The sequence below is a fragment of the Amborella trichopoda genome, chromosome 2 (genome assembly GCF_054954075.1).
Source record: "Amborella trichopoda isolate Santa Cruz 75 chromosome 2, AtrichopodaSantaCruz75HAP2 v2.0, whole genome shotgun sequence".
Classification (NCBI taxonomy): Eukaryota; Viridiplantae; Streptophyta; class Magnoliopsida; order Amborellales; family Amborellaceae; genus Amborella; species Amborella trichopoda.
Genome location: NC_142337.1, coordinates 62,726,463 through 62,843,792, shown reverse-complemented (window position 1 = coordinate 62,843,792; position 117,330 = coordinate 62,726,463). Strand labels below are relative to the sequence as shown.

Genomic DNA, 117,330 nt, shown 5'->3' with positions numbered 1-117,330 from the left:
CAAGTGCAGAGCTTACCTGTGAGGTCAAATAGTAAGGAACATGCCAAAATTTCCATATTGATCTCTACTTAGTGGCATAAGTATTTGCAGATGACCAAGATTCAACTTGCACCTCCTAACAACATCTTTCTTTAGGGGGTAGAGTCACTTTGACTAAATACTCTTTTGCTAGCCTTCCAATCAAGCAAATGTATTTATTTATTATGCCAGCTTCCATTATCAAGCTATTAAAAAAGCTCATGCGGAATTTTTTATAGGGTTCAGATCAAGAGTTGAAAACATATCATATGGTGAACTGAGACAAAATTTGTACACCAAAAATAGAAGGAGGTTTGGATATACATAAGTTAAAATATGCTAATCAGGCTCGGATTTCGAAATGCTGATGGCGGTCTATGCAAGGTGGAAATCAATTATCGAAAGATGTACTAATTGCTAAATATGGAGTGAACCCTATTAATCATTTTTATTTCTAGGAGTAACAGTCGCACTCAGACTTCCATCCTATGGAAATCTATATCATTTATGATAACTTTTGTGGTGTGCCACACCAGATGTTCAGTTGGCAACCGAAACTTAACTCTTTTTGGGCATTCTAGCTGGGCTTCAAATATTATTTTCAATTTCCTTTTTCCATATTTATTTCAAATGGTATCTTATCATATGGACATCATAATGGTTCATCTTTAGTACGGAATATTAATTGCATCTATAATCGAATTCTGCATGTGGCAGTAGATCAGTCGTTGGAGTTGTTGGAAGATGTTTATATATATCCTAATGCTAACGACGAGATTATATGGGAGATGGAAGATGATGGTATTTTATCAATAAAGTCAACATATAGTCTTCATTTTCATGAGTGTATCAGGTGGAATATGCCAGCACTCAGGTACGCGGGTGCACAATGCTTATCATAAGTACAGGCAACGCACCTACTCTCTGAACATGAATAGTACACATTGAGTAATTTGTTGTTGTGCACAGTGCACAGTACCCAAGACTGAGTACTAACTGCACTTATGTAGTGCTCCATGTGCATGTGTTTTGGGGAACACAGTGCAAATTACACTACATCCCCCTTGACATCATCAAAGTCAATAACGATAATGTATTGAGAGAGAGAGAGAGAGAAGCCTGTAGAAATAGAAGGAAAAAGTACAACCCCACATGAAAAAAGATTAGAAATTATGAGAAGATCCAAATTTTGCCAAATTTTATGTGCAAGCTTGTCTTCTAAGTGTTTTTTTTTTATATATTCTAATTTGTCCTTTGATACGATATTTCCAATATGGGACCAGTTTTTTGTTTTATTTTTTGTATTTTTTTTAAAAAAATAAGATTGTTTTGTAATCCAAATACCCTGTTGGGATCCATTTGATGTTTCAAACATTTGACTGCCTTAAAAGTTAGGGTACATATATCTCTTTAGGTTAGTCCAATGTTAGAAATATTGGACGGCGTTAAATATAAAATTATAACGTCATTTATTGTTTTACATTTGCAAAACTCACCGCCAATCGTCAGACATAAAAATGCCTGAATTGCGACATAAAGTAACCATGATTGCTTAGGTGATTGGGGTAGCAGTGTTCGACACCAGGACCAGCAACATCGAGTTCCCATTAGCTTAAATTGCCGCCAATTGCCAGACATGGGAATGCTTGAATAACAACGTAAAGTAACCATGATTGTGCAGATAATGGGGGTAGTAATGTTTGACACCATGGCCAACAACATCGAGTTCCCATTTCCTCAAACTACCGCCCATCGTTAGATCTCATAATGCTTGGATTGTGACGGAAAGTAATTATCATTGTTTGGACGATGGGAGTGCCAACATTGGTACGGCGAGCAATCATGTCCTGGTCACTTTTGAATGGGAGCTACGAGAAGCAGTGCCCAATGCCGTCAGTGGAATCGTTGGCCATTTGACATACCACCACAAAAAATCACGTCAACCGTAAACCAAGGGGTTGCGTATTATGCAGCCCATAATCATTTCAAACAGAGGTGATCACCGGAAGAGTGAGATAGAGTATGTATACTTTAGGGGAAGAAAGGGAAGAGAGAGAGTACTCATAAATTTTAGGGGTTTGCATATCTTCTAAAACAGGGTTCTTAACCCTAAGGGAAGAGAGAGAGAGAGAACGAGCTCTATCTTTTAAAATAGGGGAGAGAAAAAATATAGTGTATCCTATAAAATAGAGGAAGAATATGTACCTAGACTTCTATTTAGATAAGTCTCATGCTTTATGAGTTGGGAAGGACAAGAGAGATATACAAAACTTTAAATTTAATTAAATCTAAGCTTCCTATTTAGATAAGTCAACTGCGTTAAATGTGTTCGAAATGATAAGAGAGACACAGATTACTATGCTCATTCCAAAAATTAGATATAAGATTTCAATAATCTCTATGCATCATAAATTTTAAGGGATAGCATATCTTCACCTATATCTTAAAATAGCATATTAGAGGGAGTAAGTAGAGAGAGAGAAAAAGCTAAATATTCTAAATAGGGAAGAGGGAGAAGATAACATATCTTCTAAAATAGAAGGAGAGTAGGCACCTAGACTTCTATTTAGATAAATCACATGCTAAGAGAAATTTTATGTCCTAATGAGAGAGAGCAATCTATATCTCACCTATATCTTTAAATTTATACTTACTATTTCCTTACCTAAAATATCACCATCATGCTAAGGGAGAGAGATTTTATATCCTAATTAGGTTTAGAAGTCTTATAAATAGGTTAAAACCTTTATCCTAGTTTTAGAAGTCTTATAAATAGAAGTCTCTCATGTTATTTTTTATAAGCCTTGTATCTCAATTAGATTCACGTGCCCCTCTCAACCTCTCAAAATAGGTGCGATCTTTCTTTTTTTTCATACAACAAGGTGTGTTTCGTCTCTCTCTCTCTCTCTCTCTCTCTCTCTCTTCATGCATGAGTTTCGTAAATTTATTGATTTATAAGTTTTAGGTGTTATTTGATTTAAGGAAGTTATGGCTTTTTAGTTTTTTAATCAATGTTTTGGATATTTGAAATGAGAAGTTGGGTTAAATAAATGTTAGAAATTTTCATGGCTATTGCATGCTCTTCATGCTATTCTTCTGGTTTTTTGTAATGAATTTTTTTATAAAAAAATCCTAGGATTTTGTTCATGGATAAATTGAGATACCCATCTAATTTTTTTGCGGGTCAAAAACACTAAATACCTCCAACCCTCTTTGTTCTGTTAATTAGGTTTTGAGTATGTACAGAACTTGGAACCAAGTATTCATAGTGTACTGTACAATTCAATGGATTTCTTCCATTTCAAATTTCAAAAAAATTTAAAAGATTCTGTCTTGCCAAAAAAAGTGACACATAATCAACAATAACTTTATATATAAGCAATTACTGGATGGGTTTAAATGTAGTTATATTTCCTTGTCCGATAATTGTTGTCATTGGGCAGTAAGAAACGAATGATTAGGGGCTAATGTAAATAGTAAGTTAATTCCCAATATGATTTATGAATCAATTTTCTTCCAATATTTTGTGGAACTATGAAGATGTACCTCTCAGACATTTAATGAGTGTGGGCCTTTCAAACTCTTTGATTAGTGTACAACACTACAAATCCATTTCAAAGCTAAAAATGCATGGGCATCGGCTTATATAGTGTCATTATGTTCCAATGCTACTGTTTAGATATTTTAGGCCAAAAGAAATATTGTGAAACTGAAACTGCATGGACATCAACTTTATATATTGGGCCTCATGTCACTTTATATAGTATCATTATGTTCCAAAGCTGAAACTGCATGGGCATCAACTTATATAGTATTATTGTGGAAAACTATTAATGTTATTTAAGATGAATATACCGATTTATGGTGAACCTTTCTTCCAATATTTTTGCCAAGTTTTTGCATATTTTATTTTCATATGAGATAGGTGCCAGAATGGTAGGATTTAGTTTCATGACCTTTCATTTTCGGGTTTCTTACTGATGATTTACTATCATAGACTATGTTTTTTGGCAATGAAATTTTGGATAAAATAATCTATATATATATATATATAAAACATAATATAATATATAATATAATGTATTTTATATATTTTAGTAAGATATATTTGTATTATATATAACATATAATATAATATTTATCATAATATAATATAATAAATGTATTATTTATAATATATCAATATAAATGTTATATATAATATAATAATATTTAGTATAATATAAGATATTTATGTATTATATATTATAATAAAATGAATATTATATGTAATATAATTATAAAAAAAATATTATATGTAATATATAAAATTATATATTATATATAGTATAACACAAGATATTTATATAGTAATATATAATATAATATAATATTATCCAAATTTTAACGAAAGCTAACGAAAAGTAAAACAAAACAAGATATTACAATATAAGAGATGAGATGAAATTAATTCATAGAAATACAATCTAATAAGATGGATTTAAAGATAACATTCTTATATTAAAACAGGAAAAACTTACATAATAAGGGATAATTGTCAAAGCAGAAAGAGAAACTTGATACACCACCAGATATACAATATTTTTTGCAACAAGAGCAACAAGGAAGACTTAGAAAGAAAGGAAGAGAGAAATTATTACAGACGAGACATAACTTAAAATTCTAAAACTACTTGAAAACTTTCGATGCTTTCTTCAAGAGGGAGTGCCTTCTTTTATAAACTTTAATTGTTGGTGGATTTGAACTTGTTTGAAGTCCGTATAGTATCGGTGGACTTGAATTAATTTAAATTCCGCACAGTGGATAGTTGGTGGACTTGATTTTTGTTGAAGTCTACATAATAGTTGAATAGTGAAAAGTGCTACAGTGACTGTATGGTGAAAGTGCTACAGTGACCGTTGCTACAGTGTTTTGTTGAAAAAATACTGGATTATTTTGTCTTTTTCTTATGAATTTTCAAGCATTGTCGGGACATGTGTCCTAGATTGATTGGAGTTGGTTCATCCCTTATCTTGAACAGTATTTTAACTGTGTTGTGAGGCAAAAGGCTTAGAGTACTCTTGATCAAGGCCTTCTTCATTTTGATTTTCGTCATCCGGCTGGGAGGTAGATATTTTATCTTCTTTGTCTCGTAGGGCCATTAAGAGCCTTTTTTTAAGCTCAGTTTTAGATATGTGTTTTGTCTCTACTTGATTTAAATAGTCTAGTAATTCATCTACTTCACTAGTGACAGTTAAATTAACTGGAACCACATTTTTGAAGGTGATTTTATTTGGGACAAGTTGTGTGGTGGTGAAATTATCTCACCATTTAATATATCTTTCAATATTTGGGATCTAATCCCATCGATCATTATCTTCACTCATAGTATATTCTCATCTCATAATCCATAGGATTTCATATAAAACCCACAAATACAAATCTAGGTCTCTCTTACCAGCATTTTTATTAAACTCGAAAAGTTTTTGTTTCAATTATTTAATTGAATCAGGAAGTATATTAGGGAAAGGTCCCCATGTATAAAACCAGTTGGGTCTCTCTCATAGGCATTTTGTCTTGAACTGTAAAAATCAGCTACGAGTACACGTGGGATTTGATATGAAAATATTAAATATCATGCTTTTATATAGTCATAATAATTGAATGACTTAATAGTCATATTTTGCTCTTGAAAATACTTAGGCTGTAATGGATCAAAGTCCCACTCCCTGTATGACATTACATTAAGGATTTGAAACTTTGAATAGGAAAAGTATTGTACATTATTTCTATAGTTATGAACCATATGTACCGTCGTGTTCCTTTTAAAACAACCTCGTAATATTCCCGTGTTTTAAACCCATTCGAATGATGAATATGATCATTAAGATATATCGCTGCAATGTCAGCCAGATGGTTATCTTTGTGTTTATTGTCCACTATCAGTAATGGAATTGTTGTTGAGGCTATATATGGTGTTTTTTCACCTTGGATATTTGGACTGTAAGTCCTTAAGGGTTTGGGAGATATTTCAATCTCTCTATTTGGCATTCGTATTAATGTCTTTGGGATTTTTGACGGTGTTGCCAAATTTTTACAGGGATTTGAAATGATTTCTATCGGTTGCTTCCCCCTTCCGACCTTGTAAAAATTTTCGAATCAATAAGTCATGCAAATAATTTGAATTACCATTAATATGCTCAATCGTAAATTCGAATGCTAATAATATAGCCTGCCACCATACAAAAATTTGTTTTGAAACTAGATTTTTAACATCTTTTTCTAAGATTTCTTTTACTGATTTGCAATCAGCTATAATAATAAATTTTTTATTAAGTATGTCACTTTGAAATTTGGTGACACAGTGGACAGTAAGTAAAACTTCATTTTTTACTATAGAATATTTTTGTTGGGCAGGATTCTAGATTTTATAAGTAAATCTAACTAGTTGTTCCTTATCATGGGATTCTTTGTTTGAGAATTCATCTTAATCTTTGTTCAAACGCATCAGTTTTGACTATTTTAAAAGCACTGGGATTATATAAGGCCAAATATGGTAATTATTTAGTTTTTAATTTTATTTTTCTATATATTTTCCTCCGTCCATTCAGAAAGACTCTTTTCGAGTCGTTGAAATAAGGGTTTTGCATCAAAAGTAATATTTTTATAAAAATATTCTAAAAACCTTTGTAGTTCATTTTTATCTTTTATAACATCAGGAAATTTTCATCAAATTGGATAGCTCTTTCTATTGGAATAATACTTCCTTGGTGGATATTATGACCAAGAAATCTGATCTTTGTTTGAAAGAGAGTAATCTTTTTTGCATAGACTACTAGGCCGGCATTTTTTACTGCTTTTATAAAGATATTTAAATGTCTCCAATGCTGCTCTAAAGAGTTCGAAAAGATTAACACATCATCAATATAAAGAATTATGAATTTTGTATAGAGGTTAAAGATATCATTCATAATATTATGAAATTCAGAAGAGGCATTTTTTAACCAAATGACATTACATTTCATTCATAATGTCTAAAAAGAACATTAAAAACAATTTTATATTTATCTTTTTCAGCAATTTGGATTTGCCGATGTTCAGATTTTAAGTCAAATTTTAAGAATATACATACATCGACCAATCTGTCTAAAAGATATTTTCCGTTAGGGAGAGGATATCTGATCCATCTAATAGCCTTATTTAAAGGCTTATAGTTTATGACCAGTCTTGGTGCTCTTCTTTCAATTCCAGATGATTTTCTACATAGAAAGCTGAACAACTCTATGGAGAAGAGTTTTTTCTAATAAGTTTTTTATTAAGCAAATATTAAATCTCTACTTTACAAATTTTCAGGAGTCTGCTATTCATTTGAATAGGCCTAGATTTTATGGGAATCATACGTTCATTAAAATCATGCTCATAAGGTAATTCAACAATATGTTGCTTCCTATCCATAAAGTATTAGGAATATCTGAACAATTTTTTTTTTTTTCTAAGGTGTTTTTAAACACACTTACTTCCTTTTGAGTTTGGGAGTTTTGTTTTTTTTTTTTCAATTACTTTATACTTAATCTCCTCTTCCAAGTAGAAGAGCAACTTTTCTTTGGTAATTATCTTATTCTTGATATTATTTATCTCATGCACTCTAGGCTTTTCGATAAAATCAAATTTAACTTGATGCTCTTATATTTGGGATTAATCCCAGTTTCATCAAGCTTAACGTACATCATATTTAAAAAGAGTGTTACAAGAATCACATTGGCTTAAACCTTTAACCATAATAAATGGTAGGATAAAACATGTTTCATTATTGCAAATGACCGTGTCAAACAGCTTATAATTAAAATCATTATTTTGCTGCCAGCAGCTGTATTTAACACCTGGGTGGTTTTGCTGAAGTATTTTGCAGGAACAAATCCTACATTTATACAGTTTAGATCTGCACCATAGTCTATGATACCAATGGTTTAAAAACTAAATTCTTTATTAACCACTATAGTTATTGGGGTAAACCATCTTTGAGAAATTACTTTATCCACAAGATTTATATATCTTAAATCTCCTAGCTTAGCATTTTCGAGAGCATTACATGCTCCTGAAGTTTCCCCTTCTTCTATTATATGAGAAAGAGTACCTTCTATTTCAGAAAACCTAAGTTGTTGGTAGTCATTCATTAGATTATCAAACTCATTTTCATATTCTAATTGTTCTTTTCCTTGAAAAGAAGTAGTAGCTAATTCTAATTCTTGGACCCTAGTCTAAAGAGCCATAAGTGCATTATTTACTTCATTCAATTTGTGCTTTCATTATGGATAGAAGGTTCTCTTATATCTTGATTTTTGTCTTGGACTCTTATTATAACTTCCAAAAAGCTACAGTCTTCTTTGGTAGGAACAAGCAAGAGAAGGCTTACGAGTTTGAGGACTGTAAGTATTTTGGTCATATTTATATATTGTACTAAAGCTTCATTTTTAGCAGTGGGATTACTAATTTTATCAATTAACTCGATAATTAAATTTTCTTTTTTTGTGAGAGTGTTTAAACTCAACCCATTCATATCAATAATGACTTTATAAAATTTACAGGGGTAAGAGTCATCTTGATTTTGGTTATCACCATGTTCTTAATCGGAATCAGAAGTTGAAAGCATTAAATCTTCATATCCAATTTCTCCAATGAACATCTCTTCTATAGATTCAGAAGAACTATCTGATGATTCCTCTTTTATTAAAAGAATATCATACAATTGTCTTTTAATACTATCATCGATTTCAAGAACGTTAAATTTCTTTTTTACTCTGCATTTATTCTTATAATGTCCTACTTTACCACAATTAAAACAAACAAGTACTTTTTTTTTTCCTTTTTGTTTAAAGGATTTATCCTTTATAATTTTTTATAAAATTTATTTGTCTTATTGAAAGGATTTTCTCGTTTTAAAAATGATTTATAGTTTCCACCTCTCCAAGATTTTCCTCTATGATGTAAACCAGATGATAGAAAGGTATTGCATAAAAGAAAGACTAATGTGATATTGCCAGGGAATATTTTTTTATTTTTTTCTACTTTTAACCCATTTTCTTTTCTTTTGGCAAATATCACTTACCAGTAGTCTTATTACAATAATTATTGCTTTAAATAAAATAAAACTAATAAATTTAAGATCTTAAAAACCTTGATGCCATTAAACTAATGTTCTTTAAACTAAAAAAATATCCACAATTCTTATGCTTGGGAATATAAAATCAATATAATTAAATATAGTAAGAAACAAAAAAAAAAAATGTCAGAGATTACCTCAACTGGGCTTATTACACCCCACACCGAGTCATCAACATCCGATGGCGCAGGATTAACGGTTTAGCTTCAATCTTGAATCGAGAAAGCAAATTTCGGCCAAACTAAGTATTCACGCTTAAATCTCTACAAACTCTAACTCCCAAATTTTTCTTAGCTCCCCTAATTTCCCAACCTTTAGTATTTTTAAAGCATGAGAGAGAAAGTGGGAGACCTAGGGTTGGAGCGTGCCCCCCTAGATGCTTAGGAGATGGAGGGTTAAAGAGAGAAAGTTGGAGAGAGAGAGACCCATAGGAGAGAGAAAAGTATAGAGAATAAGGAGAGGGTGCACCCTTATTTATAAAAAAAATTAGGTTTAGGGTTTCTCATAGTTTGCCTCTTTCTTGAGATTGAATATGGATCGTTGATCAATATGACTTGTGGCGTGAGAAATCTGAACCATCCATTCCATAGATGGACCATCAACATTATGGAAGGTGCTTGGACCATTACCACCATTTCCTTAAATCATTTTCCCATCAATATATTTAAATAAATTGAATCTTATTTAAATATTGTTCATTCTATAAAATAGCACATTATTTCTTATACTATTCAAATATATGTCAAGTCAAGATATGCTTTCAATATTTAGGATAAAATGTGGTCAATCTTTTCCATATCTAATATTAGATCACATGCCACAAGATACATTTCCTAAATTTTAATAACTTGACAACAAAGCAAACAACCAAGAAGTGGGGCTTGGCACCCATGTGTGGAACGTGTGGGCCCCACCCACATGGTACACGGTGAGCCCATGTGCCCTATGGGCCCCCATGATATTTAACAAATTAATTTCTAAAATATTATTTGAATTTTATAATTTTATAAAATCAATATTTTTATTTTTATAAGTCCAAAATTTATAAATAAAATATCAAAAGACTCATAAAAATTCAAATAATAATTCTAAAATAATTTATATCATAAAACAAACATAATTAACTTAATATGATGGGAAATGGATCCATATGGTTTAGGAATTGAATTAACAATCATGTGGCACTCTACCTTCAACTGTAGACTACGGATCACACTTGCTTTATCAGGCAGACCCAATGTTTCTCATGACTCACAGTCCAAGCAAGGGCTCATTAGCGGGTCACCAAAGTCTGACCGATGAGCCAAGCGGTCGCAATCCCAATCTGTGGATTTCAAGTCCTCCCCTAGAGACAAGTCAAGGTCACCAAAACCTTATGTAACCGTAGCTCTATGGCACATAGGGGTATCTCCCATGCATACACTTCATCCTAAAAGGTGGATATTTGGTTTTCCAAAACAATCTATCGATATGCATGCCGTGTGATGGATCATGGATGAGGTTTAGCCCCTGTCTCTGTAGGCCTACCATCACACACAAGGGTCACATAGTTCTTCGACTCATTCATCCAGGCATAAGCTCCGACCTCATAAAGGGATAACCCAGAACCCTTTTCGGTTTGTTCTCTATGCCCAGATACATTGGGTTTTTCAACCGATTGGCCTAGATCGTCAAGCACAATCTGGTATTAGAAAACATCATTTGCTTAGTATAATCCACGAGGGACTATACTCCCATTGAGTTAATGTTCCACTATACTATTTCATTTTAAAAGCACTCATAAGGTCACATAAACCCAACATTATAACCAAACTGTTCACAAAAATCTCCAAGCTCTTTTTTCCTCAATTTTTGCTTGTCTAATTGCCTTTGAAGCTTAAGGTCTGTGCAAAAAGCAAGACCTTCGACACAAATTTTTGCCGATAATTCCCCAATAGTATATTAGAGTAGGGTATAATACCATTGTGCTTATTTTTAAGCATTGTTTTAACCTTTTCAGCAAAAAGGTTTGGAAGATCGGAAATGAATTTTTTTTTTCAATAATCCGCTTTGCTAGCTTCTCTTGATAATAGCCTTGAATAAAATAAATCTTTATACCATTTAAAATGGAACAGTGTTTGACAATGAAGATTGGATAGTAAATCTTCTGATTTAGCGGTGAGAAGAGCAATGCTTCCTACAAAATGGAGTGTAATTATATAGATTAAAGTATTTATTGCATCTCCCATCTACAAATGTTTCCTGGATTTTCCCTAGCTTATCTCCGTTTTAATAACCCATTTCTTAATAGCATTCAAAATCTGATTTCCAGCGGATTCGTCTAAGTAGAAATCCCACCATCCTCAGAGCCCGCCAGTAAATCCACACACAATAAGTTTAGCACTTTCGTGTCCTTATTACCACTAGTTTTGCATGCAATAGCATACATAGTCATGTGCTTCATTAAATCAAGCACTTGTGCTTCAGAAAAAGCCATCGATGTTTCAGTTTACTATAGACTTTCCAGAATAAGATACTGAAGTAGAGATTAAGTCTTTTTTAATTTGGAGGTCTACAGGAGTAGGAATGTGATAATACATTATGGTTTGAGCTACATACATAGTTTTTCTTCCATAGCCAATTTTATTTATTTCTAGGCTTTCTGTTTTAAAAGCATTTTCTATTTCCACTATCTCTTGGCCAGTATATTTATTATTTTCTTGTACAACATTTTGTCTTTTTCCTTTGTTAGAGATATCTAGTTCTAGAAGTTTTTTAACCAATTCATTCACAAGTTCTTGGTTACCTCCTTTCTTTTTTATGTCGTGCAAGTCAAACTTTTCTGCTTTAATAATGGGAGGAGGCTTAAATAATAGAGCTTCTTTGGGTTTCTCTTCTTTGTTAGAAGCATCTTTTTGAGTGTTGAGAATATTCTCAATTCTCGTAGTTTGGTTCCCTAAAGATTGAAGGAAAATATTAGTGTAATTGTTTTGTTCTATAACATGGGTTATGCCCTCTACTTGTGCAACTTCGTATGTTTTTTTTTCTTCCATTTTAAAAAGGGTAGCTTTAGCATCAGCCTTTTATCCTTTTAGTACAAGTGCAGTTTCAGGTGCCCTCACTTGTATGAAAGGTCTGAAAAGTCTTTGTAGCTACATTAATTTCCTATTTAGGAAATTGTGGGATAACAATTCCTTTTTGCTTAAGTATATACATAAGCCAGCCAAATAATTTAACATTCTTTTTTATGTTCTATCAAAAACTTATTGCACTTTTCATGAATAAGTTCTCTGAGTCTCCTTTTAAACTCATTGAGAAACCATTCTCTAATTTATTTATTTTCATCAGAGTTAAAATCCTTCTTTAACTATTATTTTATCTATTTGAAATTCCTCTTGTCTTCGAATAACATTCATTCCAAATTCAAAATCAGACACGGTAGGCTCTTCTCATTCAACTTTTTGTTCGGAAGAAGAATAAGGAATATTCACTCGATACATAAGTTTTTCAAAACCTTCTAATACAATCCTATCATTATGGGATCGTTCATAATCTGTTGTAGGCATAGACGAGGTAGACACTCTAGCAGGTATCTTAGGAGGATGATTAGTTATATTCAGTATTGTTCTTTTTGATGATGGAAATTGTATTTCAATTTCTCCAGCGGGATATTCAACTATCTATTCAGGTTTTCTATTTTTTATAATTCTTGGTTGGGTTTTAGAGTGGAGAGACCACCTTTCTAGTAATTTAATATGATTCCATGATACCGTCCTAGGTATTACTAAATTAGATTTTTCTATATTTATTTGAAAGAATATTGTTTGTCCCTTCATATCCATTTGTCTAACATTTGGACATCAAGCATTCATAACCTTATAACAAATCCTATAAACAGAAGCAAGGTTTTGGGATCCTGGATCCATATCAAACCCTTGAGGTTTTAGGTTTAAAGTTCAAACTTTTAACAAATTTGGATTTAAAAGAGCCACGGAAAAACTAGGAAAATAGTTAAAATAAATAAGACCATTACATAGACTAGATTCTACGATTCTTAAAAGATAATCAGTTAAACGTCTATGCCTATTATCCATATGACAGAGAAGAACAAAGTTGTTTAACCATGTTTTGGCTAATGGCTTAATCGTCACTTGAACTCTTCTATTATTCTATTAGACAAAAGCTGTAAATTGTCTTGGGTTTCCATGGCAGGTATTGTTTTTTCAATTGTTTTAATTGAGAAATCACTTCAAATTCAAAAGTTTATTTCTTGTAAATATATTGAATTGAAACCTTAAGAATGTTCCAATTTTGAATATGTTTTTCTATATTGTCTATAATTATTTAGTCATTATTATTTACTCGTAAGATATTTGAACTAGAATTAGTAGACGTTGATCTATTAGATAGGGTTCTGATAAAATTTACCATTAGAATAATATACAACTTAGATCCGAGCCAACAATAAACAGTCCCTCTGCTTTCAAATGCCTTTCAGCGACTCAGGTCATTGCGACTTTAGATATTTGCTATTATACTAACTCTCTTGGCCAACTTAATATAATATTATGTTATAGTAATATTATATTATATTATATCATATTAATAATACTAATATTATGTATTTCTGTTATGCATAGTGAATAGTGATCAACAAAAACATTACGAAAGCTCCTACCTTCCTCCAAGAACTTATTCTTTCATGTTTTAAATATATAATATAATATATTATTGATGTATATTTGTATTATATATATCATATAATATAATATTTATAATGATTTAATATAAGATATGTATATATTATATAATATAATAATCTGAATATTATATGTAATATAATTAATATATTATATATTATATATACTATAATGTAACATAATTATATATTAATATGTAATATAATAATATATATATATATACATAATATAATATTATAGGGTGTGGTTTGTATAGGGTCAAGGCTCTAAACAATTATACTAGAGCCAACCTTCAAATAGTGTTGAGAAATATTGTTTCAATATTGAAAATGTTTGTGATAGCTTTAAACTATATTTTCATCTTTAATTATAAAATTTAAAATTTCAAAAATAGTGTAGATCGAGCAGATATATGAAAACTTAAAAATCTTTAAAATTGACAATAAAAAATGCATTACAAGATGCACTATTTTCTAAACTTGAAATCTTTTTTTTTTTTTTTTTTTCTCATGTCCATGTATCTTGATGTCGAGATGATCAATTTGAGGATATTTAGGCATCAAAACAACCTCTTCAAATGAAATTTCTAAGGTAGGCTCTAATTTGATTGTTTAGAGCTTAGGCTCTATGTATACTTTTCCCTATATTATATTACATCATATTAATAATACTAATATTATGTATTTATGTTATGCATAGTGAACAGTGATGAATAAGAACGTTATGGAAGATTAAGTTTCTATCCCTCTCCCAAGAACTTATTCTTTTATGTTTTAACAAATGAATTGGAAATTTGTTAGAAGATTACTTTTTAGGTATTATTTACCATTACTTATCAAAGTCCATATTGAACGTAAGTCACAGTAATTCGTTTTTGCTTTTTTTTTGTATTACCTATGTTTATATTTTTTTAGTTGTTCTTCCCATTTTATAAAGTTTGAGGAACACGCTAATCTTTAAAGGCAAGAGAAACCTTGCTTTTCTCAAGGTATGTAGTTATTATTTTTTTAATTTCCTAAGTACCTGCTTTGAATTATATTTGATCTTATTTTGTAAATGTTTTATTTGAAGTAAAAAATAACAAAAAAAATTATAAGCAATTAAAATAATTACAAATTTTTACTGTACTCCACTATTTTAGTGAGTGATTGTAAGCAATTAAAATAACAAACAAATCCATTTTTTTAATCACGTGCAAAACACGTGCTCTATATATATATAAATAAGCTAGAGTTATGGGGTGGATACGTGTCGTGAAAATATGAAGGGACCCTGATGTTATAAAGATTGTAGGGTACATTCTTAACTTTAGAAAATAGAGATAGAATAAACACTTATTTTAGGATAAATAATTTTGAAAGAGAGAAAGTATGAATATACACAATAGAGATCTCCATATTGTTTCTAAGGCAAGCTTTCTATGCTTCCCCTACAACATAAAACTCATATGCTTCCTCTTATCATCCATCCATTTTGAATGGAGGACTAAGATTGCCCCAATCACAATGGCATGTCCGTATACTGTTTTATTTTTAATTTTCTTTAGATAAAATATTTTGACACCAAATTTTGGCCGTCCAATCTTCTATTAAACTCGCACTTGTAAAAAATTTTGAAAAATTATTCTCAATAAATAAAATGACCAAAATCCCATTGAAAGTTTAAAGGGGCATTTTGATCATTATTTTTTATCAAAAAATATTTTTAATATTTTATAGGTCCGCCTCAATGAGAATATGGTACGTACCAAATTTCATATTTATACAATATGTATTAAAAAATTAAAAATAAATTACTCTGAGGCGTCAGATCTAGGATCAAATAGTGAGTGGCTTGCTTTATCAAAATTGGATAGCTAGATGGGAAGGAAAGCATAGATCTTCTACGTTGTAGGGGAAGTATAGAAACATTTCCCTTATTTCTAGATCTCCGCATAATTTCTATATCTTAATTAGAGAGAGGGAGATAAAATATGAGTGCGCACAGGAGTGAGATCTCAATATTGTGAGAAATTATGAGAAGGAGAGAGATAGCATGCACAAGAAATAGAGAATGAGATATCTTAGGAGAGATGAGAGATTTTCATGGAAGCTTTTGAAGAGTGGATAAAAAAATATTATCTTAAAACACGATTTTAGTAAACCAAGGTTTTAGTATAACTTATTTTCATAAAAATGATAAGTAGTTAAAAATTTCTTATTATCTAAGAGGTGATTTGTGATTTATCAAAATTTGTATCAACAAAATTCTTTGGTCATTGAATATTTAGTTAACCTGTTGCAAGTCATGGCATACGTGCACACACATAATTCAACTAGTTGCATAATAAATTGATACATTAATTTTAAAATTTTTAAAACAAAATAATAATTTGTTTGATATAGTGATTTACCAATATTATAAAAAATTTACATATTATTTGGGTTATGTTAAGAATGACAACTTTATAACTGACAAAATGATTGTGCTATTTCTTATTGGGTGCGGTTTGTATAGAGTTGAAGCTCTAAACATTCAAAGTAAAGTGCACCTTCAAATAGTGTTGAGAAATATGTTTTCAATACCGTAAATCTTTGTGATAGCTTTAAAATATATTTTCATATTTAATTATAAAATTTAAAGCTTCAAAAATAGTATAAACCGAGCAAATATATGAAAATTTGAATATCTTTAAAATTGACGGTTAAAAAATGCATTATAAAGTGCATTATTTCCAACACTTGAAATCCAATTTTTTCTCATGTCTATGCATCTTGATGTTGAGATGATCAATTTGGGGATACCTGAGATTCAAAACAACCTCTTCTAGTGAAATTTTGCGGTGGGCTCTAATTTGATTGTTTAGAGCCTCGGCTCTATGTAAACTTTTTCCTTTTTTATGTATCGAATAATTTTTATGAATAATAGCATAGTAATAGATAGACAGGGTGACGTTTTTATTAAAAATTGGGTAGAACGAGATATGCACTACCCCTATGTTTGAAATCTCAAGAAAGCCACATAATGGTTATAATGCTTACTTATAAGCCTAAAAATTATCGATATTACAAGTATTAGCTGGTTTTGACTTTATTATGATAACCATTGTATAAAATAATGATGTAGGTTTGGATTGGTTGGAGCCAGAACCAATATATTACTATAATCGAGATATTAGCATTCGAAATAGAAAGAAATGAATATAATTAATTCTCAAAATATAATGATATAATGCGCGATATTTGAAAATAGAGGACCAAAAAAAAGAAAAAAGAAAGGATGGGGTTTTATGAGTCGGCCAACTCATACTATACATATGTGGGCCTGTCTTAAACCATATGAAAAAGTGATTTTTAATCTAAAACTTTAAGGATTCATGAAAGATAATCACGAACATGAAAAAAATTTGATATTTAAAATGTGATTTTTTGAGGAAAAATCTACACCGTTTAAACATTGTAAGTTTTCTACAATGTCGTGAGTCAGTGGGGTGGCTGCGTCATGAAGGACTTTTCCTTAAACAAATAATGAGTTTAGGGAATATATAATAGTAAAATGAAAAATATATAACAGGTTTGCGTCGCCGCTTCCTTTTAAAATTTGATAAAGCAAAATATTGATAATCATTATATAATTGCCACTATAAGTCTCAAAATTGCCAATGTTCGACCATGCCAAATTTTACTTTTTAGATCACATTGCCACATATTGTCGCATATTGGTGTGGATAGAGCCCTAATTGTCAATATCAAATGATGTAAATCATATTTTTCATGTTTTTGGGAGCTTGAAATAATGAAGCGAGTGAGAGCATGCATGTCAAAATCTCGTGACAGTTTGAAACACAAATATAAAGAAAAAATATACCAAGAGATCATTTACTGTTTACAATAAGGTAAAATTCATTCTTGTCCGTCAGATTGTAAATGGGGTGGTTTACTGTTTACAATAAGGTAAAATTCATTCTTGTCCGTCAGATTGTAAATGGGGTGGTTGTGAACATGTCATTTGTTAAGCACAAAGTTAGAAAAAAAGGCTGAATTTCTTGATGCAATCCAAGCTGACTAATTTGATATCTAATGACTAGTAGTAATTGCAATCTCCTTATACTAAAGATAAATAGTCTGATAGTATACAATCTCAATACAAAAAATCTTGTAATTTCACTCCTGCAGTGAACATAAGCATATCCATGTTTTTTGTCATTGAGGTCTCGATGTTGGTGACAGTCGTGGTTGATTTTGGTCATGGCTCAACATCATTTGCTAATAATTCGGGATCTGTAATGGTGGCGTGCATTTTTTGAGTGCTTTGAAGTTCATCATGCCCAAGATAGTGAAGGTTGCGGCCTTTGTCAATGGAGAGGAATGAAAATGTTGAGCACCTTTTAGAGTTTGGGCATGAAAGAGAATTATCAAAACCCTAAAAATCAAAATTCTAAAATTGAAATTCTCTCCTAGCTGAACTTTGAGAAATCTAAAGGACTACACCTAACTTTACAACTATTTAACAAACTGCCCCTTTTCAATTCATGGTCATATGAATTTTGATGGGTATTTTGAATTTTTCAACTATCCCAGTTCATGGTCATATGGATTTTGATGGGTATTTTGAATTAAATTAAAAGACATGATGTAAAATTGTTAAATAGTTGATCCTTATTTTGATAAATTTTCCCTTTCTCATGTCAAAAAGATAATATGCTCTCGTGGGAGCAAAATGCACATTTGTTCCCTCGCATAAAACTTTCGATAAAGAGTATTTTTAGGACCTCGGTGTATTGTGATGTGACCAACTGAACATTTGGATCGACCTCTTGTAAAAGAATACGCACTCTTGCAATTCTCAAACCCTAAGATTGAACGCAAATATACCAATGTTGGATGGTCAGATCTAAATATATAACTCAATCCATTTCTTTTTTTTGGAACTACCTGTGTAGTGATTTACAGTTGATAGCATAATTCCAAATCAAGTAAAACCAACGTGTTTTTTCCCCAAAAGAGCAAAAATACAATTTGCTCCAGCAAGACTATGCACTAAACTCTCTCAACCCAACCGCTCATACTTCTGTTAACCTTGTTTTTTGCTTTCCCTTTTTACTTTACAACATTGTTTCCATTCTCAATATTTGGTCTGAGAAAGCTAAATGATTGGTGATTGTGGCTCCCTCGAAGGCATTCACCAATGGGGAAAGACCTGGGTCGTGGTGGTAGCACCCCTACACCCTAGTCATCATATTGTAGTTTTCATTTTCACTGTGAAATGTTTTGGGGAGTTGAAAATAAGTATAGATCCGGAGATTCCCCAATGGGTCAATCTTTTGAACTGCTGCTGAATCCATGGGCAGGCAAGAGACAACCTGACAAAGTGAAACATCTTAGTAGTCAGAGGAAAATAAAGCAAAAGTAATTCCCGTAGTAGCAGCGAGCGAAATGGGAGCAGCCTAAACCGTGAAAACGGGGTTGTGGGAGAACAATACAAGCGTCGTGTTGTTAGGCGAAGCGGTTGAGTACTACACCCTAGATGGCGAGAGTCCAATAACCGAAAGCATCACTGGCTTAACTTCTAAATTATTTGGAAAAATATGTAAGGCCCCATCTTCCCCACTAAATTAATAAATAAATAAATGCATTCACCTATGCCATGCTTGTGCTCGCCCACGTACAGAGAGAGAAAAGAGAGAGAGAGAGAGTCACGTTTTTGTCACTCCATTTCCCTCATTCAAGAAAAATTTCAAAATTAAATGCATCTATTCTCACAGTGCATTATTTTCACACGTTTTTGTACTTACTAATAAAAGCACAAGCACGTGGTAATCGAACTCGTACTTCGCTAATAAGTTGTTCGGAAATTTATCAAAATGCACCTAACATTACAAATATTCAATATAGTACCTTAGGTATATTTTGATAATTTTCCTTCTTGACCAACATATTTTGATAAATTTCAAGACCCATTTAGATGTGTCATTTGATGGGCTATTTGAAAATTGATCAAAAGAATATGAGTAATATGAAATTAAATAAAACTAGGTAGTAGTAAGATCATAGGTGTAGTTTGATAAATTTTCCTAATTTATTTGAAAGATAAAACTCATAAAAATAAATAAATAGATACCTAGTCAATCTCATTATAATAAGTAATAAACACTGAGGAATCCACGACAAAAATCATTGATATTGAAAATATATAGATTTTTTTGGATTTCAAATATCTAATATTCTTAATTTCCTCTTATAGACACGGGGCCAAGGTGAAGTTTGATAACTTTTAATGCAGATTCCCTCGATGAAAACTACAACAATAGGGAAAATCATGCACTTTCACCACTTTTGGTGGTTATCAAACGGCCCCTGATACCCGAGCTTTAGTGGTTGAAGCTGGTTTTCTAACATGAAGGCCTCAATCTAGGGCATGTATAATCTCAATTTTTTGGTCATTTCTCCTCAAATTAAAGCCTTCTTTTTTTTTTGTGAACTTTCTAAATCATGCTACTTAGATCGTTGAAACTAACATGCTACGTGATGTGTCAATAGTCAATTGGCCTCTAAAATGTGGACGGTTTCCTTATTCCACATGTCAAAATGCGTTAGCAAACAACAAATCTTGTCATCTACTGGTTGTTGACATATAGACCGTTGAGACTGCATGTAACAAACTTTTTGTATGCTACAGTTTGCATGGCATGCAGTACCCAGTAGTATAAATAAATAATTGGTTGAATGCCACATTTTCCTTTACACCACATAAAATATTTGTAGATTCATTTCAATTAAAGCATGGGCTGTAAATAAATTGTGCATGTAGTAGTGTTGCCACTCATTTCCTTGAGAAAAAAAAATATTGAATATATAAAAAGTTGTAGATCGGATAGGACTGTGAATCGCCTGATCCAAAATCAGGGAACCCAAATTGCCTGGAGCCTACAGTTCTTTTGCCTATGTGTTTAGTTTATTTGTTAAATATAGACCGTTCTGACTCAAGAATCACTTAGACTAGGAGGAACCAGAATCAAACTCATGGTGATTCGGCCCCGATTCTGATTTTCAAAACACATAATCATAATATATTGGTTATGTTACTAAGATGGGTGGAGCAATGGGGATTGTCTACAAAGAGACCATTTATCTATTGTACATGGAGGTCACAATCATTCCCACTTATTAGATGTAAAATTTGATGCCTTGGGGTGAGTCATGTTTGAGAATTTGTTTCTTAAAGCAAAATGTCTATTCCATAACACTCTTACAAGCACCCGTTTTGAAACTTAAAAGACAAGACTGATTGTGACCTCTATGTACAAAAAATAAGTTTATTTATAGATAATCACGAACCAATACCGCGTTATAAAAATTGTATCTTCCTACATCTACAATACTTCTTTAATCCTCTCAATATGATCAGCTCATCAACACAAAGCTCAATAACAATAGCTCGCTAGCTATTTTTATCGATGGAAAAAATCACGAATGTGTTATTGCATTGTTATTAAAATTGTTTATCAAAACGCACATAATTGATCAACTATTTAACAATTTGATTTAATTTCAAAACATTTTTTAAAACATGTTTTAATTGGCACTTTTAGATCTAATGAAAAAATTCCATATTAGTAGGTATAAGAATATTTTCACACATTTAACTGACAAATAATATAAAAAGATGGGCTGAGACAATTTGATGTGAAAATATTGCCACACTTCTTAACGCACGTTTGGTATGCGTCAAAATATTTATAGGAAATATTTTTACGTAAAAAAACTATTTATTTTCACACAAATTAGTCCCAATGCATTTTTCGTACCAATTGATATAAAAATACTCATGTATCTAATCACATGATGAGGCCTTTTCACGCACACCAAATATGCCTATATGAGGGAATTCAGTCGCATAAAAATATTTTCACACAAAATAAATGTTCCCTTAATTTCAAAATACCTAAAAAAAAAAAAAAGAGCTAGAAAAAAAATTTAAATTGCTGAAAATGTAAACATATTTGGGCCCAACCAAGATATGGTACGGAAGAAAGAGTGATAGTTTAGGGAGCAAAAGAGAGAAAAACAGAGTTTAAACAGGGAAAGGGGAAGGGAAAGAGAGAGAGAGACATTAAAGAGCAAAAGGGCCTTTTTCTTCTCCCACACAGGGCAAAAAAGAGACCCTGACCGGGAATCCCGGTCAGCCTGCCCGTGACGCGGGTCCCACAACAAACCCAAACGAAGAAGACGATAAGAACTCCACCCTCCATTTCTCACCTCCTGCCCGTTCTGCCCGTTCAGGCCCTATTTTTAGCCCTAGAGGACATTGGATACCCATGCCTTTGCTTTAATCGTTCCTGTGCCCTTGTCTGCACTTTTATCTTTCAACATTTGGCCCCCTCCATTTTCTTAAAATGACAGTGCACCCTCAACATCTTATTTTCAATGAATGAATGTTGCACCATCTTTGTTGGTTGAAATTAACACATAAAAAGCCCACACCCTTCACATCAAAAGTAACATGAATTTTGGATTCACCACTTCTCTCTCATTGATATCTTAAAAAAAAAAAAAACACTAGTCTCTCTGTCTCATTGACTATTTGTTTCTCTCATTTGTAGCTTATACGTGTGAACTCTCATTGAATGCGTCTCTAAATTATTTATTTAGATAGAAAACAAGGGATGATAATGCCTTTTTCGAAGGTAAAACAACATTTAGTATGCCATTTCATAAAATGTGAAATGACATATTAGATAGCGATGAATTATCTGACAAAAGCATTTGCCTGTAATCGTGGATTACCATATATGACAAGAATCCATGCTTTTATTATTGGCTTGATGAATTCTTTTTGGTGAGGGGTTAATGCAACTAACAAGTGTATTGAACTTTTAATTCATGGTCAATGAATTTGAGGAAACTGCAGAGTCATTAACCTAGTTCCTAATGGGGCTCAGATCGTTATGACAATTAACAACACTAAATAAGTTATAAAATCTGATCATAATTCAACAACTTGAAACCGAACCGATCGGCAACGCTCCAAATTACAGCAAATCTTGTATTCAGATCTCGAACAACAGTTCTCCAGTCGCCCGGTGTTGACAACGATACAATGGTCATTTACGACTTCCTAGGACCCTCCGTGCTACCTCCAAAAGATTATGCCAGGTCAGGACGATTTGGTCACTCACGAGAAAGACAAGGGCTCATGGGTCATTTTCAACCCCCACTTATTATTCCCAAGCAAAAATATTCCCCCTTTGTTTCCTGCATTTCATCATCTCCATAAACCCAACATTATATATACATTTTTTTTGTTTATTTTAATATTTTTATTTTTACCGCTTCGGGTTCTCCGACTCTCTTCACTCACGCTTATGTGGAGGGTTTTTTTTTATATTCAGAATCCAGGCTCGATCCAACAATGGCGGATTTTCCCTCATCATTTGCTCCATCATTTCACCATTAACCTAACTTCCATGTAAGTTCAAAACCCTAATTGTTATTCTTCCTCTTCTATTTCTATCTCTGTCTTTTTCCCCATTTTTTCTGAATTAATTTTCTCGTGGTTGTTTATTTTATCTGTGGATCTTCGTTTAGTGGTTCTAGTTTATTGTTTTGGGTTCATGGGGTGGTCTGTGATCGGAATTAGGGTACGGTTATTTTGTGGTGGTTTCTGAGTGTGAGGGTGTCGGGTGGTATTTGGCGATGGCTAGGGTTAGATCTGACGTGGTATTTTGTTTGGGGAATTGGGTTCTTAGTTTGTGAATGATTTGGGGTTTTCTATGAATTGTTTTGCAGTGGAATTTTTGTGTGTTTATGTATTGTTTCTTTTATCTGGATGTTGCAGAGTTGGTGTACGAGGATTGTGGTGGAGCTTTGCATGTTTATCTACATTGAGGAGATGAATTATTGAATTGATATACACCAATTGCGTGGAGTTAGTGTATCAATATTGAGTATTCAGCATTTGGGCTTTGGAGAATTTCGTATTTAGGGTTTGTAGATGTGTTATTCCGAGATAGGGTGGTTATAATTGGGTGTTTCCGGCTGTTGTTCTATGCTATTCGCTAAATTTTTTCTGTAATTTCAGGATTTCAGCCTTATTTTTGCCGCCAATTTCTTCTTAAAAGCCAATCTTTTGGGTAATTAGTAGCGGCGTCTCTCTACGGGGTTGTATCTTTCGATCTGCTGGCTTGGCATGTGTGATTAGAAAAGGGGTCCTCCTGTCACAATGTGGAGGATCCCTGCTGGCCGTGATACTACTTATGGTTTCTCTCAGTGACTTGGATGTGACTATTTATTGAAAATCCATGTTTTATCGGATTTTATTGGGTTACTAAAGTGGGTTTTCAGGGTAGATGGAGAGGGGATATCATGGGTTTTAAGGCCGTTTGCATTTGGTAATATAGACCAGTAGTTTTGAGCTTTCGGAGAAGGTGGAATTATTTGAATATTTTGAGGATTATTGGGTTACTTTGAAATTTGGAGCAAATGTTCTCGCCTGGCGGTGATCCTGCACCTGAAAGCAGCGGAGTGGTTGTCATTCCGACCCGTTTTGTTTGGCCTTATGGTGGGAGAAAGGTCTTCCTCTGTGGTTCTTTTCTAAGGTCAGTCTTGAAATTTATTTTTTTGGGCCATTATTTGCCTTATGGGTTAGTTTCGGTTTTTTTTCTTTTTCCCCTGAATCAAAGAACCCACAAAGGGTATGTTCTTCTGTGCTTTTTGGTATGACCTTAAACCAGAACCATTACTATTTTTTCTCCTTGTCTTAAAAACAATGGTTGCTTTTGCCTTTCATCATACTGCTACTTATTGTGACCGATTCAGTTCCATACATTTTGAAGCACAACATTTTACATGGTTCAATTGCTTGAGATTCATTTAGCCTCTTTTCCAACTATCATCTCTCTCTCTCTCTCTCTCTCTCTCTATCTCTTTCTCTCTACACACACACACACACACACACACATATATGGGGCTAATTTGGTTCAATTAGTAGACTTTCAACTGGAAACAAAAGCAGTTATTGCATTTTGACTCTTTTCCATGGACTGCCTAGGACGTCACATCACTCCTTGATGTAGTGCCAAACCAATTTTTTGAAAAGCTTTTTATATCTTTAACTATTATTTAATATCGAGGCTTTGTATGGTTATCCTGCATATACACTCGAGCTGTATTGTACCTACCCCTCTAGATATTGCTACCATTGTATTGTACCTACCCCTCTAGATATTGCTACCATCAGTATTCTTCTATGGGGGGTGTGAATTTTGTTGAAAAGAGATTTCTGAAGCTGCTTTGGTCGCGGTCTTCTGATCATGACGCTGTCCCAAATTCTATGTATTAGGTGGTCAGAGCATAGGCAAATGTCTCCTGTGGAAGGTTGCCCAACTGTTTTTCAGGCCATCTGCAATTTAACACCAGGATATCACCAGGTAAGGAATGTGATTCTTCATCTAGCACCTTCAAGCAATGCTCTTACCAAATATTTATGCAGGGACAATGGATAAACCTATTTTTGTGAGATTTCCGTGTTTACTGCCATACATTAAACCCTTGAAAATGCTTTCATTTTGTCTAGAAGTTTGTAGTCAGGAAAATGTAATTCATGTTGCATGTTGCTTATTACATAATTGGATCGAGTGTATTGCTAGTAAACCATTTGTGTATTTGTTTCCAATTTTTGCAGTATAAGTTTTATGTTGATGGGGAGTGGCGATATGACGAACGCCTACCTTTTGTGAATGGAAACTATGGAATAGTCAATACCATCGTGCTTGCCAGAGAACCTGAGCCTGTACCTCCTGTTTTGCTTCCAGAAACCCCTGGCTCTGGAGTGAACATGGATGTGGATAATGAGATATTCAGACGTGCGGTGAGTTTTTCTCAGAAAGTCGCAATCAATTCCAAAATCTATCTGCTCTAAAACTGCTTTTGTTTTTGTGTTCTATCGGTTTTACTTAGAGATATGAAACTTTGTATTCCCTTTACCTCTAAGGTGCTACTCCTTGTAAAGTTAAGTTTATCTCAAGCATTGATGCACTTCATGGGCAAACTAACCAAGTTAAAGGGTTTTATTTTTATGCAGCTTAGCATGACTTAGGCTTCCACATGTAATGTGGAAAAGCATATATCCACAATTATACATACAAAATTATGTATATATTGTAGATATACACTCGTATCTTTTCATCTTTCTATCTCCACCCTTATAAGTTGACCTTAAACACAAAATGGGGGTGGTAATGGGATGAACTATTTTAATTGTTGCTTTATGGGCATCCTGGCTTACGAAACAGGTCACATTGTCGGATGGTGCCCTGCAGGAGCCGGTCCCGAGGATATCAGAGGCTGATATTGATGTCTCACGTCAGCGGGTGTCTGTATTCTTATCTACACATACGGCTTATGAGTTACTACCTGAGTCAGGCAAGGTTTGCATGCTTCACCCGCCTTTGTGAGCTCACACATGGTAACCGCCTATGGATATTGCTTTATATGGTGAGTGTCTGCCTAGTTATGCTAATTTATACTTGCTGGTAGGTTTTCGCTCTTGATGTCAACTTGCCCGTAAAGCAAGCATTCCATATCCTTTATGAGCAGGTGCGTTCAATGATTTTTTTTCTCTATTGAATTATGCACAGTTGTTTCTGCTTCCTTCCTTTAGAAATATTGTTCTTTAGAAATTGATCATTGTGCAAGTGAAAACACACTTTCATTGGAAAACTAGGACAAAGAGCTAATGCTTTATGAGATACCTGTACTTTTGTTGGAATTTCTTTATAGGCCTATCTGAAGATCCTTTTCCCCTTAGAAACGTTTGAGATTGACTTGAAGCCCTGAACCTTGGGTTCTAGCTGCTATGAAATAATGGTGTTCTTATGTTTTGGTTTTTGAAGTGTGTCTATTTTTCTCAGCGGGCCTTTCATGGATAATTTATATTTTGCATATTCTATGCATTTGTAACTTGCACTGTTTTTTCTCCTACATCTTAGCAATTTTTACATATAATTTATAAATTACATGGGAAATGAACTCCAGATGTCCTGATGTTCCTGCGTCCTGACAACCATGATTAGTGATTGAGACTCTGAGTTCTGAAAGGATCTAACCATAGGCTCATTCATGGTTCTCTAAATTTTTATAATTCTGAATATGATTTGTTGTTAGATTACGGATACATTTTTGAACTGTATTTTCATTAGTGATTGGTCTCTTGCTGGATTTTATTGAGCATTGCCAGTTTCAATATTTAGCTGTTTATGGTTTGTTCTATTTGTACTGAAGATATTTGGCTTTTTGAACTGTTTCTAGGGAATTTCTGTTGCCCCTCTTTGGGACTCTTACAGGGGACAACTCGTGGGCATTCTTAGCGCTTTGGATTTCATATTAATCTTGAGAGAGGTATTTATGTGGAATTTCTTGTATCATAGTTGGAATAAGTTTTGAATTCATAATATGTGAATCATATTAATCGTTGGGCACAGTCGTCCTCGAGAAATATTTTGTGCTTCTGAACTTTGCAGTCTAGTTTTATTGTTCTTGTTTCTTTGAATGCTAATGTGACTTAGACCTTGTAAGGGACCTTGGTTTTTTAGTTCGGTTGATTTGAATATATTGGAAAAGGCAAAGCTTATTCTCTTATACATTTTGATGATAGTTAGTAGTAGAAAAGTTTCTTCAACTTTCCCTTCAAATACAACTTTATGCTCTTTCTGAAGCCAAAAACTATGTGATTTCTCCTATATTGTTACTAAAAACTTTATTTAAATACATTATGATCTTCGTCATCATCGTTATCATCCAAGCCTTATCCCAACTATTTGGGGTTGGCTACACGAATCCTGTCATGCCATTCCGCTCTATCAAGGATTATACCCTTAGTTAGACCATAAGTCACTATATCTTTTCTCAATACTTCCATCCATGACCTTTGGGGACTTGCCCTTGCCCATTTAGAGCTTTCGATTTGAACCAAATCACCGTTCCTACTAGTGCTATTAGGGACTTGTTTTACTCTCCTACGGAGTAACACTTTGTTATTAGCAAATGCATTATTATATTTGCTTTGGAGGCTTCTTGGTTTGGTAGGTAAAACGAAGTGCTTTGGTGATTCAGGGGACGGCTTTTTTTTTTTTTCCGTAAATAAGATTATAGAACTCGCTGCCACACATGTTCTCGTAGATCACACCACAGGAATGAAGAAAGGAAAAATAAAAAAAAATAAAAAATGGCAAAATATAGAATATTTTTCATCACAAGCACCCGAAGTAAGTGTTCTCAGATTTACTTCACTTTGGTTTGGGTGTGAAACCCAAAGAATTTGGCCTCTTCGGCCCTAGTGAAGCGAATTTGATACCACTAGTTGTGAGTTTATCTGTGGTATTCAGAAACACAAATCTGCGTCACAGGCTTGCAATTGTTATCATGCATATGATTTTAAGGAATGCATTGAGATTATCCATCCTATTCAGAGTTACATTTGTCAGTGTCATACGAGAATCGTAGGTATTTAGTCTAATATGATGTGATACTTCAGTGCAATTAGTATATTATGCAAAACATTCCATTTTCCTGTATGAAGTTTTATTTCTTTCTTGATGTTAAAACTCAAGTATGCATGGCTCTGTTTTCACATTAAGCCATTTCAAAAGGTTTTGGGTTGGAAGTTGGAACTTGTGCATGGTTTTATTCTTTTTGACAGTCCCTTCATTTTGAAGGGTGTCAACACTTGTTGAAATATTGAAACACATTAATGCACAACAGCAGCCGAAGGATGGCATCTCGTGGTGATCTTGAAACTTGGCACAAAGATCACTGATTGTTCTCATTTATGCTTGCACATCTCTCTCAGTAGTGAACCTAATAAATATTCTCATATCTCTTAGATAATTACAGACATTCTTTTATCTTACAACACATCCCAACCATTACTTGAGCATCAAGTGCTACTGTGGTTGCAATGATTAACCCCAAAGGAAGATTGCTGAGAGACCGGAGCCCGACAACCATGGATATTCATGATCATGGAAATTTCCTCTCCCTTGTTAAAGTTATCTTAACTACATAAAAAAAAGATTGCTTAGTTCTTGAAAAGTATGCTAAAGTCTGGTAGTCATGCTAAGTTAGAGACCGGGAAGGGCTCATGAGTCATTATTATGTTCTCAGTTGGTTGAAAGTGGTCGTTTGTTTTTTTGGAATGTATGTTCGAAAGCAAGACTACAAAATTTCGAAGGCCAATATTAATCTCTCTTTCTCCCTCTCAGACAAGTCTGAAGTTGTAAGTGATAGTGAAATCTGGCATTTTAGTTATGTGCCAGAAATACATCTTTCTTCAACTGGGGATGCAAGAAGAAAACATTTATGCCTGTCAATGGGGCTCTGGCAGAGCATCAGGGATGCTTACTGTGCCCACCAATGGGTTTGAGTACTCTTTATTGACTGCTCCTAACCTGTACAAACTCCATTCCTGTCTTTCAGACTAGTATTCCCTGAGACGCTACCACAAAGTTGAGTTTTAGCTTTCATATAGTTCTCCATAGGTTTAGCCTGGCATGCACATGATCGAGGTGCTAGACTTAGGAATCTTTCTCTCTATAATCTTTTGTCCTTCTTCGTAGTATGAATTTTGCAAACTTTTTAATGTGTAGATTATCTCTTGGTTTTACTTTATTTAATTTTTTATTTCTTTATCGTACTTAGCATCGTTTTGGTTACAAATGGCGGTCTGTACACAAAAGTCATGAAATTTACATTAACTAGGATGTAGATTAGTCCACTTCCGTGGAATGCTTGGGTCTTGATTGGAATGTAGGATTTCACTTAAAAATTCCATATAGCTTGTTTTTAGGATTTTAGTTACTATTGTAGGGCAAAGATGTATGCCTGTTGTAATATATTTAATAGCAAATTGAGTGTATGTTGCATCCTGCTGGGGGTTATCGTGTTCGTGAAAGTTGGAATTTTTGAATGACTGTTCCATTATATTCTTTTGGTTGCTGACCTCTGAGATTGTAGTAGGCTCTTGCAGTTTTCTGGAGTCTTCTTTAAGCTTTATGGAATGCAGTGAATTAATGGGTCGCTTCATTGTGCTTGCTGAATGCTTCAGGTTGTTTTAGATCACATTTTTCCTTCATGTAAGGTCTTAATCTTTTCTCATATGCAGCTTGGAAATCATGGTTCGAGTTTGACCGAGGAACAACTTGAAACACACAAAATATCTGCATGGAAGGAGGAAAAGTTACACCTAAACAGGCAAGCTGAAGGGAGTTCAAGACAATTAGAGAGGCAATTAATCCATGTAAGTCTTTCGTATTTAATGGAATGGTATTCTAGCATTCCATTTGGTTTCCATGAATGCCCTTTCTTTATACAGTTTTTTATTCTTTAGCAAAGTTGTTTCATTAGCAAAATGTTTTCATTAAGGCAGCAAATTGTATCATGTATTCATGTTAGAGTGCTTTGAGAGTCTCTGTTGAAGTCTGGCTTGACTTTGGGAAAGGCACACGCTTCATGGCATTAAAATCATTTTATTGGGCATGCCTTTAAATATTTTCACTGATGTAACATGTACCTTTTGTGTGCATAGTGTTGGATGCCCTTACTATTATGAAGTGCCACTCGCACTTCTAGGTTTCCTTGGTGATTGGCTTTATGGAGTTCAATGACCTCGTACTTGCTTGCTGTCTCTGTTGTTGCACTATTTTTTCTATCATTTAGGTGTCTACCATTTAATTTCTGAATTAATCTTGTTAAAAAAAAAATATATGTTGAAGATTCATATTAAAAGAACTGTGTTCAACTAATCAAATTAAATAATTGTAGATCCATCATGATTTCATGGAAAAGTCTTTTGTTGGTGAAATTGATTGAAAAATGATTCCCCGACATGTTTAGGGGATGGTACGAGAAGGTACTAGATAGTCCAATGATGTGGGAGTTATTATGATCCATGATGATTCAGGAGGTTTGGCGGGGTTAAGAATACAGAAAGGGCACTTCAGGGGGTGTAGTAAAGACGATTTTGAAGAATATGGTGGAGTTCATAGGTTGGTTCCTGTTCATTTTAGTAAGTGAATATTATAGAGGATAGGTGGGGCTGAAAGCTTTATCAGAGAGGTTAGAGGGGGCAAGGTGGCTACGTCCATCATTAGGAGTGGCAAGTTACAAATGTGGATGAGAGCCATATCTAGGATTGGGCCCATGGATTATAATTGTGGGAACATTTTTGCACAGGCAGTCTGAGACGTGTGGAGGGGGGGCTTGTTGACATCCATGTCATGTGGTGCTAGAGGTTGACAGCAGAGGTTCTGATATGTGGGAGCCCGAGGATATGTTTGGAAGGATGTACACATCATGTTAGTTGGGATCGAAGGGTTTGAGTAATGGCACAGGTCGTAGAAGACAGTTCAGGATATGTATAGGGGATCCTCCTCAAATGGGGAAGGATACTGAGTATACAACTGTGGATTGAGGTCGAGATGGAAGCTTTTCCATGATTTGTTAATGTAGGAATTTTTAAAGTATGTTTAGGAGACCAGAATAAGCAGTGAAATGAGTGGTATTATCTCATTGGGTGGAAATAATCTGTGGGTGTAGTGAGTTGTGGGGTTGGCGGGGTGGGGGCATGGGTGTAAAAACGAAAAGCAATCCACGAAAACTAGAAAGAAGAAACGAACACAAAAGAAAGAGACAACCAACCACAACGCAATAATATACGTGGTTAGTCAACATGCCTACGTCCACAGGAGATGAGAACTACTTTATTGGCCATGGAGAATAGGGTTACAAAAGCTCTCTTCCTCACGCCTCTTTGATTGATTACAAAGCATTATGCATTTTTCCTTTAACCCTTAATGAACCCTCAATTGCAACAATAGATATCGAGTCTCAAATAGATGGTACAAATTACCGAAATACCCTTGTACGAATACATATTAAGTCACAGATATATCGAATCCCATGTACAGATATATTCGAATTTTTCCTCGGCAAGGGGTGTGGGGATATGTGAATAATTGAGGTGTTCATTCAACATAAGTTTGAAGGATATTGTCTAAAGGGAAGCTTGTTAGAGGTTCATGCCAACATTCATGAGTGTATGCGGTGGTAATGCATTATATTTTTCCTCCTTATATAGCATTCTTTGTTTCATGGGTGACGTATCTTTTGTTATAATTTTTACATGAAATGATTTTGTAGTAATGAAGAACCTTCGACGCTATTTGGATGGCTTGACATCTCCACTATAGCGGTTGTTTGAAAGGGGGAAACAAGCAATTTTTGTTGCTGGGTGACAGACCATTTTGTTAATAAGCGGGGATGCAAAAGTGAGGCACCCATGAATAGTTGAGTCAACCAAAATGGGCCACTTTTAACTCCTTATTCCCAAATTTGGTTGTTCCAAATGGGGCCTTAATGTTTGTGATAAGATTTTGCTTTAGTTCATTGCCTGCAGACAGCATAGAATCTGTCGTGGCAGGTGCAGGACTCCTTGCTACGTTGTCTTGAGTAAAAAATGTGATATAGCTGTTCTCTTTTGGAGTATGACCTAAGAATTTTTGTAGTATCGGATTTTAGATGAAAGATTTTTCATGTGTTTCCTGATGCAAATGAAACTTATATATATGCGTCATAAAAAGAACGTTTTAGCAGAACATAATTTTCCTCATGTGCTTTTGTTGTTGTTTCTTTGGGTGGTTCTTGTTAGGATTTATTCATGCATAGAGTTTTTGATATGTGATTGAAGAGGAGCATAATCGTTTTCAAGTTTAGCTACTTGGAAGTGTTTGTGCATTTCTTTGGCAATGCTAGTCTCTTAGACTACTTCCTTATGAGTGTTTGGATATGCAGGCTGGTCCTTTTGATACCTTGAAAGATGTAGCTCTAAAAATTCTTCAAAATGGGGTTGCTACCATTCCAATTATCCATTCTTCTTCACGAGATGGGTCATTTTCTCAGTTGCTTCACTTGGCATCACTTTCTGGAATACTGAAATGTAAGTTCTGTTATATACTGACTCCATCGAACCCAGCCTTTGTTCATATCTGACAGATGATGTTTCACTTTCCAGGTATTTGCAGGCATTTTAGACATTCATCTAGCTCATTGCCTATTCTAGAACAACCAATTTGTTCAATGGGTTTGGGTACTTGGGTTCCGAAAATAGGGGACCCGAATGGACGCCCTTTAGCAATGTTGAGACTGAATTCCTCTCTAAGTGCTGCCCTCTCATTATTGCTGCAAGGTAAATCGAGTTTCTTATTTTAACTAGTTCTTTGGATTATGTGATTTTGTTTCTCTGGTTAATGGAGGCCTGTTGAGTTAACTTGCTTTGATCGCTTGGACACAGTGGATAGGTTCTCGTACAGTGTTTTAAAAATTGGAGTCGCCTAGGGACTTTCAAGGGCCCTGAGCCTGAGTTATGGCAAGTCAAGTTAGTGGGTCTCAACAAGACTTCGCCAATTCTATGGCCAGAAAGGCCTAGAAATGGATTGACTCGAGCGATTCCTATGGGAAAACAAGAATAGTTGCGCAGAATAGTTGCCAGGTTCCCAATGTGACTTTATTGGGACAAGTCCTGAGTCGCATCATGGATTTTTCAAACACTGCATGATTGTTGTTACGTGGTTGTCCTAGCATGCTGTTAGATTGTGTTAACTCACATTCTATTGTTGATCGCCAAAGGTTTCTTGAACTGTTGTCTTCTATGAGATATAGAATTATTCTAGGGCATGTTTGGGTGCATGGATTTTAAGGCATGGATTCCTAATATCTTGGATATTGTCAAAATCCACCGTTTGGATTGTTTAATGACTAGGATACTTAAAAGCAGGAAAATCAAAATCATGGAAATAAGACCTACTTTTCCATGATTTCATTTCCACTCCAAAACCTGTTTTTTTGCATTTCCAAGGCCCATGGATTTCACTCATTGGCTCCCTCTACCTGAAACATAGGGAGCATTTGGTAGGTATGAAAATTTTAGAGGCAGAAAGTACCTAAATTTTTTAAAGAGAACAACTATCTCAAAATTTTAGAGAGCAAAACTATCTCAAATTTAACTTTTCGAGAGAGAATATTAAAATTTTAGTAAGCATGTTAAAATTTTAGAGAGAGAAATTACTAAATTTTTTTAGAGAGATGAATTATCTCAAAATTTTAGAGAGAAACTATCACAAATTTTAACTTTTAGAGAGAAAGTATGTTAAAATTTAACAGAGATAAAGTACCAATTTTTTTTAGAGAGATAAACTGCCTCAAATTTTAGAGAGGGAAGTTATCTCAAAGTTTAAGTTTTAGAGAGAAACTATCATATTTTAGAGAGAAAGTACATGCAAATTTTTAGAGAGAGAAACTATCTCAATTTTTAAAAGAGAAACTATTTCAACATTTTTAGAGAGAAACAATCTCATATTTTAATTTTTAGAGAGAGAAACTATTTTTAATTTTAGAGAGAGTAACTAAAACGTTTTAGAAGTAGAAACTATCTCAAATTTTTTTAGAGAGAAACTATATCAAATCTTAAGTTCTAGAGAGAGAAAGTATTCTTAAAATTAACTTTTAGAGAGAAACTATTATAAATTTTAGGAAGAGAAATTGTTAAAAAAATTTAGAGGGAGAAATATCTCGTTTCTAAAGAGAAACTATCGCGAATTTTGAATTTTAGAGAGAAACTATCTTGAATTTTGAATTTTAGAAAGAGAAAATATATTAAAATTTTAGAAATAGAAATTTTATCAAATTTTAGAGAGAGAAACTACCTAAAAAATTTTAAAGATAGAAACTATCTCAAAATTTTTGGAGAGAGAAACTATCGCAAAATTTAAGTTTTAAAGAGAGAAAGTATATTAAAATTTTAGAAAAATAAACTATATCAAAATTCAAATAGGGAAAGTACATGAAATTTTAGAGAGAGAAACTACATCAAAATTTAAGTTTTAGAGAGTCTCAGAATTTAAACTTTAGAGAGAGAAGTATATCAAAGTTTAGAGAGACTCTTATATCAAATTTTTAAGAGAAACTATTTCAAAATTTTAGAGAGAGAGTATATTAAAATTTAAGAGAGTTACTATATCAAATTTTAGAGAGAGAAAGTACATAAAATTTTTTAGAGAAAGAAACTCTCAAAAATTTTAGAGAGATCTCAAATTTTAGCTTTTAGAAAGAGAATTTATCTTAAAATTTGAGAGAAAAACTATAGCATATTTTAGAGAGAGAAACTACTTAAAAATGTTTAGAGAGGGAAACTATCTCAAAAGTATTGAAGAGGGGAACTAACTCAAAATTATTGAAGGGGGGAACTATCTCAAGTTTTAAATTTTAGAGAGTGAATATCTTAAAATTTTAGAAAGAGAAGCTATATTAAATTTTAGAGTGTAAAGCACCTAAAATTTTTAGAGAGAGAAATTATTTCAAAATTTTTAGGTAGACAACTTCAAATTTTAAATTTTGGAGAGGAAGTATATTAAATTTTAGAGAGACAAACCATATCAAATTTTAGAGAGAGAAACAATCTCAAAAATTTTATAGATACACTATCCCAAATTTTGAGCTTTAGAGAGAGAGTATTTAAAAAATTTAGAGAAAGAAATTGTATCAAGTTTTGTTACCAAACAATAGACATGGAAGTGATTACAAGGAATACATGAATTTTGTATAGTTTATACAAACAAAGGATTTGAGGAATTCATGACAAAAATCCTTGATATTGAAAATCCATAGATTTCCTTGGATTTCAAATATCTGAGATTCTTGATTTCCTCCTATCCAAACAGACCCCTATTATATTTCTTTGAGTATTCTGTACCAAATAATAGAATAGTTTTTCTTTCTTTTCTTATTTGAAAATTATAAAAATATTTTCCCTCCATTTCAAATGAAAAAGATATCTTTTCTAAAACAAAGGCATACATTACTTTCTTTTACAAAAGAAGTTTCCATGTCTTGTTAAAAGACAACTAATTGGATTAAATCTTTACAGTAGTCGAGTATCTAGCTCTCGTACTCAGTCAAAAGAATGATAACTACCTTGCTAGCCATAGATATTGAAGAGCTAGTTTTTTTTTTGGAATGATCTATTGAAGAGCTATTTTAGTGATAACAACGAGGAACAAGTCCCATATAGGCAAAATCCTTCCAACATAGACCTTTTGCAATTCTTGTTTTGTGGTATGAGAGGACTTGATTAGTGGTTGAATTAAGCAGTTATATCAGCTAATTATAATTCAAAGGACTATGTCAATCATAGGGATCATGTTCCCATTCTTATCAATCATGCTACCTGCTTTCAATGGCTATGACTAACCTGCACTGCCTCTTTTCACATTAAAGGCAGCTTAAACATTTCTATATGTGATGCAGGGCAAAATTATCTTATAATTTTTATTCAATTTCAAAAGATGTATATTATAGGTTTAGTTTTAGAGTTTATTTCTAGTGTTTTTTAGTTTTTCAGGGATTCTAGTTTTTATTTATTTTTATTTACTTCATGAGTACTATTTACAATTACTGTTCAGGAAGTATTGTTCATGGGTACTGTTTACAGGGGTTAAACTGTCATTACGAATTTTAAGTTAAGTTAGGATATATGAGTCAATATATTGTTTGTTTGGACATTTTTCGTACTTGGAACATTAAATTATAATATAGAAGATGTGTGTGTGGCCTTGAGGGGGTCATTCTACATGATTTTTAGAAATTGAAAGAGATAAGAGCTTAGGCTTTTGGAACCTTAGCTTAGGGTATGGAGAAGAAACCATAGGTTTCTTTGAATTGTGTTTGGTTTTGTTCCTTGTTGATTTTACTATTTCCTCAAATGTATCTACATCAGTATGGAACCATGTTATTTCTCATATGCTCTTACATGTCATTTGGTCTAATGGCTAGATAGGTCAGACCATATTTTGGAGACAGCCTGATTCCCTATGGTTGGACACTAATTATATTTTTCTCATTATAAATGGTTCAAAAAATATTAACTTATTTTTGATCTATTTACATTCTCTTCCATTTTGGTAAAATCAATGAAATGGTGTGAGTTCTGTTTATGATTTTTTTCTTATATTTTTGCAATGCTTTCATACTAATTGAAGTTCTCCATTTAATTTTGCAGTTTTATTCTGAAGAACTATATACTAGAATGGATTTTGTTTCTGTTCACATGATGCAATAACGAGTGTCCTTTTTTGTCTCTGAGTGGACTGGAATACCGATGATAATGGGCATTAGTTGGTTGCCAAAAACTTTAATAATGAATTTTTGGCCTTCTAGATGACGTTCTTATTTAATAGTTTTCCCCTTGCTCATGCATCTCGCTCTCTTTGCAGCCCAAGTTAGTTCAATTCCCATCGTCAATGACAGTGACTCCCTGGTAGATATATATTCTAGAAGGTAAACCTTTGTTGTAGTCATATTTACATTTATGTGTCACAGCATACAGTCTACTTGTTCACAAAAGTTGTCATTGTAAAAATATATGAATATAGTTTGAATAACTGTTCATTTGAGTGTTTTCAAATGTGTTTATTTTTTCATCAACAGCGATATCACAGCTTTGGCAAAAGACAGAGCTTATGCACAGATTCGCCTTGATGAAATGAACATTCATCAGGTAGGTGCAATTAAAGTATTAACCTTTTCTTCATTGGCAAAACTTATATAGCCTTGTGCTTTGAAAAGAATTCCTGCATTTATGGGCTAATCAATTAGGTATACTTTGTGTGGACTGCAGAGTCTTCATGATTTGTAATTTTCTCAATCACTTGGAATCCTTGTTAGGAATAGCTATTGTCTGTTTCTGGATATGGTAGGTGCAATTAGATAGGAAATAGTGTACCTAGTGATGCATATCTGGCTTTCTAGGTTTAAACACAATGGAGAAACAAGTATTAAAAGGGCACACCTGCTATGAATTTTCAGTTTCATAGTGTTGTGCGAGATTTGGAGGGCCTGTATTTGAAATGCTATGGAAGTTATCAAATATTAAATGTTGTTTAAGTCAACTTGAAGGTGAAGTGTCAGCAGAGTTTCAAAAAGCGCTAGGCAGCCCCCAGGCGGCCATGGGGGTCCAGGCCGTCCAGCGCCTAGGCGGGCGCCCAGAACCTGGCCGGCCCAGTTGAAAAAGGAAAAAAACTAAGAGCATAATCCCAGTATTTTTATAATCCAGAAGACCATAATCCATATTTTTCATACAATGCTAAAATAGTAGAACCATACAAGCATACATTGATAGTCTGATACACTTTAGACTCTACACACAAAGTTAGATAGAAGAACTAAAAACTAGAAAGTAGAAACTAAAAATAAGAAAAAGAAAATATACAGAAATTCAGAAAATATACAGACACAATAGTCAACAGTCAATGCTCAACACCAAGAGTTCAGTCATCATCATCATCATCATCAGAAGGAATAACAGCTTCATCATATGCATCAGAATTGAGGTCATCATCATCAAAGTCATCTTCCTCTTCAATATAACGCTCGTCCTCCTTTGTTTCTTCTAAATCTGCCTCTTCCTCCTCTTCTTCTTCCTCTCTCTTACTAGTATGTGTGGATGGGGCCCTAGGAGTCTTGGTTGCTCTACCCTTTTCTATCTTTTTGTGCTTCCTTTAACTCAAATATTGTATAATTTCCTCCTTGGTAGCCTCAGGAACATTTTTACACGGGGCAACATCCCCTTTAATACCGGCAAGGTGTTTTTTAAACTGGTAAATGCCGCCATTAGTATCCTTTCCGCAATAATTACATTTAATACGATTTTTGTCATTCGGATTCAGGTTATAACCATACTTCCAACCCGGATCACCACTTTTAAAAGAACCTGGAGAAGATATTTATGTAGAACAAGGCTCATTTTCATTATTTTCTGGTTCTTTTAAATTCAGAAATTGTCTAATCTCATCTCGAATAGCTTCAAGAACTTTTTTACAAGAGGCAATATTCCCTTTAATTCCAGTTAGGTATTTCTTGAATCAATTAATGCCCCCATTGATATCTTTTTCACAAAAATTATATTTTATACAATTTTTATCGTTTGGTTTTGGGTTAGAACCATACTTCCAACCCGGATCAATTCTTCTACAAGTAGCAAAAATAGTTCTATTAAAATGACAAGGATTTTGTTCTTGTTTTTGTTTTACAAAACTCATGTATTGCTTAATCTCCTCTCTGATAGCTTCAAGAAATTTTTTACAAGGGGCAACATCCCCCTTAATACTGGCAATATGCTTCTTGAACCGGTTTATTCTCCCTTTCGTATTTTTTTCACAAAAATTGCATTAGATGCAGTTTTTGTCATTTGGGTTCGGGTTATATCTATATTTTCAACCCGGATCTCCACTTCGATTAGATCCTGAAGAAAACATCTCAAAATAAAACAAGCAATCTAAAAAATAAATTTTTGCACTTATTTTGGTTACTTGAACTCCAAACCTCCCACCTCTAAGATGTTTTCTGGTGCTAAAATAATAAGAAACACCCTCTAATAGGATTATAAATCTCCAAAACTAAATCAAATCTACCTGAGTGATGTTTGGATCCGTTTCCGTAAGTTTGAGAAGCACTTCGATCCAATGAAAGTCACAAAATTTAGTTTTCTTGGGGTTTCTTTCTCTCTAAAATGAGTTCTTGTGGGTTTAGGTTTGAAATGAACTTAAAACCCATCTTTCAAACCCTTTATATTTCAAAAAAAATCAATACAACTTAAAAACAAAATAAAATTTTTGCCCCCTGTTGGCCGCCTAGGCGGGTTCTGTACCGCCTAGGCGGCCGCTCAGGGTTGGCCGCCCAGTTTGGCCGCCTAGGCCTGGGCCTTCTGGACCGCCTAGGCGCTGGGCGGTCCACTTTTTGAATCACTGAGTGTCAGTCATGTCTTGTGCCACTCCATGCAGTTTGAGAAAGATCTCTTATGCAGTTATTATTGAATTGCAGCAGACAGTTACGTAATCACTTGAGTTGTTCAGAGTTCTTTGTGTTTTCATTTCCTTTCAATAAACTGATTTTTACCTTTTAACAAGTATGTTCTGCTGATTTAAGAAGTAATAAAATGATAGAAATTTTGCTAGCTGAGACTTTACAAGGAAGAGAAACAGTCTGACCATCCTCTAATGACACTTAAGACTTGCTGGTTTTTTGTGGACCAAGCAATCTGCTTGTTCAAGACTGGCGCTTGAATCACCTGGCTGAAAAAGTTGGGTAAACTTCAAGTGCGGTAGTTGAAACACTTATGGATGTTGAATATTTTCATCAGAAAGGTAAACTAAAACTAAAAAGATTTTACGGTAACCTTTTGCTTTATGAAGAAAGATATAAAGTAAAAAAAAAAAAATGCAAAAATAAAAAAGTTCATTTATGATATTTGTTTAAGCAAAATATATCTTTATATATGGATATGTTAGTCTTAAATTCTAAGCCAGTAAAGTACAAATTTTAGAACAGGATATTTGTGTTTAGTTGAAGTCTAATCTTTTTTATATTGTTTAGTTGGAAGTGGAATCCTCAATAGAAGGTATGAAGCTTGAATGTCATTGGAGTTTCGGCATATCTAGGAAGTGGATTATTCAACTGGACTTGCATAATTTACCATATGAGAGAGCATACTGCCTGAAACAAATCACACTATGTCAACTGCAAAATTAGGGAGCTTGCCCTTTGTGTGTTGTAAAGAAAAGGCTTGTTTTTGCTTCTGTTTTAGTTTTAGTGGTGGAATGCAGCAGCTTAGGCTGCTACCTTGGGAGTAGAGGTGACCTCTTAGGAGTTGACCTTTGCTAGATGGAATATTGAGAACCGAAGACATTAAACATGGTCAAATTTGCAAAATACTGAGGTGTAATATCTACTTGTTGAAATTTTTAATTTACATGTGCGGCGAACATTGTGCTATGTGCAGTTGAGACCATGTACCCAAACAAAGCAAAAATGTTTGTACAGAACTTGTTTGTAATGGACCAAATTATATTTGCCAAATGCACATGGCTACTGTAATGTACTTATGTTGAAAATAAAAAATGAAAATAGTTACTATTTTTGATAATTTGAGCTTATTATTTATTATAACTTCTCCAGAAATTAAAGTACAATGAGTTCCGGAGGATCTTTGTCCTTTTGAGTTCTGGATGACGCCAATTATTCTCCTTGATCAAGGCTTGCATATTCTTGTCTATTTCTTTGATGGTTGAGTTTACTACCTTGGTCGGTAACCCGGAAGTTTAAAAAATTGGTACACGCGTATTGATGCTTGCAGTTGTGTTTGCAACTTTACTGGGTATTTTTATTGGCAATAATAAATAAGAAATTCTACAATTTCACCATTGCTCCTCCCTTTCTCTCTCTCTCTCTCTCTCACACACACACACACACACTCTCTGCTATGCTTTTTCTTAAACACTAGGGTCCCTTTAGAAATAATGTCTACTTTCTCATCTTTTGTTCGGGTATTCATATCCCAGATGGGCTAACTATCAAATTTCTTCATGTCTATCTCTACTTTCAGGCCCTGCAACTAGGACAAGATGCAAACTCTCCTTACAGCTACTTGAATGGGCAGCGGTGTCAGATGTGCCTCCGTTCTGATCCTCTTCATAAAGTTATGGAACGGTTGGCAATCCCAGGTAACAAGTTGCATATGTTATTATTATAATATTATTCTTTGCAGTTGTTCATCAATAGGAATTTTTGTCATCGCTGGTTAAGCAAATAGCAGGCTTGATGAATGGTCCAGACATCATTGATGCACAATGCATGATCTTTGGGTTTTTTTATTGGATTGGAAAAATGGGAGCACATTGATGTCTATCTGAGCTCTGTGTCCAAATTGATGAGAATATCAACCTTGAAAATGATGAAAGATTTCCATACTTGCTCTATGAAATGTACAATTTACTCTTAAAGACTTTGCATACCCAAATGAGGTATACTGATCGAAACCATAAGCTCTCTCTCTCTCTCTCGCTCTCTCTCTCTCTCTCTCTTTGCATACCCAAATAAGGTATACTGATTGAAACCATAAGCTCTCTCTCTCTCTCTCTCTCTCTCTCTCTCTGAGTATTGTTCTTTATTCGAAACTTCTTGAAATTTGGTTGTAGGGGTTCGGCGAGTTGTGGTCGTGGAAGCTGGCACCAAGCGTGTGGAGGGCATTATTTCCCTGAGTGACGTGTTCAGGTTTCTGCTTGGGTAGAACCCCAAGCCAAAGCAAGGTCCCTGAACTGGATGGCACCAATGGCAAGGAAGAAAGCCCACAAGAAAAAAGTAAAAAAAAAGAAAAGCAACGAGGAGTGTAAAATCTCAGTTTTGGCCATTATGCCTTGCCTTCTTTTCTTTGATTGGATGGGCCTCGGCTGTAGAGCCGTGTCTCGTATTGGGGAGGCTCGAGGTCTGTAAATTGGAGGGGTTATATTTTTTTTTTTTTTACCTTCTGTCAATTTTCCGTTCTTTAGTAGTCCAACCATGTATGTGCTTATTATGCCTTCCATGTTTTTTGAAGAGCATCACATTCATATTCTACTTGCTACCTGACAGCAGAAAAATGTGAAAAAAACGAAAAAAAAAAAAAAAAGAACTTTGACATCGAGATGTAGTTGTTCGTCGGTGATGCAAGCACCATGTCAGTGGTAACAGTTGACTGGTGCCTTTGCCTGTGCTTTTAGTGGGCAGGCACGGTCAATTCAGAAACTGGTGATCTCCTGTTAATTCCTATTTTCCATTAAATTTTCTGGTTTTCTTTTATAATAAATTTAGTTAAATAAATCATTGGACTTTCTATTAGTGAGACCCATCTATAATGTGGGTTCTGTTTTCTACTGGTTTGTTAGTTGTTTATTCGAGCATTATTGTACTTCATTTTTGTACATTGTCATGTTATAGGTCCTTTATTGTGCTTCATTGGTTGTTTACAGGCTTCTTGGATGCAGCTACTCTATGTGTGTATGAGTGTGAGAGAGAGTAATGGTAAGAAAATCGTCAAAATTGAATTGGAGTTTCAAAAATGGTGTTCATTCAAATGTAACCGTTGATGGAAGATGCATGTGGTCATGGAAACTTGAGCTTGATGTGTTGCTAGAACCGATTTTTTAGTTCCTAGCAAAGTCCTCAAAGGGTTATATGTTTTACTTGATGTGAAGACTGTCAAAATCCCTTTACATGTTATCCTCCCAAAGTTCTTGAATTCATTTTTAACTAATCAAATGGTTGGATGATAGATCATGATGATATATTTCCTTGAAATGCCATTTAAGTACCTTATTGAATCCGTAATCATCATTTAAGTTTTATCTTAATTATTTGGGATTGACTACATGAATTATGCATTTCTATTTTCTGTCAAGGGCAAGATTAAAAGTTACAGTATCTTTTTTCATTATTTGTTTTTCTGGTTTTTTATTTTGGTCTTTTAGAGCTTTCGATTTGAACCTTGTATTAAGTCTATGTTGCATATAGCCAGTCTATTTAAGTTGTTTTGCCCTATTGAAGCGTCATTTAAGTTTCCTTGTATGTGTTCATTCTAAGTTCTATACTTTTTTAATCTTTCTACTCATGGATCTCAACATTTTCATCTTTGTTGAAGCCTTATCATAATTGAAATTCTACATCTTGAATTTTAACAAAAGTGTCTTGAACTGGAGAAGTCTGGAATTACTCTAGGTGAACATCATTCTTCACTATTTCCTACAGTAAATTAATAGTATTTGATTTTATTAAGCTGAATGAAACATGAAATATGAAACATCCCTAAAATTGTTTGCGCTTGATGAACTGTTAACTACCTATTATCTTAAAAAATTTCTGAATAAAATTGGCGTTTCAGTCAAAATTTTGGACAATAGTAAATAAGAGGCCCTAATGTTTATTAAACTTCTTATAAAATGAAATCTACTAAAATTTCGAAATAGTCATTGGGGAGTGAATTCCTCTTGTAAATTATTTAGGGGAAAGATTAAGCATCATCATTGGGGCAAGATTAAGCATTATCATTTCTAAAGAGCTAACCAAAAGAAAAAGAAAACTATCAATGAGTTATCTCCTGCGTTCACCATTTAACATGGCAAATTTTATACAGTGGGACCCAAATTTTTGATGAACTTGGGGTGGCTAAGGATGCATATATCAAGGGTTAGATGAAGTTATGGGTTTGGTGAAAGAAATGAGATAGGTGGGGCTATTTTAGATTTGTTATGGCCTATGACTCAGAAATAACAAACATTTATTTTTAACAGCGAGATGAACATTTATAGCCTGTAAACTGGACCACATAAAAGCTAGATAGACTTCTTCCTAATTAAGAAAGTAGATCCACCATCAAGTAAAGACGGCGTGGTTATCTCAAGAGAGATTGTTTAACTACCCATCATAGGCTCGTGGTTATTGGCGTCTGCTTAAAAACATGATAGAATGGATGAAATTAATAGGTGTCCAAGAAATAGATGGTAGAATTTAAAAAATGAGAAATTGACTTATTTAATGATAAACTAATTAAAGAAGGAAAATGGAACTTTAAACATAAGGTCAATGCTATGTGGAATGAGATAGTTGGCTGTATTAAGAAAGTGGCAAAATAAGTTTTAGGAAAATCTAAAGGGAAAAGAAATTTCAATATGAAAAGTTGGTGGTGGAGTGATGAGGTTCAAAAGGCCATTAGCAAAAAACGATCATGTTATAAAACTTGACGGTGTAATAGAAATGATCAAAACTTAGAAGAATATAAATATGCTAAGAAAAACGCTACAGAAACAGTAAGGCTGAACTTAAAGCATATGATAATCTATACAGTAAACTGGAAACAAGAAAATGTGAAAAATATACATTTAAATTAGCAAAAATGAGAGAAAAAATATAGAGATCTAGACCATATTAAATGCATTAATGAGATTCAAAGGGTCTTGGTGAAGGATGGAGAGGTCAATGAAAAGTGGAAAGTTTACTTTTATAAATTATTAAATAACAAACATAATGGGAATATAACGGTAGAAGGAACTGTTCGTATAAATACGGGCGTATATCATAGATACATTCGTAGGATTAGGATATTGGCAGTGAGATTCATTGAAAAGGATAAACATAAGAAAGGCTTCTAGACAATATAATATCCCGATAGAGGTTTGGAAGTGCATGGGGAAGATTGACATTGACCGGCTAAACAAGTGTTTCGACAAGGTGTTGAAATAAAAAAAAATGCTGATGAATGGATGAATAGCATTGTGGCGCCCATTATTTATAGAAACAAATGAGACGCACAAAATTGTAAGAACTATCGAGGGATCAAACTTACGAGCCATATTATGAAACTCTATGAGAGAGTGATTGAGCAACGACTAAGGCATAAAACGAATTTATCAAAAAACCAATTGAGTTTTACGCTAAGGAGGTCAACAACCGAGGCTATTTTCCTACTTAGACAACTGATTGAAAAGTTGAGGGCGAAGGAAAATGACTTTTACATGGTCTTTATTGACCTAGATAAAACTTACGATAGAGTACCTCAAGATTTTATATGATGGGTGTTGGAAAAGAAATAAGTCTCTAGACAATACACCGACTTAGTGAGAGCTATGTACGATAGAGCACTAACTAGTCTACGAGCAACTAGTGGATATGAGTAAGTTTTCAGTGACAATAGGTCTACATAAGAGGTCAACATTGAGCCATACCTATTTGTCTTAATTATGGACGACTGCACCTACAAGATGATATACCGTGGTGCACGTTGTTGGCAGATGACATCGTTTTGATCGATGATACCTGAAACGGCGTCAACACAAAATTACACCATTGAAACAATGCTCAAGAATCTAAAGGTTTTAAACTTAGCCGGACTAAGGCAACATATATAGAATACAAGTTTAATAATAATAGGAGTAAAGACAATGAGGTAATTAAGGTTAACGGCCACGAAATATCAAAAAGAGCACACTTTCAATATCTTGAGTCGCTATTCTAAAAAAATGGAGAGATTGTGAAAGATGTCGCACATAGAATTAGAGATGAGTAGGCGAAGTAGTGATGTGCAACCATAATTTAAGACCGCCAGATAGCAATGAAACTAAAAGGTAAGTTAAGTTATATAGGACAACTATAAATCTAGCTTTGCTCTATGGGGCAAAATGTTTGGCAGTCAAAAAATGATATACCCATGGAATGTGTAGTGGAGATGAGGATGTTGAGATAAATGAATAGTAAGACAAAACGGGATAAAAATCGAAATGAATACATCCGAGCAAATTTAAGCATAACACCAATTGGTAATAAAAAGAAATATATTAGATTTAGATGGGTTGACCATGTGTGGCGTAAACCCAGTACAATACTTGTTGAGAAGTGTGAATTAGTTCAATTGGAAGGCTAAAAAAATAAAAAATAAGCTCAAAAGAACATAGTCAAAAGTGACAAACATAGTTACTATGTTTAAGCTTTAGATAACTCAATTCAATTTTTTTTCTTATCTAATGACTATTAGGTGATTCTCAAAAACTGAAAAATCTCCGAATATGGTCTTATGACTGTGAGAGTTTAGCGCACGTGCTTTTTTAAAAAATGGAGGCACTCCTTGTATACTTTCACTTCAGAATAATCGCCCAAGGCTCTACTCAAGCAAGGACTAATTTTGCATGAATAAATCGTTTTTCCCCATACCACCTATTTTATGAGTAAAATGGGTCACCTTGGTTGGCTGCCATAATTATTAAAAAAAAAAAAAAAAGCTTTGTTTAATTTTTTTAGAATTGTCTACAAAAAGAATTTATCTTTTACACAATCATTCTCGTCTTTTAGATTTTAAAATAAATAGCTATAAGAATGTCAATGAATAGACATAAAATTCCCAAAAAATTCTTGAACTTTATAACTCACCTGAAACAATTCAATTTTATACCTAATCCGTGTGAGAATGATTGTGACCACTATATACAAAAAATAAAAATAAATAATCTCCTTGTAGATAATCCCTTTTTCTTCATTAATGAAAGGATTCTTTCCGCTCAATAGACTTGTTGGGCGGTCCAGCCAGTGCCTACTGGAGGGCATTTATCAGCATAATAAACAGCTGTATCTGAACCATCTCTGCAAATGCCCTTAATCATGACAAACTACCCGCCCTTTAAATGATGGCAAGTTAGGAAGAAAGTTCATGCTATAGATAAAGAACAGCAAGTACATGCAATTTACTTCTTTTTTTCATATTGGGATTTTTGTTGTGCCTATGTTTTCGCCAAACAAGTTAAAAAAATTTATACAATTTGCTAAGAAAAAGATCATGCCAAAATTTCTGGACAGGCACAAATTTTTGCTTCTTTCCTACCGCAAATATGGATGGCAATACAAGCCCCAAGATGTTTTCCGACGGTCACCCATATCTCGAGATGGCACAGCAAACACATAGGTCCAAAGCAAAGCGGTTTCCACATAATATTAACCCATACGAATTGTTTTACACTACACCCTGCTACCTGGAAACACTCTCTAAAGCCTGTGTGCACATGGAGAAGCAAAGATTATTTGAATCCAACCAAATGACCTGAAATGAAAATATACAAATGATAATAACGTTTACAATAATATTGCTTTTCCCCTATCCAAGCCATGTGTTTCCCATGCAAGCATCAATCAAAGTTGATTAATACCGCAAGACAAAAATGACTCCCAATCCTGTAAATTTGATTACTAAGAAGCCATCACACCAAAATTGGAAGACTTCACCAATAAGTCATAATGTTCATATATTGTGACAAAGAGGTGAAATAAAAATAACAATAAATAAAAGAAAAAAGGACTTGCCCGGGAAAATCTGGTCCTCTTCTTCCAAAACAAGACACAGAACACCAACCTTCAGCCTGCACATCCTTATGAATTGAGAGATATGGCTATCCTTCTTAACCTTGTAAACAACGGGCCATTATTAATGTGAAAAGAGAGGGTAAAGGGTTTGGGTTTGGTTGTTGCCTTCTGTAGAACCAAGGCTTCTTTATTAAAAATAACAAAGATTTTGGAGATGTAGCGAACATAATATGACAATGGGCAAGCTGATCTAACGTGGGTCAGAGCTGGATCAAATGGCAAGTCTTTTGAAGACTGCTGAGAAAATGGGTATTGGAGGTTCTTGAAGAAGAAAAATCCATGAGTAAACATTTCATGTTCCTAGAGTCCTGAAATAGAACTTTCAGGAAGTACAGACATTGGGGTCTGTGACATTTTGGTTCACTGGGGTATGAAACAGGTTTTGGAACTTGAGTCTCTCAGATCGAACTGGGGTTTTCAGTTCCATGGCCTGTGGTGCTACTACTACTTGAGGGGGTAGAGCTCTGAGCAGAGGTTTGGGTTTGCAAAGATTGGGTGCCTTTAAGTGGGGAGGAACCCATCGAGCTACTCGAGGGGTTTTCAGAGGACTTTTGAGCCCCACTAAGATCGGTAGAAGAAGAAGAGGGAGCAAGAGTCGCAAGAGAGGAACCAACAGGGTAAGGAGCAACCGGCATATCAGCTAGAGAAGATGCGGAAGGGCTGTAGCTCAATGAGCCCAATGGGTGGTCAAATTTGCAAGTGGGTCCGAATTTGCATACTCCATGTTGTGCGTAAAACGAGCAAGTTGGGGCCCCCTGTTAAGAATGTGAGAAATCAGACTTTGTTGGGCCAAATGACATGCTCGCATGCATGAATTCGGAAAATAAACTTGAAAAATAGAACATTGAAAGAATCAATAAGATTCAACACAAGATCGATCAATGACAGTCACTGGATAGTAATATAGACTGTAAAATGAAGTATCAACCGAAAACCATTTGGTCAACATGCACAGCACTAATATGGTACTTAATTGCAACTAGTAGATAGCCATCTATCAGAGTGAGACCGAAATCAATAGCAATTGTGAACCGTCATAGATATGCCTTTAAAATTTGCATATGTTTCTAGCAGCCATTAATGAATGTGAGAGCAGAATCAATTGGAATTATCCGCTCTATTTCGCAAACAAAAAACCTACAATATATTCACACTAGCCATCAATGAATGCTCATATTCCACTTACTACTGGCAGAACGGAGAAATATAGGACAATTTAGGAAACATGTAATAGGTGGCAGCAGGGAACAACAGTGAGCAAATTGGCCTAGCAGATGGAGTGTTCCCCTTGCACCTCTCTCCTCAACCCCTCTGTTGCATATCCTAGACACCAGCTCCATCTTATTGCATAGCATCTCATACCTAGTTGAGGACAAGAAACGTTTTAATGAACAAAGAGAATCTCCTTAGGAATACCCTACTTGCAAACACACGTCAGCACAAATTCTGGCAGTACCCATAAGGCCACAACAGGAACTTCTAAGTTCCAATTAACATCTACATCGATCGACTTATCACAAGCCTCACCAATCCCATGAAATTAAGCATTGTCATCACCCTCCCACTCTATTATCAAGTGGAAGTCCTCAACACAAGTGGTTCAACCTTTTTTTTTTTATCAGGTATGCGATGCATTTAATTGAGAAGTACAAACACAACATATCTTCATGACTAGATGTAGCAGTTGTCATTTATAGCCCTAGCAGCAATGTGGATTGAGTTTACCTTAAAAGCTCGATAGCCAGAACTAGATACAAGCAGCCCAAGAAGCTATTGTTTGCACTAAAACAAAAAGTATTAGAAACTCTAAAGCCCAGTTTCTAAAGCCCATATATGTTCTTTTTTTTTAAATTTCCAAAGCTGCTGTAGCTTAAAACTCACTGACTTTTAATTAGATTGGCAAATGGCAATGCTCACAGAATGCTCAAAGCACTTTGGATAGAATTAGTTGTCAGAACATGCGAAGAAGAAACTCCACATAAGAAATGGAGAGGCGAATGCTATTATGGTATGGAAAAACAAGTAGTAGTGGAGTCTCGCCTCAAAATCCAAATGCCTGTCTCGTGCTTCTCGATGCCATGCGGGTTCCACTCTGTTAGGAAACTGTAGTATGGGTAATTAGTTACTTGCCATATTTGAATAAATTTGAATATTCAAATTCAGTTAGAGGGTTAGTAAAATTAAGTAAAGTTCTTATTTGAATAAATTGTTATCTTTTGAAATCAGACTAAGTGTTGGAACGTGATTAGGGTATAGATTTAGGAGGGGAAATGCTTCTTGTTTAAAGAGAGTTTGAGTAATAAAAATGGTGCTGAACCCTTTTCTTTAAAAACTCAATGCGTGTTGCACACGGAGGGACATCCAACTCAAAGTGCATCAAACTTTGGCATTTTTATGATCTTTTGGTTGCTGAGTGCGGTCTTGCCAAGCAGGTTGGTATCATTTCGTATCAGAACCGGAGCCTGGTATGCCCAAAGCTAGTTATAGGCATAAGTACATGCGATGGATGGAAGAAAAATAAGGGAGAAGTGAAGCAACACTCGGGCTGCTACAGTAGATTCGTGAAACCCTTGCCACCATGAGTCTTCAATATGAGCGACTGGCATCTTCCATGCTAAAAGATGATGCTCAACAATTGCTCAAGCAGGTTGGTATCATTTGGTATCAGAACCGGAGCCTGGTATGCCCAAAGCTAGTTGTAGGCATAAGTATATGCGATGGATGGAAAAAAAAATAAGGGAGAAGTGAAGCAACATACGGGGCTGCTACAGTAGTTTTGTGATACCCTCGCCACCATGAGTCTTCAATATGAGCGACTAGCATCTTCAATGCTAAAAGATGATGCACATCAATTGCTCAATTAGAGTACAAGGATTGAGACAGGTGTCAAATGGAGGGATACCTTGCACTGGTGAGGATGGAACCTCGATCCAAGCCCGATACACCCATTTAGATTTTGCATTATTTAGCAGCGATGATCCAACTGGGTGGATCTATCACATGGAGCATAGACATGGGTAGAGCTAGCTAAAGCTCTCTGTGTCTGTTTTGGCCCCATAGAATATGAAGATGCCGATGCAACCCTCTCCAAATTAAGACAGATAGGAATAGTTTGGGAAAATCAAACCATTTTAAGCGGTTGGTGAATCGGTTGGACAATGGACCGAAAAGGCCTTGACCAGTTGCTTTATTAGGGCCAAAAGGAAGAAATTGGGATCAAGGTATGCATATTCCATCCCACAACCTTGACAGCCATGATCGGCCTTGCACATATGCAAGAAGAAAAACCACAACATCTTGGCCTCAGAGGAAAAAACCCAATTTAACTAGGACGAGGCTACGTACCCTCATTGGCGGCTTCTAAGACAGGAAGCCCTGCGATTAAGAAACTGACCTGGGCGAAATGAAGGAGCATACATAGAGGGGCCTAAACTATATTTGTGATGAGAAGTTTGCAGGAGCCACAAATGTAAGTCAAATTAGGTAGTTTCTTATTTGAATAAGTTCTATTTGAAATTGAAATAAGTGTTGGCACGTGATCGAACTATCTTTTGGTTGCTGAGTACGGTCTTGCCTAGTAAGATCATATCATGCTGACATTGAATGCAGTCATAGTTGGATCTCGTCCCTCTCGCCGGCCTTTGAGTTCCATCCCTCCCCTCTCAATTATCACCTTTTACCCTCTTTTCCTCCCACCAATTATTTCTCCCTTATGGTTCACTTTTACTGTATTTTCTTCCTGTGCAGAGTGATTCTAAATTTGGCAGTCTGGCCCTTCATTCGTTCTTCTTCCCCTTTTTGTTCTTTTCCCTCTCTTCCTTGCCCCCCAACTTGCTCCCTTTGCTCTCCCTTTTATTTTGTGATGCAAGACAAAATTCTTCTTATTTTTAATTTCAAAAAATGTATATTTTAATTTTAGTGTTTATTTTTAGGATTTTTAAGGTTTTCTAGGGATTCTAGGGTTTTTAAATTTTTAGGATTTTAGGAGTCATTTAGAAAAATAGTTAGAGTGCATATGAAGTTATTTCTTTTATCAGGGGTAAAAATGTCATTACAATTTTGCTTTTATTAAGTATTTTATTTTAATTAGAGTTAGAATTTCTTGGTTCTAGGTAAGGTCTATTATTATAAATAGGGTCTATGTAGAAAATTTAAAATAAAGAGTTGAGTTATTTTTTAGAAACACTGTTTCCTTGAATTCTTATGAATTCTGCATAGCCATTGAAGCTAGGCTTGTTTGCTTCCTTTAATTTCGAATTGATAGATTATTTTATTTTCTCCCTGCAAAATTCTTTCTGCATCATTGTAGTAGCTAGCAAGGTGGTGAGGATTTTTGTACAAAACAAAATTTTATAACACGCATGCACACATGTGTACATGCAGCCACATAAATATATATATATATATATATATATATATATATATATATATATATATATATATATATATATCCACATAAGATACAAACTAGCTATTAATTTTAAACTTCCAAATGTCTTGGCATTTAGTTGGTAGATAAACTTGCAAATTTATCTGACTTGATTTACATATAGTCTGTGCCTTTTGGACTATTTAGTTAAAACGATTTTTCTTTTTCAAAATTTAACGAATAATGATATCAATTTGCTAATAAATCAAATTACGTATGCATAATCCTGGATTTCACACTTAATTATTCTATTTTTTCTTTTCCTGAATTTCAACCATTATGAGTTTTTTCAATCATAGAATCATGCATATATATTGTGTCCTGTCTAACATGCACAAATGATCTTACATGACATATGTTGAAAAGCACAAGATTCTTATGATAATCAGAGTGTGAACAGGCCACTCTTAATTCGTCCACTCTTAATTCGTCATTAAGTAGCTACAAGGTATTAGATCCATATTTAGACTCATAATCAGCTAGATAGTTTGCTCCAGTTCAACCTCTCCAAAAGCTCCAGCAATTGCATGTTAGTATGAATGGGAAAGAAGCCAAATCTGTATATGAATTTAAGACCAGCTGATCTGAATTCTCAATCTCAGATTTACCCATTTGAACCAGCTGACTTCACCAACTAAGCTTCAACCGGCCTAGTTTCTAACTAAACCTTCAGTTGATATCATGCTTCCTCATTTTTGTTTGGTGAAAGTTTGAATATGGAAAAAAATTCCTCAAATAAAGGGTCTTGAACTGGCCATTTTGATGATTTCAAAAAATTCAACTCCAACCAATCTATGAACCAGTGACCAGATGTCTAAATCCATCTTTGTATCTAATTCAATCTAATTGTCAGTCAGATCAATAGCAAAGTTCATTCATTTCAAAATGGGCCATCTAGCTGTTTCCCTTGAATCAACATCAGTCGCAGCACTCCCATCACGCTTATCACAAATAACGAAGCCTTTGGCTGTCTAATCCTAAATGAGCAATTCCAACCTCAATAAGAATACCAACATGCCACACATTCATAACCACAATTAGGTAACACATGGGACATTAAATTTGTTTATTCAAGCCTTTGAACTATACCATCTAACCGACAAGCAGAAAAATGAAATACATAAATATTCAAACTAATTTTTTAAAGCAGAAAAAAGGACCAAATACAAGCAAAATTATATTTCTGAAGAACAAGGGTCTGCTCTCTACAAACAACTGAAGAATCTCTATCATGAGAGAGAGAGAGGAGAGACAGAGAGAGAGAGTAAAAGTAGGGAGGCAGTATATATACCGGGCGTAAAGGGAAACCAATGGGGCTGAGAGTGCAGTTTGTTTGTGGAACTATCCTGTCCGGGGGATGATGATATCTACACGTGGACCCATATTTACAGTCCCCTGTTCTCATGTAGAACTGGCATTCTGGCTGACCAGGTCTTTCAGGAAAAGTGTTCTCTTTCGTACCTGAAGGTCCAGCAACGGAAGAAGATACAGGAGAAAAGAATCCAGGATATGGAGTAGCTGTCGGAGACAATCCATAAAGAGAGCCTGTTCCCACTGGCTGCTGTGCACCAGGTGATGCCACAGGAGTTACAGGAGGCTGCTTCAAAAAGAATAATGAGTGAGGAAATGGAATAGAAGCTAGACCTTGGTAACCATGTCATGTTTTTAAGGCTGACAGCAGCAAGGGAATATAACAAGTATAATACAAGGGAAAGTAGACTATGGTCCGAGGGTGGATAGAAAATCATAGTCCATAGGGTCATGATATGACATGGACGATGATGGAGAGAGAGAGTGCGACCCACCATTGGGGGAATGCCTGACCTAGTGGTCGCTCCCATTCCCCCACCGTTCATCATCTTGTCAGGCAATCATGCAACCCCCAAATATCAGTATCTATAGTCCATTGACTTTGGTATGGTTTCTCCAGCTGTCATACCATAATTTGAAAGAAATGATAACAAATGGTTTCCTAGTTCTTACAAATCCTTTTTTCTTATTTTATCACAATAGCATCATCACTAACTGATCTTCAAGCGACTTTGAATCAATTTCATCCAATTTTCAATCCAAAATCTCAAAGAAATATTGAAAAGAAGGGAGAAATGCCAACTCTAAACCTTGGAACATAAAAACTTCTCATGTCTCAATAGAAAGGAAAACCATGTGGGTTGCATTTCAGCTCACCGGATAAGCACTCCAACCAGGAAGTGGTACCACCCCTGGATGAAGAATCACAGGACTATAGGGTCCTTGGACATATGAACCAGGCAGGAATGGCGAGCGAGCAACCTGCCAGCTCGCCATTCCTCCCCCATACTGCTGAGGAGAAGGTTGTGAAGGAGAATGCACCGTTGGATAAAACTGAGGTGCAGGTGTTGTTTGCAACGAGGTGTTGACTGGCTGTGGGTGGTGGAATTTACAGGTTGGGCCAAACTTGCACTGTCCAGTTTTCACATAGTAGGAACACTCCTTGTCACCCTGTAAACAAACATAATCCATCAATTTCCACAATAACCTTGGGCCACAGTGAATAATTTTCATACACCACAGTCCAATGAAATATGGTACAAGGTACTCCCGGGTAAAATCCACCATCAGTTCCCACTGATGAATAGATTGAGATCACAACTGGAGTTAAAGCCCACATGGCCAATTACCCAGGTGCATACAGTGGGAACTGGGAAGTGGGAACTGCCTGTGGAGGTAGCACGAGTACCATGTACCAGAGTCTATAGGACTTGTCAAACTCACATCATTTTCACCATGAGATCGATCACATTATAACTTTAAATGACGCTGAGTAAGTGTTCATGAGTATGCATCTTCCACCCTTGCGAGTGCTTTATTGAATTTGACCTTTTCTTTTATTTTTTATTTTTTTGGGAAAGCTATTGGAGTTTGATATTATCTCAAAGAGGACAACCACAACACATGAAGTAATAACAAGAGATGGCATGAAACCCCACCGGTCGTAATGGGTAACTTAATATTGGACAACCACAACACATAAAGTAATAACAAGAGATGGCATGAAACCCCACCGGTCGTAATGGGTAGCCTAAAATATTAAGTCCAACAGGGCTCATCAATCCACCTCCATATCTTGGATGGTGATACTTGCATGTAGCTCCAAATTTGCATGTACCGGTCTTAATAAAATACTGCATATTAAGAAAAAAAACCTGCAATGAGATAAAATTGACCATGAAAATACAAAGACAATAAAATAAGCCCTAAATCATTGAGACAGCATCTCCAGACCAGCTCCCTCCCTCCTCCCTCCACAAAGAAAGATATCCATACATGGGAAAATCTTGTCATTCAATTTTAACAAGTTGTACAAGGCTTAGTATAACAATCAGTGACAGGAGGAAAATATAATTTGTACAAAGCTTAGGGTCAGGTATACGGATATAATTTTCGCAGGAGCTACCTGAATTATATGGGTATAATCCAGGTTTTGGAATTTTTACAGGGAAAGTAAATTAGAGAAGCTAACCTACAAGTTCACCAATAAAACAAACACTGCATGGAACTAATATACCAACAAAAGTTTAATGAAAGGGAATTACGCTTTGCAGAGTTCAAACGTGTATGGCTCTATAGCCTAAAATGATGAGAACATACCTGGCAAGTAGGCTGGCCCACCCTCTCTGGGTACTCTCCTCCTCCAGTTTGCAGAACGTCTGCAGCCTGATTGTAAAGAATTCTAATGTAAATAGAAAAAGGGAAGTTTTCTTATAATGAGTAAATGCATGAAGATCTTGATAATATGTAAATGGAATTACAGTATATCATCATAGCCCAAAAATAAATAAAAGGAACTATTGTGTAGCATACAACAGGTGAATCTTTGTGGGTGAATCTTTGTGGGTGTATACACATGTAAGATATATGCCTTTATATTTATAGAGTGTTTTACTGTGCGCGTGTTCTATCATGCAGTTTTTTGTGTTTGTATGTTTGCACAGTAGGTAAATATTTGATGCAACATTTCAGTCCATGATACCAATATCCTTGACATCAATCAGTTATATATGTGTCAGATTAAGATATACTGTCAATTTCATTAGATATAAAATGGGTACATGTTACAGCATTTAGTCTTAGATAATTAACAAAAAAGATACGCATGCGCGCATGCACGCACACACACACACACAGATTTGGGGTGCCATTTCCAACGTGTTTTCTCAATAGGAAACAAGTCATTTGCAAGTACCTGAAATCCTAGTTAAATGATCCACACAATGTAAACTACCTCAGAAAAATCAATCCAAGTGCATCAACCTTTCAATGCATTATTCATGGAAATAGAAAGTTGAGAAGGAAACCAATACGAAAGAGCTGAGTCAAGCATCTGCTAAATGCTAAGCCCATCAGTAGAAACACAGGATGTGCTTACCAAATTCCCATGATAAGTTATAACACAAGACCAGACAGGAATACAAGTCATGATCATGCAAGATTAGTCGAGTTGCAGTGACATGGTAACGGATACAGATTCCAAACACCAGCTACATGGAATCAAGCAATGTTTACGGTTACAACACCTTCAGCAAAGCTATCCCATTAAACCTACTAATTAATAATTATCATAAAATTCGAAGAAAAACAATAGAGGCTCATGGTTACACCCAGAGGAGCAAACTTATCAATTTTAAAGAAATAAATTTACGTAAAGTAGCATACCGGATTCCGATCGTGAGGATGATTATAACGACAGTTGGCCCCATAGCGGCAAAACCCTGTCTTCATATAAAACATACAATCAGCCTCTCCTGGCCTTTCTGGGTAATATTCCCCACCACTTTCTCTTCCAAGGCTCAATCGCCACATGGACTCTACATGCAAATATATCCATCAATGATCCCATTCAACTCAAGTCACTATAGTTAAATAAAATCACATTGAAAATCATTTATGCAATTCGCATTATGCAGTTAGAAGTAACACTAGATATTGAATACTAAAGCATATCATGTTCCCTATGGCTTAAATAAAATCCCATTGAAAATCATTTATGCAATTTGCTTTATGCAGTTCGAAGTAACACTAGATATTGAATACTAAAGCATATCATGTTCACTATGGCTTAATCACAAATTTCCACAGGAAACCAGAAAAGCAAAACAAAACTAATACTAAAAGATGGCACAATTAATTCACCTTAAAATTCAATAATTACACTTCGATCAACCCTTCTGATGTGAAGATTCTCGCTAGTTTATACCTATCACTCGCATGAGCCACACATTTATACTTATCAAACATAAACCTCCCCATATCAATCCCCTAGCATGTCCACCGTTTATTCCAGCAGCGCAACTGTTGTGAGATGTTGCCTTGAAAAATTAAGAATAAATACAGAAAACAAAGAGAAAAAATACTACCCAAAGTTTGATCATGACCTTCCAATAAGTTTAAAATAAGATGCTAACAACTCAGTAATTTACAACTCAAAAAATGTGCATGAAGAAAAATAAAATAAGAAAAAAGAGGAAGAAGATCAAAGAAATACAAGATAAATAGTCTCTTTCTCTAGTTAAAAATAGAAAGGGAGCAATAAACAACAGAACTGAAATGCATCAGCAGCCCAATTCACTTCGAAGAAACTCCATAAAAATCAAGCCAATCCGAATGCCTGCTCTGATAGTCACCGAGCAAACATTGGAAGAGTGGTTTAAAAAGCAACGCACCAAAAAATTGCAAAAGGGATTGAAAATTCACTTCATCCAAATCAACATGTGAGACAAACCCGACAAAAACCAGTCAGACCCCTGATGCTCTGATACTTAATGCTATTTTTCAAACAATCAATCAACAAGTGATCAACTCACTTGAAACACACGCCCCAAGATGGCAAAGAAACAGAATGTGCAAATTACTACTACAAAAATACAAATCAAACAAAACCAATGAAAGTCCAATCGAAACCCGATCTTTACCCTAACAAATTCACCAAACTTAGTTCACATCTAAACACCAAAAATTCACCAAAAACCAAATGGGAGAAAATATATAGTTTTTCAATAAAAGGACCACTAACAACAATCCTATTCCATTGATCCTCACAAAACCTAACCCTTAAACCACAAAAAATCACCAATCATCGTGTAATTTAGCCGAATAATTCACTAAAAACTACGCATTTGAATACAGAAAACGAAATGATCACCAACGCAATTCTAATCAAACAAAACCCATCAAACCCAACATCAAAAAACGAATTTCTCCCCTTTCAGAGATCTAAGAATCGGCATTCTAGGATTACAATAAAATCATCCAAATTCACTTAAAAACAAAGTGAAAACACAGATGAAACAGAGACTAGCATCCATTACTGACCTTCGAGACCAACCTCGTTCCATTCAGGAGAGGGATCAATTGAAGATCCCTCCAATGTAGGGTTTTTCCCGTAATATTCCATGAAATCAACAGAAATTTGTATATCTACAACCACAATTCTTTACACAATCTACAGAGGGGGTTCTAGAAGCTTCTAGGAGGCTCTAGATTAGCCCCCCTCTCTCTATCAACACACTCTCTCTCTATACCTATCTCCCACTCTCTCTCTCTCTAACTCCCCCTCTCTCTCTCTCTCCCTCCTCTCACTCTCTCTCTCTATTGATTTTCAAAGGCTGGGAGTTGGGCTTCCTGCTTCTGGTTTTTTATACCGCCCAAAATAAAGTAAAAATCAGAGTGAAATTGACTTATTACGGAACTACCATCTGTATGCACGCAATATATCCTCCCTATTCCTACAGAAATTAGCACTCTTTAGCTGTTGGAGGGACGGCGACACTAGGGGTGTTTTAGTCATTATGGTGAAGATAGCTGTTACGTGATATCTGATGTGAATTTGGGCCAGTCGTTATTTATCTATTTTTGTTTCTCTCTCTAGTTGGGTTTTGCTTCTCTCTCTAAAAACTATCTGTTTCTCTCTCTAAAAATATCAGTTTCTCTCTCTAAATCTGTTGTTTCACTTTTGTAGCAGATACAACGGAGTCCTGTAAAGGTGTAAAGACATTAGAGAAAGGAACAAAGCTCAGATATAAACCATAAATACTTTCCATTTTCACTCTACTTTTAAATCCTTTCACACTCTCTCTCTCTCCTTCCTTTTATGCTCCAATCTCATACCGTACTCTCAGGTTCATTTCCACCCTTCATTTTTTCAAAACGACGGTGGATGGCCTTCCTCTCTTGAATTGGTGATACCCCCTATGGTTTCATCCAGCTGCAGTCCTATCGAAATAAGTAAGGCCTCACCTCATAACCCATCCAAAATTGCAATTGAAGCATCGGAAAACCTTACATTGATCATCTCGGTCTGAACCTTAAATTTATCATCTCGGTCTAAATATTATGGTTGTAAAAAGAAAATTAGGATTTCAAATGAAAAAATAAGATACATTGCAATAAATCACCTAGACCATCTATTTCGCCCTAAAAATAAATGTTCACATATCCGCAAGATCAGTAACGTGCTTTGAGTTTCAACTTTTATCATCGGTGTTGAAAATTGATTTTAGATCATATTTACCAAGCATTTGATGTTTTTGAGATGAGGATTTGAGGTGAGGTTTTATTTATTTTTCATAAGGGAAAAGTTTATATAGAGCTGAGCCTCAAAACAATCAAATTTGAGCCTACATCAAAAAGTTCACTAGAGTAGGTTGTTTTGACGCTCAAATATTTTCAAATTTATCATCTCGACATCGAGATGCATGGACATGAGAAAAAATTGAATTTCAAGTTTTGGAAATAGTGCATTTTGCAACGCAATTTTAGACCGTCAATTTTCAAGATTTTCATAGATATGTCGATCTACACTGTTTTTTAAGCTTTGAACTTTATAAATGAATATGAAAATATATTTTAAAGTTATCACAAATATTTTCAATAATAAACCCACATTTTTCAACACTATTTGAAGGTAGGCTCTAATTTGATTGTTTGGAGCCTAGTCTCCATACAAACCGCGCCCTTTTCATAAAGCCTATGCCATATAAAAACTTCATGCATGTTCGACATGTACGTGTTTCTCTCTCTAAGCTCTTTGAATGCGTCTCTCTTGTGAGAATGATCGTCCACGTCTCTCTATCTACTTAATCTCTCACTCACAAATACCCTGCATAAATGCATCTCTTTCTCCGTCTCTCTATGTAGATCCGTCTCCATATCCATATCTCTATTCAGAATTGTCTTGTCTATAAAGGTTTGGGTTTTCTTTTTTTAATATAAAAATTTCAAAAATAAATATGAAGAAAATATATATGCAAATTATTTTATTGGTGTTTATGTTTACTGTGGGAATGGAGGGTATATTGAAACATCTATACCCCATTTATCACAATTGACCTAGATCCGCTGGCCAAACCAGTTGATGCCCAATCGATGCTGATTTGTTCACAAAAATAAAGTTTGATAAAAATAAAAAACTAATGGTTAAAATAAAAAATTTACTAGCTTGAATATGACGAGTTTATTTTTAACTAGTTTAACCAACTAAACATAATTTAAAACCCTTTTAGGGACAAGTATAGATTATTTCCCCCACCTTTACCCAACAAATTTGTGCACCGTAATATTTATGATACCACACTACTAATTTCAATATTATTTATCTTTTGCAATCATCTTTAAAATAAAATAGCCAAAATTTTGTCAAAAATACCCCCAATCTATATTTCTAAAACGTAATGCTTAACATGTGTTAGTCTAACGCAAAAATATGTCGAACTGGCTTCTAACAAAAAAGTGCCAGTCTAACACAATATGTGTCATACCAACTTCTAATAGTAAACTTCTGCCAGTCCAGTATAAAATGTTGGTTTATATTGAAATTGTTCTAGTCCAACATAACCTTCTATTCAAATTATGCCGGTCGAACACATTTTGTGTCAGATCGACTTGAGATAAAATGGGAAATGTGGCTTGAAAAGATGGTATTTTGGTAAAAAAATAATAGCTTTTTCATTTGGGGGTAATTGCAAGAAATGAGCATTGGAAAAAATACCATTTATTTTCTGTATAAGGAGGTCACAACTATTTTCACTCATTAGATGTCAAATTAGATACTCAAAAAGCGCAACCTTGTCAACCACGTTGTCAATAATACATTATCCCCATTTTTTTTTGTCACAAATTTATTTTAGATTAGGAGTTAGTTTTTTTTAACGTATTAGTGGGGTGGAGTTTTATTTGTCACAAATTTGTTCTCAACATATTTGAGTCACCATGCGCATCATAGAAGGACAATATGTGAGCTTAGTGTTTAGAACCGCAAAGTAGTCAATCGAGTCAGCCATTGGTTCGGATGGGCCAATTTCTTACATGAACTAGAAATTTGGCCCAGAGAAATTGACTAATAAAAATAATATTTAGACGAACTAATAAAATATAAAATTGGGAAATCAATCAATGCTGAATTGTCTAGTTTCCTAACAAAACTGACCGGTTCCTTTAGAGAAATGGCCAATTATTTGAAAAACCGGCCAATTCCCATTTTTGACCAAAAACTTAACTAGATTCTCAATCTAATTCGGCTGATTCCGATCCAAAGCTAACACTTCTTTAAGTATTGTGAAATATAACATGAAGATTTAGAAGATATTTGGCACTCCGTCATCTACATATAAAGGTTAGTGTCGCTATATTTGCAAAGTTTTAGGAGTAATTTTGGCATTCTTAGTGCATGAGTTCCCCCAAATTTAGCTAAAATTTGGATTGGCTGTGACGAACCACCGACACGACCCAAAGCGTGTCGGGCGTGCTGCCTTGCGGTACGAACATAACGGGAAACTTTCGCAAGATTTCGGCGAATTTTGCTGAGTTTGGTGAAAATTCGTTGACCCACAGAAGAAAATAGAAATAGATGAAAGGGCAAATTCCATAAAAAAACCATTCCCCAAATCCATCCCACCAATCTTTTTAAAACCCCCTCATAAACCCCATAACCGCTTTTTTTTTTTTTTTTTTTAACCCGCATCCCAAATAAAAAATTGACTCTTTTTTTTTTATATAAAAATACTACTTTCAAAATACACATTCATCTTTTCTTTCTTTTTTTTTCCTTAATAAAGCCGATATATGTGCTAAACCACCTTCAATATGGAACAAACCAAATAGAAACATACATTTTAAAAGAGGTACTTTCATAAATAAATAAATAAAAGTTACTTTTCATTTAAGGGTAGATGAAAAAAAAAAAGATTTTGAGATTTGTAATGTGGTTTCAAAAGTATTTGAGGGGATAATACCTAGAAAATTAAATCAATGGAGGGCTATAATAGATTAATATATGGAGGCCATTTATTCCATTGACTAAGCTCAAAATTGAAAATAAAATTTGTTGAGCTTTGTGACACACGCAAGCCATCAAATTTCACATCGAATTGTTATAAGCAATGGTTTAAAAAACGGATCGGTGACCTGGATCGGGCTTCCAAAAAATCGATCCGGATCGGCGAATCGGCGATCCGGATCGAGAATCGGGTGAATCGGTCAGAATAAAACTTAAAAAAAATCCAAAAAAATTATTAAAATTTATTATAAATATTGTTTTTTAGGAATTCAATAAGAAATGAGGGTACTCCATTAAGAATTTTCATGTTTTTGAATGAATATGCAAATATTGATATGTTCTTTCCCTGCATGAATCGCCATCCAGCATTTAATTTACATCACACAAAAGGATGAACATATAATTATCATGGAATAAGTATATCAACATACATGGACCACAATAAAGCATAAAATTAGTAACATATGATCTAAAAATAAAATGATAGACGACGTTATTGTTCTTCTTGGTCACGCTGGTGCCATTGATTGAATTCGTTTAACAATTCATTGATTCGATCTAAAAACGAATCATTGATATTAGTAGACGTCTGACTATTCCCAAATCCCTGAGTGTTAGTGTTTTGTTGTGTTCCCAATCGAAAATCCCCGAATATTGTCCATCCTACATGCTCACCTGCACTGTCGTGCTCATCCCTACACTGTTGCTGTCGGGACTCGATATGTGAATAATATGGCTGGGATAGGAGGTCCTCAGAATCATCATCTCTCTCATTTTCTCTTTGAATAATATGGATTAAAAAAAAAAAAAACAAATTTTCAAAAAAATCGATCATGGATTAAAAAAAAAAATCACAAATTTTCAAAAAATTCTATCATGGATTACAAAAAAAAATTCGATCATGGATTAAAAAAAAAAAATTACAAATTTTCAAAAAATTCTATCATGGATTACAAAAAAAAATTCGATCATGGATTAAAAAAAAAAAATCACAAATTTTCAAAAAATTCAATCATGGATTACAAAAAATTCGATCATGGATTACATAAAATTCGATCATGGATTACATAAAATTCGATCATGGATTACAAAAAAAAACAAACAAAAAAAAACAAAAAATTCAATCGTGGATTACAAAAAAAGAAAAAAACAATTCGATCATGGATTACAAAAAATTCAATCATGGATTACAAAAAACTCTATCATGGGTTACAAAAAAAGCAAAAAACAAAAAATTCGATCATGGATTACAAAAAAAAAAACAAACATTTCGATCACAGATTACAAAAAAAAAAAAACATTTCGATCATGTATTACAAAAAAAAAAACAAACATTTCGATCATGGATTACAAAAAAAAAACAAACATTTCGATCATGTATGACAAAACATTCGATCATGGATTACAAAAAATTCTATCATGGGTTTCAAAAAAAAAAAAAAAACAAAAAATTCAATCATGGATTACAAGAAAAAAAAACAAACATTTCGATCATGGATTACAAAAAATTCGATCATGGATTACAAAAAATTCGATCATGGATTACAAAAAATTCTATCATGGGTTACAAAAAAACAAAAAAAACAAAAAATTCGATCATGGATTACAAAAAAAAAAAAAAAAATCGATCATGGATTACAGAAAAATCGATCAAGTATTACAAAAAAATCTATCATGGATTACAAAAAAAAAAAAAAAAAAAAAAAAAAAAAAAAAAAACCGTACGGGACTCGCAGATTCACTGTACGGACTCGCCGATTCCGTACAGTGAACGGCGAGTCACTGTACAGAAAATCGTCCGGGTTCTCCCTTTTTTTTGTCGATTCGATCCGTCCATGGCGATTCCCGAGTCGAACCGGACGAGTCCGATTCGACTCGACGTTTTTTTAAACACTGGTTATATAAGTAATTGTGACTTTCTCTTACCAAACGTAAATGGTCTTATAGTAAGCAGTCCCGCCTACAATTTTCCCTATATAAAATGAAACGGGAGAATCCATATTTAAATAATCCATATTTATGAAATTTAAAGCTCAAAAGTTGGTGTAGATCACATATTGATAAGCACTTTAAATTATTAAAAACAAACGGTGCATATAATGAGTTACAATAAATATTAGTTTTAGGATTTTTTTTTACATTAATCTCTATATTAATCAATTTAAGGTTTTTCCAATATCAAAACAACATATTTCGATGGATTTTTAAGACGTATATAAACGTTTTTATTAGTTTAAAAAACACAAAATTCTATGGGATAAAATTTAAGAAAATATTCAAAGGCACCGCTTCTATATTTTAAGTTCAAATTTTTGCATTAACAGAATATTTTGCAGTCTCCAGCGCGGCTAATATTGCATATATGAGTGTGATGTGCATAGGACAAGTATGCATTAAAATCAGGAAGCCGTTTATATAAGGCTACAACCTTAGTACAGTGCATATAAAAAATCCTCTAGAAAAGAGTTTTCCAACATTGGATAACACTCAAATCAATCGCCTCAACATTGAGACGTGTGGATATGAAGAAACAAATAATCTCAAGTCCTAAATATAACGCATCTTGCAATAAGTTTGTATAGTCATCTATCTTCAAGTTTTTCAAATATTTATAGATCTGTTTTATTCGTTACTATTTTTGAAATTTTAAATTTTGCGATTAGGGTATGATTGAGGGACATTGTAGGAATTAGAAATTAAAAATAAGAGCGTGGTTTCTATAAGGTTGCAACCTTAAACAATCCAATTAAGACGCAGCTACAAATTTTTTCATGACATGTAATTTTGATGTAAAAAATTATTAAGATTATCTCAAAATCTATTCTCATATCTAATTATAAAATTTTAAAATCCAAAAATATTTAAAATCAAGTAGATCTATAAACGTATGAAAACCTTGAAAATGGATGGTCTAGATAATGTGTTGGAAGATGCACTATTTCTAGGATTTAAATTTTATTTATTTTTTTCATATTCATACATTTCAATGTCGAGATGATCAATTGGAGGGTTTTCCATTATTAAAACAACCTTTTCGATTGATTTTTGAGATGTATCTTGAATTCTACATCTTAAAGTTGCAACCTTATTCAAATTTTTCCTTACAAATAATACTTTTTATTTATAGAGGGAAAAAATGGAAATACAAGGATACGTTTGATATTTGGGCGAATGAAGACGTACAAGGTGGTCCAGATGGGGCCAATTAAAACGTATGGGAAGTCAAGAAATATTTCTGATAATTCGGGAAGCATCTAAAGGTTACTTGGACACGTATGACAAATAGTAACTAACCACGTGTCCCGCGCTAGGGCATGAGAAGCGTGGTACCAAGTTGCCAATGATAACACAACAAGTGGTGTCCACTCATTGGTGATTGATTGGTATAGTATGGACGGTTCAGATTTAATCTTTCCGTTATAAGGACGGATGATATGGCAGTCTATTTTGGAGTCAAAGGGCCCACTGTAGTGTAGTAGGTGGATCATTTATTGGGGTTTTTGACTAGGAGGGAATGGAGCACAAATAGAAGGGATGAGGCCGTAACCTTTCTATTATCGTTTTTAACGATGGCAAAAATAAGAAAAAGAGAGAGACAGTCTTAAAAGTGAATACACATGTCGACTCTGTTTTTTTTTCAAAATTATCTCACGTTTTGAGGATGTTATCCTCATACAGCTTTTTAACCCTCCTTTTTTTTTTTTTTTTTTTTTTTTCTTTTTTCTTTTTTTTTAGTAGGGCAATAACCTTAAATGAGAGACAATATTAATTTAGAAGGTAGTTCGAAGTTAGCATTCTCAGACAGCCTCATTCTTAGCAAACAATTGACTTAATGTAGTCCAAGGATGCCAACTTCGGACTGTCGGAAAAGCACCAAAGAAAGCGCCGTGAGAAGCACTAAAAAAGGCGGTATAAGAACACAGAGCTCGGACCACTTTTGAATGTTTAACAAAGTCAGTTTTTACAATATGAAGATGCTAACCTCATACCACTTTAAAAAATACCACAGAAGGTGGTTCGATGATGCCAACATTGGGTCGATCAGGCACTGCCCTAAACATTAAGGTGCAACATTGCTAGAGAAAAAACTAAAAAAATAAAATAAAATGTAGTCGGAGTATACGGTCCAAAAATAATATCCTCGGTGCAATCTAAAGATAGTATCCTTCGACCTAGAGACAAATTTGAAAAAAATAAAAAACCTATGGTTGACGGACCTTCCGCCTACTATTAACCCAAAATCGATTCATCTTGTATTTTAGTATTATTTTTGTGTCCGTACGTAATTATATCTAATAGAAATGCTTATAGAGGTGAGAAAGGGGGGGGGGGGGGGGGGGTTGGAGAGAGAATCTTGAGAGAAAATGCATAATGAGCTCAACCACTTGATGACTCTCTCTCTTTATGATTCTCTCTCTTCCTTGATGATTCTCTCTCTAACTCGTAATTATCTCTTTCTCTCTCTTGATGATTTTCTCTCTATAGCTTGCTTTAAGTCTCATGAGGTCCACGTACACCTAACATGCATGGTGCTTCCTTTCTCTTTCCTCACTTGATATGCATGGCCTTAACAAATATCTCTCCAACGTGGTATTATGAAATTGTTTCTCACGAGAAAGGCGTGTTGATATAAGCGGTGTTTGTATTTTCTCTCTCTCTTTGGTGTTTGTACAATTTTCTCATACATGCATTCATATATGTTGACATATTAAGATGTATTTGGTTTTGTATTTTTTATTTTTCCCCATATTCGTTTCATCATTATCATGAGAGCTTTATCTAAATTATTTGGGGTCGATTGTACGAATCGTAATCCGTTATTTTGCCTTGTTAAGAGTCATACTTTCATCAAGACCATAAGTCCTTATATCTTTTATTATTACTTCCATCTATATCATTTTGGGTCTTTCGTTACTCTTTTAAAGCTTTTCACTTGAACCAAATCGCACTTCCTAAAGAGTGCTGTATTAGGTCTATGTTGCACAAGGGCCGCCACCTAAATCTATTTTATCTCACTTTATAGCATATTGAAGTTACATCTAAGTTATCTCAAATGTATTCATTTCAAAATTTATTATTCTTGTCTTGCCACTCTTTCATCCCGACATCCAAAATTTATGAAAAGTTGTAGCAAAGTTTTACGTTGATTACCTACTTAATACAATCTACCTCCTTTACCTGGGATTGGCATGACTAGCAGGGGGCTGGTCAAGACACAGTTTCTCCCCCATACTCGTTTCCTAGACCTAAATGATATTGTTAAAAAATTGTAAGTTTGTGGGCGAATCGGGGTTTGGAGGCTTTTGATAAACTATAAAAAGATGAGCTTTCTTATTTCCGGCACGCAAAGGCGTTGTGTCAAGACTATATTTGCTGCTTATTATTTAAAATAAATATGTAAATGGATGTACCAAGTAAGAAAAGTGTATTATAAATGGGAAATCGGACCCCTGCATATATAGTAGGAAGGTAGCTTTTAAAGTTGTTGTAAATTGACAATTATTTAAGGGCGCCTCTGTGCCATGCGAGCGTGCTGAGTGCACTTCAAGTGCCATCGCACACTTCACATGCTCCGCATAAGCTTTCAAGGTTTCACTTCTTGTTTCATGAACATAAGGCAAAGAAGTGCTTTCATATAAGTATAGAATAAAAACTCAGTTTATCTCATTTTAGAAAAATATAGTATTAAATCATATTATCTTAAAATACTGTCTAATATTTGTCAAAACTAAAATACAAACAAATCTCTCTCCTCTCTCTCTAATGGATTTTATTTTTTTAATTACTCTCTCTCTCTATTGGATTTTATTTTTCGAATTGCTCTCTTGCTCTCTCTAATGGAGTTGTTATTGATTGCTCTCTCCCTCTCTCTCTCTTAATGGATCTCTTTTTAATATCTCTCTCTCCCTCATGCATGTAAGCCATAGTCTAACCTGGGCAAATAGGAGCTATAGGCACATGCATATGGGTGTGGTGTATAGGGCTGAGGCCCCAAACAATCAAAGTTAAGCGCACCTTTAAATAATATCATAATATATTTTTAGGTGCTGGAAATCTTTGTGATGGTTTGAATTTTTTTTTTCATATCTAATTATAAAATTTAAAACTTCAAAAATAGTGTTGATTGAGCAGATCTATGAATACTTGAAAATTCTTGAAAATTGACGATCTAGAAATACATTTCAAGATGGACTATTTCCAAGAGTTTTTTTTTTTGAACGGTAACGTACGACTTATCATTAATTCAAATGTAAAATACAAAAATTTAAAGCAAAGGCACAAGATTACAGAAATGAAGTAACCAACAGAGAGGGAGTATGGACTCCTCCTTTGGCTGGAACATAGGCATCTTCATTCTTCTCTCTATAACAATGTTGGACTGTTGCCATGGAGGTTGACAAAGTATCCCAAATTTGAAGAAAAATAGTCATTAATCTCCAAGGAATATGGGCCTTTCTCTTACTTCAGGCAATGACATTTGCTGATTCTCTTTCGATAATCCTGCCCTTTTCCAAAGTGCATAGTAATTTTAAACCTTATAATAAACATCGTGCTTTCACCTCATTTACAGTTGTGATACTACAAAGACCCGAGTAATAAAATATAATGTGACCTAAAATATTTTTGATGTGAAAACCGTAGCCAGCTGATCCTAGATTGCCAAGTGAACTTCCATCAAAATTTAGTTTGAAGGAATTCATTGGTGGTGGTATCCAAACAACCTCACTACAAGTATTGGAAGTAACACCCATAGTCGCAACTGCCAAGGGATTGCTAATGATAAGACTTTTAGGGATAAAGCTACTATCCTTATGTGCAAAGAACTAATCAGCTGCAACTGCCAAAATATTTGATTTTAATGTAGCAAATCTGTACTTATACTATCAAATACTCCTTTATTTTTTTCCTTCCATACACTCCAAATAAGGCTAACCCAAATATATCTTCAAATAATAGTTCCCATCTTTGAAATATCGGGTGCGATCCATTGGTCAATAAGAGCTATGACATTTTGGGGCATAGGTAATGACAGATTGAGGCATTGCCGAGCCTAATCCCAAAGATGTGTAACAAAAGGGCATGAGAGAAAAAGATTTTGTGAAGTTTCATCATTGTCTTTGCATAAGATACAGACTACATCATTGTAAATGTTTTTTGTGTCAAATATGTAAAGTGGCATTATGGATGACTATATTATTGTAATTTTTTTTTTATTCTAAGTGTGACTTATACAGACTTTTTTTTATCTATAATGTTGCAAAAATATTTTTTTTTTCTCAGTAGGAACTAATTCATGTTTGTCGAAATGAAGATATGTGACAAGTCCATATGTATTGGCAATGTGAATATATTTTTTATTGATACTATATCAATGTAATTTTTTTTTTCTATATGTAGTGGTTGATATATACTATTTTTATCTATAATGTTGTATAAATAATTATTTTTCCCAGTAGGAACTAAAATATTTTTTTCAATATAAATATTTTGCATTAACAACAAATATAACTTCATGAACTACCCCTACATATTATCACTACACATGGTGATTATTTTTCATGTTGAACTGTGAGGTTATTTTTTAACATTTTACATATTAAAACAGTTGAACCATGACAAGATTTGAGGAAGACCCGATATAGCAACATGGGGTCAGACTTGATCCCAATAAAAAAGACAAAATTATTTGTAATTACTGCCAAAGATTGATAAGTAGTGGGATACATAGGTTCAAGCAACACTTGGCAATGGTTAAAGGAGATGTTTCTGCGTGCAATAGTGTCCCTAATAATGTAAGAAAGCAGATGACGTCATTTCTTAATGCTACCAAAGGTAAAAAAATTACAAAGCAGAGGATGAATGAGGAGATAGCTAGTTTATATACGCCATCAAGCAGGAACGATCCAGAAGAGCAATATAATAATGACTTGGAGATGGTCACAAGAATGAGTTTACATGAAACATACCAGAAAGAACACGGGTTTAGAATGCCTAGTGGTTATGACATAGACATACATGGTGGGCATAGCTCAGACATGCATGACGGGCCTAGCTCGAGCATGTATGGCGGACCCAGCTCAAATATGTATGGAGGGGTTCGTGGCAATATGTATCAAGAGGAATCAGACATTGAAAAAATTATTTCTAGCTTATCTAGGAGTGCCGGTATTGCAGGTCATTATCGTATAGGCCCATTTCTCTTAAAGCCTAAGTCAGAACAGATGACCCTCAAAGACATGGTGAAAGGTACGAGAAACATGTTGGTAAATGGTTCTACGATAAAGGGATCCCCTTTGATGTAGACAATAGCCCATATTTTCCACATATGGTCAACGCAATCCAGAGAGCCGGGCCCGGGGTAAAACCCTCGACGACATATGAGCTCAGTGAGCCAATATTGGATGAAGAGGTAGAGGAAGTTAGAAAGTGGATTGAAGAATATAAACATGGTTGGCCAAGAATATGTATTACTCTCATGAGTGATGGTTGGTTGAATAAAGTTTGCAAAAAGGAGTTTGTAAACTTCTTAGCCTATTCCCCAAAATATAGAGCTTTTTTATCTAGCAAAGACGTATCAGGGATGAAGAATGATGCAAACTTCTTCATACGACTATATGATCAGATGGTGGAAGAGGTGAGAGATAAGCATATAGTCTAGTTTATCACGGACAATGCGCGTGCATGTGTTTCTATTGGCAGCAAGTTGATGGATAAGATGAAGCATCTAGTATGGACCCCGTGTGTTGCACACAGCATCGATATTATGTTAGAGGAGATTGGTGAGATCAAAATTGTGAAGGATACTCTACATGAAGCGAGGTTGGTGTCAAGATTTATATATAACCATTCTAAAATTTTATTTTTGTTCAAAGAACAGTCTAAGAAAAAAGAAATAATCAGGCCTGTCATAACCCGCTTTGCGACTGATTACTTGGTTGTGGACTCCATTCGAGAATCTGAAAGTGCATTAAAGAGATTGTTTACTAGTGAAGAGTGGTTAAATGACTGCCTCTCGAAGTCTAGTAATGGGCTAAAAGTGGACGACATAGTCTCAAGTAGGAAGTTCTGGTCTCGATGTTCCAGTATCATATAGGCCACTGCCCCTTTGGTCACGGTGTTAAGAATGATGGATGCTAACAAGAAAGCTACCATGGGCATCCTTTATGAAGGTATCGAGAGGACCAAATCAGCTATTGGGGAGAAGTATAGTTTTGTTAGTAAAGTGATCGAGATTATAGAAAGAAGGTGGAACACCAAATTTGGACGTCCAATTCATTATGCAAGTAAATATATATTTATATCATTGGAATGTTTCATTCTAAATTATTTTTTTATGAAATTTTAAATGATATTTCTCTATCTATATATTTTCTCGGTTACTACTTCAACCCAAAATTTTTCTTTGGACACCTGGACATCCCCACAAGATTATGGAAGGGGTCAGATACATTATTGCCAGGTTGGAGAGAAGCCATCGAAATCAGGTAGCAGCAACACAAGAGGTATTATTTAATATTTGGGTAAGAACTTGATTGAATTATTATATTTGTGAGGAATAATACACTAAAACGAAATATTTTGTTTTAGCTTGCTATGTATAAGGATGCTATAGGATCTTTCAAAACTAGACTTGCCAGGAATTCTCGAGCTAAGATGGATCCAGGTTATCCCCTAACTAATATTTTGTTCATTTATATATTTAATCTTATTAATTGTTCTTGCATTTACAATGCTTTTTGCATTTTAATCCAGCTGAATGGTGGGAAATATATGGTAGTGATGTACCCCACCTAAAGAGGATAGCAATCAAGGTGCTCTCCCAAATATGTTCTGCTACTGGCTATGAGCGAAATTGGAGTACGTCCAATGGTTGCACACTACTAGGAGGAATCGACTCGCTTCGGAGAAGCTTCATAAACTAGTCTACGTTCATTACAACTTAAACCTCCGAGAGCGAGAAATAAGAATGAAGCTTGAAGACTATGGGCCGATAGACTTAGATACAATATTTATCACAGACACAACAGAACAATGGGTAGTAGAAGAATATGAGCCAGTGTTGCACAAGAGAACGTTCCTTGAGGCTATCGGTGAGGAAGATCTTGAAAAAGGTGATGAACGACATGAAAGAGAAAGCAGCCCGCCAACATATCCACAATTCGTCGGAGATGTCGGTGATATTGCACCTAACGAGGGGGAGTGAGAAGGGGGTCTAAGGGAAAATGAGAGAGATGATGATTCTGAGGTCACCCAATCCCAGCCAAATTATTCACATATGAAGTCTAAACAACAAGAGGGTAAGGATGAGCACGATAGTGTAGGTGAGTATGAAGGACGGACAAGCTTCGGGGATTTTGGATTAGGACCACAAGAAAACACTAACACTCAGGGATTTGGGTATAGTCAGGTGCCCACGAATTTGGATGATTCGTTTTTAGAACGAGTTAATAAATTGTCACGCGAATTCAATCAATGGCATCAGCATGACCATGATGAATAACGACGACGTCTGTCATTTTATTTTTAGATCGTATGCTACGAATTGTATGCTTTATTGTAGTTCATGTATGATAATATACTTAATCCATGATAATTCTTATCCTTTCGTGTGATGTAAATTAAATGGTAAATAGTAGTTCATGAAGGGAAATAACATATCAATATTCGCATATTCATGCGAAGAAATGAAAATTCTTAATAGTGTACCCCATTTCTTATTGAATTCATAAAAAACAACATTTATAATGAATTTTTATAATTTTTTCGGATTTTTTTTAAGGTTCAATTTGACCGATCTGCAGATTCCCGACCCGGATCGCCGATTTGGCGATCCGGATGGGTTTTTTAGATGCCTGATCCTGGTCACCGATCCGCTTTTTAAACCACTGCATTGGACAAAATGGTCGGGTATGGGTCTGAATCTTTTGTGGACCTCATCGAATCCCATGGGTCCGAGTCAAGGTCAAAGTGAACAAACCCAAATATTTATAAAATATATCTATATATAATCATAATGAAAATAAAGAGGGAAATTTAGAGACTGTAAAATATTTTCGGTATTATATAATGATCCATATATTGGGTAATTTATGCTCAAGTCCATCCTCCCCTCTTGCTAAACTTTTTTCTAGTTTTATCCCTCGGTTCTGCACAAACCGCACCCTTGAAAGAATGCAAAGTGCGCACTTTTAGGTTAGCTCTAGAGCTCCTTTCATTTTTTTTAAAAAAATTATTTAAAAAAAATCACATTTAGATGAACAATTAAAAGGAGAATTCACGTCATCGGATGTATCTAGAGAATATAAAAAAAATATATATTCTACAAAAAATAACCAAAATACCCCTAACATTTAATGGGTATGTTGGCTATTTTATATATATTTAATTAATTTTCATGTATTTTTAACATGTGTGTATGGTTGAGAAGTGCTGACAACCTAATTTTTATCTCAATCTAATGTATTAAAGAACATGCTCTCAAAATTGGCTTATTCTCAAATCTTGAGGTAAAGAAACTTCCAAGGCCATCAAACCACGGTTTCCATATGGCATGCTATAGTGTCATACGATGTGGACGCTTGAAGGCTGCCCTTCAACGGTTCAAATTGAATCTAGCATCATCCGATAGCCACAAAATGATTTCGCTTTTCTAAAGTTAAATTTTATATTTATTTGAAATTTAGTAAGTAAATGTATTTTTATTTTGTACAATTTGAAGCATTGGAAGAGTGCTTGCGCACCCCTCTTCTACCACATGATGTGGACGGGAGACTTTCCCTTCCGTAATCCATTAGAATTCCAGGCATGTTGTCAAACATAGTATTTTTTAAATCTAGATATCAAGTATTCTAGCTTTCAGTTATCAAACACACCTTTCTAATAATTGTATCCTTTTCTTAGCAAAATTTACAGAATGGTAAAATTTATACAAGATGTAAACCTTATATTATACAAGTAACATGTACAATAAAAACTCTTACAGTGTTGTTTTAATACTAAAAACTGTTGGAAAATATTGTTCGACTTTAAGATGCGTGGATATGAAAAATATAGTTTTAAGTCTTAAAAACAGTACATCTTGTTATGTATTATCTTGACTATTTATTTTAAAGATTTTCATGCGTTCATGTGTCTACATGAACAGTTGAACTACACTATTTTAAAGCTTTAAATATTATAATTCGATATACATATAGGTTTTTAGGCCATCACAAAGATTTACTGTATTAAATCGTAGCCAGCAGGGGATGGAAATTTGTTATGAGGAAGAGAAGCATTCCGGCAAAGAGAAAGGGAACAGTAGCTGCATACTCAGGAGAGAGAGAGAACTCAGAGGAGAGAGAGCTCAATCGAGGAGATGAGAAAATTAGAAAGTATGCTTTTTGGACAAAAACAAAAGGGCTGAGGAAAGGTCTTACTAAAAAGTCAACATGAAGATTACAGAGAGAGAGAGAGAGAGAGAGAGTGAATTTCAGTATTAGTTACTTCCACAAGTTTCAAAGATGCAATAATGGAATAAACACCATTTTCCCCTATTCCAATAAACAAACCAAAAATCAAAAGTAATACAATTTCATGCAATGAAAGCTTCTAAAACACCGACACACAACAACACATGATTGTATTAACTTTTTGAATGATATATCCACCATCATATATACCAATTTCTTTGCTCTTTGTCATTGGCACCACTTGCAAAAGAAAATAAACTATTGCAATGCAAGTTCATAAATGTGCATATACACACGTTCAATCCTTTTTTTCATTGTATTCTATGGTAAGCTAGGCTTGAAATGAATGCATATATATGAGTTGGTGAGGTAGATATAGATTGAAGTCTAATGAATTGAGATTTTGCTAGTTTGCATGTGGGGTTGTTGATGGGCCGGATTTGGGGTGTGCTGGCCCGAGTACCGCCCAAAACAGTATGCGCTAGGCTAGGTCCAAACCTTTAGGCATGCCTGGCTTGAATTCATTATAAACAATTCCAAGCTTAGCCCAGACCAAAAAAAGAAAGCAAAAAAGAGGCTAGGCCCCATATAGATATGAAAAGTAGTTTGTTGGATATATGATATGTCGTCATCGTCATTTAAGTCTTATCCCACTTATTTGAAATCGGTTATTAAATATATAGTATGTGTCTTAAAAATTCTTGAGCTAGGCTAATGATAGCTCGAGCCGGCCCAGGGCCTTAACATGTGGGCCAAATCCGGCTGGGAACTTGGCCTGGAGCAAATGACCGGAGGCTGGCTGGGGCCGGTTGACAGCCATCAAGCCATGAGGACATGGCAATTTGTGGATGTTACATTAGGGTTTCATTGTCTTGTCATGTAGATCAATTCGTGCAATTTGAATGTGGGACATGCTATGCATGTATGCACGCTTTTTATGATGAGTTGCCATCAAGAAAGAGCAAATAAGGCATGTTGAAAATGACTACATTTATTTTGGAACATGAATGTGCCTCAATGGCTAATATAAAAACCATTCTAGGTGTATGTATGGAGGAGCACACAAATACGCATGGGAAAAAGTTTATATAAGAGCGAGGCTCTAAACAATTAAATTAAAGCACATCTAAAAAATCCACTAGAAAATGTTATTTCGATTCTCAAAAATCTTCAAATCGATCATCTTGACCACGAGATGTATGGACATGAGAAAAAATGGATTTCAAGTCTTGGAAATAGTCTACATGAACAGAAAAGTTTCCATGTGATGGAGATGGCCTATGCATGGCCTGCAAGTAAACCCCAGTAGAAGCAGATCGCATCGTTTGCATGACCTGTGGACAGCCATGACATATCCATTGTTTTTTATTTTTTTCTTGATTTTTCTCTTGCATCTCACTCATACCATCTTTGTGATGGAAGATGAAGAATGGGTTACTTCTTGTGATGCGTAGTACTCGCGTGTAACCCCAAAAAATTTGAGAAGCTATTGAAGTAGGATCAAAACCCATTACAGGTGTGGGTGTTTGGTGGTTTTTAGGGGATTAATTAGTAGTATTGGGTTGTTTGGGTTGGAGAAGAGTGAGTTGGGTGGTTTTGTGTTTCTAGCAGTGGTTTAAAAAGTGGATTGGTGATCCGGATCAGACATATGAAAAACTCATCCGGATCGGTGAATCTGCGATCTGAGTCGCGAATAGGCTGATCGGTCAGATTAAACCTTAAAAAAAATCCAAAAAGTTTATTAAAATTCATTATAAATGTTGTTTTTTAAGAATTCAATAAGAAATGAGGGTCCTCTATTAAGACTTTTCATTTCTTTGCATAAATATGTAAATATTGATATATTCTTTCCATGCATGAACTACTATTTACCATCTAATTTACATCACACGAAAGGATAAACATAGAATTATCATGGATTAAGTATATTATCATATATAGACTACAATAAAGCATACAATTCGTAACATACGATCTAAAAATAAAATGACAGACGTCGTCGTTCTTCATCATGGTCACGCTGATGCCATTGATTGAATTCGCGTGACAATTTATTGACTCGTTCTAAAAACGAATCATCCAAATTAGTGGGCACCTGATTATACCCAAATCTCTGAGTGTTAGTGTTTTCTTGTGGTCTTAATCCAAAATCCCCGAAGCTTATCCATTTTTCATGCTCACCTACACTATCGTGCTTATCCCTATCCTCTTGTTGTTAGGACTCCATATGTGAATAATTTGGCTGGGATTGGGTGGCCTCATAATCATCATCTCTCTCATTTTCCCTTAGACCCCCTTCTCACTCTCCCTCATTAGGTGCAATATCACCGACATCTCCGACGAATTGTGGATATGTTGGCGGGCTGCTTTCTCTTTCATGCTGCTCATCACCTTCTTCAATATCTTCCTTACCGATAGCATCAAGGAACGCTCTCTTGTGCAACACTGACTCCTTTTCTTCTACTACCCATTGTTCTGCTGTATCTGTGATAAATATTGTGTCCAAGTCTATCGGCCCATAGTCTTTAAGCTTCCTTCTTATTTGTCGTTCTCGGAGGTTTAAGTTGTAATGAACGTAGACTAGTTTATGAAGCTTCTCCGAAGCGAGTCGATTTCTCCTAGTAGTGTACAACTATAGGAACGTCCTCCAGTTTCGCTCACAGCCAATAGTAGAACATGTTTGGGATAGCACCTTGTTTGATATCACCTTTAGGTGAGGTACATCACTACCATTTATCTCCCACCATTCAGCTGGATTAAAATGTAAAAAGCATTATAAGGGCAAGAACAATTCATAAGATTAAATATATGAATGAACAAAATATTAGTTAGGGGATAATCTGGATCCATCTTAGTTCGATAATTCCTAGCAAGTCTAGTTCTGAAAGATTCAATAACATCCCTATACATAGCAAGCTAAAACAAAATATTTCGTTTTAGTGTATTATTCCTCACAAATATAACAAATCAATCAAGTTCGTACCCAAATATTAAATAATACCTATTGTATTGTTGCTACTTGCCACCAACCCCTCCATACATATTTGAGCTGGGCCCGCCATACATGCTCGAGCTGGGCCCACCATACATGCTTGAGCTGTGCCTATCATACATGTATGAGGTAGGCCCACTATGCATGCCCATGTCATGACCACCAGGCATTCTATACCCGTGTTCCCTCTGGTATGTTTCATGTAAACTGATTATTGTGGTCATCTCTAAGTCATTATTATATTGCTCTTCTGGATCATTTCCGCTTGATGGCGTATATAAACTAGTTATCTCCTCATTCATCCTCAGCTTTGCAATTTTTTTTACCTGTGTACCCCATTACTTATCAATATTTGGCAATAATTATAAATAATTTTATCTTTTTTGTTGGGATCAAGTCTGACCCCATGTTGCCATGCAGGTTCTTCCGCAGATCTTGCCGTGGTTCAACTTTAATATGTAAAAAGTAAAAAATTAACTTGACAATTCAACATGAAAAATAATCACCATGTGTAGTGATAATATGTAGGGGCAGTTCATGAAGTTATATTTGTTGTTAATGCAAAATACTTCTATTGACAAAAATATTTTAATTTCTATTGGGAAAAATAATTTATTTATGCAACGTTATAGATACAAATAGCCTATATCAACCACTACATATAGAACAATAAATTTCAATTGATATAGTTTTAATAAAAAATATATATTTACAATGGTAGAGTAATTCACAATGCCAATACATATGGACTTGTTACAAATCTTCATTTCGACAAACTTGAATTAGTTCCTAAATGAGAAAAAAAAAATATTTATGCGACATTATAGATAAAAAAAGTCTGTATAAGTTACACTTAGAATGAAGAAAAAAATTACATTAATATAGTCATCCATAATGCCACTACACGTATATTTGACACAAAAAACATTCACAATGCCACAAATAAAAATTATAATGATATAGTCTGCACAATCCCAACTCGATTGAAATGATCAGAAATAGTCGTATATCTTAATTACAAATATGCAAGATAATATAATAAAAAATGCAAGCTTCAAACATGGCTACAACTCAATTATCAAGAACATATATTTTTTGCATTAAAAATTTAATAATAAAATTGAAAATTGCAAGATAATATAATTATCATACTTGCCATGATTTTTTTACAATGATATTCACTTTAATTCCTCATGATAATGCAGTTTAACAATATGTATTTTTTGCATTAAAAATTTTAAAAATTAAAAATACATTTTTAATGCAAAACTGCATTAAAAATATAATATAGTTTAACAACATGTATTTGTATAAGTATTTTTTTGCATTAACAACAAATAAAAAAAATACAGTTTTGCATTAAAAATATAATAACATGCCACGATTTTTTTACAATGATATTCACTTTAATTCCTTATGATAATACAGTTTTAATAACATGTATTTTTTGCATTAAAAATTAAAAAAATTAAAAATACATTTTTAATGCAAAACTGCATTAAAAATATAATACAGTTTAACAACATGTATTTGTTAATGTATTTTTTTGCATTAACAACAAAATAAAAAATACAGTTTTGCATTAAAAATATAATAACATGCCACGATTTTTTTACGATGATATTCACTTTAATTCCTCATGATAATACAGTTTAACAACATATATTTTTTGCATTAAAAATTTTTAAAATTAAAAATACATTTTTAATGCAAAACTGTATTAAAAATGTAATATAGTTTAACAACATGTATTTGTTAATGTATTTTTTTACATTAACAAGAAATTAAAAAATACAGTTTTGCATTAAAAATATAATAACATGCCACGATTTTTTTACAATGATATTCACTTTAATTCCTCATGAAAATACAGTTTAACAACATGTATTTTTTGCATTAAAAATTTAAAAAACTAAAAATACATTTTTAATGCAAAACTGCATTAAAAATGTAATACAGTTTAACAACATGTATTTGTATTTTTTTTTGCATTAACAACAAATTAAAAAATACAGTTTTGCATTAAAAATATAATAACATGCCACGATTTTTTTACAATGATATTCACTTTAATTCCTCATGATAATTCAATTTAACAATATGTATTTTTTGCATTAAAAATTTAAAAATACATTTTTAATGCAAAACTGCATTAAAAATATAATACAGTTTAACAACACGTATTTGTTAATGTATTTTTCTGCGTTAACAACAAATTAAAAAAATATAATTTCTCATTAAAAATATAATAACATGCCACAATTTTCTTACAATGATATTCACTTTAATTCCTCATGATAATATAGTTTAACAACATGTATTTTTTACATTAAAAATTTAAAAAATTAAAAATACATTTTTAATGCAAAGCAACATTAAAAATATAATACAGTTTAACAGCATGTATTTGTTAATGTATTTTTTTGCATTAACAAAAAATTAAAAAATACAGTTTTGTATTAAAAATATAATAACATGCCACAATTTTTTTACAATGATATTCACTTTAATTCCTCATGATAATACAGTTTAACAACATGTATTTTTTGCATTAAAAATTTAAAAAATTAAAAATACATTTTTAATGTAAAACTGTATTAAAATATAATACAGTTTAACAACATGTGTTTGTTAATGTATTTTTTTGCATTAACAACAAAATAAAAAATACAGTTTTGCATTAAAAATATAATAACATGCCACAATTTTTTACAATGAAATTCACTTTAATTCCTCATGATAATACAATTTAACAACATGTATTTTTTGCATTAAAAATTTAAAAAATAAAAAATACATTCTTAATGCAAAACGGCATTAAAAATATAATACAGTTTAACAACATGTATTTGTTAATGTATTTTTTTGCATTAACAACAAATTAAAAAATAAATTTTTACATTAAAAATATAATAACATGCCATGATTTTTTTACAATGATATTCACTTTATTTCCTCGTGATAATACAGTTTAACAACATGTAGTTTTTGCATTAAAAATTTAAAAAATTAAAAATAAATTTTTAATGCAAAACTACATTAAAAATATAATACAGCTTGACAACATGTATGTGTTAATGTATTTTTTTGCATTAACAACAATTTTAAAAATACAATTTTGAATTAAAAATATAATAACATGTATTCTTTTGCATAAATAATTTATCAACATGTAATTTTTTGAACTAGAAATTTAACAAAAAAAATTTAAAAAATTGTTTAATTCCTCATGATAATAAAAAACAGGTCAGTAATTTTCGAAAAATCACAATTTTTCCAAAAAATTGATCATGAATAAAAAAAAAAAAAAATACAGTTATTCACAGACCCACTTAACATCCGTCATTCCAACTAAAAAATTCACCTCAAATTGAATAAATTACATCAAATTGAATACATGTTTTGATAAACAACAATATAATGAATCAAAGCCCTATAATATTAATACATTATTATCAAAATATTAAATAAAATCGATTGAATTGAGGAAAAAAAAAAAAAAAACTTAGTTCTTCATAGACATCAGTCATTCAATATAAAAAATCAAGCTCAAATTGAATAAATCAGATAAAATTGAATACATGTGATGATAAACAACACTATAACGAATCAAAACCCTATAAATTCAACACATTTTTTGTAAAATATTTACTGAAATTGAGAGAATGGCGGAAAAAAAAAAAAACTCAGTCCATTTTTTTTTACAGACATCAGTCTTTTTTTCTCAAAAAATATAATCAAATTGAATACATGTGATGATAAACAATACTATAACGAATCAAAAGCCTATAAATTTAATGCATGATTTGTAAAATATTGACTGAATTTAATAGCATGGCGGAAAAAAAAAAAAAAAACACATTTCTTACATGTTTTCGGTGCACCCGTGCCTTCAAATTCAAAATTGATATGTATTCCTCCAAAATAATCACAAATTATGAACAAAAACTTATGAACAACACTCTTACGATCAATCCCCCTGAAATTTTATAAAAAATGATGCCCTTTTTCGCTTGAAATCAGTGAAATGACGAAAACCCTAAAACTCACTCTTTGATCTAAATTTTTTTGATAAAAAACGATGTTTTTTAATACATTTTATTCACTGAAATGGATGAGAAATTTGAATTAAAGCCTACAAGATTTGTTTATAAGGCTGAAAAAGGTGAAAAACAATAACAAAATGAAAAAAAAAAAAGAAATCCGTGAAGAACACTGTGCAACCCGTGTTCTTGGACGTAACTTGGTGAGACTCGCGATTCATTATTGAAAATCACCAGGTTCTCTCCAGACACGAGGGATTTCCGATTTTTTTATGGAACCGACTTGGTTGCTGACGATTTCCTAATCGAACAGGGTGAGTGCGGCTCGACTGGAAGAGTTTTCAAACGCTCGTCCTATGTTTGGCTCCATTACCACGCTCGTGTCTGGTTGGTCAACCCCTGAGAGAGCCAAATTGTCATATGTGAGAAGTTGGAGGACAGTTTCGTCATATTGTTTTGGTATTCTCAACACTTCACGTACTAACAGATAAATACCAAATTCCCGCTTCATTTTCCCACTCTTCCCTATCTTAGTGCAGAGGTGATCCATTTCTCTGCCATTTTTTATTTGTTATTTTCCGTTTTCCGCCAGAAATTACCAGAAAATGGGGGTTTTGCCCTCCTTATCCATCCCTCAAATTCCTTTTACTGCTAAAAAGACCGTCATTTTCCCAAGTTTCTGCAACAAAAACCAAGGAAAATGGTTGAAATTTCGACCCAAAAAGAGCAGGATTGTTTGCATGGCTGTAAGTTGAATTACATTGATAAGGGTTTCAGTATCACACCTGTTTTACAGTTGGAATGCGTTATGATTTATTTATTTGTACTTTTTGCACACCTGTTGTGAATTTGCCATGCGCCTTGAAATGACGTTTTGGGTTTTGCGAGGCAAGAATTTTTCAGATTTATTTGTAATTGATATGAGTGGTTTGCATTTTGAATGAGAATATGTATTTGCTCTTTTGTTTGGTTCTCAACCATTCGTGAGTAAATAGAGTTGTCTGGTGGATTAATATGAGAATTTTAGCTATGGTCTTCCAAATTTAACTAGTGGCTTTACTATTGAGAGAACAATAGCCAAAATTACTTCGACATCAAGCATTGTTAAGAAGTGGGTTGAGTCCTCAGAAGTGACTTAAGTATACACTTTAGGCTTCTTCTAAGGAGGTGGATATTATGTAGTTCATGGGTGTGAGGGCTAGGATTTTTAAATCATAATACAATGAGCTATGTTTATTGTGAAATTTCGATAATGTCTGTAACAGTAAGTTATAACTTATAAGAGCTGTTTTTATTTGCTTGTATTCTGATGGCACTCAGCTTTACAAGGCTTCTTTGTTTAAACTCTAATTAATAGGGAAATTTATCAAATTACCAATGAGAGATGAACAATTTAACACCTTACTGATGTCTTTTGATTTAATTTCAAAATACCCATAGAAAGCACATGGTTTTGAGCTGGAATATTTGCACATGGGTAGAATGTTAAATAGTTCATCTCATATGGGTATTTGATAAATTTTGCCAATTCCTATTATCTCACGTCATACTCTTTGTTTGACAGGGGACTAACTTTTGGTTACTTAGTTGCAAATAGTATGAGATTCAACAAAGGAGTAATAAACGATTTGAAGTTTGTATTGGGAGTGCAATATTTCTCCCATTTGCAATGTTATTCAGCATATTTCTTTCTATGAATACACATGTATTTTCCGAGAAACATGAATATGCATGTATAGTGTGCCAAGTACTACACGAAATAGGAAGAAAACCATCACGAGTATAACTAAATGCAAAATATTTTTAGTATTTATTTATTTCTATATCATCATAATCATCATTGCCATCTGCTCTATTAAGGACCATAAACTCAGTGAGGCCATATGTCCCCATATCTTTTCTCACTATTTCCAACCATATCCTTTTGGGTCTACTTTTTGCCCTTTTTGAGCCTTTCACTTGATCTAACTTGTACCTCATAACAGGTGCTAAATTAGCTCTATGCCACACATGGTCAGCCCACCTAAGTCTACTCTCTCTCATCTTATCGCCGATTGGTGCCACACCTAATCCAGAATGTATTCATTTCGAATTCTATCCCTTTTGTCTTGCCACTCACTCATCTCAATATCCTCATCTTTGCTATACTCATTGGATATATATTTTTTGACGGCCCAACATTCTATATGTTGTTAAAAAAATTGGAGAAAGTGGACTGCTAGGCCTGCATCATGCCAAGAGTAGTGTTATAATCATGTGATTAAATACCATAATGCTGCGAGAAAAGGGGTGGGTGATGTTTTTAGTTGCTTATTGGATATGTTACTGATGTAGAAAAAAGAATCTTATAGAGGAAGAAACAATCCAATAATCAATTGATTGGAAAATTAAAGAGGAAGCCTGCAAGCCAGGCTTTGGCTCTGCATTGGTTACACCGGAAAAAATATCTCAAAACTCAACTTGATCCTAAATTCCACACATAGACCCCTATTTATGATAAAAGACATTGGAGCTCATGAAATACTAATTCAAATTGAAATAGAAGCCCTAATCAAAACAAAATTTGTAATGATATTTTACCCCTTTCTTCTTGGATTCCACAACCACTCTAATCACTTTTCTAAAAGTTTGAAAATCCTAAAAATATAAAGAAATCATAGGATCCCAAATTTTTTTTAGAAAACCTAAAAATAAACCCTAAATTTAAAATTAAAATATACAACCTTTGCACAAATTAAAAATAAGAATAATTTTGTCCTTCACTAGTTATTGTAATTATAAGGTTCTACTTGGTGGGGTGCTTGGCATTCTTCGTCAACTTAGTGCTGATATCAATTAATAAGTTAATATTCAAGCATGGTGTTATCTTAATGTTAGTATTAAATAAAATGATAAAGCTCCTTAATATTAGCGATATCTGTCAATCAAATTCCTATAAATTGATGTTGTTGGGGTTGATTTTTTTTAGGCAGTGTAACTCTGAATTGATAGCATAGGAAGGTCACACTATACACACTCACATATTTGATCCTAGTTATTCATGTGTTAAAAATGCATGAAATCTATTCCAAGTAGTACTGTAACTCAGCTTTCATCTGATATGCCGGTAGAAGCTGTACTAATATTTCCAATCTTTGTCATGCATATGTTATATATTTATGGCTCTCTATTCATGCTTTATATATACGTTTGATTTGTCAATAATATCAAGGAAATCAATTTTTTGGAAAATTTTCTACCACTTTCTGAAATATAGAAAAGGAAAGAAATCATGTGTGTCTTTTCTGGTAATTTAATGCCCACAGTGCTCATCTATTTCTCTTTTTCATCTTTTGATCTACTTTAGCCTTTTTTTTTTTTTTTTCAATTTCATGCAGGAACCATATTTGATTACAAAGTTGGATTCCGCTGAGAAGACATGGAAAGAATTGTCGGTATGCTTTTAGGATGACATATAGTTGAAATAATCTTCCAATACTGAAGCTTGCATCTTCTTAAGGATTGATTTCATCAACATATAAGAAAAGCTCATATGAAATAGACAATATGTGCTTCTAGAGGCATAAAATTCTATAAGCCTGTAGCCTTCCTTTCCAATCGAAAATTAGCTTTTCTATCTGTAAACTAGCATAATGCCTTGAAACATCCTTTATTATTCATCAACTATCAATCTTTGGTTTTCTTAGAAATAACGATCTTTCTTTTCAGAGTTTGTCATTCCTCCCTGAATCATATAAAGGAAGCAATGAGATGTTGAGGGTTATAGAACCTTTGTGTAAATTTTCATCCCAACTAATGGTACTGAGGCTCAGCAATGATGTGTCTTCTATCCCCATAGGACCAGTGAATCCCTCGACAATTGCTTTATATTTTATCGTGGACAAGACCTGGAAAGCCTGCAAGATGCGCCTTAAAATTTGGCTTAGTCTGTAAATACTTGTTTGAGTACAGAAGGTCAAGGATTCAAGCCCTTGAAGTTCTTCCCAAAAACAAGCTGAGCTTTTTTCTATCCTTTGTCCCTTAAGCTTCGGCTGCCTGGGTGGGAAAGGCCAATAGTTCGAACCATTGAAGTTTGTTTTAAACACCAAACAAGCCGACGTACCTTTTTTTCGGATAACCTCCAGGACCTGAATTTTTCTTGGAGTTTTTCATCAAGAGGGGGGGCAGTGGGCAATCTCTGTGACGTTGTTGTAATCTGTGGCGTGAAAGTCTTAGTCGTTGTCTGCCACAAGCTTGAGAATTCATTGATTGTGGTTCTTAATGGCAGTCATTCTAAATATTTCACAAAGGCTGCTGTTAAAATATGGGCTTTTAGGAACTTCTTTTCCATGGAGTTCAAGGATCAGAACTAGTTTGTTTCTCAAACTCTGTATTTTTATAAAAGCTCTTCATACGTCTTATGTGGTGATTGACGATGTTCCGTTTACAAACTTGAATTACCTACAATGTTTGTTTATTTATTGTAAATCTGAAAATATGCAAGGTCTTATATAAAAATTAAAACTACATGTTTTGATTTTTAGGTTAAGCTGGCTGATCCTGATGTGGTCTCAAATCATAATGAGTACCAACAGCTTGCTCAATCCATGGCAGAGCTTGAAGAGGTATATGGAAGGTGATCTAGGTTCATTAAATTTTCATATGTATATATGATTGACAACCCCTTGTAATACAGAGGATAATCTTAGAATGGGTTGTGATGGGTGTATTTATCATAAATTCATTACTTTTTATTTAGAAAATTATTTTTCATTTGGTAATTTTATCTTTAATTAGAGTATTTTGGAATTTTTACTAAAGTACAATGGCGTTTTTGAAGTTGGTTTCCTAGAACATTATTTGTAGAATACTACAATATGTTTGCTTATATTAAAAATTTCAACTTTGCCCTTGCAAAGATGACTAAAGTACCCATTGTTTTTTGGTAATTACATATAAACCCTTCTTTAATGAGCAAGTTACCATAGAAAGTCACTTTTTTTTTTTTTTTAAAAAGAAACCACATCTCTCATAAATCCACCCTCACAACTCATTATAACATTAACCTTTGTATTTTCGAAGGTTGTGAATTGCACATTGAGAGAGAGAGAGAGAGAGAGAGAGAGAGAGAGAGAGAGAGAGAGACTAAAAACCTGCCTATGAGCTAATTACTACAGCACTTTGCTTATGGCTCATCACCGGGCAAATTCTAATAGACAACCACAATTATCCAAACTTTTTTGAATTTTTATTTTTTTCTACCAATTGGTTTTACCTGGAAGTTGGGTTGTGTGTACATCTAACCATCATGTACCCAAAAAAAAGAAAAAGGAAATAAAAAAGAAAGTGACTAAAATACCCCTGAAATAATTCATAGGGTTGTTTTGGTTTTTTCTTGTTTATTTTTATTTTTTTTTAGTTGCGCTTCAGTAAGACCACCCTCTTGGAATTTGAGGTTAAACTGATTTGTAAAAAAATGGTTAATATTTAAGCACTATCGGACAACTGTGGCTGTTCGATGTAACTTTGATGGTAATGAGCCATGGGTGAAGTACCATAAAAACTCACGGGCATTTTAGTTTTCCTCGTATCTGTGTGTGAACGGGTGCATGCACGTCCATGCCTGCGTGTATGCATTTGTATGCATATGTTGCCAAATTTTCATGATAGTTTCTTTATCTTATTTGCGACCCTTTTAGGTGGTGATGATCTATAGAAAGTTCAAGGATTGTGAAAAGCAAATCCAGGAAACAAAAGGTGTGGTTTAAGAACTTTAACATCAAGCAAATTGTTTTTTTTAATAGTTAAAATTAATTTCAATAGTTTCCGCTGATGCCATGTTTTTAATTGCAGAACTGGCAAAAGAGGATGGAGACCAAGATATGGTAGAAATGATAACTTCTGAACTTGAAAGTTTATCTAGTCAACTCAGAGAGCTTGAGGCGCAGCTGAAGGTCATTCATAAAATTTTTTATTCATAAAATTTTTTATTCCATACTCCTGCAAATTAGGTTTTAATTTCTTATAGCTAACTTTGTCTAATATCTACTTAACTTCATTGAGCTCGAGATGCTGTAAATCTGGTAACGGGAACTTGTGCTTGTTCATCATTATTGGGTTGGAAGGGATGTAGAAGACATGTTTTAATCATTTGAAGCAAATAAAATTAGAATACCAATTGCAATTGGGAGATTAGTTTTCGTTTTGCCTGGTGTTTGAGCTATGTAGAATTTTGCTTCAATACTTGGTTGTTGTGTCCAAATGCAGGATCTTATTGAAACATTTGCTCATGTTCAAAACACAAGTCTTCAAACAAAGGGAGACCTGTTTGAAAGGATGTGGAATACATGTTAGAACATGCTTTCGATTGTTCATCATCATTGGGATGGGAGGGATGTAGAACACATGTTTTAGTCCTTTGAAGCAAAGAAAGTCAGGAAACCTATTGCAATTGGAATACAAGTTTTCTTCTGTGTGGTGTTTGAGAATTCAGCCATGTGGAATTGCCCTGGTCCTTGGCCATTGTGCTCAAATACAGTGTCTAGTTGAAGCATTTGCTCATGTTTGAAATATAAAATATAATTATTTAGTGTTTGCTGTTTCTTGTTTTTCAGTGGTTAGTTCCTCTATTATATCCCAGTGGGTAGTTTGGTGGGCAAGGATGCCTGCGGAGTTAGTTACTGTTATATTTGCAACATTCTTACTGTTGGTATTCTGCACTGACATCACTGTTATGCTTTTGACCTAATCATTTGTATGGTTATTTTTAACATGGATACTGATAGACACCAATTTTTTTTATTAAAAAAAAATCATTAAAAAAAAAAAAAGGGATACTGATAGGAATGTCTGGATGCAACTACGTGTATGCAAACTTATATGAGTGATATGTTACTAGTAAAACAATCACTGATAGAATTATGGAAATGTTTCGTTGCATTAATCTTGAGACTCTTGAATTTTTTATACAATGGTCGTTGATCTGCTTAACTCATTCAAAGGCTCTTTATTGTATAGGTGCTATTGCTTCCCTCTGATCCTCTAGATGCCCGAAATATCTTGCTTGAAGGTAGATCTTAGTCCTGCTTTTATGACAGTGAAGTTGTGCTTCTTTGAAGCTTCATGATATAAAGTTGTGTGTTTATATTATGTTTGGAGTCTCCATCCCTATGTTAAAGAGTTCCTAAGAATGAACTTTTGTTTTGTCATTGGAGTACATTGCTGTAATTTTACAATGCTGGGTTGGTAATGAACTCTTAGCATTCGTTGTGAAATTATGTACGATCAGTAACGTGCGAGATGGGTTATACACTCTTGTGAAAACATTTTAAAATTCATTTGCAGAATTTTTGGTGTTTACATCAAAAGTTTCTATACATAGATAACAATGGTTATGTTTGATGGGAGATTTATTCATTAGATTGTTAACATACATAGATAACTATTTATGTTGTTGCTGTATATTGGACTTATTGTTTGGGACTATTGCATGTTCTTTACATTGGGCATTCTGAGATGCACTCTTTTTAAGTTTGTCTTATGGCACATTAATGGCATAAGAGAAACTGCCATGTCAGCTTGAATAATTATAATATTTAGTTTTTAGGTTATTGATTCACACGTACACACTCATGCATTCCCGGATGCACACACAAACACGAACATACAGGCATGTGTGCATTTCATGCAATGCCAGAATTCGTGCTTGTAATGTTGCCTTAAGACACCTTGAGGTTTCTTTCTGTATCAAACAGTTATATTTCCTTTGTTAATTTCTTTGCATATCTCTTATGCAGTGAGGGCAGGGACTGGAGGTGACGAAGCAGGAATATGGGCTGGTGATCTTGTAGGTACATGCTGCTTTTTCCATCCTGATTCTTTGCTGTAATGTCTCTTGTAATCTTAATATATATCTCGATGCATATAGAAATGCTCCATCCTGATTCTTTGCTGTAATGTTTCTTGTAATCTTAATATATATCTCAATACATATAGAAATGCACATGTCATAATTCTACATTTTCTGGTGTTTGGAAATGCCTGCTTGGTTTGTGCGGGGATGCATGCATGCCGTCATGTGGCAAAACACTTATTTTCATGTTTGATATCAAGAAAGACAAGCATATTCATGATGATATGCAGATTTGAGGAGATTTTTCGAGCATGTGTGTTGATACCAAGGTTTAAAAGCACCCAAAATATCAGAATCTTGCCCTTTGCGTATTATAATATATTATTAGGCAATATGTAGGTTAAAAAGGGTGAGATCTGGCCAAAAGCCCAGTATCTCAGGATATTGCCCATGGCCGATCACTGATGTAGCGCCTGATATATATTTTCCTATTGGCGAGGTTTTAAACATTGGCAGATGCAGAAGTTTATACTTAGGGTCCCTGCTCTTCACATATTCTCAGATTCGCATAAGTTATTGTCTTGAAAATTCATGGCTGGTTAAGGTTTGTTGAAATGGATTATGCAACTTTTGCTCCTTGAATAGAGTTCAGTTTTGGCAGATGAGAAAATGTTCATTTTACTTATATGTCCTATATGTGTCATCGGGCAATAAGTTGGGTCCTAGTCTTGGACTGCATAGTGAACTTGTATGAAGAGTTCTAGACGACTGGCTTCTGGGATCAAGAATATTAGCTCTCATAGCTTTTATAATTTTCTCCATTGTTTGGCTGGTGTAGTTCTATCTGCAGTTCTCTCTTACTCGCTTAGAGGCTATGCCCTTTGTACTGTAATCTTAAATAAGTTATTACTTGTTTTGGGATCAATCTGAACTGGTGCAGCAAAACCATGATATTAATTATTGAGCAAGTTTTTAAAGTCGTTTACAATTATACCTACCTGAGCTCAGCTACATTGTAAAATAAAGTGCCATTTTAAGATCAATATGAGAACACAAACGTCATAGCTTGAAATGTCTTTTGCCCTTAATGGAGTTATGATTAAGTAAATGGTCGATATTATTATGGATAAATGATAATCATCCCAGGTAATGGCTTTTCAGGTGCGCATGTACCAGAAGTATAGTGAACTCAATTCCTGGAAGTGCACTCCAGTTTCTAGCTCAGAGGTACTTTTAGTTTGTTTAGTACTACATCATAACATTCTTGAGATGATATGAACTACATCATGAAATTACCTTGTCCAGGCTGAAAAGGGAGGATACAAGACATTTGTGGTGGAAATCAAGGGAAAACGTGTGTATAGTAAATTGAAGTATGAGTCTGGTGTTCACCGTGTTCAACGTGTTCCGCTCACAGAATCACAAGGTCGGGTGCATACATCAACAGCTACTGTTGCTATTATGCCAGAGGTATGAACTTCTATTTGTAACGACATTATGGGATCATGCTTTGTTTCTCTTTTGAAAAAAATAATGGGACTAACTAAAAAAAAGGAATAAAAATATAAAAAATTGATGGAGATGTATGAAGCAAAGTGGATAGGTTGGAAGCCTTGGGGAAATGTTTATGAAAGCTATAAAATTGGTACTTATTAAGAAACTGATTTGATACTCAAGGGAACTGTGAACATGCACTGCATTTCAGTAAAACTTAATGCATGATGATAACCAGTAAGAAACTTGAACTGAACTCTCTCTCTCTCTATGCACACACACGCATACGCAATGTGAACATGAACACTGCATGTTCAAGGGAACTGTGAACATATGTATATGTATGTATACATACACACATAGGAAAAAGATTACAAATGCTGGTTTGTGTTTACTGTAGGAGCTTCCCAATATAGATCTAAAGTTGGCGATCTAACATCCCATGTTGTGTGATGGTTTTTATTTTTATTTTTAATAAATCAGATTGACATGAAATTTTGGGGTTTACTTATTTTCAGCATGGCGCATCCAAATAAAATATTTAAAAGATATTTGAAACCTAAAAAATGACCTAATTACCCCCGAACTTCAAAATGGGTGGTTGTAAGAGTGTCAATGAATAGACATAAAGCTCCAAAAAAAAAATTCTCAGACTTTGTGATTCACCCGAAGCCAGGATACTCAAACTATAGAGCATTTTATAATTGTACTTAACAATTTCAGACACTTATATACCCTTGTTTTGTACATAGAGAATTTTTTTAGTAAGGGTATATTTTATCATTAAGAGTGTGACATCATCCACATGGGGTGTGACATCACCCATATGGAGTACATTACTAGCATTTAATGCTCCATTTAGGTGATGTCACACCCCTCCTAATAATTAAAAATGCCCTTATGCAAAAAATGCTCTATGTACAAAACAATGGTATGTAAGTGTCTAAAATTTGTTGAGTACAATTATGCTCAATAGTGCGAACACCCTAACATAACCTATCATTTTCTGTTGAGTACTATTATAAAATTTTAGACATTTACCCTAAGGTATAACCTATTGTTTTCTGTTGTGTCTGGCATTTGCATAGTCAACAAGCCACAGTTTATGAAATTAATGAAGTCTAATTAATCTTTTGGTTTGATTTGAACCAACATTATTATTATATAAGTGCTCAATGCTCCAGTTTTTGCTTAGAAGTTTCTTAGGAACATCTGTGGCGTTATCTTAGATTCGAACGGTCTCTGTTGAGTAATTATGAATCTTTTACAAGCAGTGAAATGTTTGAATAATGTCATAATTGAGTCAGCCTTTTACCAATTTATTGATATTCGTATCCTTTCTTTGTTGTAATGTATTTAAGGCTGATGAAGTGGATGTCGTAATTGATCCGAAGGATATTGAACTTTCAACAGCAAGGTCTGGTGGCGCTGGAGGTATTGGCAGTGAAGCATTATATACTTTTTGTGTTATTCTACTGTTTGAATTAGCGGATTAATTATTGCATGTCAGGGTTTCAGTATATGCATTATTTATAAGATATGAATTCGGATATGATCCAACAGTCTCAAATGCTGTGGTACTTCCTCTTGTCATTTATGATTTAACTCTTGTTTTGTGAGCAAGGGAAAAGTTGATGACCGGTTTTTGTGGGGAATGAACATGAGGCTATCTTGTCTTTTGATTTAAATGGGCTCATTGCAGGTCAGAATGTCAATAAGGTGGAGACTGCCATTGACCTTTTCCATAAACCAACTGGAATTCGCATCTTTTGTACTGAAGAAAGGACTCAGTTTCAAAACAAGAATCGTGCTTTTCAGTTGCTCCGAGCAAAACTGTGAGTGTTTGTGGTTTTCAGAGGCTTCCCAACTTCTTTGAGTACTATGTGAAGATAAAGAATATTTTGGATTATTCACCAAACTATGCTTTTGGCCATATCATTATTAGATTCGTTGTTTAATTATTGTGTATTTCTGCACATGCATGTGTAATATCCATCCATCCAAATTTGTTTTTGGATTCAGGTATGAAATGAAAGTAAGAGAACAACAAGAGAAGATAAGGAACCAGCGGAAATCTCAGGTTTGCTTTAAAATATAATTTGTATGGCCAATAAACTTGATCAGTGTGATAGTGAGGGGTTGAATTGTTTTCTCCATCTGTGTTTGTTATTCGAAACTCAAATTAAAGAATGCTTTAAAATCCTTATCAAGTGATGGCTTGCTGTCTTCTACCTTCACTTTTTTGCTTGGTTAAGCTTTAATTACTCTTGATTCCAGGAAGTTACAAAATTTGTACAAACTTTATTTTTTTTTGTATTGTTAATTGTTACGAAATTACAATGTTTTTATGCAAGTACTTAATCCACTTAAGTGAAATAACCAAAGTACTTGTGCACAGGAATCACCATTGGGGGATGCATTGTTGAACAATGTCTTTTTTTTTGAAAGTTCAAACAGTGCAAGTACTTGATCTCCTTGAATATCCTTTAGGATGTAGGCGGGCTGGTGTGCCCCTGCACTCACCATATGTTGTTAAACATCACTCATGCCCATGGCATGGGAAAGAAGGGTGCAAACAACAGGATATTTTGAGGAGTCACTTGAACATTTTCCCAATCTTGTGATTGTGTTGCTAGTGGACCTACATCTGGAAAGCCAGCCCATATATAAGTGTGCTATGCACATGTTACTTCAATGTAGAAGTCATATGTTGCAAGGTGTAGGGGTGCTAGTTTTTTAGGATACTAGGGGCAAATTTATCATTATACCCCCTTCATCTCTCTCTTGATAATTTCGTGTAGATTCTCACTTTTTTATCTAGAATAAGAAAAGGCCGTAACCCGGTGCTGGTCCTGCCTACGCATGGTCCCGGGAGGGGTGGACTGGAAATGGTCCTAACCTTTGGCTTTTTTATGCACAAAATGGACGCTCTCAGGACTTGAACCCACGCTCTTGCGCTGGCGACCCGAGCCTTTTACCTTCACACCAAGTGATGGCCCCTCTTTTTTTATCTAGAATACATGCCCTAAAAAGGGTTAACAGAAAATTGTCCTGATAAAAAGAAATTTAGGATAACCTACTTTTCCATTTCCCAGCGACTTTCTTCATGGAATTATAAACAAAGGATGAACCGGATACAACTGTGTCTTGTCGGATCGTTCAAGATCACTGGTGAGGATTGCATGACAGTTGAGATATTTAGCAGTGCAGTTTCAGACCCTTTCGAGAGCCTTCTGTGCTGGATGTCTTCACCATGTCTAACTATCTGGAAAAACCAGTTAGTCCTTGGATATGATATGCCTATCGTTCTCTTCTGCAACCTCCATTTTCTTATGAAAGACACTGCCTCAACTCTTAATTTTTTCTCTTTTTAAAGTGAAAATTTGAATTACTTCAGATTCTTTATGTTTCTTGTGTGTCTCTTTTACATTGACTACCTCTACATGTATATATGCTGACTTTGCTGTAAGCTGTCGTTGGCGATATGCGTGCCATTTGTCATTTGTGGGTGCTAAATGATAAAGTATAAGATTTTTTTTTATTTGAAGTTTATGCTCTCTACGCGATGCTACCTATGCCTTAGCCTCTGTGAACTATGTGCCTTACATATGACTATGGAACGATGCACTCTTTATGGAATGCTTCCTCCGAAGTCTCGATACCAAAATATGGGTTTTGCATGATGGGCAGGTTGGTACAGGTGCCCGCTCAGAAAAGATCCGAACATACAACTACAAGGTTCTTTTTTCAAGCGGTGGTGTCGATAATAATGGTTTTGTGAGCAATCAGTGATGTATTTCTTGATTTTACATGCATATTGTTTTGACAGGACAACCGAGTCACTGATCACCGGCTGAAGATGAACTTTGAACTCACATCCTTCCTTTCAGGCGATATTGAAACCGCCGTTCAGGTTTTATTCTCATTACATAGCATATTTTTCATCCTCGTGTTTAGTTTTTTAGATAGGGATGCTTCTACCTTAGCAGGCATTTTGAAGATCGTTCTGCAGTACCATATATATCCATGACCACATACGAACCTTGCATAATATAAATACAACTGATTGGGGAAAACTAGAATAATTTACCCCTCTCTCTCTCTCTCTCTCTCTTGCTCACTCTGTGTGTGTGCATGTGTGTGTGTGTGCATCTGTGTGTGTGTGTACATGTCTTTTTGGCGGCGGGGGGGGCGGGGGGGGGGGGGGGCGGGGTGTGCGATCTGAGAATAAGATCCAAATGTTATCCACCTTCAAGGTCCAACATGGTGGTTATTCAATTTGCATTAGGTTCACAACATTTCACCAGTGAGTCCTGATCCCATTTACACGTGTCAGAGTTTAGAACTCGAATGAGGTTACATTATCCCATCGACGAATGCCATCAGTTGTCATTACTCATTAATATGCTTTACTATGTCACAGACAGCCACTCAAGTTAGGGTTTTTTTTTGTTCTTTATTTTTCTGTCTTTGTGGGTTTACTCGTGGTTTGTTTGGGCTGGACATTTGACGGTTTTGACCATGTGATGCTTTGGTTGGTTGCAGTCCTGTGTTTCTATGGAGCAAAAAGAACTACTTGAGGAGCTTGCTGAATCTGTGACTTCACCTATGCCCTAACCTGTTGATGGGTGATCATCTATGTTTGCTTGATGGTCTTATCGAAGCCAAAGCCCCTCATTTACAACACACTGCAAGAAGTAGGACTCTGTACAGCGAACTTCTCAGTGTTACGTTGACATGCATATGTACTATTATTTCACCGGGTATCATTTGATTTTTGTTATATTTATCTAGTTCAGTCTGTAATTATATCCTTTTATCATTTACTTATCTTTTCAAAAATATACTTGATGCCAGCATAAAGCGTCATTCCCATGTATAACTGTGTTAGTGTTAATTGGGCAATCCCTCTGAGTGATTTGAGGAAAAATTTCACAAAAAAGTTCATTATAGTTTATCTTCAGTGTCTTGTATATTTAGATTATTTATATTCAGCAAGAAATGGGGTTAGCCACAAAAGAAAAAGGGTAATTGTCGTTGGACATTGGACCATTTGTTGAGTAATTTTTTGGCCACTTTTTAGAATAACCATTTCAATTGCAAAGAGGACGAGAACACCTGTATCCAACTGATCAAAGTTTTTTAGTGAGATTGTCCTTGTTGATGTAAGCTCTATTTTGGATATGGCGATTTAATCGCCATACCAAACCGCTCTACTCTAAAAATAGTATTTTCATGGTGTGTCACGCGTGTGCGTGTCTGAAGCTTGGAGCTACACCTCAAATTTCATTGGAAAATATAGTTCTAGCATTGGTGTGCTGGCAAATTCACAAATCACAATAGACGATTAGGGATCATGGATCTAAAAAGAGAAAATATAATCGAAACCATGAAAGTGGTCCATTTTGCAACATATCTTTGGACAGTTCATTTCAGATCTTAATATATACGAGGGATTTCTGCCATATTTGGGGCATTGAATTCCAGAAATCATGAGTGCAAATGGAGTGGCTAGCCGATAAAAGACTTTTTGGTGCCAAATTTTGTTGATTTTTTATATAATTTTGAGGTGCAGTTTTACCATATTTTATAAAGCAAGGGGCCTTGCCAAAAACCCAGGAGGTTTCTAGAGTTTCTTGAAATTTATAAGGAGAGAGAGAGAGAGAGAGAGAGTCGCCTTGTTAAAAAAACAAATAATGTCCGTATGATTTAGAACCAGTTGTTATGCCCTCACCAATATATGGCAAATAACGATTGTTCAAACCTAACAGTCTAACCCATATGGAACTTAAAATAATAAAAATAATATTAGTACTTAAAAGGAGATTAAAAGGATATGTATCTAGAGGGCATAATCTTATACTCAATAAGTGAATTGCACCTCAAAAAACTCACTGAAAAAAGTTATTATCATACTGGAAAATTCTTCAATTGATGTTCTTGATGATGAAATGTATAGATATTAAATAAAAAGAATATTGAGTCTTAAAAATAATGTATTTTGTAATGTATTATCTTGATAACCTATTTCCAAGATTTCAAGTATTTATGGATCTATTTAATGCATACTGTTTTTAGCTTTTAATTTCATAACCAGTGTTGGAAAATACATTTTCAAATCATCACAGTGATTTTTGGTACCAAATTTGCATCTTCCGACAAAGTATGGATGTGCATCTTACTTCTATTCAAGATTGACATCTTATTAAGATCGCCGGAAAAAAAAAAGAAAAAAAAGAAAAAGGATACTATAGCACTTGTTGCGCGACTACTAAAGCAGTATAAGGGATTCGTCCAAAAGGAAAATAATGAGGTCACTTTTTTCACGCTCTTTTTTATCTCCGTAAGCGAGCAGCACGTGCAGTCCAGGTCCGATTTACCTGGACCAATCCAAAATTGGTTTAGTCTTGATCCTGACCCGACCCTGACCCATTTGCATCGTGTAGACACGTTGATATTTTGCGGGAGCAAATATTTATTATAGGAAAACGGCCTTAAAATATTCAATTTTAATATTCTAATTGTATACCCACTGCCCAACTATTTCTTGTGGCGTGCGGGTATGCCGGCAGTACGGTGTCCTTTCAAAATAGAGAAAACTTTATATAGAACCGAGGTTCTAAACAATCAAGTTTGTGCCTACCTCAAAAATTTCACTAGAAGATATTGTTTTGATGGAAAAATATCTTCAAATTGATCATCTCCACATCAAGATGCATAGACATGAGAAAAAAAATGGATTTCAAGTTTTGAAAATAGTATATTTTGTTATACATTTTTGGCCTGTCAATTTTCAATATTTTCAAGTTTTTATAGATATGTCTAACTACACTCTTTTTGAAGCTTTAAATTTTATAAATAAGGATGAAAATATATTTTTAGGCTATCACAAAGATTTCTGGTGTTGAAACTACATTTCTTGATACTATTTACAGGTAGGCTCGATTGTTTAGAGCTTAGGCTCTATACAAATTGTACCTTGCAAAATACCCGGCAAAATATTTGAAATACATAAAAGGGAAAATTGTAATAAACCTCAAAAAAAATAGACTTTCTAATCAATTTACCCCCAACCAAACTTTTTTTTAGCAACTTTTTCTCCAAAAATGGATTTCTAATCAATTTACATCCAACCTAACTTTTTCTAACAGCTTTTTCCCCAAAACCATGTTTCCTAGCAAATACTCCCTATTAAAAAACAGACTAAAATACCCCTCACTTACTTCATAGGTTGACTATGGTGGTCCGGCGCTTAAGTCACTGATTTGGAATAGTTTGGCACTTCACCATGGCAGTTCGGCACTTCATCATGGCTGTCCGGAGTTTGGAAGAGGTGGTTCGGCATTTGTTTCTGGATTAATGAGCAGTCCGGCATTTGTGAGCTACGGTTCGGCAAAATTGAAAATTGTGTTTGGAATAGGCGGCCCAGCAGTGTACAGTTCCGGTCTGGCAATATACAACCGCGGTCCGACTTTTCCTTTTATTGCGATCCGAATATGCTTTGTTATGTACAGGAAGGGTATTTTTGTCAAAAAATGAACTTTTTGTATTTAGGGTATTCGCTATAAAACTTAATTTTTGAGAAAAATAAGCTAAGAAAAATTAGAGTGGTATAAAGTGCCTAGAAAGTTTATTTTTGGGGGTTTTATGCAACTTTCCCTATTTAAAAAGTAAAATATTAAACTGTTGGAGAATATCGTATATTTTGAGAAAGGAAATAGTTTATAAAAAGTTCATAAAGAGTCGAGGCTCTAAACAATAAACTTAGAGCCCACATCAAAAATTTCACTAGAAAAGATTGTTTTGATGCTCAAATAACCTCAAATTGATCCACTCGACATCAAGATGCATGGACATGAGAAAAAAATAGATTTCAAATTTTGGAAAGAGTGTATCTTATAACGCATTTTTGAACCATCAATTTTCAAGATTTCATAGATTTGCTCAATCTACAGTATTTTTGAAGCTTTTAAATTTTATCATTAAAGATGAAAATATATTTTAAGGCTATCACAAAGATTTTCAATGTTGAAATTACATTTGTCGATACTATTTGCAGGTGTGTTTTACTTTGATTATTTAGAGCCCCAAACGGTGTGCTTTACTTTGATTGTTTAGAGCCCTATACAAACCTCACCCTTTGAGAAATAAAGAAAAATAATTTGATAGGGCTGAAATCCACATAAAATTGCAATTCTGGCATGAGATAACCTTCACCTCGATTAACTTGGCTTTAACCATTATTGTTGTGAAAAAAAAAAAAAAAAAAAATTCAAACCCTAAAAATCGTGTATACTATTACAAGTTATTTAGGCCATCCGTTTCACCTTATAAATAATTTTCACGAATTTGTAAAATTCGTACCATTTTTTGAGATTCAAAATTTATAGTCGATAATAGAAAATGATTTTAAAGCATCATGAAGATTTTTAATGCCCCAATTACTTTATGGATGAAAATTCAAGATTTCGTAAAGCCCAGGCCTTATAAAATCTGCATGCTTTTATAAATTTGAATGAAGTTTCTACAAGGCTTAGGTTCGATAAAAATAGAATAAAGCCTCATCTCAAATCCTTATCTGGAAAGCACTTTCATAACCAAAAATCTCTATGATGACTCTAAAATCAATTTTCAAGACCAACAAAAAAATTTGAAACTAAAAAATGACACAAATCTATTTATTCCGCATAATTTGGAAAATGAAATGGTGTGGGAGGTGGAATCTGTTCAATTTTATGTGAAACCAGTCTATAGACTTCTATTCCATTACCATTGGCATTGGTCCTTATCATAGATTGTAATTATTTGGAAATGACCTATTTCTCACAAAGTTTAGGTTTTCATTTGGAAGCATGAAAACAGTGTAATCGGAGAGCTTTTGAGAGTTATGTGTTATCTTTTGATAGAGTTCTTAATAATATTCATCATATCCTCTAGTGTTGGTTATCGATTACTAAGGAGGGATGAGGTATCTCGGAGATGGATGTCATTCTCAATCTCTCAAATTTATTCCGAATAGGTGTCGTTAAATGTTGCCCTAAAGGTAGATGGATTCCCGTTGTACTAGCTTGTTTTAATCTTTTGATGAAAGTTCATTTGGTAATCATGGTCAGGCGGATATTGGGGGTTATTAGAGATTGGAATGGTAATGTCATGTTTTCTTTTGCCGGTCCCAATGGAAGCTTATGCATTTTCTGCTATTCTCCAAGGTTTGAAGCTCTTTATTGGCATAAATTTGGGAACTTTTGCAATGTCGAAGAATACTCTTTGAATGTTATTCGATGGTGTAAGAAGGAATAGAAAGTCTCTTGGCAGCTGAAATCTACATGGCTACAAGTTTTAGAGTTGGAAGAGAATCAAATGAGCTCGCAAATTCTTTGGCAAAGAGAGAGGCTTCATTACCCTCGTTGTTGGTATGTAATGATGTAATTTTCTAATTGTAATTTTATTCTATCAATAAAGATTTTAACATTGGTCTAAAAAGAAAGAAGATAAAAATCTTGCGGATCTATGAATACTTATTTTTAGAGCAAAATGAACGGCCTAGATAATTTATTGCAATATATACTATTTTTGGAGCTTTAACTCCTAACTTTTTTTTCACAAACATAATGCTCAAGCCGAGATGAACAATCTAAAAGTTTTTCAATGATTGAATTGCAATTTTCAATGAATTATGAGGTGAGGCTTTACTTATTTTGATAGGGCTGCAGTCCTATCAAACTTTTTTCCTATATTTTAAGGGACTTCAATTTGCAAGCGCTCTCAATCTCCCATCGTGTATGAGGGCAAAAACATTGAAGGAAAGTTTGGGCGGTCTAATACGTAACCACCAAATTAGACCAGATTTCGTTTTGGTGAACGATCGTGTATTTTTTATTTTTTAAACAAAGTTATAAAAATAAATCTTAAAAAAAAGGGATTTTGTTTTAAATGTTTTTCATCATTATGTCAAATATTGAAAATTGTTTTGGTAATTAATACTTGTTTTTACATTTTCCTATCTTTTTTCAAAAAATTTCAAAAATACCTCTGGGCACAAATCGATTATTTGAATGGTACAGTTTGCATACGAACGCATCCGTAGGTGTAGAGGTAATGTGCACCTTCAAATTTTATCATGCTATATAATTTTGATGTAAAATGTCTTAGGATTATCTCAAAATCTATTTTTATATCTAATTATAAAGTTTTAAATTTCAAAAATAGTTAAAATCAAGTAAATCTATAAACATATAAAAATCTTGAAAATGGACTGTGTAGATAATATGTTGTAAAATGCACTATTTTTGAGACTTAAAATCTTTTTATTTTTTATAGTGATACATCTCGATGTCGAAATCATCAATCAAAGAGTTTTTTCAATTAAAACTGCCTTTTCTGATGGATTTTTGAGGGGCATCCGTAGTTTTACATTATAAGGTAGCATTCTTATATCATTTTTTTTATTTAAAATCTATTTTTCATTAATTTTCAATTTCATTTGGGTGTGGTTTGTTTAATTATTCTTTAAACATATTTTTTATATTTTATTAATTTTTTTTATATTTTTTTGACACTTTCTTTACTGCGTAGGACTTGCTCGGTTAAAACGGTTGTACGGTGATTTAACCCCTTTGGGGCCACGTCCAATTAATCTTTCTAGTTCGATTTTTGTTTGCTAAGGGATAAACAATCACGGAAAGCTTTCCATGTCACGGAAAGCTTTCCATGTTCCCCCTACAACATAGAAGTTCTATGTTTTCCTTTATCCAACCGTCCATTTTTGAATGGAGGGCTAAGATTGCCCCAATCACAATGTCACGTCTCTACATTATTTTATTTTTAAATTTTTTTCTATAAACTGTTTTGACACCAAATTTTGGATGTCTATTCTTATATTAAATTCACACTAACAAAAATAAAAAATTTTTTTTTAATAAAATAAAATGATCAAAACACTTTGAAAGTTTCGGTTATTATTTTTTATCGAAAAATTATTGTTAATATTTTTTATGGCATGTAATAAATTTCATATTAAAAAAAATTATATTAAAAAAATTAAAAATAAAATACTTTGAGATCTCGCATCTAAAATCAAACAGTGACTGTCTTGATAAAAAAATAAACGGCTGGATGGTAAGGAGATCTACGTTGTAGGGAGAACACAGAGCTTTCCCAACCAACACAAGCTACTGCCACGTGTCACTTAATATTCGATAGGGGCCTTTTTTTTCTCACACGTGTATGAAGCTGTTCCAAGTGTCGCGTAATCCGCCTCTCTACGCTCACTCGCACCTCACCTCTCTACTGGACTGGACTGGACTGGACTGGACTCGACTCGACTCGACTCCCTCTTTTCCTCGCGTCCATGTTTTGCAAACTTTTGTTGGTAGGTGCTCTTCAATCTGTCTGTGGAAAAGCCCTGAACCCCACCTCGCCGATATATCAGAAGCCACTTGTTTCTCATTTAATTCGTAAGGAAACCGCAAGATTCATTCATTTCTCCAAGGTCTCGGCCATGGCGGAAGGAACCAATATGCACAACCATGCCAATAGGCTCTCCAAAGAGCACAGTCCTTACCTTCTTCAGCATGCCCACAATCCAGTACGCCTCTCTCTCTCTCTCTCTCTCACCTTTACGGTTTTAGATATCCTATGTTCCTATGCATTCATCATTAAAGGCTTTTTATTTTTATTTTTTATTTTATTTTATTTTATTTTTATTTTTTATGGGTAGTAAAATTTCATGCATATCGAAGGATATGTGCTGTGTAATTAAGGGCGGTATCCATAAATTTAGTGGGGGCTTTGGGTTATCGAATGTGGTTTTATGGGGTTGAATTCAGTGTTTCAAAAAGTGCTAGGCGGCACCCAGACCCCCCAATGCTCGCCTCCATAATCCATAATCCATATTTCTACGAATGAGGAGAATTTAGATAGCCCATAATCCATATTTTCATAGTATAAACTAGAAAAGGAAAATAAGAAAATGTACAGTCTACTACAAAGTAGTCCACACCAAGGGGAGTAGGGTAAGTCTCATAATATGTCCATCGTCAGAGTCATTTCCCTCTCCAACATAACACTCATTTTTTCTAAATCTGTTTCTTCCTCCTCTTCTTCTACTTCTCTCTTACTTTGTACGGCTCTAGGAGCCTACCTAGTGCCTCTTCACCCTTTTCTTTCGATTTCTGCTTCCTTGAATTCAAATATTATATAATCTCTTCCCTGATAGCCGTATTAGGAACATTGTTTATACGGAGCAATATTCCTTTAATACCGGCAAGATGTTTTTTGAACCGGTAAATAGTTCTATTAGTATCATTTTCTCAATAATTAAATTTAAGGGTTATGACCATATTAATCACCACTTCTAGAAGAACGAAGATATTTTCATAGAACAAGGCTCATGTTTTTCTAGTGCTACTAAATTCAAATATTGTCTAATCTCATCTCAAATAGCGTAAGAAATCTTTTTACAAGAAGTAACATTTTCTTTAATACCAGCAAGGTGTTTCTTAAATCGATTAATACCTTCAATTAGTATTTTTTTTACAAAAAGTACAACTTATACAATTTTTATTATTTGGTTTTGGGTTATAATCATACCTCCAACCCGGATCACTTTTTCTAGCAGAACTAGAAATAGATCTATCCAAATGACAAGGATTTTGTTCTGGTTTGTATTTTACTGAATTTATATATTGGTTAATCTCCTCTTTGATAGCTTCAGGAACATTTTTACAAAGGACAACATTCCCCTTAATACCGGTAAGATGTTTCTTAAACTGGTTTGCCCCTTTTGTATCTCTTTTACAATAATTGCATCTTATGTAATTTTTGTCATTTAGATTCGGATTATTCATATTTCCAACCCCGATCACCACTTCGACTAGATTTTGAAGAAGACATCTCAAAATAATACAAGCAATCTAAAAAATAAAATTTTGCACTTATTTTGATTGCTCGAACTCCAAACTTCTCCCTCTGAGATATTTTTTGGTGCTAAAATCTTCAAAAACACCATCTAGTAGGCCTAAAAAAATTCCAAAACTAAATGTAATCTTAATGGGTGATATTTGGATCCAGTTCCTGTAACTTTGAGAAACATTTTGATCCATTGAAAATCACAAAATCTAGTTTTTTTTTTTAGGTTTCTCTTTCTAAAATGGGTTGTAGCGGATTTAAGTTTCAAATGAACTTAAAACCCACATTTAAAAACAATGTTTTTTTCAAAAAAACCCAAAAAAAGCCTCAAGTATTTCCACCCCTGGGAGGGGCGCAGGCCTTGGCCGCCTAGGGCCGAGTGTTGGGCGCTTGCCTAGTTTGGCCCGCTACGCCTAAGCGATTCACACAGGCCTTCTGGACCGGTTAGGTGCTGGGCGGTTTGCTTTTTAAATCACTTTATATTGCTCATTTGTGTTCATTTGAATGTAACATTCGATATGTTTGTTTTTCATGTTGAACAGTTAACTAAAGTTAGAGATGCAGGTAACTTTTATTGGTAAATATTAATACCTTCTTAATTATAGGTAGTTGCCTTTATTATACAGGTATTATATGTCGGAAGCTTATTATGCTAGGTGTTATGAAGATAAATGTGCTCTTATAAATTGAATGAATTTTGAAATATAAGCCTTTTCCCAATTTCATTCAAGGATGTAGTAATGTAGTCATAATTCTCTGGTGTCAATATATTTTATTTTATTTTTTGGGGAAATTCTTTGGTCTTAGCTCTTTAAGTTAAAATGTGCAATACTTTTGCTGCTTCATTTGAGCATTACTTTTGCTTTTTCATTTAGGTTGACTGGTACCCTTGGGGAGAGGAAGCTTTTCAAAAAGCTCGGTCTAAAGGCATGCCTATTTTTTTGTCGAGTATGTAATATGCTAGACTTCTTGCTTCAATTATCATTTGAAATGTAGCTGCAAAATTGGGTTGATTCTTATTCATTTGGTAGAGCATTTCTGAAATTTTTTTTTTTTTTTTTTTCTATACCTCATTTTAGTTTTTTGATTTCTTCATGGGTTTTTTTCTCATCCATTGTTCGTGTGGGTGCTCTTTGTGAAGTTGGATACAGCACATGTCACTGGTGAGTGAAGGGTGGGATTTCTCACTTTATTTGATCTTCCATTATTGCATTATTGTTGTTGTTATCGTCGCCCCTGTCGTTGTCATTATTATTACTACTATTATTATTGCTATTATTATTATTATGTTTGGATATTCTTTAAGATGATTATATGGTTTTCTTCATTTATTATGTTATACTTGATCCCCCATTGTGTATCTGACGTACTCCAGACTCTCCTCCCCCCCCTCTTCTCCGCACAGGGTTCTCTCTCTTTCTCTGTAATTGTGTGTGTGTGCATGCACAAATGTAGTTTTGTTTCATGACTCATCATGTGTGCATGTTATATTTGACTCATCATATGTGCATGTTATATTTGTTTCTCCTGAGTATCTTTTTGAGATTCCCTGGTGTATCCTTCCTTTTATATTGAGGTATTTTGTTGCTATATTGTTGTTTAGGTTCCTGAATATAATTAAAGCTCGATCCTCTTGATTGACAATTATGGTGTAGGTGCCATGTTATGGAAGTAGAATCATTCGAGAATGAAGAAGTCGCAGAGATGCTGAACGATTGGTTTGTTAGCATCAAGGTGAATACTGCTAAAAGCAGTTCCTGAAATGCGTATGAAGTTTGACTGTTACCATTTTCTTTACAATTATATCAAGTAAATATTCAAGTTTTTAATTCAAGTTTTTATTTGAATTTTCTGATGAATATTTATCTGTCGTCCAAAATTTCCTTTGACACTTAAATATTGATGATTGCAGGTTGACCGAGAAGAACGTCCAGATGTTGATAAGGTGAGCAACCTGTATTCTATGAATGATTGGCTTGACCTGCCTAGGGTTCTTTTTTGTGGAAGAGTTTTTCTTTTAGTAGCTATATGTTCTTTGATAAAAAGCACTTGGAAGTTGTTTCTGCATTGTTCATTCTCAAAAAAAAAAAAGAAAAAAAGAAGTTGTTTCTGCATTGTTGATTTATATTAACAACCATCCCATGGAAGATTCTAAAACCATGATCCCTTTTCTCACGAAAGCCCATTTCTACCTATGTTTCAGAGTGCTAGATTCAATAAAAAAATAATATGCGGTATTCCTAGCAAGGAGAAATTACTACGGTGTCATCATAGAGTTCCAAGTATGCATACTTATACTAGCTTGCTGTGCTTACTCTTACTTGTCCGTTAACTCCACTGTATTTGACCATTTTTATGCTAGAAATTGTACAAGTCTGATGTTTTCATGATACCCCACTCGACGGCCATGGAGTAGGGGATGCTTCCAGTTTTTAGATGGTTCAGCCTTGAGTAGTGATTTCACCTTTCAATGCCTGAAAAGGAGAATGTATTTTAGATGGGCTAATATGTTTTTACTTTGTAGGTCTACATGACTTATGTGCAAGCTGTGTATGGAGGTGGTGGATGGCCATTGAGTGTCTTCCTTTCCCCTGATCTGAAGCCTTTGATGGGTGGAACGTATTTTCCTCCTGATGACAAGTATGGGCGACCAGGTTTCAAGACAGTACTCAGGTAGAGATGCCATACTTTCTATTTTATTGGATCTCTTGCTACTGCTTTGTGAGGTAGCTTAACTCTTGGTGATGCATTCCTTTGTGTATGTGCAGGAGAGTGAAGGAAGCTTGGGATACTAAGAGAGACATGCTCGAGCGAAGTGGGATTTCCACTATTCAACAGCTTTCGGATGCTTTATCTGCAACTGCTAGCTCTGACAGCTCGGATAGGGCACTACCCCAAAATGCTATCCAACGATGTGCTGACCAGGTAAATCTTCATCATATCAATATTAAGTAAATTGTTCTTCCCTTCACATTTAGTTGATAATTGTATGAATAACACTAAAAAAATCTCTGCTCTTCCAGCTTGCAAAAAGTTATGATGCAGAATATGGAGGTTTTGGGTCTGCACCAAAATTCCCTAGGCCTGTGGAAATTCAGCTATTTCTTTATCAGTCAAAGAGACTAGAGGAAAGTGGGAAGCCTCATGAAGCAAAAAAAAACTTAGATATGGCTTGTTTTAGCTTGCAAAGCATGGCAAGGGGTGGGATGCATGAGCATATCGGAGGGGGGTTCCATAGATACAGTGTGGATGAGCGTTGGCACGGTGAGATACTCGGAATTCATGGTTTCCCCCTGTATGTCTACCATTGTTTCAGTTGACTATTTTCTTTGGACATATCGATTAGCTCTGTTTTTAGGTTCAGAAATCTTCTCTCTTTTTATTTATTTATTTATTTGCAGTTCCACATTTCGAGAAAATGCTTTACGATCAAGGACAGCTTGCCAATGTTTATTTGGATGCATTCGAAATAACAAAGGATACCTTTTATTCATCCGTGGCCCGAGATGTTCTTGACTACTTGAGGAGAGATATGATAGATGCAGGAGGAGGGATTTATTCAGCAGAAGATGCAGATAGTGCAGAGTTTGAAGGCGCATCAAGGAAGAAAGAGGGCGCCTTCTACATCTGGACAAGTGAAGAGGTTTCTTGCTGTCGTTTTATGACACTTGATCATAGTGAAACTGCTTTACTATGTCTCAATGTAGAGATGTTAAGTTTGTTGTATGAGTTTGCAACCCAATGGTTTGACCTTGTGCTACCAATGTATTAAAATGATTTTTATTTACTGGCATAGGCTTTGCTTTGGTGATTTTGAACTGCTTGTTAGGTAAGAAGTTTCTCAATAGGAAAAAAACTGTTTGTTAGGAGGGCACTTAAGATGAATGCTATTCAATGCTCATTTGGAATTTCATATTGCTCATTTCTAAGACTAGGAAAGATATTGCAAGTGGATTGAGGCTGTGGAAATTAGATATAAAAGGGACGAAGAGATATTTAATTGTTTGCTAGTGTAAGAAATTATTATTTTAGGCACTAAGTTTCAGAAAGAAACTCCTTTTGCTGACTCATCCTCCTGAACTCGCACCACCTGGTCCCGACGTTATCCTTGAATATTGGCTAAAGTAAAAAACAAAAAAAAAGGCTAATGGGAATGAATCTCTGTCAGAAGATAAAAATTGGTAACTCCATGTCCCTGAAAACTCTCTTGAGGTCTATTTTGACAGATTTGAGTAGCAGTAGGCATCTAACAAGGATCCTGCACCCGACTTTGCTAACCACCTCTTCCAATCAATTTCTCTGGTTGAATGGTTTTAATTGTTTCGTAGATATTAAGAGGTTGGAGTATTCAACGTGTCGCACTGAAGTATAGCCAAACCAACGCATATAGAAAGAAGATGAATACCAGGGAGATTTCCCATGATAATGTCATAGTTGTCGTATACAAGGTACTGGTATTCTGCAGTCTGAATCAGCTTGCTTATTGTGTTTCTTTTGGGGCATTGAAAAGTACTGAATTGCCAATGCTCCAATTAAATGTAGAAAATAGGGCGTGGCTTTGAGATAGGGCTGCTGGTGGTTAACATGTTGCTAGTTAATCACAGCTATTTGCTAGTATCACAAGAACAGCATACTGTAGCTGCTGTAGATATATAAAGTTGAGTTATTAACAGATGAAATTATCTGCTGCCAAGGTCAAAATATTTGCCCCTTAGTGCTACTTTTGGTTGGTACTGTCTATTTTAGAGTTGATTAGTGCATTTATTATATAATCCTGTAACAAGGATGATGGAATATACTAACAGGTGAAACAAGACCCCAAACTGATGCTATTTTATGTCTTACTTTTGTTCTCTTAAGGTTGATGAAATACTTGGAGCACATTCAGCCTCTCTCTTCAAGGACCATTATTATGTAAAACCTGGTGGAAACTGTGACCTTTCAAGAATGAGCGATCCCCATGATGAATTCAAGGGGAAAAATGTGCTGATCGAGAGGGAGAGTCTTCCTGAGAGAGCTTCAAAGCTGGGAATTTCAATAGATGAATACTCTGATATTCTTGGAACATCTTGTCAGAAACTCTTTAATGTGAGATCAAATCGACCACGCCCTCACCTAGATGATAAGGTATATTGTTTGCTTCAGAATACTCATGCTCGTTGGGAACTAGAGTGCACAGTGCTTGTCGTAAAGGAAATATGGGGTTGCATAGCTAATTCATGGGAAAGGGGAAACTGGGGTGATTGGAGTCACCACCTTGATGGATGGTGATAAAAGAGGCCCCGCCAGAACAGGATATGACCCCAAAGGTGGTTTTTCTCTCTCTCCATCACCGTCCATTTTACTGGTCAGTGAAGACCCCAACAGGCTATGGTTTTCGGTCATCCATGTTATCCATGTCATTATACTTTCTTCGTGGATCTTGTATTCCTGAACTGGAGCTTCATTTGCCCCATGTTGATCTTTCCAAAGGAGATGAATGGGGTCATAATTAACACATACGGGATACTTTACACAAGAAAAGAAACAAAACCAGCACACCGTCAGATTCTATCATGGTTGTGTTGCATTTTAATTTCCTTCTTACATGCTTATTTCTGCTTTATTTAACATCAATTACTTGCTTAGGTAATTGTTGGGTGGAATGGACTTGCGATGTCGGCTTTTGCGAGAGCCTCTGTTATTCTCGAGGCAGAACCTGAAGGAACCAAATTTCACTTCCCTGTAACTGGCTGTGACGTAAGTTTGTTATACTTACATGTGTTATCGTGATTTTGCATTGAGACATATTTCATGTATAGTTGAGGCCCTCCTAAGGATCTTACTGACGGTTTTGTTTGTAATCACTTGTCTTGTGTTGCATAGAGCCCTTGGTAATAAAAAGAAAAAAAATCATAAATCACAACCTTTTTTGTTATAGTAAAACTTGTATTTGACTTGCAGCCGAAGGAGTATATGGAAGTTGCCGAAAAGGCAGCATCTTTTATCAGGAGTAATCTTTACATAAAAGAGAATCATAGGCTGTACCATAGCTTCCGCAATGGTCCATCAAAAGCTCCAGGATTTCTAGATGATTATGCATTCTTGATTTCTGCCCTTCTAGATATGTATGAGTTTGGAGGGAGGACTGAATGGTTATCATGGGCAATCGAACTTCAAGCTACACAGGTAGATGGCTTTTAAATTTTGATCATCTCTGTAGGTGGCTATCCTTGTGTATCGTAGATATCTTATGTCTTTAATTAACTGATGAGCTGATTTCGAGATAGTCAATGTATTTTTTCAGTGCTCCTTACCCACTGTTATACTTCAAAAATGACAAAAGATGGATTAGAAAAGACATTATTCCATAAGTTCAATCAAGATACATATCTTGGTCATTCCTTTAAGGGTCACAATTGGAAAATGATTGTGTTATCTCATAATCATGTACATTCCTTCCCAGTGGATTCATTTTGCCGTCAATTTCTGTCTTTGAAAAGCTGCACATTTTCTATAATATGCATCATATTGAATATCTGGGAAAATTGTATTCGAGGCTTAAATAATGAGCTTTAATGGTTTAATTCGTAGTTATTATTGTGGAAGGTAGTGATGAGATGCTTGTTGGATCCTCTCTTTAGGATGAATTATTTCTCGACAAAGAAGGTGGAGCATATTTCAACACCCCAGGTGAAGACCCGTCGATCCTTTTGCGTGTGAAAGAAGATTATGATGGTGCAGAACCCTCTGGAAACTCAGTTTCCGCCATTAATCTGATAAGATTGTCTTCAATGGTTGGTGATGACTTGTCCACCTACTATCGACAGAATGCGGAGCATCTTCTGGTATTGCCATTCTCTTACTACTTCCGACATAATGCAGAGCTTAGACTTGATACAGTAGTGTTGAATGAGCTACTGCTTAATTATATGCTTCTCTAACATAAACTGAACGATACAAAATTGCATTCATTTACATACGCTATTGTATATCATAATCCATTTGGCAAGAGGAGATCACGATCAACCATGGTCCTCAGATGTGAGAGCTGGTTGCTTGGGGTGTGTTTTCTTTTGGACATGAAGCCTGGTCTATGAAACCCCAAGTGCATGCTTTCACATCCAATGCCAAGGTCGACTGTGACAGACTTGTACCAATAGGTAAATGATCTTATGAACTTCATATGTACTTTTCGTCTGTATGCATCTCTCTCTCTCTCTCTCTCTCTCTGAAGAAATGTCTGTGAATTGTGTATTAGGCGGTGTTTAATAAGAGGTTGAAGGAGTTTCCCATGGCTGTGCCCCTTATGAGCTGTGCGGTGGATATGCTTGCATACCCTTCCCGCAAACAAGTGGTTCTTGTTGGTGACAAAATGCTCCCAGAGTTTCATGGCATGGTTAGGGCAGCACATGCTACGTCTGATCTGAACAAAACTGTGAGTCTCTCTCTCTGGTCATCTTTGATTTCGACAAATGCAAATGAGATGCATTAGTTATTCTGGAATCTACTTAGTATCACATTTTGTGGTCGGCATCTCTGGATTTGATCCGACTGTCTTTAATACTAAACTTGTGTGTGTGTGATTCTTCATGTACATAAAAGACGTAGTGATTCAATAATTAGTTCTTTCACTCATTGGTGATAATCTCTGTGCCATCTATAATAACGGAGAACTTTGGATAGTTGCTGAAACTGAGACAGTCTAATTCATTTTGCATGAAATTGGCTCTGCAGGTGATTCAGATTGATCCGAGCAACAAGGAGGATATGGAGTTTTGGGAGGCCAAGAACCAGAGCATTGCATTAATGGCCGAGAAGAGCCCTAAAGTTTCCAAGGCTGTGGCTCTTGTGTGCCAAAATTTTACTTGTAGTGCTCCTCTTGTTGACCCAGATGCTCTTAGGGAATTACTCTTGCCACAACAAATGGCCATCTGATGGTTTGCTTCTGTATGTATTCATGTGTGACATGTGAATGACTTGTGTAAAGCCACCAGTGAGTCTGGTATGTAAATTATGCAATGCATCCCGCCCCAGAATCTCCTGTGCACCTGAGTTCATTGTCCAAGTGGAGGGAAGCCGTTATGAAAACATAATTTTCTTCAAAAAAATAAAATCAAGTCTATGATTGAAAGACAATATTTTTTTTTTTAAATTCCAATTTCATGAAATCCGTGGTTAGTAAGTTTATGATTAAAACACAATTTTTTAAAAACCATTTCCGATTTCATGAAATCCGTTTGGTACTTTTTGAGTTTTTAAAAAGATTTTCAAAAAATTGTGTTGATTTTAATGGAAATAATATAAATCTGTATTTTATAATTTTCAAAAAAAGGTTTGTAAAAAAATTATTTTCTTTATTGAATTGACCTTTTTGGGATGTTGGTTCAGAGAAATATATTAAAAGTGAGATTAAATTAAGAATCTTAATTTAATAAAAAAAATTATACAAATTTTTTTTGTTTGAGTATATTTAAAAAGTATAATATATTCTAAAAAACTAGTCTAAGTTTGAGGAAGAGCAATCACTTGATTATGTTCTCTTTCTTTAAACACAGCATCAAAATAATGTTCTCTTTCTTTAAAGCCAAAGCATCAAAATAATGAGCAAGAGATACCAGTGCCAAACTAAAAATTTTGGATAGCCAGGAATTCATGGTAAAGTTCGAAGATTAAGTTTGCTTAAGCATTTTGTTGGTTTCTTACGATTAATTTTATCTTTGCAAACTTTTGTTATTTTATTGGTATAATACGAAGTATTGTACATAGATCACTGTATTACATTTTGGGGTTTTTTGTATTTTAGTTGAGGAAAATATTTACATGAGGATGGGGCCCTAAACAATCAAATTGAGGCACACCTCAAAAATTTAGTGGAAGAGGTTTCATGTAATGTGTTTCCGGGACTGTTGATTTTCAAATGTTAATAAATCTATTCGAACTATCTTATTTTTAAAGTTCTAAAATTTATAATTAGGGATAAAAATAAATTGTTAGGCAATCACAAATATTTCGGAGCATCTTTTGACACTATTTAAAGGTTTAAAGGTGTACTTTGATTGTTTAGGACTTCAGCCTTATGCGAATCATACATTTTAGTTAATTATAGTTCTATATTGAGGGCTTCTTGTTATTCACTAATATAGTACGTGTTTAATATTGTTGTTTAATTATACCAATAAGTCTATTATACCAAGGGAAAAGTTTATATAGAGCCGAGGTTTTAAACAATTAAATTTGAGCTTACTTAAAAATTTCACAAGGTTGTTTTGATGCTCAAATATCTTCAAATTGATCATCTCCGCATCAAGATGTATGGACATGAGGAAAAAATAGATTGTAAGTTTTGAAAATAGTGTATTTGCAATGCATTTTTGGACTGTCAATTTTCAAGATTTCCAATATTGAAAACACATTTCTCGATACTATTTGAAGGTAGGCTCTAATTTGATTGTTTAGAGCCTAGGCTCTATACAAACCGCATCCACCAACCAATAAGCCTATCATGTTTGGAAAATTGCTTCATGCGGGTTGGATTGCATTTCTGCAATATGCAGTCCAAAGGTATGAAGCGTCCATCTTTTAAATAACGATCTAAATGTTTTTTTAATATAAATATTATTTCTAGTTTTCAAATTATATATTTTTTTTCATATTCATGTTAAAGATTATATATTCTTTTAAAATTAAGATCAAATTATATTTAAAAATATATTTGTTGCCAATCCCGTATTTTTACAATATATGGGTCGGGTTGGCCGCATAGAAACCGTGTCCATCATCTTTTGCATCGTGACAATATGTTAAGCATTGTTATATTCATTGAAAATTTAGACAAGTCGTCAAGCATTACCTTAATGAAGTACGAAGATAAAATTATTGTTCAATAGCTTTAATTATCCATAGAATTACTATAAATCATATTTTACATGTATCATCTTTACATATCCATTTGTTTCTTACCCCAATTTTTTAGTCAACTTCGAATATTCGCGATACTTCATCAAATTTTTGACGATCTGCCTCCAGACATTTTAGAACAAAATCAATTTATCACCTATATTTCAGTTTGTTGGTATATTACGGATATAACTCCCAGATGGAGAACTCAAATAAAATTGAGATGGGGACAGAAGGTAGGTTTTGCAGGTGGTGTGATGTCAAGTCTGCTGCTTCGAGATGATTAAAACTTGGCTCAAGGACTCGAGGAATTTTTGCCTTGTGTTTTAAATTGAGGAATTTTGTGAGAGAATGGGGAAGAAAGATACTGGATCATCATGTGCCCTTGAGGGAGGGAGAGATCCAACAGTACATTATTCATTTGAAGATAAAGCAATGAGAGAGGGACAACTCCATCATAATCCATTTGAAGACAGCTAAATCTGAAACGTATTAGTAATATGAAGAAAAAGTAACGAGAGCACATGATCCGCAGTTCAGATCAAATCGTTTCGTGCAAATTGCCCAAGAAAACGATGATATATTCCAATTCAATTCAATCGCTTTACAAAGTTGATGACACAACAGAATGCAAAGGGGAAAGAGAGAGCTGGATGCTTCTGTCTCTGAGCATGAGAATTGTTACCTCAAAAAGAGATGACAAAACATTAATATAATAAGCACATGGGCATCCAGGAACTGTGTTCATGCATGGTCTAATCCCAGGATCGTGCTGCTTTTGAATGTGGAAACTCCTCTCAGCACGGGTACAAAAGTGGATTGATGCCAATCTATTCAAAAGCATATCGGAACTTAGCCACAAAGACGTGTAGAGCAGTGGATTTCCTGCCCGGTCTCCTTTATCAGACTTCAGAATTTCTTCTTCTTTTTCTTTGATTTTGAAGCTTTCACGACTTTCATGCCCTGCAAGCCAGAATATATCTTTGAAAAATTTGTCACACAAAAACAGCAGTCAGCTCATCTATAGGAGAGCTGTGCTGACTGGATATGAGGGATACCTTATGTTTCTTCTTTCGTTTTTTCTTTTTCTTTCCTTTTCGCTCCTCACCTTCTTCTGCAATTGGGTTCATCCCTTTGGACTTTCCAGACTCCTAGAAGGGAAAGACTTCATGGTTTGAAGATCCCATTGCAGTTCACATATAACAAAAGAAAAAAATAGAAAAAAAACGAAAAGGAGGCAGAAAAAAATAAATTCCCTGTTTACCTCAGTTGAGTCACTGAAGGAAGACACATGTCGGATAGAAGATCCACCTGAAAATGCATCGGAAAAATCAAAAGATATCAATAATTCGATATAAGGCTCTCTATAGAAATTCTTTTATCAGACCATGGAGAACGGTGAACTTAGTCAAATAAAATAGATAATAGCTTTACAGATATATACTTTGTTGTTCAAAATAAGCTACCTTGGTAGGAACAAGAAAATCATAACTTCATCTTTAGTTTCTTAAAGGGCAACATTTGAAAAAAGAACATGATAAGATCTCATACAGAACATAACTAATTAAAAATTTACAAATAGTATAGATTGAAAAGGAAATACAAAAAACACCACACTTTCAATATCTTGGGTCGATAATTCAAGAAAATGGAGAGATTGAGGAAGATGTCACACACAAAATTAGAACTGGGTGGGCGAAGTGGAGATGTGCAACTGGAATTTATGTGATCGCCGAATACCAATGAAGCTGAAGGGTAAGTTCTATACCACAATTGTGAGAGCAGCTTTGCTCAATGGGGCGGACAAAAAACAATAATACCCATAGAATGAGTATAGCGGGGATGAGGATGTTGAGATGGATGAGTGGCAAGACAAGAAAGGGATAGTGTGGCACCAATAGGCGATAAGATGAGAGAGGTGGGCTGGCCATGTATGGTGCCGACCAAGTATAACACATGTTAGGAGGTGCGAGTTAGTTCAAGTAGAAGGATTGAAAAGGGCAAGGGGTAGGGGTAGGGCCAAAAGGATATGGTAGGATATGGCCTTTAATAGAATAGAATGGTGGACCAGCATTCATGTAGCCGACCCAATTAATTGGGAAAAGGCCATGATGATGATAAATTGAAAAGGAAGCAAACTTTGTTCACACCCTAAGGTCAGGATGAGGCAGTTAAGACCTAGGATTACTCTTTAAAAATTTCTGAGTTGCATGCTATCAATCTAAGACTACAAAAACGTGTGAGCCTAATTCACCCAATAATGCCAATAAAATTTAACACTTATGATCGAAGGAATAAAACTACCAAAGTTACACATAAGTAGATAGGAAAGACAACACTCAAGATGATAACTCTTATCACAAATTCACAATCCTAGTTAAAAGAACCTTGTACTAGCACTTGCAAGGAAATTCATCAATATGCAAAGAGAGGTTCGGTTGCTCATTGATACGCAAAGTTCAGTGCACAAAGGTCCACGTGGGAGAGGGTCAGTATCAATAGGAAAACTTTTTGACATAGGAAAAATGAGCAAGACTAGGTCTGTTAGTCCTATCATTTCCTTCTCTTTGCCCTTACCATCCTTATTGGCACCCGTCCCACATCTTGAAACTTCTCTCCATTTAAGAAGTCAGCAAATAACTCCAATTCCTTATAGGTCCCCAACCACATGCAAAGAGATCTTCCTGTCTCCAAGAATTTCTCTTTACCCCTACAACCTTTGTTCCTGTTTGACAGCCTAGATTGACTATTAGAACCTTGTTTGGAGGATGGAACAAACCGTAGGCAATCTAATCTATACAAACAAACGACAGAAAGATCTACAGATCCCCTATTCTCTTCACTAAAACTTGAGAATCCATGGCTCATGATTCTACCTCAACAATCAAGACACAGGGCAAGACACAAGATATCATATTTCATGGTAGTATCCACAATATATCTCCCAAATTCATGCTAGTTTGAGCAAAGGCGAAGAGAAGTGAAGTATCGCTTTCTTTTCAGAGACAGAGCTAAGGATCATTTCAGTTTTTCGTACGAACTACATAATATGAAAGCTGCAAAGACAGATCAAAATAAAGAGAGCAAAACCAAGTCACCATCATTTTTTACATTGAAATACAGACAGTTGTCTTTAAGCGGGAAACAAAGAGATGAAGGGAATGAGCCATTACTCGCTCTTAGAGTATCCTTTGCATTTTTCACAGCCACCTCAAGAATATGGGGATTTATGGAATCCAATCCACCTGGATCTTGGAGTTTCCTTTCCAGAAACTTGGCCAAAGCAGCAGCCTTGTTTGTGGCTACAGGACCCCCTGGATGCGCCAACCTTCACAGACCAAAAAGAACGACACAAA

The 117,330-nt window shown here is 34.4% G+C and overlaps 5 protein-coding genes across 45 annotated transcripts in view; 3 read left to right on the top strand and 2 right to left on the bottom strand.

Annotated features, from left to right (window-relative positions):
* Positions 1–23,231: 23,231 nt before the first annotated feature.
* Positions 23,232–42,554, top strand: SNF4 (sucrose nonfermenting-like protein). 8 transcript variants are annotated; one of them, XM_088859370.1, is made up of 15 exons: positions 23,232–23,283; positions 23,653–23,800; positions 23,896–24,412; positions 25,156–25,243; positions 25,498–25,683; positions 26,135–26,242; positions 26,352–26,411; positions 27,123–27,212; positions 29,974–30,108; positions 32,661–32,805; positions 32,881–33,054; positions 37,136–37,199; positions 37,350–37,419; positions 41,302–41,419; positions 41,894–42,554. In XM_088859370.1, the coding sequence occupies exons 3-15, from the start codon at positions 24,297–24,299 to the stop codon at positions 41,983–41,985; spliced, it is 1,446 nt and encodes a 481-aa protein (XP_088715496.1). In that variant the 5' UTR covers positions 23,232–23,283; positions 23,653–23,800; positions 23,896–24,296; the 3' UTR covers positions 41,986–42,554. The 8 variants fall into 8 exon arrangements, with proteins under 8 accessions (XP_088715496.1, XP_006855487.1, XP_088715497.1 ...); XM_006855425.4 differs by having other exon boundaries at positions 26,108–26,242; XM_088859371.1 differs by lacking the exon at positions 23,653–23,800.
* A 4,739-nt stretch (positions 42,555–47,293) lies between these two features.
* On the bottom strand, positions 47,294–58,708 carry LOC18445285 (zinc finger CCCH domain-containing protein 32). Of its 14 annotated transcripts, none has more exons than XM_088859361.1 (8): positions 58,414–58,708; positions 57,235–57,393; positions 56,758–56,909; positions 55,693–55,774; positions 55,107–55,226; positions 54,250–54,543; positions 53,354–53,659; positions 47,294–48,388 (listed from the first exon to the last, which is right to left on the bottom strand). In XM_088859361.1, the coding sequence occupies exons 3-8, from the start codon at positions 56,799–56,801 to the stop codon at positions 48,032–48,034; spliced, it is 1,203 nt and encodes a 400-aa protein (XP_088715487.1). In that variant the 5' UTR covers positions 56,802–56,909; positions 57,235–57,393; positions 58,414–58,708; the 3' UTR covers positions 47,294–48,031. The 14 variants fall into 14 exon arrangements, with proteins under 14 accessions (XP_088715487.1, XP_088715491.1, XP_088715483.1 ...); XM_088859365.1 differs by having other exon boundaries at positions 54,415–54,543; XM_088859357.1 differs by having other exon boundaries at positions 55,032–55,226; positions 55,693–55,758.
* A 23,646-nt stretch (positions 58,709–82,354) lies between these two features.
* APG3 (Peptide chain release factor 1) lies at positions 82,355–96,211 on the top strand. 18 transcript variants are annotated; one of them, XR_016050064.1, is made up of 16 exons: positions 82,376–82,607; positions 85,239–85,295; positions 85,570–85,659; positions 86,385–86,465; positions 87,540–87,597; positions 87,694–87,794; positions 88,858–88,909; positions 89,637–89,686; positions 90,854–90,919; positions 90,998–91,162; positions 92,548–92,620; positions 92,889–93,021; positions 93,209–93,266; positions 94,877–94,924; positions 95,016–95,492; positions 95,732–96,211. XR_016050064.1 is itself a non-coding variant. In XM_088859351.1 (16 exons), exons 1-16 carry the CDS (start codon positions 82,467–82,469, stop codon positions 95,801–95,803), a joined length of 1,329 nt encoding a protein of 442 aa, XP_088715477.1. In that variant the 5' UTR covers positions 82,376–82,466; the 3' UTR covers positions 95,804–96,211. The 18 variants fall into 18 exon arrangements, 6 of the variants coding, with proteins under 6 accessions (XP_006855485.2, XP_088715477.1, XP_020529828.2 ...); XR_016050072.1 differs by having other exon boundaries at positions 89,637–89,690; positions 95,016–95,099; XR_016050074.1 differs by having other exon boundaries at positions 89,637–89,690.
* A 6,216-nt stretch (positions 96,212–102,427) lies between these two features.
* On the top strand, positions 102,428–112,124 carry LOC18445283 (catalytics). Of its 3 annotated transcripts, XM_088859350.1 has the most exons (17): positions 102,573–102,773; positions 103,896–103,939; positions 104,638–104,672; positions 104,971–105,043; positions 105,237–105,258; positions 105,751–105,829; positions 106,008–106,040; positions 106,620–106,768; positions 106,864–107,020; positions 107,119–107,359; positions 107,497–107,738; positions 108,956–109,222; positions 109,724–109,834; positions 110,039–110,263; positions 110,719–110,922; positions 111,336–111,512; positions 111,812–112,124. In XM_088859350.1, exons 4-17 carry the CDS (start codon positions 105,025–105,027, stop codon positions 112,010–112,012), a joined length of 2,127 nt encoding a protein of 708 aa, XP_088715476.1. In that variant the 5' UTR covers positions 102,573–102,773; positions 103,896–103,939; positions 104,638–104,672; positions 104,971–105,024; the 3' UTR covers positions 112,013–112,124. The 3 variants fall into 3 exon arrangements, with proteins under 3 accessions (XP_020529839.2, XP_006855484.2, XP_088715476.1); XM_020674180.2 differs by lacking the exon at positions 104,638–104,672 and having other exon boundaries at positions 102,428–102,773; XM_006855422.4 differs by lacking the exons at positions 103,896–103,939; positions 104,638–104,672 and having other exon boundaries at positions 102,432–102,773.
* Positions 112,125–114,534: 2,410 nt separating this feature from the next.
* LOC18445282 (E3 ubiquitin-protein ligase) overlaps positions 114,535–117,330 on the bottom strand; it is a 4,079-nt gene continuing 1,283 nt past the window's right edge. Inside the window, exons 2-5 of one of the 2 annotated variants that reach the window (XM_006855421.4) lie at positions 117,148–117,302; positions 115,239–115,285; positions 115,033–115,125; positions 114,535–114,937 (exon numbers count right to left, since the gene is read on the bottom strand). In XM_006855421.4, coding sequence (XP_006855483.1) covers positions 114,884–114,937; positions 115,033–115,125; positions 115,239–115,285; positions 117,148–117,302 — 349 coding nt within the window. In that variant the 3' untranslated portion in view covers positions 114,535–114,883. The remainder of the gene's footprint in view (positions 114,938–115,032; positions 115,126–115,238; positions 115,286–117,147; positions 117,303–117,330) is intronic. The other variant, XM_020674060.2, reaches the window with a different exon arrangement.

What these genes read in the sequence shown, in the direction of transcription:
- SNF4 (XM_088859369.1), top strand. Translation starts at nt 24,297, where the DNA reads ATGTTCTCGCCTGGCGGTGATCCTGCACCTGAAAGCAGCGGAGTGGTT. An exon ending in TAACACCAGGATATCACCAG is followed by an intron (nt 25,244 to 25,497) that starts GTAAGGAATGTG and finishes CAATTTTTGCAG; the next exon opens with TATAAGTTTTATGTTGATGG. An exon ending in CCTCTCATTATTGCTGCAAG is followed by an intron (nt 33,055 to 37,135) that starts GTAAATCGAGTT and finishes CTCTCTTTGCAG; the next exon opens with CCCAAGTTAGTTCAATTCCC.
- LOC18445283 (XM_006855422.4), top strand. Translation starts at nt 102,537, where the DNA reads ATGTTTTGCAAACTTTTGTTGGTAGGTGCTCTTCAATCTGTCTGTGGA. An exon ending in CATGCCTATTTTTTTGTCGA is followed by an intron (nt 105,044 to 105,236) that starts GTATGTAATATG and finishes CTCTTTGTGAAG; the next exon opens with TTGGATACAGCACATGTCAC. An exon ending in GCCCTCACCTAGATGATAAG is followed by an intron (nt 109,223 to 109,723) that starts GTATATTGTTTG and finishes TTACTTGCTTAG; the next exon opens with GTAATTGTTGGGTGGAATGG.
- LOC18445285 (XM_088859356.1), bottom strand. Translation starts at nt 58,495, where the DNA reads ATGGAATATTACGGGAAAAACCCTACATTGGAGGGATCTTCAATTGAT. An exon ending in GAACGAGGTTGGTCTCGAAG is followed by an intron (nt 56,910 to 58,413) that starts GTCAGTAATGGA and finishes ATTTGCATGTAG; the next exon opens with AGTCCATGTGGCGATTGAGC. An exon ending in TGGGCCAGCCTACTTGCCAG is followed by an intron (nt 55,227 to 55,692) that starts GTATGTTCTCAT and finishes CTTAATATGCAG; the next exon opens with TATTTTATTAAGACCGGTAC.
- APG3 (XM_088859351.1), top strand. Translation starts at nt 82,467, where the DNA reads ATGGGGGTTTTGCCCTCCTTATCCATCCCTCAAATTCCTTTTACTGCT. An exon ending in GCAGGATTGTTTGCATGGCT is followed by an intron (nt 82,608 to 85,238) that starts GTAAGTTGAATT and finishes AATTTCATGCAG; the next exon opens with GAACCATATTTGATTACAAA. An exon ending in CCATGGCAGAGCTTGAAGAG is followed by an intron (nt 86,466 to 87,539) that starts GTATATGGAAGG and finishes CGACCCTTTTAG; the next exon opens with GTGGTGATGATCTATAGAAA.